The sequence below is a fragment of the Rosa rugosa genome, chromosome 6 (assembly GCF_958449725.1).
Source record: "Rosa rugosa chromosome 6, drRosRugo1.1, whole genome shotgun sequence".
NCBI classification, from domain to species: Eukaryota; Viridiplantae; Streptophyta; class Magnoliopsida; order Rosales; family Rosaceae; genus Rosa; species Rosa rugosa.
Genome location: NC_084825.1, coordinates 33,884,956 through 34,006,851, shown reverse-complemented (window position 1 = coordinate 34,006,851; position 121,896 = coordinate 33,884,956). Strand labels below are relative to the sequence as shown.

Genomic DNA, 121,896 nt, shown 5'->3' with positions numbered 1-121,896 from the left:
ATGCTTATGAGTTTTGAAGTTTCTGAAGAAGTAAAGTATGATTTTCAACATAAGTTCAAGTAATACATTGCACTAATAGTTTTATTTGGTCAATAACTTTTATAAGACTAATAAATGGGTTTCTAGCTTATGAATGAGAGGCATTGTTTCTGTTTCATCTATTCCTGATCTACTTGTCTGAGGTTGCATTTTATGAAGTAAGGAAGTAGTAAAGTTGCTTGGCTGCAAAAATAGTAGAGATCTAAGCTTCAAAAAGTAGCCAGCTCCAAGTGAAAACAAGTCAGGAACTGCTAGTGTACCAAGCCTTACTTCTCATGAACAAGAAGCCTGTAAATAGGGAACCATATATTTGCAAGTCATTCCACCATCTTCTCCTGCACCTAGCAGAGTATAGATTTAAGAGTTAGAATTCCCCTGAACTTTTTCCCTCCTATTTTCATTATGTATAATTTTTTCACCTAACAATGTGTCATCGCCACGTTTTGATCTTATACAGTTCGACGTTAAAGCTTGCTTTCTAAATCTGTTTGTGCTACATAACTTTTCGCAGACTATAATAAGAAAGCTTTGTATATTGTTAATTTGTTAATTGAAGATTGAATATCAGTTCATACAATTTTGACATTTGCAACAGCTTTCTTAGCCCCGGATCTCAATGTCATTCCACCAGTTCTTCACCAGCTTTTTTAGAATTAGAATATCTATTAACTCTGGAGTTCACATTAATTCAGTACAACTTCAGAACACACATAGGAAAACAAGTTACAAATATGACAGTTCGAGCACGTTCTTTTCACACATCACATGCAAATATTGAGCAAGTTTGCCACAAATTTATTTATTACATGTTACAAATTGAAAGAGTGAGTCCAACTTACATGAAAATACACAGAAACAAAGCACGGATCTTAGTCCTTATTAGCAAAATGAGGCCGACAACAAGTCAGGTGCATTGCTCATCACAACCATTTCAACGTCTCCAGTATCTTTGATGTACGTAAACATGTCTCCTGTGATGACCAAATCTTTGTTCCAGCTGAGGGAATATCTTTAGAAGCATGTTATACATAGCTCTGTAAAACCATTTCCTCCATCTCTTGCAAAACAAAAGTGACCCGATGGCAATCCCAAACCCACATGTAAACCCAATTTCAGGACAGATAATATTCCAATCAATCTCATGTCCAGGATTTGAATGGTTTCCTTCCGACTTTGGTGAGAACCCTGCAGTTAAAGGAGGCCCCCATAATCCTTTATTACCTTCGAAGGAAGCTGCTTCAAATGTTGAAAATTGAGCACCGCTTGGTATCCTCCCGACCAATTGATTATATGAGAGATTCAAGAATGCAAGGAAAGTGAGTTTTGTAAGCTCCGGTGGGATTTGACCGCTCAGTTTGTTTTTCGAGAGGTCCAAGGACTCTAGCTGACTCAAGTTACTTAGTGATGATGGAACTGCACCTGTGAAAGCATTGTTGGACAAGTTGAGGGCATACAATGATTGGAGTTCTCCAATTTCCTCGGGTATTGATCCATTGAACTTGTTGCACGAGAAGTCAATGGAGATGAAGATAGATAAAACATTCTCCAGCTCCATCTCTAAACCTTTGTTGGTGACTGTGATTGTATCTTCTTGATATAAAACTCCGGTCTTCAATTGAAGGCTATTGATCTTCCCTGGGGCATCATCTTTTGTCCTCATGGCCTGCCAAGTTGCCAGAGCTGTTCCAGGTACTTCACCACTAAAATTGTTGTGAGCTAAGTCTATGATTTGAAGTATTGGCCAAGTGCCATTAGTCTTGCGACATCCAATGCGCCCATAAAATTTATTGGATCGCAAGACAAGGACACGCAAGCTGGATGTGTTCCTTAAAAAGCAGGGAAATGGTTCTGTTATCAAATTGTTTCTAAGGTTTAAAATCGATAACTGGGTGCAGTTGACAAGAGATTTTAGAAACCGGCCTTGAAGGTGATTTTCACTGATGTCTAGACTTATTAACTGGCAATTCTGAGAGAAGTCATCAACATTTGTAAGATTATTCCTCCTTAAGTTGAGTACCGAAAGCCTCGTCATTGTAGTTAGGCATTGGGGAACCGTGCCACTCAAAGAATTATTGGACAGATCAAGAAACTCAAGATATTGTATATTGCATAATGATTCTGGAATGATCCCAGTGAGGTTATTGCTCGAAAGCGAGAAAAAGCCTGTGTCGTGAGGATCTTGAAACATTTCTCCAAAGGTACCCGGTACGATAGAGCTGAAATAATTCCTGGAGAAATCTAGATAATGGAGACGGACAGTTGATGGAAAAATTGGGAGTTGCCCATGAAGCTGGTTGGAATGAAGGTCAAGGTAACCTAGATTAGTGAGATTAATTGAATGAACTTCTAGAGAATCTAGGGAGTTGCAAGAAAGATTTAGGAGAATGAGATTATTTAAACTCCAAATCCAGTCAGGTATCTTGCCATTTATCTGGTTCTCTGAAAGGTCCAAAGTATTTAAGTTCGATTGATTTCTCAAATAAAGTTCAAGATCAGGACCATTCAGCAAGTAGGAAGACACATTTGAAATTTCAGGGAATGGACCAGAGAATTGATTGCTGGAAAGATCTAGACTACGCAACAGGGGAAGAGAAAACAGAGATGCTGGGATATTCCCATCGAGCTTATTGGATCTCAAATTGAGTTCAGATAGCTTAGTAAGGTTTCCCCAGTGGGTGGAGTTAATAGTACCTGTTAGACCATTGTAGGAAAGGTCTATGAAGTTCACATTCTTGGCCCCACTGAATGACGGAATTGAACCTTCAAACTTGTTTTCAGACATCCACAAATAATCCAAAAGGGGAAGTGAAAAAAGAGATGCTGGGATATTCCCATCGAGCTTATTGGATCTCAAATCAATAAAGGATAGCTTAGTAAGGTTTCCCCAGTAGGTGGAATTAATAGTACCTGTTAGACCATTGTTGGAAAGGTCTATGAAGTTCACATTATTGGCCCCACTGAATGACGGAATTGAACCTTCCAACTTGTTTTCAGACATCGACAAAGAAACCAACTGTGTAAGGTTTGTCATTGACTTGGGCATCGGTCCGGTGAAATTGCAACCTCCAATATTTATGCTGGACAACATTTTGAGATTGCCAATAGAATTTGGCAATAACCCTGAAAAATTTGTCCCGCTTAGATCCAGGTACTGAAGAGATCCATTCCTTGGGAATTCTGGCAAGGAACCATCAAGTTGGTAATTAAATGAGAGGTCAATACTTTGTAGAGAAGGTAACTGAAAGATCTCTTTGGGAAATGTTCCTTGCAACCCGCATATCGGGAGACTCAAGACAGTCAAGTTTGAAAAGTTGGCAAAGAATCCTGGCGCAGAGATACTGTTCCCTCCCAACCTAATCACAGATAGAGACCGAAGATTAGCAAAGGACTCATGAAGAGGGCCTGAAAGATCACAATGGGACATGCTCAAGACCCTGAGGTTGGGAACGGAAGATGATATGGCTTGGCACCACTGACTCCCCTGTTCTGATATTTGGACACCATCAAGATATAACTCTCTAAGCTCTGTGAGGTTGTGAACCAACATGTGTAAATTTGGCCTTCCAAGGTTTAACCCATAACGGTTAGAAAGATCAAGAACTACCAACCTCCTCAAGCGAGAAATCTCGATGGGAATTTGCCCTGAATAATGATTAAGAGATAAATTCAGATACCTCAAGTTCACGAGCTTTCCGATGGCGGATGGAATTGATTGAGAGTAATTGCCAAGAAGGTTGTCCGCCAGATTGAGGCTCTGAAGATAATGAAGATGGAAGAGACTGCTGGAATTGTCAATTCCGGCTGAGATATGTTCGCTGCTTAAGTCAAGACCCAGAACACGCCCATTACGGCTGCAAGTGACGCCGACCCAAGAACAACAATCAGTACTTGCATTCCAAGAAATAAGCTTGGTGGAATAACCGAACACGATGCTTTTCTTGAATTGGAGCAATGAGAGTTGCTGGTCTTCAATACACTGGCTGTGAACTGCTGGGATGATGATACTGACCCAGTGTGTGATCAAGAAAAGGAAGAAATGTAGCAAAGTTTTCATTTTGGCTGATGTTAAGTGAACAACTCTTAACGGTTATGGAGGCTTTAATAAGGGGAAATCGGTAAAGCCTCCATTAGATTTGTGGTCGCTTTATAAGTGTTCTCTACTGTGGCCAAAGTCGACGAAGTCTTGGGCTGACAATGACCCTGAGAGTCGGACTCGCAGGCTGCGAGTTCGGCCGGCCGGACGAAGACCCTGAGAGTCAAACTCGCAGTGAGAAAGGCTTTGACAAGTGGAGGACCCTGACGCTTGAGTTGCCTCTCTGGCCGTCCCTCCAACTATTGCAGTCGAAAACTTTAAAAAACATACAATTCAAAGATAAAACTATGAGAGCAAACCTACATGCAGAAGAATATATAAGGTCGTATCTTGTGCAAAAAACATACGAAGTATAGTAAAAGAAGCTGAATTGCTAAAATTGGTGTCTCCCTTTGATCCTTAATTAATAAAGATAGTAAAGTAGTAAACTAATTAGCAGTAGCTTGACTAGCTTCTATATATATATATATATATATATATATATGAAAGAGATACATATTATTAATTAATTGGGTGATTACTGTAAGCTAGCTTGTAATGATATCATGGCCTTCGGCATCTGATATCATAGGCCAATATATATTTAGGCTCCAAGTCCTCTTCCTCCGTCCTGCTCCCCCTTAGTACTATTATATACATCTACTGTGTCTTGGCTTCTCTTGTCATATATAGACCGCTAAAACTATTTTTGCATGCATTTTAAATCTACTGTGTCTCAGCTCTTTGTTTTTTATTTTTTTCCAGTTTGAGTATTTGGCTGTTTGCTTTTTGCCTCTGGATTTTTAATAGATGATTTTCAGACAAAAAAACAAAAACAAAAAAGTTCTCATCCCTGTGAAGTGTGAACTTTGGTCTTCATTGCATTATGACATGTTGACTGGGAACTTGGGATATCATTATCAGCGTGTTTCATTAGTGGGTTTGCTAGTGAGGTCTACTTGCTTGCTGCTGAGATGCTTATTATTGGAGTTTGCCTTATCTCTGTTAATTCTCTTTTCGATCTTTTAATTTTTGTAGTATCTTTTTTTTTTTTTTTTTTTTTTTTTTTTTGTACAAGAGATATTTTAAGTAGCTCTGTGCTTCACAAAAGTTCTTTTTTTTTTTCACGTTAATGCTAAACTCTTGGATTGATGATATCATGACTTGCGTCTATTCAAAAAAAACTTGGGAAATATTTACTAGTAAACAGAAAGATTTCTCTTGTTTGAGTTGTGAAACCATTATAAATTTTTAGTTTTCATTAAATTTTAATTAGGAAACATTTGGTTCGGTTTTTGTTTGAGCCCAATTTAACATTTTTCTTGACAATGTGTCTTGAAATAAAACCGACATCTATGGCTCAAAATGTTATCAACAAATTCAGAATATTTGATTTAGAGACACCATCTGCAGGATAGCTTCATGCCGCCTTCATCTCCGGAGTCCAGCACTATGGGCGCCTATAGTGGTGTTTTTTTTTTCTTTTCTTTTTCACTTGACCAATATATAGAGTGAATCAAACTTTGTAACTAGTAGCCAACCACTGTAAATTCAACTAGTATAAGTGTACGTATAACTGCTTACATGTCAAAATGTGACAATGTTATTGCCGATCACATCAAGTATAATATCTTACCCGACTAGTGTAACACTGTTACTCTAGGGGCTGCAAAGTAATAAACTATAAATCGCCTAAGGAATTACAGGAAAGGAAAAAAAAAAAAAAAAACACGTGTAAAACAAATGAAGAAGAGAAAAAGGACTTCAAAGAAAAACATACAAAATGAGAACGAGAATTTGCACCAGTCTCACTTTCTCAGTTCCCGCTTCCTGCTTTGGTGAGCTGAGGAGCCAAAACCCTATACCCCAAATCCCAAATTGACGAAACAAGCGACCAATTCATCAAAATCCAAGGCTGGGTGATTGAAGCAGAGCATAGATACGCTTCGTATTTGGTGAGTCCCTTCCTGATTCCTCCAAGTACCTCATTATCATTTGCTCTAATTATGTTTGGTCTGTGCTCTAAAAGATTGCAATTGCTTCTTCCAAGTCGTGGCTTCTCTGTTAATTCAGTGACCCATTTGCATTTATGTCAAAACCCACGTTTCTATTCATCAAAATCATTACTGGGTTCTGAAAATGACAAACCAAAACAAGAACATAAAGGTGACTCTTTTACAGTTTCATACCTTATAAACTCATGTGGCATGTCCCCAGAAAACGCTCTCTATGTGTCAGAGAGGGTACACTTTGATACCCGAGAGCGACCCGACTCGGTTATTAAGCTTTTCAAAGACTATAGACTCAATGATGCCCAAATCATCTTGCTTGTTAAGAAACTGCCAAGGTTGCTCTTATACAATCCTGAAACCCTTTTGCCCAAACTTGAGTTTTTCGGTTCTCTAGGCTTTGCAGGCACCGACCTCGCCAATGCCCTCTTTCGCAATCCCATGATCTTGACGCGAAGCTTAGAGAAATGCATCCTTCCTTGTTTTGATCTGATCAAAAGTATAGTTGGTGAGGATAAAAGGGTTGCTACTTTCTTTAGGACCTCGAAATGGACAGTGTCGGCCAAGTCACTAAGATATGTTGTATCCAATGTTGCATTTTTGAGAGGGCTTGAAGTGCTGGATTCCACAATCTCTGTTTATCTGACCTGGCATCCTTTGATGCTGTGTCGTAAAACTGAGTGTTTCAAGGAAGATGTCAACAAGGTCATGAGTATGGGAATCGAACCTTCATCATCTGCGACATTCATGAAAGCACTAGTTGTGGCTTTTATGGTGGATGCATCAAAGTGGGAGCAAAAGATGCAATTTTATAAGGAATGGGGTTGGACTGAAGATGATTTTGCGTTGGCATTTAGAAAACATCCCTTATTTATGACCTTCTCTGAGAAGAATATTTCGAGCAAAATGGATTTTCTTCTGAACAAAATGGGTTGGCAGCCTGCAGATGTGGCTGGGGATCCATATGTTTTAACTTATAGTTTGGAGAAGCGGATCATACCTACATGTTCAGTTATTAGAGTTCTCCTGTTGAAGGGCTTAATAACAAAGGGAGAGTGTTCCTTGGTTACCATTCTGAAGAAAAGTGAGAAGTACTTGTTGAATAAGTTCGTGCTCAAATATCAAGAGCAAGTACCTGAACTATTGAGCATTTATCAAGGCAAAATGGTCTTGCAGAACTCGGCTTAGGATTTGAGGACAGAGCTAGACTGAATCATTTGTAGGAAGATATTTATCATTTTGTTCGTAATTTGTTCATTAAGAGGATTAGAAGAAGCACCTATCATTGTAAGTTTTGCTACCACCTATGCACTTTTGTTATCTTTTACCATTTTCTTCCTTCAAAGAACTGTCTTTGTAAGTGGTTGCTGGATTCAGCACATCTATTATCTGCAATTTGATCTCAGATTAACCCAAACTCCTATCTGACTGATCATGAAGACATTTTGATCCAAATTGTTCAAAGTTCTGTGAACCTGTTATTGATATTAGTTTCTTCCTTCAATTGTTGGGTTTATAATCTGTATCCTTTCTGAAACATTTAAGTATGTCTTGTACAAACTCTTTTCCTACCATCATCAACTTAATTCTATTTTCCTCTGAAAGAAAATGGGCTGCTGTCCTATAGATGTGGCTAGAATTAAAGCTTCCTTTGTATTAGGTGCAGAGAGTTATTCTACGGTGTTTGCCAGCAAATTTCTGCTATCCAAAGGCTTGGTAATTCATATTGACTTAAAAAAGAAAAAGAAAAAAAAATTAATAAAGGAAAACACTGCCTCCACTGTTGAATCTTCTGGAAAAATGCAGAATTAAAACAAGCATGTCTTTCCCCAATCTAGTTATTGCTAATGTAAGCATCAATTCCTCAAGTTTTGCTTGATAACAGATTAACAGTGCACTGTAGTGGCAACATCGGTTTGTGTTTCAGAAAGAGTTTTAACTTTGCTTACACCTCCACCCCCTGAGCAGTTGCTGCTTTATATTTTGCTGTAAGGTGTTTTCTGGTTTTGTGATTCGCATTAAGGTTACATTGAAGAAGCTGATCATGAGATAATTTAGAGGAAGCTGGTCATGTAATGGAGTTCTGTGGTTTTTCTAGGCTGAAACACCTATAGAGCAATTCATGGTCAAATCATTTTTAAACTTGAGAGTGGAGAGTAGTTAATCAATTGTAGGAAGCTTTGTTTTTCTTCCAAGTTCTGCTGTTCACCTAGTCGAATCTTGCTCTGCTTACCTAGTTGATTACATGTTGGCCATGCTGAGCGTCATTCTTTTCCTTATCCATTGTGTATATCTGCACTCAAGGACTTGGAAACGTCGATTGAAGTTGTGGCCCAACTATACTTTGGTGATGAGAAAAAATGGAATTACATTGCTATTATGGAAGCTGGCAAGTAAGGACCATTGTTATTTAGCATAGCTTAATATATCAAGCACCTATTGCATGCAAGCTTCTTTGTTGCTTCATTAGGGGATTTCATTGTTTATCAGGGTGCTAGTTAGGTTAGCTTTGTTCCGGAACAGTGGATATAAGATGCTTCTCCATGGATGAGAGACACCAAATGATGAAAAAAAATTGGATGCCTCAACTCACCGTAGAAGTGGTGGTTTTATGAAGCCTGGCGAGCAGCATGGGAATGGTCACTTGAGAAATAATCATGCACAGGATCCATGGAATTTAGAAGGAAGAGCACTATCTGCATTGAATAGGTTTGGAGAAAAGGCTAGGACTGTTTCAGATCCAGTATGGTTACGTCGGGTTCAACACCAGCATGCCATTATGGAGCCTCCAAGTAACTACTCATATACACACTGGGATAAGTGTAATTACAATTTATAACAGTTTCAATTAATACAAGATTTTATTTTCTCACAGCTTCAGTGGTTGAGAGGTCAACTCTATCCACCATATTGTCCGAAAAGGGTCTCCATGGGGCTTTGTATGTGGCTGGGGAAGTGCTATTTATAACAAAACCACTTTTTTATGTTTTATTTATTCGAAAATATGGAGCTCGCTCCTGGATTCCTTGCTTTCTTTCACTGGCTGTGGACTTCACTGGAATGCACATTCTATCTCGAATTACTTCATACAGAGGTGGTACAAAAGAGCAGCAGTTTCATCTTTCTGTCCCTGAAAAGAATGAGGTTAGATTTTCCCAATTTCTTTGTAGACTATGAGATCAACCTTCTGCTAAGTGTCATAATCTGCTGTCCTTTAATTTATTCCCATTGAAGTTGGTGCTGAGTAGCTCTCTGTATTATGGCTTGGATTCAGGGTAAAAGACAAAAACTGTTATGGACACTTTACCTCATGAGAGATCCATTTTTCAGCAAGTATACCAGGTAAATGCAGAAGTTATTTTAAATAATGAATGTTTTCCACCCTCATGTTTTTCCTACCCTCACAGAAAAATATAAGAGAAATTAAAAAAACCACTTTAGACTTGATCGATAAGGGTGGGCTAAGTAGAGTGGTAGCTGGCAGTCGCACCTCTCGTAATTTGATAATACGTTGCTGCATTTTCTAGGAGTTAATCATTTGTTTCATGACTCTTGTGGTTGAGAATTTTAAGTGAAGACTTGAAGGCACCGAGAATATGTTGGAACATATACCTGTTGTTGGATCTCCTGCAGGTTGGTTTTGTAGTTTATTTTCTTCATTTCTAGATTGTCTTGTTACTTTATGAAGTTGAGTTCTTTTATGTATTAAGAACTTGATCTGGCAACAACAAAAATTTTGGTTTGTGCAGCAAAACTTGTTGAGCTTATTTTGGGAGCACAGACAAGGTATACTTACATGTCGGGATCATAAGACGGGGTTTGCAATGAGTTATGGCTCTTAGAGTAGTTCCACAGTTCGTTTAGGATTTTAGGTGAAGTAAATTCCCCAAGCTGTATGATGGTGATGATGTATTTTCTTGTGCTTCATAAATATTGACAAATATATGACATTGTTGTATCAAATTTTGTTAAAATGTCAAAGAAAAAAATATTTAATGTATTTTTAGTAACCAGTTTGAGAGAACGTGTGGAAACCCTGGTTATTGAAAATAATTTTGAGTTAAATTTCTATGGATATGTGATATACGGGTGAGCAATATCTCAGGTTAAGCTTAACGTAAAGTTTCTGTTTTCGTAATTGCTTCATGCATGTTGCATAAGCGAATTCAAATAAGAAACAGAGTTGTTGGATCTTGTTGATCGAATTGGGTTTTGTCCTGAGGTTTCAGTTTTGTTAGTATACGCTTGCTACCTAATCCGTGAGTAATGAAGCCATGCAGGTATTCAGGATCTTCATTCCGTTTAGTTTTGACTTTTTTGTTTGCACTTTAGTATGTGCTAATGTGCTGAACTGTAATTGTTTTTAATTTTAACGTGTTTGAATATGCTTATGAGTTTTGAAGTTTCTGAAGAAGTAAAGTATGATTTTCAACATAAGTTCAAGTAATACATTGCACTAATAGTTTTATTTGGTCAATAACTTTTATAAGACAACAAAAATGCTTTGCTAAAATAAATGGGTTTCTAGCTTATGAATGAGAGGCATTGTTTCTGTTTCATCTATTCCTGATCTACTTGTCTGAGGTTGCATTTTATGAAGTAAGGAAGTAGTAAAGTTGCTTGGCTGCAAAAATAGTAGAGATCCAAGCTTCAAAAAGTAGCCAGCTCCAAGTGAAAACAAGTCAGGAACTGCTAGTGTACCAAGCCTTACTTCTCATGAACAAGAAGCCTGTAAATAGGGAACCATATATTTGCAAGTCATTCCACCATCTTCTCCTGCACCTAGCAGAGTATAGATTTAAGAGTTAGAATTCCCCTGAACTTTTTCCCTCCTATTTTCATTATGTATAATTTTTTCACCTAACAATGTGTCATCGCCACGTTTTGATCTTATACAGTTCGACGTTAAAGCTTGCTTTCTAAATCTGTTTGTGCTACATAACTTTTCGCAGACTATAATAAGAAAGCTTTGTATATTGTTAATTTGTTAATTGAAGATTGAATATCAGTTCATACAATTTTGACATTTGCAACAGCTTTCTTAGCCCCGGATCTCAATGTCATTCCACCAGTTCTTCACCAGCTTTTTTAGAATTAGAATATCTATTAACTCTGGAGTTCACATTAATTCAGTACAACTTCAGAACACACATAGGAAAACAAGTTACAAATATGACAGTTCGAGCACATTCTTTTCACACATCACATGCAAATATTGAGCAAGTTTGCCACAAATTTATTTATTACATGTTACAAATTGAAAGAGTGAGTCCAACTTACATGAAAATACACAGAAACAAAGCACGGATCTTAGTCCTTATTAGCAAAATGAGGCCGACAACAAGTCAGGTGCATTGCTCATCACAACCATTTCAACGTCTCCAGTATCTTTGATGTACGTAAACATGTCTCCTGTGATGACCAAATCTTTGTTCCAGCTGAGGGAATATCTTTAGAAGCATGTTGTACATAGCACTGTAATACCATTTCCTCCATCTCTTGCAAAACAAAAGTGACCCGATGGCAATCCCAAACCCACATGTAAACCCAATTTCAGGACAGATAATACCCCAATCAATCTCATGTCCAGGATTTGAACGGTTTCCTTCCAGCTTTGGTGGTGAGAACCCTGGGTTCTTATCTGCTGTTAAAGGAGGCCCCCATAATCCTTTGTTACCTTGGAAGGAAGCTGCATCAAATGTTGAAAATTGAGCACCGCTTGGTATCCTCCCGACCAACTGATTATATGAGAGATTCAAGAATTCAAGGAAAGTGAGTTTTGTAAGCTCCGGTGGGATATGACCGCTCAGTTTGTTTTTCGAGAGGTCCAAGGACTCTAGCTCACTCAAATTACTCAGTGATGATGGAACTGCACCTGTGAAAGCATTGTTGGACAAGTTGACGGCATACAATGATTGGAGTTCTCCAATTTCCTCTGGTATTGATCCGTTGAACTTGTTGCACGAGAAGTCAATGGAGGTGAAGATAGTTAAAACATTCACCAGCTCCATCTCTATACCTTTGTTGGTAACCAAGATTGTATCTTCTTGATAATAAACTCCATCCGTCAACTCATATTGAAGGTTATTGATCTTCCATACAGCATCATCTTTGCTAGTCCTCATCGCCTGCCAAGTTGTCAAAGTTGTTCCAAGTACTTCACCACTAAAATTGTTGTGAGCTAAGTCTATGATTTGAAGTACTGGCCAAGTGCCATTAGTCTTGTGACATCCAATGCGCCCATAAAATTTATTGAATCGCAAGACAAGGACACGCAAGGTGGATGTGTTCCTTAAAAAGCATGGAAATGGTCCTGTTATCAAATTGTTTCCAAGGTTTAAAATCTCTAACTGGGTGCAGTTGACAAGAGATTTTAGAAACTGGCCTTGAAGGTGATTTTCACTGATGTCTAGAGCTTTTAACTGGCAATTATGAGAGAAGTCATCAACATTTGTAAGATTGTTTCTCCTTATGTTGAGTACTTCAAGCGTCGTCATTGCAGTTAAGCATTGGGGAACCTTGCCACTCAAAGAATTATTGGATAGATCAAGAACCTCAAGATTTTGTGAATTGCACAATGATTCTGGAATGATCCCATTGAGGTTATTGCTCGAAAGTGAGAAAAAAATTGTGATGGGAAACATATCTCCAATGGTAGTCGGTATGATAGAGTTGAAATAATTCCTGGAGAAATCTAGATAATAGGCACTGCAAGGTGATGGAAACATTGGGAATTGCCCATGAAACTGGTTGGAATGAAGGTCAAGGTAAGTAAGATTAGTTAGTTTAAATGAATGAAGTTCTAGAGAATCTAGGGAGTTGCAAGAAAGATTTAGGATAATGAGATTACTTAAACTCCAAATCCAATCGGGTATCTTGCCATTTATCTGGTTCTCTGAAAGGTCCAAAATGCGCAAGTCAGATTGATTTCTCAAATCAAGTTCAAGATCAAGGCCATTCAGCAAGTTGGAAGACACATTTGAAATTTCGGGCAATGGACCAAAGAATTGATTGCTGGAAAGATCTAGCCATCGCAACTTCAAAAGAGGAAGAGAAAACAGAGATACTGAGATATTCCCATCGAGCTTATTGGATCCCAAACTGAGGTGAGATAGCTTAGTAAGGTGTCTCCAGTGGGTGGAATTAATAGTACCTGTTAGACCATTGTAGGAAAGGTCTATGTCGCCCACATTATTGGCCCCACTGAATGATGGAATTGAACCTTCCAACTTATTATGAGACATCGACAAATAAACCAATTGTGTAAGGTTTGTCATTGACTTGGGGATCGGTCCGGTGAACTTGCAATCATGAATATCTATGATGGACAACATTTTGAGGTTGCCAATAGAATTTGGCAATAACCCTGCAAATTTTGTCCAGCTTAGATCCAGGTGCTGAAGAGGTCCATCCCTTGGGAATTCTGGCAAGGAACCATCAAGTTGGTCATTATCTGAAAGGTTAATGCTTTGTAGAGAAGGTAACTGAAAGATCTCTTTGGGAAATGTTCCATGCAACTTGCATTGATAGAGACTCAAGACAGTCAAGTTTGAAAAGTTGGCAAAAAATCTTGGAACCGGAGCAGAGATATTGTTCAGTTCCAACCTAATTACAGATAGAGACTGAAGCTTAGCAAGGGACTCGAGAAGAGGGCCTGAAAGATTACAAGAGGACATGCTCAAGACCCTAAGGTTGGGAAGGGAAGATATGGCTCGGCACCACTCACTCCCCTGTTCTGATATTTGGACACCATCAAGATATAACTCTCTAAGCTCTGTGAGGTTGTGAACCAACATGTATAAATTTGGACTTCCAATTTTGTAGGGGATAGCAAAATGATGGAAGTTAGAAAAATCGAGAACTTCCAACCTCCTCAAGCGAGAAATCTCGATGGGAATTTGCCCTGAATAATAATTAAGAGATAAATTAAGATACCTCAAGTTCAGGAGATTTCCGATCGCGGATGGAATTGATTCAAAGATACTGCCAAGTTGGTTGTCGGCCAAATTGAGGCTTTGAAGATAATGAAGATGGAAGAGACTGCTGGAATTGTCAATTCCATCAAAGATATGTTCGCTGCTTACGTCAAGACCCAGAACACGCCCATTACGGCTGCAAGTGACGCCGACCCAAGAACAACAATCAGTACTTGCATTCCAAGAAATAAGCTTGGTGGAAAGATGGAAAGAATCAAAGAACACGAGGCTTTTGTTGAATTGGAGCAATAATTGTTGCTGGTCTTTAATACACTGGCTGTGAACTGCTGGGATGATGATACTGACTCGGAGTGTGATCAAGAAAAGGAAGAAATGTAGCAAAGTTTTCATTTTGGATTAACTCTTTAGAGACACTGAGGTTAAGTGAATAACTCTTTAATGGTTCGTGGTGGCTTTAATAATGTGGAATTGGCAGACTCCTCCATGAGATTTGTGGTCACTTTTAAAGACTTCTGTACTGTGGCCAAAGTCGACAATGACCCTGAGAGTTAGTCTCGCAGTGAAGCATGGTTCGGGCAAAGTGGACGAAGACTTGGGCTGACGAAGACCCTGAGAATCAAATTCACACTGACGTATGCTTTGAACCAAATTCACACTGACGAAGACCCTGACGCTTCTCTGGGCGCCAGCTAGAACTGCAATATCTACTTGAAGTCGAAAACTTTAAGAAACACACAATTCAAAGATAAAACTATGAGAGCAAACCTACATGCAGAAGAATATATAAGGTCGATCTTATGCAAAAAAACATATATATATATAGTAACAGAAGCTGAATAGCTAATATGGGCGTCTCCCTTTGATCCTTAATTAATAAAGATAGTAAAGTAGTACACTAATTAGCAGTAGCTTGACTAGCTTCTATATATATATATATGAAAGAGATACGTATTATTATTAATTAACTGGGTGATTACTGTAAGCTAGCTTGTAATGATATCATGGCCTTCGGCTGCTGATATCCAATATATTTAGAAAACATCCCTTGTTCTTCTCCGAGAAGTTTCGAGCAAAATGGATTTTCTTCTGAACAAAATGGGTTGGCAGCCTGCAGATGTGGCTGGGGATCCATATGTTTTAACTTACAGTTTGGAGAAGCGGATCATACCTACATGTTCAGTTATTAGAGTTCTCCTGTTGAAGGGTTTAATAAGTACTTGTTGAATAAGTTTGTGCTCAAATATCAAGAGCAAGTACCTGAACTATTGAGCATCTATCAAGGCAAAATGGGTCTTGCAGACCTCGGCTTAGGATTTGAGGACAGAGCAAGACTGAATCATTTGTAGGAAGATATTTATCATTTTGTTCATAATTTGTTCCTTAAGAGGACTATGAGAAGCACCTATCATTGTAAGTTTTGCTACCACCTATGCACTTTTGTTATTTTTTACCATTTTCTTCCTTGCAAATAAGTGAAATAACTGTCTTTTTAAAGCACATCTATTATCTGAAATTCGAACTCAGATTAACCCAAACTCCTGTCTGACTGATCATGAAGACATTTTGATCCAAATTGTTCAAAGTTCTGTGAACCTGTTATTGATGTTAGTTTCTTCCTTCAATTGTTGGGTCTATACTCTCTATCCCTTCTGAAACATTAAAGTATGTCTTGTAGGAACTCTTTTCCTGCCACCATCAACTTAAATTCTATTTTCTTCTGAAAGCAAATGGGCTGCTGTCCTATTGACGTGGCTAGAATTCAAGCTCCCTTTGTATAAGTTGCAGAGTTATTCTAAGGTGTTTGCCAGCAAATTTCTGCTATCCAAAGGCTTGGTAATTCATGTTGACCAAAAAAAAACAAAAAGATTTATGAAGGAAAACACTGCCTCCACTGTTGGATCTTCTGGAAAAATGCAGAACAAAAACAAGCATGTCTTTTGTAGACTATCCCAATCTAGTTATTGCTAATGTAAGCATCAATTCCTCAAGTTTTGCTCGATAACAGATTAACAGTGCACTGTAGTGGCAACATCGGTTTGTGTTTCAAAAAGAGTTTTAACTTTTTAACTTTGTTTACACCTCCACCCCCTGAGCAGTTGCTGCTTTATATTTTGTTTTTGTTCTATAGGTGTTTTCTGGTTTTGTGATTAACCTTAATGTGATATTGAAGAAGCTGATCATGAGATAATTTAGAGGAAGCTGGTCATAAAATGGAGTTCTGTGGTTTTTCTAGGCCGAAACACCTAGAGCAATTCATGGTCAAATCATTTTACTTTTGATTGACTCGAGATTGGACTCATTGGAGAGTAGTTAATTAATTGTAGGAAGCTTTGTTTTTCTTCGAAGTTCTGCTGCTCACCTAGTCAAATCTTGCTCTTCTCCAAATGGTACACTAGCATTTGAGAGAGCTTGTTCTTCCTTCATGCTTTGTTAATGCTTCTACGACTACTTAAAAGGTGATATGTAACATTGGCAAAAGCATTGCATCTTGAGGTTCTGTAGTAACGATTACTCAAATCACCTTTATTCTAAGAGATGTGTTACAAGTACAACCCTTGTAAAAGCACAAAGATATTCCGATTGGAACTGTCCCTCCATATCTCTTAATTCATATCTCTATCTGATTCTGAACAAGATTAAATATCTCTGGATAAACTATACTCCCACTATCTATCCTTGAACCAAAGTGTGCGATTGCAGTCTCGCCGGGCTTGCCACAACTGGCTAGCTATTGCACATGCAGCATATTATGCCTAAGGTAGAACAATGACATATCTAATAGAAACCAACCTCAATATGGGTGAAAAGTTATAGCATAATTCAAAATGCTAGTAAGAGCACAATGAAGTTGACCTTTGACAATAGCAAATTCACAATCCATACTGTGTGCAGCTAAATGCTCAACAAAAATATATGGGTTCCAGTAGCAACAACTCCATATAAAGCACAAAAATACATATAAATAGGAAGGATAGACAAAAGGTATAAGACCCTCCTTGACATTGTCCAAGCAGCAAGTTCACCGCAGATCTGAATTTGACAATGTGCAAAGAAAATCCAACACTGAACCAGATGAAAGATTCTAGTGACCATACTTCTGGAACTCCCACTCGCTGTTATCTGGGTTAACAAAAGAGAACCACAATACAAATTAGGAAGAAAACAATGTAGTCCTGAAAAGACAGAATGTCTACAGATAGCTAAGAATTAAGAAGAGGGTGATAATGCTATATCTTACCCAAGGGACACACTTGACGAGTCTTGAGCCATCTGCTTATGCAGTGGAAGTGGAAGGCATGGTTACAAACCCCTGCAGAGATATAACCAACAGTTCAGAAAAAGAGACACCACATGCTTAAACCTAGATGCATAATGCCTGATTCACTATTTCTACAACCAGTCAAAACGACAACTCAGTACCAGAACACTATCAGTAGCAGCATCCATTTCAAACATCAACCTGAAATGGCATATCATGTATGCAATCTCTTATTTCCTAGATGAAGTGACAGAATGCATATCAAAGAACAGAAAGTAAAAACCAAAATACAGTAATACCACTTTTGGAAAGGACCTTATACAAAAAGAACCTAACAGAGCCAGTAATCTTTTAGAAGAAATCCATGTATAATTTTTCAACCACGACATTGAAGTGCAGAGTGAAATGATGGTAATTTGCTGAATTTTTTTTCCTTTCCCCTATTACAACTTCAATTCAAGAATACAAATTATGCTTTAAACTATAAATATTAGCATACTTTTTAAGAATATACATGTTATAGATAGTTAAAGTCCCAATTTATGAAAGCAAATCTAAACTACAGGAAATCAAGGTTGAAAGCTGAAGCATACCCCAAGCAACAGTACACTCCTCACTCGTAGCGCTTGCCTGGTTCGCTTGGCACTCGATGCCTAATCACCACCACACCAAACAAACAATCTGATCAGCCAACAAATAACACACTCAAAAAAGAAGAAAAAATCAAAACCCAAAGAAGAACAGAAACTCACAGAGGTCCATAATATGGTTCCTGCAAATGGCGCAATTATCCACAACAATATCTACACGCAACAAACAAAACAAACATTACTACACCATAAACCGGAATTCCAAACCCAAAAGGAAGCCACAGGAATTAGGGTTAGGGTTTAGAGTAGTAGCTTACCCCAGGCCCAGAGAGCGACGGCGTTCCACTTCTTGATCTCAAATCGCTTGGGCCTCTTAGTCGAGGAAGGACCTGCAGAGCTGGAGCCCTCACCTACCGGGATCATCGGCACGTCGGAGTCCAATGTCGCCATGGATCAGCTTCAAAATTAAGCACACAAAAATCAGCTCAAAACCACAAAATTACAAAAATCCAGCACCAGTTTCATGGTCCTTCTCTCAATTTCAACCCTCAAAAGCAAAAAGAATACAGGTAAAAAAAAAAAAAAAGCAATCTTTTCAGAGAAACACGTTGCAGCTGAGAAAATTGAAGCGGAGGATTAAGAAGAGTGGGAAATAAACGTACCGAAGGAAGATTGCGAGCAGAAAATTAGGGTTCTTCGGAGTGAGGAGGAGGAGGAAGAAGGAGACCTGATTTGAGTGAAAGGAAGAGAAACAAGGAGAGCGTGAAATAGGGGAAACAGATACGGTGAAATGTGAATGGAGTGTGTACCGGGTTTTTTTATGAGATCGGGTCGGGTTTTGTTTTGCTTTTTCTTTATAGAAATTTGTTTTGTTTAGTTAAATCAGTTTTATTTATTTTTTATTTTTTTTAAATGGAGACCAAAATGTTGAGACGAGATTAAGAAAAGAGAAAAATAGTTTTACTAAATTCATCATATATCAAATTTATTTAACTTGATCTTTGTTTTCTCAGATTTTGTTTCCTGATTTTGAATATGTAAAATGCTATAGTAACAATTAATGAAGAAATTATGAGTATATTATGACAACATTATGTTGCCATCTTAAACTCAGAAATGCTAAAGGTAGTCTCTTTTGTTCATCTTGGGAATAAGGCTTTATCATGCAATGGTTCTCAAGGAGGCCTAGTATTACAGATTGAAAAGGCCCAACTCTAAGCTCTAACAACAACTCTAGGCCTCACCAGGCCCTCAATATCATCAAGAACAACTTTGAGCAATGAAGTTTGCCCCATTCTTGATTTTTACTGTGCTTACTGCTTAGCCAAGCCATCAAGGTGATTATGTGAAATTGTAAATAACCGGTAAATTTCCCCATTAGCTCTATACAATTTCCCAACAGAGCATCAAGGGGATGCAAACTTGTATCAGAATTATTGATGAGATTAATAAGAATAACAGAGTCTGATTCCACCTCAATGTGATCAATATGTAGATCATGAGCTAACTAAAGACTAGCTACATTGGCGGATTTTGCTATCGACATTTTTTATTTATTTTTGAAGTGATCAGAAAATATTGAAACGTGGCCTTATGCTCATCGCTGCCTGAAATTTATGTATCGCCGGCTCATTATGCGGTGCAATGACTATGGACATAACAATTGGCTGCAGATTCAATATGGATTCAAGTCGAATAATTAGGCGGTATAATTGAGCCAACTTTTGATGAAAAGAGAATAAAGCAAGAGAACAATTGGCTCAAGACACTTGGTCCTACGTACTATCTTCGCCTCATTGGCTCATTTGCTTTGCTCGATCCTCTTTTTATTTCTCACGTCAGTAAAAGGGTTTATTTCAGACTAATTGTCATGTATAGTGGTACCAAGAGTTTTTTTGCTCATCCAGGCAAATGATTAAGGACAATGTTGAATTGCATACTGCAATATCATGTAGTTGCTGGAATTTCAATGTTATGTTAAGTTATTGTCAACTATTGGGGGATACTGTTTAGTTTATCGGACAACTTTTGATTTCATAAGTGAGCGTTAATGAGTTACATTACTTGCATAACAAGGAGTTCTCTGATTAAAAATTATTGATCACTTAGTGATAATTGGTATATAATTATAATTATTTTTAATTTGTACTATTTTTTTTCAAAAGAATTAGAAATTTCAACTTTAAATATCTTGCAAAATTTGTGTTTTGCCAAATTTCATTCGTTAAATACCATAATAGTTTTTTTTTTTTTTGAAAGGGGGCTAGTGCGGCTGCCCTCGAGCCTTGATTAATGAAATTGCAGAATACAAAGGGGGGACGTAAAGCTTGAACCCCTAATTACAATAAGCATAAAGAGAACATCCTGAAATAATACCAAGACTCTCCACAAAATCTAAGTATTCTGGCAAGCACCAATTAGCAAAGAGTGCACGAATGGCTACTCCATTTGTTTTGACATAGCGGTGACATTCCGGAAAGTTAACTCTATCACGAAGAAACATCATTGCAAATAGCATAGCTTTCCCACTATGTTGCCGCACGGAAACAAATCTGGCAACACTTAATTTCAAAAAAAAAAAATACCATAATAGTTTTTGATATGGTAATTCATATAATAAATATTTCCATATGTATATACAATTGCACAATTTAGTCTGATTTGATTCATTTTTTAGTCAAATTTTAGTCAAAATAGCTAAAAAGTCATTTTGACCAGTCATTTTTAAAATACGTTTTCACTGTTTTAGCTAGTTTTGAATTTATATTATTTATTGAATAAAGAAAAAATAGTTTAAGTATATTATACAAAACTACTTAAAAAGAATGTTTTGAATTAACAAAAATAATAGATAGCCTCATCTTGCTTTAGTGGTAAAGAGCCACTTAGGAGCCAGATACAGCTGCGAAATTGATAAAAGGGTCCTTGACCCAAAGCCCCAAAATGAGGGAAAATTATCCCACTTACCCAGCAAGAGATATTTGTTCCCACCTACCAAAATAGAAAATGATCATTTTGCCCTCAAACTAATTAAAGAATTACAATGACGTCATCAACATCAACCCCTCTCTCTCTTTCTCCTCCCGATCTGAAACTCTCTCTCTCCTCCCGATCTGAAACTCTCTCTCTCTCTCTCCACCTTCAGCCGGCGTCGATTCGGTCCAATCTCCACCTCCGGCAGGCCTCGATCCTCTCTCTCTCTCTCTCTCCACCTCCGGTCGGCTTCGATTCGCTCCCCGATCTCCAGCTCCGGCGCGGTTCGACATCTAGCCCAGATTCCGCTGCAGCTCGCCGGTGAGCTCGGCCACGTTCAACCGCCGTCGCGCTGACAAGGACGACCAGACGACATCGTCGATGGCCTCTGGACGCCTCGTCGACGATGAAATTGAAACGAAGGACTCCATGGCCGACGCAGAGCCGCCGGCGATTCGCAACAAGGAATTCTGGTGGCAGAGAGTGGAGAAGCTCTACGAAGATGTGAAACAGTTCGGCCAGGAAATGATTGACGACGGCGGAGGGGCCCAGATAGCTTAGGCAGCAGGAAGCTTCTTCTTCTTGATTCATCAGGTTCCGAAATCGTGTCTGGAGTAGAGGAGGAGTTCAGCAACAGCTTCTCTGCGGCAAATGGTCGAACACCTTATATGCACTTTTTTGGAGCTACTTTGCAGCTCAGGGGAGTGAACCCAGTAGTTCAGCCATTGATAGGTTTGAATAAGAATGTTCATGTTTATAATGGTGTGTATTTGTTTTTGAATTTTCGGGTGTTTTGGATTGGTTTGATTGGTTTTGTGTGTTGGGTTTTGATTTAGTGTGGTGTTGTATCAGAGGAATATTTAGAGAATTTCTAGCTTTTCTTTCCCTTTTTTTGGTAAAATGGGGCAGAAGGCCCAGAATGGAAGAAAAAATGAAGGAAAAAAAAAGGTTTTATTGGGCCAAAAGAAGTGTGTTAAGGGTCTATTGGGGGACAATAGATGTTTTGAATTGATGTAATATTCTCATTTTTTTTCTTTAATCAAAGTTTTATTTGTCTAAATCTAGGAAGATTAGTTCTTATTCTGGCGACTGAAAGTCCTATGGGGGGCAATAGACCTCTATTGCCCCTTTATTGGTGGGCAATAGATGTCTATTGGGGTAATAAACATTTCCGGTGAGGTTTTCTGAAAGGGGTGAGGGGTAAAATGATATTAAAAAAAAATTAAAAACAAAAAAAAAATCTTAATGAGGTATTAGGGAAGACTCCCTTAGAGTGTATTGGGTAAGAGGGAATTAAAAAAACTTAATGGGGTAAGTGGGAAAAAAATCCCTAGAAATGGGATAAATGGACAAAAACCCTTGAGCCTAATACTCTAGAAGTGGACATAAACCCTTGAGCCTAATCTCTTTCTAAAAATAGATTAGATAAGCTACACATGCTCTCCAAAATAGATAAGGAGTAAAGATAGAGTATTTGTTAAACATGCTCTTATTCTCATAAACTCCAATGTCTTCTCAAAGGGATGAGAAAGCAGTATAATATAAGTGAAAATAAAAATAACAAATTTGTGTTTCTCATTTCTCATTTTCTATGTAAAATAAAATTAAAGGGCAATATTTTTGAATAGAAGTTGATTGTTATTCAAATAATCAACAACCAATTGGCTATAGCTTACAAAATTTACAAAAGAATTCCGGCAAGAAAATCCGGTAAAACCTATCCAATCTAAGCAAACTAATTAACATCATTGGGAATTGAAGCTCACAATTAAGAAATCATTCAACTAGCCCTCCCTTGCCAGACACGCAATTGTGGTACAAGGAAGGAACTAGAAACGTCATAGAAGACTCATAGAAACTAAATCACCCTTACACAAGCTTAAACCCCAGATTGAAACAATTAATCAATAAGCAGCTCCTTCCCATTTGAGTTGGAGCATAAAACCACACATGCATTATTACCATCCGCTTTCTCTGGAGATAGTAAACGTTTAGTCTGGCGTCCAAACGGACGACCCTTCTTCTTTGGAACTACTCCCATCGAAATCGGAACCTCTACCAACTCACCAAGTTGGAATTCCGGAGGGATAATTGCCAAACTAGGTTTAAATACCTTCTTTCTCACACCTAAGCCCAAATTTGGACTTCTTCCAGCAACAAGCCTAGTAGAAGGCCCAGCAGACCCCTCAAACCCAGTCAAACACTACTCAAACCTAAATCCCCCGACCCACCAAACCCATTCAAAGTCCCAGTCAAACCTGTTGTCAACCCTAATTCAAAATTAGGGTTTCCAGCTGGTTTTTTGGGAGCAGCCAACCCAGTTGCAGCTTTTGCAACCTCCGACGCCGGTCCACCCAACACCCCCACCTGCTCTCCAGTCGCTTCCGTCACCAGACCCAGTACCGCCGACACCACAGAAAGACCCTCCAGCCCCACAACCTCCGTCACAGAAGGTCACACTCCGGACGTCGAATCTAGACCTTCACGGTTCGATGCCTCCCTACCCGGCACCACCAACGCGAGCGTCTCCACCGCCATCCTCTTGTCACAAAGAGCACCCTATGGCCAAAAAACCCACAAGGCGCACAGAGCCCATGACACTTCTCATACTGTAATTCCACCATCACCGAAACAACCGGCGAGAACTCAAACCTTTGTCGGGCCCAGATCCGCCGGCAAACGTCATGAATCACACGGATCCTCTAGACGGGATCCTTTCTCAACACCGCCCCCTGGTCAACTCGAACAAAGTCCCCCAACGCCCGTTCAATTATGGTTAGAGCTTTCTCATTCTGCATCGCAATCTGCAACCCTCTCACAGCCACCCACACCTTAAAGAAGATGCAGCGACGCCACTTCTAGGGCAGAGACCCCATCATAGTCCTCCAACAACAACATAGAGTTGTTGTAGAACCAAGGACCCTCCGAGAGTACTCGATTCTTCACCTCCATCTCTTTAAATTGGAAGACAAAGATGTCCTCCTCCTCTTGCCGGATTAGAACCCTCTCCTTCAATCCCCAAATATTGGAGATTGCAGCTGAGAACGACGAAAGCACCACCGCTTTCTTTGAAAAAAGTCGGCCACAGAGATAGAAAAAAGAATCGTGGATAGCATCATCTCCACCAAGCAGGCTCACCATGGCCTCTTCTGACAGTGCTGAGGGAGCCACCACCACCATCTTCTTATCGTACTCAATCAATTGGACGGCTAGAGGAAGAAACCCTAACAGAGCCAAAGTCGATGACAAGACCCGCCCCGGATTTCACCCCGAAATCCGAAGTGGCCCTGCGGGGCCCACTTTAGAAGAAATTCTACCAAAAATTTGGCGGAACTTCCCCTAAAAGTAGGCTACCCAAAACCTGTAGGAAAACATTTACACTTCTAAATCATCCATCCTTATTCTCCTGGAGCCATCTGCTCCCCAAATCACAACTCCAATTTCACAAATATCAGTCTCAACCCAAAAACAATATTAATCTCAACAACACACCCATCAACTTCCATACCTGCAACAACAACCAAAATCAAGCAGAAAAGGCCGGAGAAATCAAACAAAAACCAAGAACCCGACAGTTACTGTTCACACGCTCAAACACCTTCAAATCTTCCTCCATAGATCAAAACAAGCTGCAACAAGGTTAGGAACACGTTCAGCACCTCACCAACAACCAAAACCCTCAAGGAATCCGGCCGGAAACCGCCGGAAACCGGAGATCAAAGCAAAACCCGATTTTCCCTTTTTTTTGAAATCCCTCACCAATTTCTTCTCAAATCAAGGCTACCCAAATCAGAAATCTTACCTTAGATGCAAGAGGAGGAAGAGAGGATCCTCTAATGGCCGGTGGTGCGGACGGTGGCGGTGATTTCGCCGGAAATGGGTTCCGGTTTCGCAGCAAGGAAAGGAAAGAAAGAAGAGAAAAAGAAGAAAGAAGGGGGGGGGGGGCTGGAATCGGGTTCTCCCGATTTCACTCTCTCTCTCTCTCCTTTTTTACCCACTTTCCTTTAAAATAATAGGGAAATAATAACCATAATAGTAAATTTCCATTTTTGGTCACGGATTTGAGAATATTTGGGCGTGTGGGCCACGCCGTCGATTTATTCCTATTTCTCACTTATCCATTTTGAGATTGAGAGTAATCTTGGCGTGCGGGGTCACGTCGTTGAATACATGGTTTCTATCTCGTGAGAAATGTGGGGAAGCTACATGGATTTACTGGTTTTCGATCATTTTTCCTCACCATACGCGGGTTATGTGATTAGGTCTCCTCCTCACTGACTTTGTGTTGGTGAGTGGCAGTTGAGGTAGCTTGTTCTCCTCCTCACCTACTTTGTGTTGGTGAGTGGCAGTAGAGGTGATTTATTCTCCTCCTCACGTGGGTGGCAGTCGAGGTTATTAGTTCTCCTCCTCGCACAATCAATGTGTGAGTGGCAGTTGAGGGTAGGTAGAGCCTGGGAGGCTCCATTACCCGTATGGTGATATATCTTCCCCATATCCTATTATTTCTCGACTAGCGGGGCCTAGTCTGATTTCCGTGTAACCAGCGGGGCTGGTCTTATCCTGTTGAGTATTGGAGTTTCGATCTTTTTTCTCAGTTGTTTCTGACTAGCGGGGCTAGTCGGTTTTTCTTGAGCGGAGCTTCTCGTGATTTGTTTTCTAAATCGTTGCATGCATCGAGAGTTTTTAATGAATTAAATGTGGGAAAGTATAAAATCCCTTTTGTTTAAAAATTGTTTATTTTTGTCCACTCACACTAACGTGTTTTCAATACTTTTCCCCTGGGCCCTTCGGTTTCAAATGCCCAGTTTGCAGGCGAATGAGTTGAGGTCGGGCGTACACGAAATTGAGGCATAGTCAGCAGCATGGCTTCCGCATCTGCCTTTGAATTAGGTTTTCCTCATATACCTTTCTGTTAGAATTGCTCTGATTACCTATGGGATTTATGTTATTCAAGTTGAGATATGTGTTTTGTGAATTGGAGATTGATGTTGATTTGGGGAGCAGGGTGGCTCCAGGGGCATAAGGATGATTCGATTGAGAAGTGTAAATGTTCCCTACAGGTTTGGGTTGCCCATTTTAGGGGAAGTTCCGCCGAATTTTTGGTAGAATTTCTTCTAAGGTGGGCCCCGCAGGGTCACTTCGGATTTCAGGGTGAAATCCGGGGCGGGTCCTGTCAGTCGACGTTTTCTTTTTTGGTCCTAATACTTATAATTGTCTTGAATTAAAACTTAAAGGCCAATATTGATCTCACACGAGAATTATAATTTTTGTTTTGTCCAAAAAAAAAATTTATGAGCAAAAGAAAGAAACAACAATTTTTTTTTTTGAAGTAACAATTATATTATTTTAGAAACAATAATAATATTGGAATGCTTCTTTTATTGAGTGGCTTAATTTTCTTACCTCTATTAATTCTTCTACTGATCATCACTTATTGAATATTAGGACGCATTAAAATTTCTTGGAAAATCAAAAACTTGGTACGAGAAATTCTATAGTTGAAGAGTTTATTGAACACTGTATCCTTCATATGTGTGAAGTGGGAAGCGAACTTTTTTTTGGTGTAACGGAAGCAAACTTTTTAGCTGATGCAATTGCCAATGTTGGTCACGATTCAGTAGCGCAAAGAGTCAGAGTTGGTGTCATGATTTAGCAGAGTCATGTCTTCTTTTTCGATAATTTAGTTTGTGGTTGTATTAGATGAACTAAGTTGTAATTTATTTTGTTAGATTGACAAATAATAATATAATTTTTTTCATTGGACCCATCACGACGTTTGACCCACCCGAACAGATAAAACCCTATCCAATGGGTCCAACCACGTGTCAGCATCCCTTCGTCCAACTCGATGTGCGATGGGCAACGAACCGTCGGATTCTCTTCCATCTTTTCCTGCCAATTACCATAAAATTCCACAACAATTAAATAATACGTCTACTGTAAGCCGTCCCACTCCGTATAAATAACCAGTCTCTCCCACACAAAAGGCTTCGTTTTTAAGCTTCCCTCCAGTCTCTGTGTCGCACTCAAATATCTCTCTCTCTCTCTCTCTCTCTCTGCAACTCTCTCGTTTCTTCTTCCCAGTTTCCTTCTGGGTTTTCATCCTTCTCAACTGGGTCTTCCTTCGTTTTAATCGCCATGCTTCAAAACCAAGAATTTGAACCCGGGCAACACACCGCAGCCGCCGCAGGAGTGGACCCCACCGACCGCGCCGAGACCGATTCTCCGCCGTCTCAGGCTCTTGTCCTGAAGGAAGAGCACGAACCCGAGCAGAGGTCGCCGGCTCTGACTATGGCGGTGAGCAAGCCGAAACGGTCGTCGACGAAGGACCGGCACACGAAGGTTGAGGGCCGCGGCCGGAGGATCCGAATGCCCGCCACGTGCGCGGCCCGGATCTTCCAGCTGACCCGGGAGCTCGGGCACAAGTCCGACGGCGAGACCATCCGGTGGCTGCTGGAGCACGCCGAGCCGGCGATAATAGCCGCTACCGGTACCGGAACCGTCCCGGCGATCGCCATGTCCGTCAACGGGTCCCTCAAAATCCCAACCACCGCGCCCGACCCGAAACCCGGCGACCCGTCGAAGAAACGCAAACGTCCTTGCAATAGCGACTACGTGGACCTAAACGACAGCGTTTCGGCTGGCCTGGCTCCTCTGACCGCGACCACCCTCCAACAACCGACACCACCGCCACCGCCACAGCCGGTTCACCAAAGCATGGTCCCCATGTGGGCCGTGACCTCAAACGGCGTCGTTCCGGGGACCTTCTTCATGGTCCCTCAAACGCAGGCCCCCCACCTGTTTACATTCCCGGCCACCGCCGCCGCCTCGCCTTTCCTCAACATGTCGGCCCGGCCCATCTCCTCCTTCGTCTCCTCCATGGGCAACGTCGTCACTCCGGTCTCCAATACGCTGTCGTTTCTGTCCCCCGTTCCGATTCCCCCAGCCTCCGCCACCATAGCGAACAGCACCGACGCGACGACCACCACCCTCCGAGACTTCTCGCTGGAAATCCGCGACAAAACGGAGCTCCAATTCATGTCCGGGTCGTCGAAGCATTGACGTCCGCGAAATCTCGGCGGTCTCTTGGTTCCCGCTCCGTCGTCGTTCAGCTAGGGTTTTTAGCATTTCCTACTTTGAGCACGTGGTCACGTGAGGGCGTGGAGAGTGGGGTCGGATTAGGCGGGCGTGGCGGGCCCACAGGGGGGGAGCGGGGTAGGGTAGGGTTGGGTTTTGGCTCTGTGGACCGTGTAAAGAAGGGTGGGTGGGTGGGGGCCTGAGAATATATTTGTTTTTTTGGGTGTGGGCCACCACAGGGTTCCCTAACGTGACCATGTGAAAGGTGGGAGCGGGGCCCAAGGTGGGGACGAAACGGGACCGTTTGAGCACTATTGCCGAGGCGGCGCTCGCGTGTGGTGGTCCCTACGCGGGCAGGTGTGAGGGAATGGAGACATGTGGCCGCTTTAGAGGTGGTGGGTTTGTTTTCCTTGGTGGGGCCCGGAGGTTTCAGAGTGATGCAGGGAAAATGGAAATGTGACGGTGAAGATGAAGATGGGGCAGGGGCTTATGGTTACTGTTCACTTTTTTTTTTTTGTTTTTTTGTTTTTTTTTTTTGTCAATGAGAATTGTAAATTTTGGTAGAAAAAGCATTATTATTGGGTCATTGACCTAATTTTAACATCCACTTGACCACTTGTATGTTTTTAAGGTCTTGTTTAATGGATTATGGATGCTATGTTCTCCTTGACTGCAAACTAGATATGAGACGTTAACGGCAACGCTAATCATAGGCAACTCTAATAAGATAGAGTTGGTCTAAAAAATATAGTATTCGGCCTCAAATCAAATATCAAATCTGTAACCATTCCATAAATATGATCATAAACAGTAGCTCGGCACCATACATTTTTAATATAATATTGATAAATAATATATTTATATTATATTTTAATCAAAGATAAAATAACTCTCCTTATAACATCTCATGGTTGGAGGTGAGTACCAATTGGATGCTATATGAACCTCTAAATGAGACTTCATAGTTAGAGTTGTAACTATTACATCACAGCTATGAGAAGTTCTAACAAAGGCTAGAGTCACTCGTGAATACCATGGAACCAAATCTCGGAAAGACAGCCTTTGGAAGGTCCCCAAGAGTAGAACATCAACGGTCTATGAACCGCAAATGGCACAACAACGAAAAAAGGATGAGGGGGACAAAGTACTCTCCAAGATCAGTAGATAGAGGTGAAGTCCTCCACCGACCTCGGCACCCACATTGGTCTTTGTCGTCGATGCTGCTAGAGGATGACTATACAGAATGGTAGATAGGTGAGATGACGATGAACTCGAAGAGATCTGCAGTGGGTAGAGGAGTGGAGGGATTGATCTTCTTGCCCAATCGATGAACTCATAAACCAATGACGTAAATATAATACTATTTATACATCAGTAAAGGGGTTCGGTTGATGTAAACTATGATGAAAGATGTGTAGTGTGGATAAGAGAACAGTTCTTGCATGCATCCAAGACAATAGAAAATAAAAACACGAATCAAATTCATATTCGATGCTATTTGAAGCCTCGCCGTTAAGTTAACATTGACATTTTATTCATCAACAAACACCTCTGCAGTTCGTATAAATCAGTACAACTAGTCCCTGCAAACTCTCAAACCTGTATAGTTTATACCTAGTCAGACAATCAGATCTTATCATGATGCGACAGTTGCCGATGTCTTCAACTTCTTTGGCGGTGGGTTTCCTCCGGAGAGAAGGACATACGAATAGAAGCAGATCATTGCAGCACTAACAGCAGCATAAAATCCTGTTGGAAACACTTTCTTTGTCACTGCGTAGGTCTGAAGGTTTTTCCATAGAAGAACCGCAGCCAAAGCGGCTTGTCCTACAATGAAGGGTAAACTGGATTTTCCTTGCCTCCAGATCTTTAAGCTAAAGATGCTAAGGGCTAGCAATGTCCCTCCAAACAGGATGCCGGATCCCAGTGTGGCAGGATTTCTGGTGAAAACAAAACCAAGAAGTCCACCACTCAGAACCATCCCACCAAATGGAATTCCGAAACAGAAATCATGAATCTTGGCTGCTCGTTTCGGTTGAACAACTTGATCCTCATCTAAAATGGGATCTGACTTTGCAGGTGATGCATCCCCTGTGTAACTAGCACTAATCTTGGTCTTTGAACCGCTTTCAAGACTCATAGCAAGAATAGATAGAGACTTTGGGCGAAGAGTGCTTGTGCAAAGGAGTGAAGGACGTCTTGAGAGGTGGAGGTGGCGATTCATTGCAGAGAAGCACGAGAGCTGCAAGGTTGTCCCTGCTGCCATTGTTCTCATGTTGTCTAGTCTTAACAACCAAAAATAAAATACTGGTTACTAGAAAATATATAAGCCAAAGTATAGGTAACTCGAATAAGAACTGAAACTTTTGGGCAGAAGAAATTCAAAATTCAAAATTCAAAATTCAATTCAAGTTCATATAATTTCTAGCATGAGCTTCATAGTAAAATCAAACAGAAAACGTGACTACATCTCGACATGATGACGGCCTCAAACACCAAAACAGAAATAGTATCACTATTCCAACTTTTACTCATCACTTATAATGCAATCACAAATGTAGACTACTAAACCCTTTGATTAAAGAAAGACAAACCCGATTAGTTTGGAACAAATCCTAATTATTCATCCCCAACATAACTATGATCTTAACACCAAGCAGACCAAATCTATCTCTTCCCACTTTCATGACATTACGCCATTTGCATTTCGCTTGAAAATCTATGCTTAAAACCGAGTCTGTGCAATTCTTCAGCACATCACCCAACTACTTCTACTACTACTAATACATAGACTATCTTACATGAAATTTTGTTTTCCAAAAAACATTTCAACCGATAAAAATAAAGAAATTGCAACCCATCCTTACAATGTGCTATAAGGGTAGAAAGCCCAAACTTAGCTAATAGAGTCTCTGAACTATATATATCAGATGTGGGATTCAAGTCTAAGAGAAAAGCACCCAATTTCGATGCCTAATCTAAGATTTGGAAAGAAACCAACTTCATCGGTGATCAGATCAGAACCAGAATTGTACTAACTGCTAACATGGGCAGAGCTGAGAGTTACCATTTCTTCCAATACAACCCACCAAAACAGTCATTTGCAGATAAATTTTGTAAATTGATTAACATGTTCATGATTGCTGACGCAAATTTGAAAGAATAAAGAGAATAGGGATAAAGTTTTGATGGAATCTGAAGGTTACCTGGAAATCGAGAAGAGGTGAATCTGGAGGTGGGCGGTGGCCGCTTGAAGAAAAGGAAGACTGGGTGTGTAGGGGGCTCTCTAGTCTTCGAACTACCCAGGGCTTTGTTTGAAAGTTTTACTTCTTTTGTGTTTTTAATTTTTTTTTTTTTTATTAAAGTGTTTTTGGTGTTTGTTTTTTCTTTCCTTTAATTTTTTTTTTTTTTTAAATTTTGAAGATATATATACTTTTATATTTTCTTTTGGTCAAATCTTTTTGTATTTGAGCCCTATAAATTTGGTATACCCACTCTTTTACGCATTTTTCCCATTTTGGTTGGAAGCCAGTGAATTAGTGTATTGAATATTTACATAACTTTTGTGACCAAAAAGAAAGAAATATTACCAAAAAGTCATGTATGAGAGGGAAGTCATAGAATTCTTGAGATTTTTGAAAGAGTAGAGAGATGCAATGAGGTAAATTTTATATCCGGTGTGTGCTGATTATTAGTTATTTTTGCACATGGGAAATATAAGGGTTGGGATTTTTGAAAGAACTTTTTTTTTTAAATAAAAAAAACCTCTTATTGGTAAGATTTGTCACAAAGGAGTGGGAAAAAAGTTATGAATACCGAAAGAGGCAGATGATAGTTCATTCAATCACATTGGAATATCCTTACTGGACATGAAATAACCAATTAACTTCGAAATGGCTCAAATCTTTCTTCTTTAGCTTGGGCAAAAGGGCAAAACAAAAAACAAACACCATACAACAATTGCATATATATAGATTTCCATCAAACTGTGAATACTGAAAAATCACTGAACTCAAATTTTTGAACGTTTTCCAATTTCCTTTGTGGAAGTTACATGAGCATATATTCCCTAAGTGAGTGTGTATTATCAAAACTATGGTAACTCGGTACATTTTAAGTTTTTAACTATACCAATCAAGGAAGATAATGGAAAAAGTAAGTACAAATAGGAAGAGCAAAAGAAAGGTCCTGCTGCCGGTATTTCTCTGGATTGCTTTGGAAAGCTCTTTGTTGCCGAGATCTACATTGTGTGTGGCTTCAACTGCCTGTTGGAGTGCACAAGGATAATTAGCAGTAGATCTTTGAAATACACACTAATGCTTTATACAAGATGCAACTATAAACCAGTGATTAAGTAATAAACGGCGAAGGGAAACAGTGGGAGAATGTTGTAAACAAAAATCATGAAGTGACGCATATCAGATAACCACTCACTTGGTCATATAGTTGCTCTATTTGTTCACGTTGTTGCAGAACATGTGTAGACAGAAGGTGATTTAGTGCAGACATTTCCACCATCTTAGTTTCAGTTTCCTGAACTGCATCTAGAAGGCTAGTCAGCTCTACCTGCATTGCACGGCAAGAACAGCAATATATAAACTGTAAGCAACTTTATATACTTGAAGGTTTGTAGCTTAAAACATAGTGGAGCTAGGTTAAAGAGATCAATGGAGCCCAGATTCTGATGACCTGAAGGGCGCGTGTTTCATCATCCAAGAGCTGTTGTTGGACGGTTAGAGACTGCGCCTGAAATGCTTCAGGTTCTCGGACCTCTAAATTGTTAGAATTGGAGGTATCTTCGGATTTTGATTTGGGATTCCGGTTAAGTTTTCTTCTTGGTGTTGCTCTGCTAAAGGTATCTTGGAAGCGTATGGATCTTAGCTGATCATACTGTGACGTGACAGAATGAAGTCTCTCACTTAAAATCAAAACCTGCAGGTTTGAGCACATGCATCAGAAAAAGTTAAATAACACCATGATGTCAATTTTTGAAAAGTTGAGGAATATAAAATTCCTACTTAACTTGCCAGGATATTAATAATTTTCCCAATAATATGGCCAAGGAAAAATTAGCTTAAGAAAGAACAAGAAACAGGATGCTTTCCATATCCAACAGAATCAAGAAAAAAGGTAGGGTTAGTGCCTTAGAGTACTTAGGCTTATGAACACAGACTACAGTATAAATGGACAAACTTATATAACATGAGAAAGAATCATACCACCCCATGCTTGTGTGCTATAGTATCAGCATTAGAGTGATCAGCCCTAATACCAAGCCAGCCCTTTGACTGTGCCTCCTCATCATTAATGCTATTTTTGAGAACATTAATTTGTTCTTGGCACGCTTTAATAAAAGCATTAACCTGCATATAGAGATAGGAGTAAGCACAGAGAAAACCATACAACTTGATTGGCAAGTATACGAAAATATATTTCACCTAGAAAAAAAGAAAAAAAATAACAAACTAAAGTCCAAAAAGGATTTACTGAAGAGCAAACTAAGTCCAGGAATTGATATATAACAGGTAGCACTGAGTAGAATCAGAGGAATAATTCTCTGATTTTTTTTTTTCAACAATTTTTATAACCAAACGGAGAATATCACTATGCCAATTGAGAACTTACTTCCTGCTCAATGCTATCTCTCTCATGTTCAGTGGTGTGATGCCGATCCACATAATCCTTTCGATGTTTCAACATAAACTGTTCCAGAGCTCCAATGCTTTCAAGCTGATTCATGTATCAAAGCAAATGGGTTAAACACTGGCAATGTCCTGTGGTTGGGCTTACCATGATTTGCCCAGAAAACCACAATTAGATGCTGTTGGTGGTAAGGTAAAGTTATAATTTACAACAAGGTTGTCCAATATAACATAATATACAATCTACACCAAGTCTGAAGAAGAATGTTCAGAGAACTAGAATGTGGAGACATGAAATAGCATAGAAGGGAGTGAATTGGATGTCGGAGGATACTAAGAGATAGAATACATATAGAATCAGCACTCACACTTAAATACACTTCCTTTAGTTGTCTGAGTGTAAAAAGTATTAAGAATTATTGGCAAACACAAAAACTTTCTTTTCTTTTTGGGTGTTATGCAGCAACAATAGATATAATGAGAATTGGACATGCAAAAAGAAAGATCAGCCATATGTCTACTAAATATATTTCCAATCAATTAGGCATGACTACAAATCTATAATTCAGAGAATAGAGACACAAAAATCAGCAACAGGCTTAGTAGAGTTGAATTAAAGCAATAACTTGAGTTCATCCAGGGGAAATTGACACCATTTCTTAGACATAGAAAAAGCTTGCATAAATCCACAAAAGTATCCAAACAAAACTAGTTTGTTTAAGACTCGCAGAGGCAGTCCACCCTAGTGTTGGGGGAAATGTCTTGCTTCATACACTATTGATTGACACACAGGCACACACACACACTCTCATGGGGTCCTTAAATCACGTCTTATTTCTTAGCTACTAAATCAGATATGAGAACTACAGATGCATCGAATTACACGTCTTAGTCCCCATTTGATCTAATAACTAAACCGGGCCTTAAAACAGAAAAAAGCTACATAACAGGTTTTCTATATGCTTCACAATTAAACCATAGGCCAATGCATATTTCAAAAGCTAGTTCCATGTGAAGAATCAGAAAATAATACAATTTCATAGTAAAACATTAGTCTTTCATCCAAACATTCCAATTAGAGTTAATCAGAAGAGCTACAATGGCCGAAAGAAGAACAACAGAAGAGCATTGGGAAGTGTGCAAAAATCAGTACCGTCTTGTAAGCAGCTCTGGTGAAAGGAGACCTTTGGCGAGGTGCATGTATAATGAACTTGGCCATAATCGCTGCCAATTTGGACTGTAAATTTTGCAGATTCAACACTTTTGAGATTTTGACAGTAAAAACCAAACAATTGCAGTGAATTCAGAGATTAGGGATTGATTGAAGAACCTCGTTGTAGCCGGAAGAAATGGCAGCTTGGCGCACAGCGTCTTTGAAATCTTCCATTCTGTCTCTGAATTTGGCCATATTGTTCAAAATTGAGATCAACACAAAAACCCTAATTCCGACTATCTCCAATTGAGAAAAAGAATACTACGAAGATGAAGGAGATCAACATCGCCAGCACTATCGCCCCACCCGATTGGCGCTTCGCACTCAGGTTTCTGACCATATCCGATTCCGGCGCTTCGTCTCAGATCCACTCTCCTCCTCCTTTCTCGATCGGGTCTTCCCCCAAATCCGGGTCGGGCCTCAAAGGCATAGGCTGCTCGTTTTACAGTGAGAGATGGGGGCGTTTGTAGTCGTGAGAGGAGAGGAGAGGAGACGATGAGAAAGTTTTGGTCTTGTTTGGTGAGCACTGAGTGAGTAAGAAGAGACGATGAGAATTCAGGTGACAACTGCGATCTGATTTCGTTTTTTTTTTTTCTTTGTATTTAACATGACGGGTTCGGTCCCACATGCTTTATTTTTTTTTTTTCTGATCATTATTTTCCTTAAAATAGCATATGAGCCTACGATCTGGATTGGACTAGCTACGAGCCTACGATCAACACAAAACTCAAAGCCTCAGGTTAGTTCGATTATATATAGCATTATTTATGTTTAATTCTAAAACCTAACTAGAATCCAGATTAACTAGAATACATGAACATAGACGACTATATAGGTCAAGTCATTCGTTTTCTTCTTTTTAAATATATGTTAGCTAGGATGGCTCATAGACTCTCGTACGTACAGGCAGTGTCGAGGCAATGGCCGGAGTTCCAGGCATTGCAGTCTATATATAGCCTTGGTTTCTCTCTGTGTTGGATATATAAGTTGGAGGAGCTTTGAGTCTGGATTGAATTTTCAAGTTTACTTGTTTCAATTACCCTAGCTCGTTTCAAAGTTTCCTTCGTCTTTCTTATTCTATTATATATATATAAACGTTGTTAATCTGCATGCAAATCCTCAATCAAGAATGACTCTGATCGTGTCACCGTTCTCAGTTCTGGATAGTCGCGTCAGACAGCTGAATCTGAATCAGGCTATGACTCGTCCTTACCAAACCCAGCTCGGAATGATAAGAAAGAAGCTCGACTCTCTAAAACCAGCTGTGGTGGAAGACATAAAGGTAATGAAACGAAAGTTACAAAACTGTAATATCACACAATATCTCTCCATCAAGGAAGTAGTGAATCTTGAAAAAGTAGTCTCCGCAGGCATAGAGCTTTGTGGAAAAGTCTCCAAAGAATCGCATTACGTTAGAACACCTCTCTACCGCACTGCCCTCGAGAACTTGGGTAAATCTCTCGACCGGCAGTTTGGCATATTCCACGAGAGGAGGCTCAGCCGAGTAAGGATTATTGGTGCTAGGCAGATGCTCAACAATAGCCATGTTGAGATCAGAAAACTGATGGGAGTCAAGGTTTCGTATGGGCCGGTGCTCAAACAGATCAACCAGAAACTCCGCATGTTAGACGTAGCGGTGAGTAATGTTGTAGTGATTGAAGAGGCTAACCGCAATTTGAAACTCCCAATTGCCATAGTGCAAGACTTTAGAAAGGTACTTTCCGACGGCAAAGCCCTTCTTTCCGAATTCTCCAAGGAACGAAACGGGAGCAGAAGTCGTTACTTCGACGATAACCTTAGCCACTGGAATCTATCTCTCATGAATCAGGTTATAAAACTGACCCCAGCCAAGGATCGCAACCGACTACATTTTGTGTAACCATGCTTGTGTTGTTTAGATTATTTTGTACGTTGCCCTTCTAGATAATAGATATCATGTCCTCGCTATTTTTTTTTATACTTTCTCAATAATGCTAGGTGAGCTAGCTTTTTATGTAAGTCATGCATGTTCTACTACTCAGTTGATAATAAGCACAATTGTGCTCGATTGCCTTTATATTTACTTATATTTTACAATGTAGCTATATATATATATACACTATTATTAAGAGAAGAGAGCTTGCTCTCTAAAATTAATTTTTTTTACCAATATAACCTTTATATATTAAAATACTATGAAATATAATTAATCAATATGGATAATATAGTAAATTGTAAAATTAAAAATTAAAAAATTAAAAAAAAAAAAGATACATACGAAAAGTTTTCCCACTACCTTTAACTTCTCTCTAGGGGCGGACAACTTCTCTCCACACATATAGTGGGTGGGCCCTGCTAGTATACATGTATATATTCTAATTGTTAAAAATTAAAGTTATATCAACATTTTTTTTTTTTTTTAATCAAACCCAAACCTAAAGGGCGGATGTCAATATATTCATCTCAAGCCAGAATAGGCCGTTACATATCCTTCCGCTGTCATTTATAGACAGACAAGAAGATAATGGTAGTACCCACAATGATACATAGAAATAGACCCACTTATTAGACATTTAAAGACGTAGAGGTAGCGGATACCCTTTTTCGGTACTACTCCAGAGGCGTTAGAAGTACATAGTGTTCCTAATACAAGGAATTTATTGTAATTAGACAAACTAATAACATAGGGATGGGCCTAGGGCAAACACCCCAGCCCAAAAAGGACAGCCCCATGAAAAAAGGCTCAAACTCGGGTCCGGCAAAGATTGGTTTGGCCCAAGCCCAAACTTCATCTTCCTCAGCCGACTGGCCGTGCGTACAACTCCGGCGTAGTTCCAATGGTCTCCTCCGCCTCACCCCAACGTCGTCCCAACGACCCACGCCGCTACAACCCCTGCCGCCACGCCTCGAGTTGCAAAGCCCCACACCGAGCTACACTGCTACAGAAACCGCAGCACCACGTCGTGCTCCCCGATCCAGGATCCTCCACTGCCGCCCAGTCACCTTCGACTCGCTGGATCTGGAAATCCCTCGATGAGGTGCCCTACCCATGTACACACAACCATCAGCTTGAGGCCCCGTCGTTCGGACTCGCCGCCAAGCCATCCAGGCCCAAATCCTGAGCCAAAACCTTCTCCAAGAAGCACCCAGGCATATTTAGAATCTCCGTCCGGCAGCAGCCCTCACCTGCGAGGCAAACCATCGCCGACAAAGAGCGCCACCGGACGAGAACAAGTTTGCAACCCTAGACGCCGACCAGTCCGAGTTTTGCGGAGCTCTATATTTAGACAATCCAAAAATAAAGTTATGTCAACATTCCAAAAAATTGAAACAAACAAAAATCAATTGCATCAAATAAATGAACAGTTAAAGTGAAAGTTAACGAAAATCAATTGGATGAATGAACCATTTTTGTTTATTTTTTTTTATTTTTTTTACAAATTTTAACAATTAATTTAACTTTTAAACGGTTTAGATTATAGATACTAACAGGACTCACCCACAATGTGTGTGGAGAGAAGTTAAAAGTAGTGGGAACTCGGAAAACTTTTCGTACAACTACCACATTTTTTGCTATTTTTTTAATTTTTCTTCTTTTATTTTCTATATTACAATTTACTATATTATCCCTATTGATTAATTATATTTCATAATTTTTTAATATAAAAATGTTAAATTGGTAAAAAAATTCAGTTTTAGAGAGCAAGCTCTCTTCTCTTAATAATAAATACACTACCAATGTATGCAATCAAACCGAGTTTTAACACATAGGTCCACACCGCTATGGACTTCAGTTTTTTCCAGATTGCAATACATAAAACTGTAAGATCATCATCGCATGTATAATCAAACATAGAATGAAGCAAGAACCTCATAAAGTACGGTTCCACACCTATAAACAGAGAAGCAGATTAGATTACTTGAGATTAACAAGAAGGAATCACCCTATATCAGCAATTCAAGAAAAGAGGATAGGATAAGAACCAACCAATTATTTGTACGATTTTCATGAAGAACCATCCCCATCCTTCAATTTTGATTGGTGGGATTGATCAGCAGAGACTTGTATGCTTATGTGTTGATTTTTTTCTTGTAAAATAAACATTTATCCATTGGCAAAGAAAAACAAAAGAGCCACAAACTTGGAGAATGGTTAATAGCAAATGGATAGGCAGTAGGAAATTCACATCAGACACCTAAGCAGCCTAATGCTTTACAGAACTATAAGGGTTCCAGTTGATTTAACAAGGAAACTAGATAAGTAGATAAATGGCAGAGAAGGGTAAGGCTGCCTCGACATCAGCATAGCATCAAGTGTACAGCTGATCCAACAATTGAAGCTTCTAATGACCATACTTCTGAAACTCCCACTCGCTGTTATCTGGAATACCAAGACAACCACAAAAATAATTAGGGAGACCGAGGACTGGGGAGAGAAAATATACTGCAAGAGCAGGAATGCAGAAATAATACCTAATGGACACACTTGGCGGGTCTTGAGCCATCTGCTTATGCAGTGAAAGTGAAATGCATGGTTACAAACCCCTACAGCAATAAGAACCAAATCTCAGACCAACAAGCAAATCAGATATAGATGTCACAAGCTTGATACCAGAAGCAAGCAATAACTACATTAACACAAGGATCATTTAGAGATACTACAATATGGTATTTGTAATCAGTTCAAAATAAATAAATAAATAAAAATAGAGACAACTGTTGTGAGGTGAGACCGTGAGAGTGGCATAAGCACAGTAAAATACAGCTTTGAGCGCACATATAAAGCACATCAAACAAAGATATTCAGGCCAACTAATGCTACGTAAAATTTGCTGATATAGTTCCGCAATAGCACTCCAAGAATCTCCCTGTTTCCAAAAACTGTTTTTGACAGGACAATGTTCTTTTTGAAAACAGTAGTTCTCCTTTTCCTTTTCTCTCTAACTCACCTCTAAAGCACCTAACAGTCTAACATGTCGAAGAGAAGCAGATGTATTCTTTAATGCCCATTAGCCATATTTGCTTGACCTCAAGTGCAGAGTGAAAATATGGGTAATCCAATGAATTCTAGCGTTTCCCTCTAATGTAACTTGAAGAGCAAAGAATTAAAAAGAACATGTCCTACAATAATGTAGAAAGTATTGAGGAACAACAAAATCACCCAAAGATGCCGATAAAGAGTAGGTGATGATTAAACATAATAACTTGCGGTGTATGCAAAATAACTGAGTCAGTAACAAGGGCATAGCAAATACACAATCTGAAAGATAGTAGGAGGATCTACGTAAACTTGAAGATATTAGTGTTTGCAAGCAAAAGACATACCCCAAGCAACTGTACACTCCTCGCTTGTTGCACTTGCCTGGTTTGCTTGGCACTCAATGCCTAACCACCACAACAAAAGTCCAGTCAGTAAACAATAACCAATACCATAAAATGTAAAAGTGTACATATTGCAGAGCAATCAAGGAATAAAACTCACAAAGATCCATGATATGGTTTCTGCATATAGCACAGTTATCCACAACAATATCTGCATACAACAAACCAAAAACCATTTATTAACAAAATTCATCGAAATGTCACACCCAAGAGAAATTAGGTTGAGGGTTCGGATTAGTTAGTTACCCCAAGCCCAGAGAGCCACAGCATTCCACTTCTTGATCTCGAATCGCTTGGATTTCTTGACCGAAGAAGGGCCAGCACTGCTCGAGCCCTCGCCTGCCGGAACCATGGGCACGTCGGAATCCAATGTCGCCATTAATTAAAAAGGTAATTCAATCTGCAAAGCTACAAATTGAATACAATTCGAAGAATCAAAATTCTTGAGCAGAACAACAACAAGAAGAAGCAAATAGTAAAGGCAAGAAACTCCAAAAGGCATATGCTTTGGTTAGCAAGAACCCTAACAGCGAACACAGTAGAGCTTTTGGTTTTGGGAAGAAACCGAAACAAGGGTTTGGTTTCTTCAGATTATAGGAGAAGGGAATGAGATACAGACCTGAATTTGGAGACGAAGAGGAGACTTGATGACGAAAGCGTGACCTAAAACGCGCGAAACAGAAAGACGGCAACTCGGAGACCCTCCGACTCAGAATAGAGCCTTTTTTTAGGGTGCCACTATATAAGTGGAAGGAGGTTTTAATCAAGTGTGGGAGGTACCACAGTTTCCGTCTTTTTTTTCTTTTCTTTTTTTCAAATGAGGTTCTTTATGTTATTCCGAGTGAGATGAGGGATGAGGGATGAGGGATGAGGGATAAATTGGATTGAAACTAGGAAGAGGTTAGTGGTTTTTACTTGTTAAATAGGAATCCTACTTTATTTTCAGTATTATTGGTAGTGTGCCATGTCAATAGTCATCTGCCAGCCTGTTATCACGTGTTTGTTCCTTATCTCTTAGTGGACACGTATCCTTCATTCTCAGCTATATGTACTGGCCTTGGCCTCATTGGAAGACTATGAAATGATATAACAAATTCTCTCTTTCTGCAATTTCCTTTACTTTCCTTCTATTTTAGTACTCTCTGGTTCCAGTACCATATTATCTGGTATCAGAGCCCTTGCGCTCATGCCAAAACCGAAAGGCGGTGGTGGTCCTCCGGTGACCCGTGACTTAACGGCGACGGAGTTGGATTATCTTGCTCAACAATCGCTGTTTGACTCTCAGATTCAACATATGCTTGATTCTGTGGAGGAGATTCGTGCTGCTCAAGACTCACTTCGTGCTCAAAATGCTGATATCCAGAGCAGAAACGCTGAGATGCAGAGTAGAAACGCTGAGATGGACTCGGTTGCTTGAAGAACTTCATCAGCTTCGGCTTGCTTCTTCACGACCGGCGACCGATCCAAATTCCCCCAACAATCTTCGTTTTGGCTCTCTACCCATCTCTGAAGCAGGTACCCAAGGATTTCTTTCCTCCGAACCTCTTCCTGTAGCTGGCTTGGGAGTATTAAGCACTATGTCTGAAGGGGGTCCTTCTGGGTTCTCTCTACCTAGCACGACAGTTCCTACTTCTTCTGTGTCGGTACCGCCTTCACCACCCTCCTCACAGGTAGCTTCTGGTGGCAGTCTAAGTCACCAAAGAGGTAAATCCATTGCTAGTACCGCTGCTACTACTGATGTTGTGACTAGATCTGTTGGTCATAGTGAAAGGTTAATGGGTGATGCTTTTCGAGCTAGAGATAGGGAAGAACGACATGATTACGGTGGCTTTCCTTATCAATCTAATTTTTATCAGCATACCGTAGCTCCCAATCATTATACTAACATACCTGCTTATAATTCTCAATTTATTCATGGTATACCTGTGTCACATATGCACTATGTTCATGGAACTTCTATTTTGGGAGGGCCACTACAGCACGAACAGTCTAGCAATTCTTCAATGATACCTCCATGGCAATTTCCATCGAGTAATCTTAATTTTCAGGAACAGATGGCCAGGCCTTCATTACCATTTGCAGTGAACCATTACTTAACATCACAATTGTCTACTCAACCCATACCAGCTTAGGCTTCATCTACCTATTCCACCATTTCAACACCGTACTCTCATTTTCAACCTCCGCAGTTTTCGCAAGCACAGCATGCTCACTATCAGTATCCTCAAACTCATCATGCTATTCCACGACCACAGTTTCATTTACAACCTGAGATGGATCCAAATCTTCCGACTATGCGACAAATGAGGTTGGAGTTTCAAATTTTTGGTGATGGTGACCCTCTACAATGGCTTAATAAGGCAGAGCAATACTTCGAGTTGTATCAAATTCCAGAGGACAAAAAAGTGTCTATTGCTGCTATGCATCTAACCGATGAAGCAGCGGATGTTTGGCATCTATTCAAACATCAATACCCTGGGAATTGGCTTGGTTTTGCTGAACTTCTGATGCGAGAGTTTGGTTCCCATTCTAGAGCAGATTATCAGTCTGCTTTGATTAGGCTTAACCAAACTGGTTCAGTAAGTGAATACAAGTCTCAGTTTAACAAAAATGCAAGAAGAGCTCCGGGATTTTCAGATGATATATTGCTTGCCTGTTTCTTAGGGGGACTTAAGGAAGATATTCAGGTAGACGTGAGAGCAATGCGGCCAACCTCCTTGTACCAAGCCTATGAGTTAGCGATGATTTTTGAAGAAAGACATGCTGGCCACAAAAATGCGAGGTCCAATGTTCAAAGATCTCATTTTCCTAGCTACAATTTACAACAGAGAAATCCAGTTGCTTCAGGCAGAAACCTTCAAACATCTTCCCTGCGGCCACCAGTTGCTCAATCTGCTAGACATAATACACAAGCTAGTACTACTTCTGACAGAAAGTGGACTCAAAATGATTACCATGAAAGAAGGGCAAGAGGACTCTGTTTCTTTTGTGATGAGCCATATAAGGGAGGTCATGTGTGCAAGAGAACACCAGGTCAAGGACAAGGAAGAGCATTACTGATTGAAGGTATTCTGGAAGATGAAGTTGTCCCTCCTCCATCTGACTTTGTTGAAGGAGACTCTGATGACATGGAAACTAAAGGTGAGGAAACTGCCACTCTACAGTTAATTAATTGTATGGAAAATCCTATGACTATGCAGCTTAAGGGAATTTTCGGGAAAAAGGAAGTTCATGTTCTCATTGATGGAGGGGCAACTCATTCTTTTATCCACCCTAGCTTGTTGCAACATAGTGATATCAAGGTTGATTATGGCCGATCCTTGCAAGTTGTTGTTGCTTGTGGATTAAAAGTGAAGTCTGCTGGCAAATTACAAATTCAACTGCAGCTACAGGATACTCCAGTGGATATAGAAGCATTTATCCTTCCTGTTAATGGTTGTGAAATTCTTTTGGGAGCTACTTGGTTACGAACCTTGGGAGATATAATTTGGAATTATGAGAAAATGACCATGAGGTTCAGTTTGTTCGGGAAATCTCATTTCTTACAAGGCATTTTAGCTAGTGAGACTTCTATGGTGAGTTCTGCTGCTATGACCAAATTATTGAAACAAGAGAAGGAAGCCTTGTGTATTGAACTGTTAGCTATATCTGCTGCTAATGACCAACCTTTGAAAGATGTTCATCCCAATATTGTTTCTTTGATTGACAACTTTGCAACTCTTTTTGAAAATCCAATGGGACTACCTCCTCCTCGGTTACATGACCACAGAATAGAGTTAGTTCCTGGAGCTGCTCCCGTTAGTGTGAGACCTTACAGATTTCCACAGTTTCAAAAAAATGAAGTAGAAAAAAATATGTACAGAACTTTTGGCAGGGAGACAGATACAACCAAGCACCAGTCCTTTCTCTTCTCCCGTTATTTTGGTAAAAAAGAAAGATGGCAGCAAGAGGATGTGTGTTGATTATAGGTCCCTCAATGCAGTAACAGTCAAAGATAAGTTTCCCATACCAATTGTGGATGAGCTATTAGATGAGTTGCATGGTTCTGTTTACTTCACTAAGCTGGATTTGAGGTCAGGTTACCATCAGATTCGTATGCATGAGGCTGATGTCCACAAGACAGCTTTTCGCACTCACCAGGGCCACTATGAATTACTTGTAATGCCATTTGGTCTCACGAATGCCCCTTCTACCTTCCAGTCATTGATGAACGATATATTCAAAGATCACTTACGGAAATTTGTCTTGGTGTTTTTTGATGACATTCTTATTTACAGCAAGTCTCTTGAAGAACATCTACAACATTTAGCGGTTGTTTTTTCAAAATTGGAGGAACATCAGTTAAAGGTAAAGATGAGCAAATGCACCTTTGGAGCCAAGAGTGTGGAATACCTTGGCCATGTCATTTCAGAGAAAGGGGTGGCAGTGGATCCGGAAAAAATAGAAGCAATCAAGAACTGGAAAAAGCCTATGTCACTTAAGGGGTTAAGGGGTTTCTTAGGCATGGCAGGATATTACAGGAAATACGTCAAGAATTTTGGAATCATTGCTAAAGCACTTACAAACATGCTCAAGAAGGATAACTTTGTTTGGACACTTGAGGCTGAAACGGCTTTTGAAGAGTTAAAAGCAGCTTTGTGTTCGACTCCAGTTTTAGCTTTACCTGATTTTACAAAAAAATTTGATGTTGAGTGTGATGCTTCCGGTCTTGGAATTGGAGCAGTTTTGTCTCAAGAGGGCCATCCCATTGCATACCTTAGTAAAGCTCTAGCTCCCAAGCATCTAGCATTGAGTGTTTATGATAAAGAAATGCTCGCAGTGGTGATTGCAGTTGAACATTGGCGGCCTTACTTACTGGGACACCCATTTAGAATCATTACTGACCACAGAACGATTCAGTACTTTTTAAATCAGAGAATCACTACCCCTGCTCAACAAAAATGGTTGTTAAAGTTACTTGGCTATGATTATACCATTGTGTACAAGTCTGGTAATACCAACATTGTACCTGATGCTTTATCTCGGCAAGGTGAGTTGAATTCCTTAATGGGGGTCTCTAGCCCTGTGTTTGAATTTATAAATGACATATCCATCTTGTGTCACACTCATGTTGAAACTCAACGGCTGATGGAAGGCATTGAGCAGGGCACTATCACTTCCAAGAACTTTACCTCGTCTAATGGCCAGCTGCTTTATAAAAAGAGAATATTTGTTCCTGATGCAGACGATTGGAGATTGAAAATTATTAAGGAATTGCATTGTGGTAAGGGTGGCGGGCATTCAGGTTGGTTAAGAACTTACAAAAGGATTTCGAGGAGTTTTCTGTGGCCTGGAATTAAAAAACAGGTGAAGACTTTTGTTTCAGAATGTCTTATTTGTCAACAGGTTCATTATGAGACTATATCACCTCCGGGTTTACTTCAACCAAATCCAATTCCAGCTGGATTATGGACTGATATTTCAATGGACTTCATTGATGGCCTTCCTCAAAGTGCAGGTAAAACTTCTATTTTAGTAGTTGTTGATAGGCTGACTAAGTATGCTCATTTCATTGCTCTTAAGCACCCTTACACTGCTCGAAGTGTGGCTGAACTGTTCGTTCAGGAAATTTTTAGGCTTCATGGGATGCCTGAGAGCATTATCAGTGATAGGGATCCCATATTTCTCAGTGCATTTTGGAAAAATTTCTTTGAATTACAAGGGTCAAAGCTGTGTATGAGTACCGCATACCATCCACAGACTGATGGTCAAACGGAATGCTTAAATAGAGTTCTGGAACAGTATCTAAGATGTGTGATTTTGGAGGAGCAAGGTCACTGGACAGATATTTTGCCTTGGGCCGAGTGGTGGTACAATACCACTTATCACTCAACTATTAAGATGTCTCCTTATCAAGCTCTTTATGGAATTCCTCCTCCTCAAGTGAGAAAATATGTCCCTGGTAGTATTGCTGTTCATCAAGTGGATCTAGTACTGAGGAACAGAGATGAATTACTGAGCAAGCTCAAGTGTAACATGGAACAAGCTCAGGCCAGAATGAAGGTTTACTATGACAAACATCACACTGAAAGAGAGTTTGACATTGGTGATTGGGTATTCCTCAAATTGCAGCCATACAGACAAAAGTCAGTGCAGGTCAGGAAATCCCACAAATTGTCTCCAAAATACTTTGGTCCTTATCAGGTGATAGAAAAGATTGGTAAAGTGGCATACAAGTTAGAGCTCCCCGCTTCTGCAAGGGTGCATCCAGTGTTTCATGTATCTCTTCTAAAGAAGAAACTTGGAAGCTCAGTAGTTCCTTCTCCAACCTTACCTCCTAGTTTTGATACCAACAAGAGCAATTGGGTTCCTGCTAAGGTGCTTCAGCGAGCTTTATTCAAGAAGGGTAACAAACCTGAGGTGAGATGGTTGATTCAATGGAAGAATGGTTCAGAGGACGATGCCACGTGGAAATGTGCAGAAGAATTTCATAAGCGTTTTCCAGATTTTAAGGGGTAACTGATGGTGTTTGTCAAGGGAGGTGGGATATTGGGGCTCTGCTCCAATATTCAGATATTTTCATTGTTTTTACTTGTTAAATAGGAATCCTACTTTATTTTCAGTATTATTGGTAGTGTGCCATGTCAATAGTCATCTGCCAGCCTGTTATCACGTGTTTGTTCCTTATCTCTTAGTGGACACGTATCCTTCATTCTCAGCTATATGTACTGGCCTTGGCCTCATTGGAAGACTATGAAATGATATAACAAATTCTCTCTTTCTGCAATTTCCTTTACTTTCCTTCTATTTTAGTACTCTCTGGTTCCAGTACCATATTATAAGGCCTCGTTTGATTAACGGAATGAAAATCAATTTCCTTGTCTTTTTTTTTTGAAGAAAAAATGAGGTTCTTTTATGTTATTTCAATATTTCGAGGAGAGGTTCTATTCAGATCTCTCAATTTGCTATTTAGATCTCTTCTAATTTTTGTAAATTCTTTTTTCCTATTTTACCCCTTCTATAAATTAAAAAATAATAATAATAAAAACGGCCTCTTTTAATCATGTGTTCTCCTCAACAGAGTCAAATCCTCTTTCTTTCATTTGTTCAACCCACCTAAGGCTCTCTATTCTTTTAATATAAGGTCTTTTAATATAAGTTGAAACGATAATAGGAGAAAAACATGATATTGAAATGGGTTTAGTGAGCTCAGTACTTCCTGGGTCTGAGAAAGCAAGAGGTACCAAAATTGGATTGCTTCGCACAAAGAATTGGTCTTTATTATTATTTTTTTTATTATTTTTTTTTTAAAAAAAACCCTACCCCACTCCCACCCTTGATGGGGCTCGAACTCCTGACCTCTTATATAAGAGACCAAAGCCTTACCACCCCACCAAAGCCTTATTTTAGTTTTTTGGATGCATCAATAATGTTTAATGAGGCAAAGATTGAACCTTTTTGGAGGGAGGTGCAGTTTTGATGATGATGTGATGATCTTTTCTAAATTGGAATTAAATAGAGAATTTGTTACGCGCAAGAAGAAAATATGGAATATGAAAGCATGATTTGATGAATTCTTTGCTCATTTTGTTGCTCAAAAGGGAGGTTTGGCTTCCCGGTGTTTGGACCCAAAATGAGCATTTTGGTTTGACAAAGCGTGTCTTGGAGAAATTGAGCCAATATCAGTGGCTCACATATATATTTTCGATAAGTTCAAAAATATATTATTAAGAGGCTAAATAAGGCCTACCAAACATGGAAATGAAAAATCAACTTTAGTACATTTTCCTACTTCGGCTAGGAGAAAGCGAGCTAGACAAGAAATGAGGGATGGCGGACTAACCATCCGAACTCCAAATGAGTTGAAACTTTCCAGATTAATTCTAGATATCCCATTGATCATTTCTTATGAAGAGTGCCAAAGCTCGTTCGGAGTGGAAAACCTTCAAACAAACAGTCCAATTTTCTGCAGAAGCAAAACTTGGAAACTGGACCTGTAAGAGGTCCAGCAGTTTTTTCGGCCCAACCACTATATGAAAAGCTCTGAAAATTTATCATGGTGATCTACACTCATAGTGGAACATCTCTTATGAAGACGTCATGGTCAAAAACGGAGTGCTTGATGGAGATAAAATTGAAGGAATTTCCTTGTCTAGAAAGGCTTGGAAACTGGACCTGTAAGAGGTCCAGCAGCGTTTTCGGCCTAACCACTATATGAAAAGCTCTGAAAATTTATCAGGGTGATCTACACTCATAGTGGAACATTTCTTATGAAGAAGTCATGGTCAAAAACTGAGTGCTTGATGGAGATAAAAATTGAAGGATAAGGGAACAAAAAATGACTCAAACCTAACATTCCATTAAGTGTTTAAGTGCTCAAACCTAACATTTCATTAAGTGTTTAAGTGCTCAAACCTAACCCATTATGATTTGTTTTTAAGACCAAATAGTGTTGCTTGGTAGCCTATAAATAGAGGCTACAACATAGAACAAAGGACCAATTCATACATCAAAACATCTCTAAGATGATCTAAGTTCTCTCTAGAGCAAACCTCTCTAAGAGCAACTCCTCTCCTTCTCTTTCTTTTATCGGTGATCACACTCCTAGTCCTAGTCTTCTCAGAAGCCGACTTTCAGTGCCACCAAACCCTCTGTCAAAGTGCTTCGGTCCTAGTCTCCTCAGGAGCCGACTGTAGTACCGCGACCACAACGGTTACGGAACCAGCCAAGCAAGGGTAACGCCCTCGCAAACCAGCTAAGCTAAAGTCACGCTTTGGCAAGTTCTCTATACTTCCCGGTGATTTCGCTCTGCTCGACCTACAACGTTGAGTATCGACTTGGTAACACAAGATAAAGTCCTCACCACGAGGCAAAGAAGACCCCCACGACGAGGTTGGTGCTCTCCTCGTCTACAGTCGCTCAAAAGAAGTCAGGTCAAGGGACACCCCCAACGACCGCACCCGAACGGTGCTGGCACGCCCACGCAAGAAAAGAGACTGTTGACCAGCTCAAGAAAAACTGGAGCCAAACACCCGGATCCATGCCTAGAGACCGATTCTTGTTGTTTTTTAAGGTCTCATTGCGAGGAAGATCAAATAGCTAGGTTTGTGATGAATAGGAAATTCTTTCTCTTCTTCTTATTTTTTTAGTGGGTAAAATAGGAAATAAAATTTTACAAAAATTATAAGAGGTCTAAATAGTAAATTGGGAGGTCTAACTAGAACCGCCCTATTCTGAGGGATGAGAGATGAGGGATAAATTGGATTGAAACTAGGAAGAGGTTAGTGGTTTGATTGTATAAGGCCTCGTTTGGTTCACGGAAGGGAAATCAATTCTCTTGTCTTTTCCATGGGAAAGGGAAACTAAAGTTTCTGTCAGGTTTCCTTTCCACGTACTGTTTGGTAAAGAAGGAAAAGTATTCAGGAAAGATCATTTGATTTTCCTTCCGGTGTTTGGTTGGTGCAGGAAAGAAAAGTAAAAATATATCAATGTTTCAATAATACCCTTGTATTTTAAAATAAAAACAACATCATAAAAATTCAAAAGTACACAAAATTTTTATGCAAGAGAGGGTATTATTGTCCAAAACTTTTATAATAAATGCTGGGAAATGGGAAGGGATTTCCCATGGGGTCTGAGTGGAATGATTTTCCCCCTACTTTCCCCTATGTCAGGAAAGTATTTTCGGAGTTTGTGGTTACCAAACAAAAGAAAGTAATGACTTTCCTTTCCCGAGTTCTCAATTCTGCGTACCAAATAAGGCCTAAGTATTTTTACTCAGTAGCGCTTTTGCTATAAAACTCTATTTTCTTTTTCTTTTTTTAGAGGAAAAGAAAAATTCATTGATTCAAGAGATTACGTATAAACGCGCATGAATAAAAACAACGTCAATTAATTATGTTAAATGTATTGTTTCATATGAGTTGGAATTCGCAACGTCAAATGTTGGGCTAGTTTTTCGACTTTTGCCTTTAAAATGAAAATTGTCCATAAATTTCCGAAAAATCCAAAAAATTTGTTTGATGGAAAGGCCTAGGCTTGAGGTGAAAACTAGTTGAAAATTATTTACCAAGAAGAAAATAGAAGTAGGGTTTTACCTTTAACTCTAAACCCTTGTCTTCTTATTGGTCAGTGTCGTCCTCTTTGCGTTAAACCCTAGTCCCAAAACCCATATCTGAACTTGAACATCTGCCATCTCTCGCCATCAGGTAAAAACTCTTCCTCTGCTGAATTGATCGATATCGTTTTCTCTTTGTTGTACAATTTCGAATTGGGTTATTTTCCTTTGACATATTATTCCACACAAACTCTCTCTCTCATCAAAATACGATCAAATTCCGAGTGCCCACCAGCTGTTCGATTTTATGCCCAACAGAAAAGTGGTTTCTTGGAGTGCCATAATGGCGGTGTATTTGCATATACAATTGGCTTGCCCTGTTCAAGACTAGGGTTTCGTGGACAATTCGTGCCCCGATGAGTATATTTTGCAACTGCTCCTTCTTTCTTGCTTGTTCTGACCGTGGGAAAGTTGAAGGGGAAAAGCAGTGCCATGGCTTTGTGTTTATAATGCAGTTGTTAACATGCATTAATCCTGTTATTCACAAAAATCGTAGGGGCTATTCCACTTTAGACATGGAAAGGGCAAGGCAGTTTTGTATTCGCTCTCCAACGCTGGTAGATGATCGAGATGAAGATACATCATTTTCGCAAACAGGTTAAATTCTTTTGCATCTCCACCCAGTTTACTCAAATTGATTATTGTCTCCACTCTAGAGCATTTGAACACTGCAACAGATAGGAGATTTGGAACAAAACAGAGCTGTGTCAAGTCCTCCTGCCCAATCATTGTCAACTATTATATCTTCCACATTAGGATGGATAACCCCTAATGTTAAGTTGCTCAAGATGTTTTGTCTCCACGGATGATATATCAAGAGTTTGTCATAACCCCTGAGGTGTAGAGCTCGAGTGCCCTACATCGGATACGTAGGGGTAATGTTGACTTTTTACCCTGAAAAACAAAAAAACAAAAAAACCAACCCAGATCGAGATTCTCAGATTTTCTCAAGCTCTGCGTCTCTTTTCTTCTGCTCTTCTTCTTGCTCCCCCAGATCGAGACAACCTTCTCTGCTCAAGACTTCTTCTCTTTCTCATGCTTTGCGTCTCTTTTCTTCTGGTCTTCTTCGCAAATCGCAAGCCTTCTTGCTCAACCCAGATCGAGACGACCTTCTGCAGCCGATTCGGTTGGAGCTTGGAGCTTCAATTTGTAGCTACTTCGGGTACGTTTGTTCTGCATCTTCTGCTCTTCTTCTCATATTTGTTCTTCAGTTTCTAGCTGCTTGGAGTTTCCTCTCAGTTCTCACATTTGTTGAATGAGCGGCCTGTGCTTCATATTCTATACGGCCTGTGCTTCATATTTGTTTGTTGCTTCGAACGTTTTGATTTCCAACCCGGAGACTCTTATCCTATTACATAAGATTTGCCGTATCCACGTATCCGATCGAATCGTATCCGGATACTCGTACGCTTCTTGGGATTTTATACTTGTTAGATGATGATCATGTGATGTAATCTTAGACTACATTGCAGTAAAGCTTAGCTTTTGGTTCTGTTTTTGTATCTGTGCAGGATCAAATACTATTTGTTATTGTTGACCAGACTGTTATTTTATCGCCAAGTTAGCTTTCGGAGTTGTTTGTTTTACGTTGAGTTGATATTTGATTTAGTAATGGATGATACCGCACTGCAAGAGTGCTCTGTACCCGAAGATGTTCTCCAGACACTTTTAAGTGTGTCAAACTCATCTACGCTTGTAAAATCCTTGGAAGATTTGATACAAGTTTGTAAAACGGCTGATGGTCGCAAAGACCTTGCCGCTAAGAATGTTCTCCCCACAGTCCTCCAGCTGATTCAATCTCTCTCGTACCCTTCTGATCAACACCTTCTGACGTTGTCTTTAAGGCTTCTAAGAAATCTGTGTGCGGGGGAGGAAGCAAATCAGAACTCATTTGTTGAACAAAATGGAGTTGCAATCATATCGAATGTTTTGAGTTCTGCAAACCTTTCTCCGGAGCCAGATTTTGGGATTATTTGTGTGGGCTTGCAAGTTCTGGCTAACGCTGCATTGGCTGGAGAACGACAGCAGCATGCAATTTGGCAGCAACTCTTCTCAGAAAAATTTGTTGCTCTTGCAAGAGTTCGTAGCCAGAAGACTTGTGGTCCTCTGTGTATGATTATATACACTTGTTGTGATGGAACCCCTGAACTGGTTGCCCCACTTTGTGGTGAATTTGGAATAACTATTGTGAAGGAGATTGTAAAGACTGCTGCTGCAGGTAATTATGGATATATTCTTTTTATTGCTTCTTACATTTAGCTTCAATTAAGTTTCTCTGCTGAAACCTTGTATTCATGTATGAGGCTAATTTGTACCTTCTTATGTTTTGTCTGTCTAACCAGTTGGTTTTGGAGAAGATTGGTACAAATTGCTTCTTTCAAGAATTTGTTTAGAGGAACCTTTCTTCCGGCCACTTTTCTCTAGTTTACAATGTGTTGGTGGAAATGAGAATGGTGAAGATACAGAATGTGGGGAAGAGTCTTTCTCGAAAGAGCAAGAATTTTTGTTGGAAAACGTATCAGAGATCTTGAATGAGCGTCTCAACGAGATAACTGTTCCCAATGATTTTGCTTTGTGTGTTTATGGAATATTCAAGAACTCCGTCAGAGTTCTTAGTTATGCAACAAGAGGTAGGTCTGGACTTCCAACAGGCTCTATTGAGATAGATATCCTAGGATACTCGCTCACAATCTTGAGAGATATATGTGCCCAAGGAACACTAAGAGGATCAACAGAGAATACGATGGATGTTGTGGATGTTTTGCTCTCGTCTGGTCTCATTGAATTACTTTTGTGTTTGCTTCGTGACCTTGAGCCGCCAGCAATAATTAGGAAATCTATCAACCAAGCTGAGGACCAAGATGGATCAAATTCTTCTACATTGATACCATGTCCATACAAAGGTTTTCGGAGAGACATAGTTGGAGTCATTGGCAATTGTTTATATGGAAGGAAGCTTGTGCAAGATGAGATTAGGAGAAAGGATGGGCTTCTTCTGCTGTTGCAACAGTGTGTAACAGATGATGACAACCCGTACTTAAGGGAGTGGGGCATTTGGTGTGTGAGGAACTTGTTGGAGCGGAACCAAGAAAATCAGCAGGCGGTGGCTGAATTGGAACTTCAAGGGTCTGTTGATGTGCCCGACCTTGCTCGACTTGGTCTCCGAGTAGAGATGAATCCGGAAACTGGACGTCCGAAGCTTGTCAACATCTCATGAGATTTGTTACTGCTCTTGATAGCGCATTTCACAATTAAAGAATGAGCAACCAGTGTAGTCAAAGTGTAGTACATAGACCCCCTCAAAGATGTATTTTCAATCTTATCAAGTTCATTGTTGCCTAGACTTATACAGCAAAATTAACATTGTTTTTGCATTATTTAAACTCAGTGCTTCGAATTAGCCACACATAAGCAAAGATGCATAATCGGACATGTTATTTTGGAAAGCAGGAGATATCAATAATGTAATGTGCCAAATTGGCAGAGTTGTACAATGGGTTGTTGAACAACAAAAGAGAACCAAACTGTACAAGTATATTTTATTGGAATTCTTCTCTGAACAATCTGGATGTGATGACAGGCAGACCAAATGGTCAGGCTTCCTTGAATGCCAAAGAAGCGAGTTGGTCTACCAAAGAATGAAATTGAAAAAATAGGGAAAAACCCTAAAAGCACTTATATTTCCTGTCGAATAAAACAAAACCCTAAAAGGATGGTGTCTAATGCTATGCTAAACGAAACAAAAAAGTTTCAAAACTGTACTGACTGAGCTGTTCTCTAAATCAAACTGAACTGGTGATCAAATTGTCAAATTTTCTTGAATGCCAAGGAAAGAACCAGTTATATTTCCTCCTACGTCGGGGAAACTCTCACATCCAGGAAGGGATGTCACTTTGCCTTTTCGATCAATTTCAACTGGATACTTCAATAGATGACCCGTCATCTCTGTTGCATCCTCAGCAGCAAATTGTTTCCAGTTCATCTCACCCATTGCTCTAACTCTCCTAACACATTCAAGACTCTCTGGTTCTCTAAAACAGTCCTCAATGGTTCCTGTGTGCTCTGCCCATAGTGACATTCTATATCCATATATCTATCGAGCAAAACATTCGCAACTTCAGGCCATATAAGTGAAAAAGCATACAAACAGTTATAACTATGTCCTTTTACAGACTCTAATAACTCAAAACCAGCATATAATCTGGATACTGTGATTACCTCTCCAAAAGGACTAGAATGATTTCTTGCCCATGTATGATGAGGTTGGTAGGCCCCCATTGCTATTTCAGTGTCTCTTGTCCCTTCCATAGAGCGCTGATTAATGTTTGCAGACCCCACTATTACATACTCGTCATCGACTATCATACCTTTCGAGTGAACATAAATCATAAATCGCCTGCTTTTTTGACTAAATGCCTGGAAAAAGGAGACAGTAGATATATAAGTATATTTATGCTAAACAGTGCAAGGAAACTTGGGAATTAACAACAGTAAAATATTAGAAATATTGCAACTCTCCTCTCATTCCAAATCATGCCCAGAAAATTAATAGGACATATCCGGTGTGCTGCTATTAGGTACAGGCACCTTCTGCCTAGAAGAGTAAACGGGCCCTTGCTTGTACCATGACTGGCAGTTTTAGGGGTAAAAGATTTACCTGTGGAGTGTTTGCTGCAGCAGGACTTCCAGAAACAGATGTATCATTTCCATCTATAGCCTCACGATTTCCAAGACAAAAGAAGTTTAAATAGTCTTGGGGGCAGAATGCACCCTCCAACCCCATTTCCACTAACGCCTTGTAAATTGTCTCATACATCATTTGCATTGTCTTGTGCTGCAACAATCAATAAAAGATCCTCAGAGTAAATAAAGTAAGCCACACTGCTTTAGATTTTATTAGTACACTGGGTTTTCTATCTTACAATTCACTCATATGATCAAATTTTATAATTTCTTTTCTTAATAATCTCTCCTTTCTCACCCTTCCCTTTAAACAACAGTTCTACACAATGATATAAACCAAAACAATGTAACCCATTCAGTTCCTCTATAGGTTCTACAATTGATATTTGGATTCAAGTGGATGTTGTTTTGGAACTTATGGTTATCATAATCTTCTTGCAGCCCTAATGTCCTTGCCACGAGAGGAGTCGCACACCTAACAATGAGTGAGCATTTCCAATTTGGAACACAACCATTTAATCTACCCCTGTTTCCAGTTACTCAGTTCCTCAACAGGTACAAATTTCACCAACTAAAGAAATAGTATAGGTGCATTAAAAATTTGGAATTCCTAATATAGATATCAACTACCAAGTAAACAAATGAAGCCCACCTGCCAAAATAGAATTCTTTGTGTTGCTGCACCAGTCGGAACACCTTCCGGCCACATTGGAATAACAATATACGCAGCGAATCTCTCGTGTGCTCTGATTTTCTCAGCAATCTTAAGGGCAATTTCCATGGGAATCAAATTATTAGCACCTGCATAAACATTAACAGATAGTTTAACCATAGGAGCATGATTGCAGATTCAAATATACAGCTTACAATGAATTGGCTCTTAACCATAGGTTCAACTTAAAGATGCTTTCTTTCATGGTCCTAATGTTTTAAGACAGTTGTGTACTTTCACGCTAACCCATGCACTGTAAAACTCATACTCATCTACTATGAATTCAATCTTAAAAAGTATGGGCATAAGCTATCAATATGGTCTCTTCAAACCAAAATGTTCCTCTTTATATTGACAGAGATGATGACTATTTTCAATCTTGAAAAGCAGGCAGTTTTACCTATTTAGCTATGAATACAGGCTTTCCAAATGAAAATATTCCTCACCTAAGTCTTTGTATTGATTCCAATTGTATGAAGACCCAATAAAATATTGATTCTCTATATATATGAAATGCTGGGCAGCACGGATGGCCTTCACATATGCTGTTTGTATGCTCATGTCGATCAGCACATTCTTTCCGCATACCAGATTCTGTAAGAATAGTGCATTAATCACCAGTTCAAACTCAACTTCCAAAAGGTCACAGTAAAGAGAAAATTATCAGTAAATGTTTTTCACCTTGCTTGTTGCTTCTTTTGGATCCTTTGGGAAACCTTTAACAGAGTTTGAATCAATTGAACGAAAGATCTGCATTGGTGAAACACCCGGAAAAGATTAGTTTTAATAGTTTGCTTTTCTTATTTTTTATTTTTGGTTTGGATATAGGATTTACTTGGTCTCACGCATTTACTAGTCGAGCAAAGTTCCAGGGGCAACTTCAATAATCAGTTATAATCATTACCTGAACATGCCAGGTTTCAGGATCGTTGTCACTAGTGGAAGCAGCATGGGCTGCTCCAATTATGTCTGGAATCCTTTCCAACTTGAGCAAAGAATCATTGTAGGTTCTTTTCAGTTTCTTCATCCCTTGTGGTTTTGAAGCCTTTAACCAGCGCTCCTCAAAGTTGGTCAGAACATCATATGCTGCTGGACCATCAAGCCTAGAGTGCAAATCATGCCATGGCTCTCTTGGACAACCAGCGGTGCTACCCTTTTATGTGATAAAATATATATCAGAGGAAAAATTGCGTTGGTTACTTAAATAATAACAGTATCACATAATATACCAATTTCTTGGCCAGAATTTACAATTTCTTAGTCTATAGACAGGAAGAATGACAAAATTTGTTGTATATACTGGTGGTCTAACTGTATGTCTGCCTCTAAATACTGAATGACTACATAAGAGGTAGAATAGTAGCATAATATTAGGGGAGTGAAATTCACACTCTCCATTTTACAATCCACACTCCATTTTTCTTTTCTTAGTAACTTAAATTTCGGCTTTTTATAAGAAATTCAACCAAAAAAGGAAATGAGTGTAGATTACAAATTACGGAACGTGAATTTCCATTCTCCTAAAATTATTCTATAACCTTCTATTGCGATTTGATGTTTTTCGCCTAGCCCATGTCTTAATGCATTTTCAATTTGTTTCTTCTGTATATCCTCAGTTTAATTCACAAAGGGACATCATTATTTCACATGATATAAATCGGTAGCTGCCTCTGTGCCATTTATAATAGTTGTGACAAGTTAAGCTTTTTCAGAAAAGTAAACCATGCAATTACAAAGAGAAGATCTAGTAATTACCGTGAACGTTGGGTTGTGGTAGTCATCTTTATGCACTGTTTTCAACGTCTTAAATAGCTCATGGTTTGGACTATCATATCGACCATCACATAAGTCAAGTCCTCCGACAAAAGCTAGGATTTTCCTCCTATTATGGCCAGCATCAGCATCCACAATTACGGTTTTCTGATGATGCGTATAGATCGTCCCAACTTCCTAAGAATAAAAAACATGAAGCAATTCAATGCCACACATTTCACAACACAGAAGAAAAAAAATCTAAGGAATTTCATCAAGACCAATACATGAAAAGAAGTTATATTACTGAACTCAGTTAAGCCTAAATTTCAGCTAACAGAGGTCAACAAAAGAGTTAGATTATGGCTAATATGAAAATATAGTGTTTAGACAATTCCAATTGCTCTGCCTTTTTATCTACATATAATAAAATGTAATTAGCTTATAAAATGAGAGGAAATTAAGAAATTTTCAGAAAAATTAATGTTTACATGATCTGGAATTATATGTTATGCCTTCTGCAAGGCAATATATGGAAGAATTATCCTGTGGAGTTCATTCTCTTCGAAGTGATTGATGAGTTCAGTGTTAAATTGTTTAGTTTGCAACTGATAGATAAAGAGCAGGCTTTACGATATATATCGATTTTTCTCAAATTCTGCAAGAAACTGAGAATGCTTGCAAATTTCCAGAAAGTTTTGTCAAACATTTAAAGATGGAAGCAGAAAATAATTGCTTGTGCCTTACTCTTTGTTTAACCCAGCTATGTCGTTTTCCAGCAGTGCGGGGGCAAAGCAACACTTGTACCGAAGAGTGCTTAAAAAACCGCCGAATTTCCTCATCATGGGTTTGCATGATTCCATCCTGTAACAAATAATTTCATGAGAAATACACAAAAATTAAGTAAGAGGACTTGCATCAAGAATCTCACAAATCATGACATTATATGAAGGTTAACAATTCAATGATAGATTTAGAACCACAGTCCCTTAAGATAGGGTTCCAGAATTTGAAATTGAAAGATACTTACAGTTTTATAACCCAAAATGCTCCTTGAAGTGGGGTCATCCCACACAAGCAGCAGTACTCTCACTCCTTCCTGGGACTTGGATCTCAGAAGATCACCTATGGTGACATTAGATGCTGCACCACCATCCCGAACCAGTTTAACATTGTGCCAAACCGACCACCCAGCAATGTAAATCAAACGCTGTGCTTGACGTATTGCATCAAAAATGTCACGCCAACACTTCCCATGCACATATGGCCTCCCCCCACCTAAAATCAAGTTCGGAAGACAACCGTCTGGGACGTGAGCATCTTGGTAAAGAGTTACCTTTCCACCTGTCCTAAGAGGAAAATAGGTGCCAGGAACCCCATAGTAATCAGGGCCTGCCCCAACTCCATTATGGTAAATGCTCAATCTCTCAATTGGAGTGTACTGAATTGAAAGCCTGAGGACAGCTCCAGGTTTACAAGGCTTCCCACTAGCATTCAGGATTGGGTAAATTCCCTCAACTCTTGCTCCCAAGTATATATGTTCTACTGGAATTGCCACGACTCCAATAAGCTGGGATCCCACAAGATCACTATCTTTAACAACAAAGTGCACTTCAGGTGCATAATGCGCTACTGGAACATTGAAATGTTGCCTCCAAACAGGAAATTCAGAATTGCTTATCACATATGTCCTCCCAATTACAGCATTTGCAACTGAAATTGAAACATACGGATCACTAGTAATCCCACGGTTCGACTGCCCATCAGCTTTGTTGCTTCCAGTCCCTGGAAACTTCATAAACATATCCCCCAAAGTCTTGTGGAACATGTCCATATTCGGCAGGTTTTTCGCTTCATACACCCAAATATCCAGATTCCCATGTAAGAGCAAAACCTTCAAGGACCCTTTATTCTGCAATGGAACAATCTGCAAACTCTGGCTATGTTGAGACCCATTGATTGAAGTTGTCGGGGTCAAAACAGGACTTGGCTGTTCAGTCTGATTCCCTGAATAAGTACTACTCGCCTCCCAAGTCGTAAAGGAGCTATTAGGATACCCATAAAACTCCCCCACCTTATCACACCTTGCACTCGAAGGTGCTGACGGCGCCACTGAATTATCAGTTGGCTGGTTCTCAGACAAATGCATATTACTCAAAAGCTGATCCACTGGGGGGTAACCAGAAGCCTCAATTCCTACAGGACAACTATCATACCTCTGGTGAAGAGAGAACCTACTGGCATGCAGAGGGGACTGGTGGGGGCTTTCTACTGGCGGGTACATCCCTGACTGCTGGTACTGATAATGGTTAGAGTCATACTTAAAACTACCACTCCCCTGGTGCTGAAGGGTTGGCAGAGGACCACTATTTGTACTTGGCCGGGCCGGAGGGTATGGATAGGGATAAGGGGGCTGATTGTAGTCGAAAGGGCCCGAATGGGAAGAGGCTGAGGATGGTGATTGTGGATATGATGTAGGTGATGGAGGGTATGTAGTTGAAGAATGTGAAGGTGAAGGAGGGTATGCAGAGGAAGGAGGTGGAGCTGAGGGAGGGTATGCAGAGGAAGGAGGTGGAGCTGAGGGAGGGTATGCAGATGAAGGAGGTGAAGCTGAAGAAGGGTATGGATATGGGGCATGTTGATAAGGAGGAGGGTATGAAGTATAAGGGTATGGATATGGAGCTGGAGCAGGAGCAGGAGGGTATTGATCTGGTGGAGGAGGGTATTGAGAAGGAGGGTATTGATCTGAAGGAGGAGGTGGGTATTGAGAAGGAGGGTGATGTGGGTATGGTGGGTAAGCATTCTGGTATGGTGGATAATATGGTGGTGGAGAACCATTGTTATCCATCTTTTGGTTTCAAAGAAATTGAATCAAAAACTTGAATATCTGTAATGGGTTTTTTCCAATGAAACTTCTGTAATACATGTATTCTATATTGAACTTGATCTCCAACCCACAAGCTAAAAATAGAGTTTCAATCAAACAACCATATAAAGATTCAATCTTTGAGTCAAGAAGAGCAAAATATGAATTGGGTTTTAGACCAAAAGCGTGTTTTGGGATCACAGAAAAGAGAAAACTTGAGGGTTACCTTGATGAAAATAGGAAAAAACTTAATTAGGTGGGCAAAGTTGGAACCTTCATGGAAAAAACAAGAAAGCTGCACCACTTTTCTGAGGAACAAACCTTCTTCTGCATTTGTTGCGTGTTTAACAAAGCGTGTGTGCAGTAATTAGAATCAGAGAGAGAGAGAGATCATTCTCTTATTGCCTAAAACAGAATTTTTTTTACGCTTCAGGTTTCAGCCGCCGGTTTCCGTCATCGTCGATGTCTACGTGGAGCGACAGGGTTGGTCAGACGAGAGCCAGCTCAGCGCTTCGTTGACACGTGGAGTCCCCCTTGTGTGTATTTGTACTGACCTGACGTTAACAAGAGACAAAATCAGAAGAAAGGCTCTTTTCGGGAAGTACGAGATTAATGACGCAATAAAACCAATAACTAGAATTTATTACCATGTTTTTCTAAAATTACCGTATTTTCTGTCAGCAAGATGTGGGCTATCTAGGCTCATAAATGGAAAGGACAGATTTTTCATTTTTGGTTGGGAGGAAATTGGTTATTGGTTATATCTCTTTCCGAGTTTCCATAATGGTATCTAGTAATACATTCTTTCTATAATTTTACAATTTTACAAGAATCAATTTTCAATTTTGTTCTACTCGCCAAACAGAATCTCATTAAATTTTGTACTAGTCGACTTAAAATGTAACAAAGTGGTGACCCGCATGACCCTTCATGCCCATTGAAATTTATTTGGAAGATATAAGCGCTCTTCGAAGACCAACTAAGTTGTATCTAGTAGTGTTTTTCCTCTTTTGGTGGGAAGACTCTTCAAAGTATAATTTTTTTGACGAAAATAGGTAAGCTCTTTCATTAAATTCAGCAAGCAGTAGAAGAACGAAACACCCCTATGAGGTCAACAGAAAGCAATCGTCCCTTAGAACTATAAGGGCATCTCCCACCGTAAGCCATAATCCTATTTATGGCCTTCAACATGCTCCCACCGTAAGCTATATCCCAAATGCCAAGAAAAAAATTTGGCCTTCTCAAATTTGGTAAGCCAGATGGTGGGCCCTGCTGACTTTTTTTTTTGTTTCATTAATAACATGAATATTACATTTAAGAAAAATCATTTTTCCTATATATATGGGTTATTTATAATGTTACTAAATATTAAAATTACATCATTGTAAATATCTTGTTGAGATCTTCAATATGAGCCCAATATTTGATATGTTTAGAATTTTTAAAATAAATGTATAACCATTAATTTTTATGATATACTTATTTTCATTTAACTAAATCGAACTAGTTTTATTGATAGCCTCGTCAAAACCATATTCGGAAATATATTCTGAGCTGGGAATATATTGATAGTCGTTAGATGTGATGATATTTGATTTTGGCCTACAGAATTTGGCCTACGGTGGCAGCACTGTTTTTTGTTGGTAGGCTAAAAAAGCATATTAGAGGGAATATTCTGTTTTTGGTAGGCTAAAACCATTTGGCTTTTAGCCTACCATGGGAGATGCTCTAAGAAACCCTATTCTAGACAAATAGCGCCCCATATAGTCCCTAGTACACCCACCTTTTAGGAAGTCCACGCACCATTATTCTAACAAAAACCAGAAACCTCGAAGCAGGCATAAAAGGTAATAACTAAGGTACTGGTTTTTGTGACCCGAAAGACAAAATTAAACTAAATCACGCATAGAAGGTGAATCCTCACCTTCTATCGTGCCCTCTGCAACTGGGGACTCAGCCTCACCCTCCCCTACTTGCATTGTTCCATGCACATTAACAACCTCATTTGTTGATGCTTCCAGGTTTGACTCAAAACTCAAAGCCTTTCCCCGCCTCTTATACTTGCGGATCTGCTTCTCCTCCTGTTCCTCATTAGCCTTAACCTTATTTTTGCTTCCCTTCGGAGTTTGGACGCCCAACCTTCTTATTCTTAGGTGCGACCAGTACTTTACCATTCTTGTGTTGCACAACCAAGGAAGCATTCTCTCCAACTTCCAACGTCGAATCAGGGTCCCAAACCTACCCAACATTGCCAAGCATTCTCTTCAAAGTATAATTACCACAAGTAGTGTTACATCCAATATCAACATTTACTATTCAAAAATTGAAACATGTCATGCCTGTCCATGTCATTATGAAATGAAACACACAATGTGGGTGCGTCATGGGTTTTTATCTTCCTTTGATTGACTTCCAATGGCATATAATCGTTTGATCGTTTCAACACGTATAGAGGAAAGAGAGATTGGGTGAGTTTCGTTGTGGAAAATATGGCAAGGGAAAGAGATTGTAGGCTGAATTAGGTCATGAGAAAGTATAGAAGTCAAGATGAAATTCTCATTTGACTAAAAGTCCATCAAATACTCAATTGCAAGAGCAGCCTGATCAAATAATTCTATGCCTAATAGGACAGTTAGTTTTATTCTTCCCTAAAAATGAAATCTAATCAAAACCCAATAATGAAACAAATATTTAATGTAAAAGTAAAACTTGCATGAACCTAATGCCGCCTGGTAAGACGAACATTTTTTAATGTAAAAGTAAGATTTACCGGACAGACTGGTTCTTTAAATCACCTAATATGCATAGCATTTAACACAAAAACAGAGCATTTTGCACGCGAGAATCGCTATTCCACACCTATACATTACAATTCTTATAACCAAGATGCAGTAGACTCTAAGAGACGGGAGAAGATGTCACTGGAAAATTCGGTTCTGGGAACTTTTCAACAGAATGCCAAATGGCCCTCTACTTTGACCACACAACGCAAGTGGTGAAATGTCACACCAACAGGAAGAAGATACCATTCAAGCAGCTTGGAGTTATCTGCCATCTTTGGTAAATAAAAGGGCCTGAAGAAAACATAGTTTCGGTTTGGTTCGGAGGTTATATAAACTGAGCACATATTCCAACAATATCCCCAAACACTCTTTATCACAATGGACTCCGTGGTTCAAACGTACTTGAAAAGTTTCACATATATGACAATTTTAAGCATCTTAATGAATGTTATTCAAACAATAAAATGAGGTCACAATATCCCCAAACACTCTTTGTATTAAGAATAAAAAATGGTGTTTTCTATCGATGAGATTAGCCAACACAATTCATACCTAATACCAAATCTACTGAATTATAATATTCCTATGAAGTCAAATGTCTCAGGCAGTTCAAGCGTAATGGAGAAAGAAATTAGTTCTCTATTAGTGCTATAAACATTGAAAAGCATTCTGAGCACCTAGAAAACAAATATTATAAATAATTGAATACAAACTGAACAACTTAAGCACTTGCAGGCATACGGTTTTAGTCTTGAAATGACCACAAGTTAACTTGGCATAACAGACTAGAAAAGCAACTAGACAAGGAAGTAACAAATCTTCTCACAGTTCTCTCAAACCCACAAGGTTCAAGAAACTCATATCCTCTAATCAAAACTTCCAAGTTCCAAACTCTATCATGTCCAAGAAATCACAACAACAATAGGCTTGGACTTGTGACTGTAGGATGTCAGCAGTCCTTGAAGCCATCCATCAAACATATTTTCATTTCCCAGAGGCATTAGTCGAATACCATAACAATCAAACATATGCTAAAGTCCTTTCTTTCCTTATCGAAAACAAAAAAAGATATGCTAAAGTCAACAAGAGTAGTACAGCATACATCAATATAGCATTAAAAAAAAAAACAGATATGTATAAATAAAAGAGAAAAATATTACTTTGATGTAAATAAACAAACCTCGTTCAAGCTCCACTAAAATATTTTGGAAGATTCTTTCGATGAGTTAGAAGCAAGGTTTGAATCTTTGACAAAGATGGCAGATGTGAAGAAAGAACCTTCCCAAATAAAAATTTCTGCCGCTTACGAAAGACACGGCCCTCCTTGTTTCTGAAATGGAGAGCCAGATGTAATTTTCTGGAGCTATGATTTCCTCCCTTGACGTCAAATTGGATAAGAAATAGATAAGACTATGCTGGAGTTGTTGTACAATTTATTTACATTTAACACTAACAGGAAAAATCAATACAAGATGATGCCGATAGCAGGCTTAAACCAACACATATCAAGCACGCCGTTTACTAAGACGCCAGGAGTTTGGTTCATGGTATCTGTCATATAGCGGTTCAATACGTTCTTGACGCTTGCGCTTACTCATCTTGGTAGGATCAGCCACCGTGAAGAACCTGGGTGCTAGTTCCACAAGCCATTTGGGGTCAACGACTGTCACCTCCCGCATATACTCCTTTGTAGTCATAACCAACTCATGGTAGATGACCCAATCCGGTTGTCTCTGAAAGAGAGCACTGCTTGGATGGATATAAACTGGCTGGTTCTCCACTAGGGTTCTATACCCCTCCTGTGGGTCCTTTCTAGCAGCATGGAAGAAAAAGCCTGCAGTAATTGCCTTCCTGATCTTTGTAAAATTCTTTCCAGCACTCACAACGTCCAGTTTATACCTGAAAATCACAATTCTAGTCAGAACGCAATTTAACCATCAAATGAGAACACGACACTTAAATATAATTGACCAGTGGCGTACTTCAAATAGTAGTCTTAAAAAAAAAAAAAAACAGTGATTGAACAGACATTGTAGTATCAACCAACACAATGTCCAAGCTAATGTATCAGAATGTTAATTTTACCAAAAAGGAAACACACATCTCTTGGAAAAAAAAAAAACTGTATCAACAGTTCAATATCTAAAATGGCAGCAAAAGAGAGGACTGGTTAAAACACTGGATATAAACAAAAAGGTGACCAAAAGTTGCAACTTGAAACAATTAATCTTCTGAAAAATCTCTTGGAAAAAAAAACACTGTATCAACAGTTCAATATCTAAAATGGCAGCAAATGAGAGGACTGGTTAAAACACTGGATATAAACAAAACGGTGACCAAAAGTTGCAACTTGAAACAATTAATCTTCTGAAAAATGGTGGCAACATTTCTACCTAATTTTATGAAAACATTCTGTACTCTGCAATCGCATGCGATTCATAATGACCTATTTGCTGTTCAGGTATCAAATATCTAGATGGTAAACAAAAGAAGGCATGGCATTCAGCATTACCTAAAGTACAAATTGAAAAAAGCAAGCTAAGTCCACTTTTTGTAGCATGCAGTGTACCAAAACATGTAAAACTACGTTTTAAAACCTTGCATGCAAATGTGAACCTAGAAAAAAGTACCCACGCAGCCATTACATACAGCATGATGAATTTACGGTCAGAATACAGCAAGACAAATATGAAGAACATACTTATCCATGATGCTTAGAAGCTGTTTTCTGACATCCTGCGCCCTCCTAAGGGATCGAGACTGAACAAAGTTCTCAAAACACCAAGGCCCCGAAAAGTTCTTAGCTTTCCAAGCCTCATAGACTGCAAGTAAAGTCAGATGATCTCCCTCTGGCTGGAAAAACTTGGCTCTCTTCTGATCAGCCTGGGCTTGCTTTTCCCTAGGCCTGTAAAATATATTGCCTGTCTGAATCATGGCAATGATAGTCAGGATCTCATCACTGCATCCAAGGTCCACACTGGCCAGTAGCATCTTAGATAATGGTGGATCCAGAGGAAACTCGGCCATTTTCCTACCCAATTTGGTCAGAAGACCCTCTTCATCTAGGGCTCCTAAACTGTATAGTTGTTCCATAGCAGAAATGAGTGCTTGGGGTGAAGGAGGATCCATAAAATCAAAAGACAAGAGATCATTTATCCCCATTGCTTTCATCGTTAATGTAGTCGTCCCAAGATTTATCCTCTGAATTTCTGGAACTGAAGTAGGGGACATCTCATTGCGATATGCACTCTCAGTGTAAAGGCGGTAACATTTCCCAGGCCCTGTACGGCCAGCACGCCCAGCTCGTTGTTTGGCTGATGCTTGTGATATTGGAGTTATGACTAGTGAATCTAGCCCCTGCTTTGGGTTATAAACATTTTGCTTTGCAAATCCAGGGTCAATTACATAAAATATCCCATCGATGGTCAGTGATGCCTCGGCTATATTGGTAGCGACAACTACTTTCCTCTTCCCAGGTGGGGCTGGATCAAATATCCTCGACTGCATTTCACTGGGAAGGGCACTATAAACTGGTAAGATAATCAACTCAGGCACATTTTTACCAAGACCCTTCATCCTCTCATATAGTGACTGGCATGCAAAATCAATTTCTTCCTGTCCCGTCAAAAAGAGAAGGATGTCACCTTCCGGCTCCGTTAAGTGAATTTGTAGAACAGTGATTAAAGATGCATCAAGATAATCACTTTCTGGCTGCTTGGTGTAGAGTATCTCTACAGGAAAAGTTCTTCCGGGGATAGTGAAGATGTTACAGTCGAAGAAATAACCTGAAAACTTCTCAGCATCCAAGGTAGCAGATGTGACAATCAAACGAAGGTCTGGTCTCCGCTTCACAAGTTTCTTCAATAATCCAAAAAGAACATCTGTATGGATTGTCCTCTCATGAGCTTCATCAAGCATGACCACAGAGTACTGAGAAAGGTTCTCGTCAAGCAGAATCTCCCTAAGAAGCATACCATCAGTCATGTACTTGATTACAGTATCAGGTCCAGTGCAATCCTCAAAACGAATAGCATATCCAACTTCCTCCCCCAGACGACAGCCAAACTCTTCAGCAACCCTCTTGGCTACAGACATCGCAGCCACCCTACGTGGCTGTGTACACCCAATCTTACCCATTGTCGTGTACCCAGCTTCTGCAAGATACTGCGTTACCTGGGTTGTCTTGCCTGAACCAGTCTCACCAATGACAACAAGAACTTGATTTTCATGCACTGCCTGAACCAATTCTTTCTTCAGCTTATAGATAGGCAAGCTCTGCCTCTGTTCCTGAATTGAAAGCTTTGACCTCTGCCCAAAAGTGACGGTCTTCCCAAAAGCATCCTTCTTCCACTCAGGCATGTCATAGGCCGACAAACCAACACCTCTAAGTTCCTGTGCAAGATGCCTCTCACCAGTCTCTGGCATTGGATCTTCCCAAGGACGATTCAGATCCTTTGGGATTGAATCCAACATGGTTCTTTGCTGCTGCTCACGCACTTCTCTACGCTCCTTAATGAGTGCAGATTGAAGTGCAGCTGCACGACTCAATGACCCTTCTGGATTCTTAAATATTTTCACAGGTGACATATCTGCGGAATACCTGGTTTGCCCTTGCAAGAAGGCTGGCTCATCCTCATTAAGCTCAATCTCAAGTTCTTCCTCAGCTCCCTCTTCTTCATAAAGCATCCCATCTGTTTCTTCATCATACATTGGATACTCTTTGACACCCAAAACACCCGAGGCAATCAACTGTTTGGCTTCCCACTTCTCCGGTGAGCTCATTCTCTTCAATGGCCGGCGAGATGGGGCAGCAACATCCTCTTCCACAATCCTAATCCCAGAGAGACCCGTCCTTGTCACAGGCCCATCATCCTTTGATATCGACGGGTTTGTCCTAAGAGAATCATCCTCTGAGTTCTTCTTCAAAGGTAGCAAATCCTTCCCAGTATGCTGATCAACATCCCTCATTGACAGGCTCAACTTTTGACCAGAAATTGAAATCACCTTAACATAGACCTCTTGATCTCTCTTCACCACATCTTTAGCATTACCAATTCGCCGAGTAGCAATCTGCGAAACGTGAACCAAACCCTCCTTCCCTCTAAAATCGCTGAACTGAACAAAGCAACCTGTGTCCATCACTTTTGAGACCCTACCCTTATAAACCTTATACAATTCAGGCTCATCAGAATGGTGCAATCCATTCCGCTGATCCCTACTTCCTCTCCTATCATCATCATCTTCTCTAACATCTCCATCCTTTTCATACTCATCCCTCCTGTGCTTATTGGATCGATCTGTATGCCTTCCCTGATCATAATCATGATAATGATTATCTCTCCGCCTTTCATCTCTATCATACCTATCCCTTCCCCTCTCTCTCCTATCCCTATCCCTATCCCTGTCCCTGTCCCTGTCCCTGTCCCTGTCCCTGTCCCTGTCCCTGTCCCTGTCCCTGTCCCTGTCCCTGTCCCTGTCCCTGTCTCTGTCCCTGTCTCTATTTGTATCTCTTTCCCTACCCCTACCTCTACCTCCATCTCTACCTCTGGGCCTATCTTCTTCACGCCCATCTCCCCATTCTTCTCTGTCATTTCGCTTTTCCTTGGCCTCCAACTCAATTTCTCTCTGGATATCCTTTACCCTATCCCTGTTATCAGCAATAGACAAAGCCTTGAACTTGCTTTTACTACCTTCAGCAGTGCTCTCTTTCTTTGAGTCGTTCTCGGACTTTGCCTTAGGAGGAAGAATTGCGTGAATGATAGTGAGGAGTGTACGGACAAAGTAATCAGGCATCTCAGCACCGTGTTCCTTCAATTTGGCATCGAATTCATCCACACTCTCACAGTTTCGTCCCATCTCAGTTATGAACTCGGCTAGAACTTTGTCCCCAAACCCTAGATGAGTTTCCAGCTCTGAACAGACCTTGGAAACCAAGGAAAGGTACTCGAGCTTCTTCAAACCATCATCAGCTGCAGCCATCTTTGGAGATTGGTTATTCAAACACTGCCAAAGAAAAAAGGTATTAGTCACAACGGACCATCAAAGCCAAATTCTTCAACCCCATTCCATCATCTATCGTTTTCTTTATTTGGTGTTAAATAGAGAGAGATGATACACTAAGACAATCACGTCAGCGAAAAAGCAAAAAGTAGATGAACAAAAATAAAAAACGAAAGCAGAGAGACAAAGATATGGAAAACCATGTCACTCAACAATCGAAACTCCAAACTTCAACATCTATCACAAAACCAAAAGAAGTCACAAGAGAAGGAGTCCTACACAGTAACTGTACAGACCACTAATGTTCTTTTCCCAAAGAAATATAAAAAAAAAATGCCTCATATTTGTTTAGTCCAGCAAATTTGCCTCTACAGATGACACATCCATACTGGTTCTCTTACAACCCAACCTTCCACCAGGAGGTTGGAGACACTCCAGAACAGGACCAAAATGCAACAAAACCAAAACCTCGATTTGAAAATCAAGCTCGAAAAGGCATACGACTAAATTGGAGATCTAAGACAGGTCTTTCAATCAGCATCTCTAACTCTAATTCCAATACATTTCATTATTCAGATAAAGCATTGATGAACAACAACGCTTTCATCAATCCTTCATCCAACTGCGGAATCCGAATCCATAATTTTCATTCCTAAAATTAGATAAATCATCGCGAAAACTAACTAAACATGGCTCAAAAGCAAAACAGCCAGAAATTGCTACATCCCAAAAATGCACTACAGATTATCAAACCCGGCCAGATACAATAATGCAACTCACAAAATCACACTGTGTAATCCGTAATCCAATTCGACGTTATGGGAGCGAAAACTAGTAAACACGTAAACGATTCAAAATCACTGAAAAATAAAACCTAGCATATACACGTACGAAACTGGAGAAACAGAAAACGAAAACAGAGGCGGTTGAGAGGCGATAGGGTACCTGAATGGAGGCGGAGCAGAATCTCCGGTGCGGCGGGCGACGGCGACGGCGACGGAATTGCGGTAGCGGTAGCGGAGAGGGTTTTTACTTTCCACAAGCTTCGAAAGAGAAAAAAGGGAGAATTTTTTTGAAAGTGGATTTTCTTTATTTGTTTTTGAACCTCCACAAATCCTAAGTAGCCGTGTATGGGCGGCCCGATTCGTTTAGACTAGGTCGGTTTAGGAACCCGGTCTGGTTAAACCCACCCGTTTAGGGCTTCAGCTCCGCGCCTTTAATAATTGGGCCGACCCAACTAAGAAAATAGATCCAATGAAAATAGCAATTTATATGATATATACATAGAAATGAGACGGGTGTTTTACGGTAACATGGTGACAGTACCTCATTTAGGGTTAGCGACCTGGTATTGTGATGTTGTTTGGTTCAAATGTTACGCATCAAAGTGGTTTCTGACATCGGTTTTGTAGGTCGGTCACTAAATTTGAGAGTTTTTAGTGGCAGGAAAGCTCATTTGAGTGATCACTGTTTCACATTTTGAGTTAGGTTACCACGGCCGTGTTCGATCCATGTTACACATCCAAGTGGTTTCTAGCATCTGAATGGTTAGTCAATCAGGTTTTTATTGTTTCTCTCTTTTCTTATGCCTTTCCTTGCATCATCAATAATTACAAAAAAAAAAAAAAAAAAACAAAAAATTAAATCATTGAAGTAATTAAGATGAGTGACTTTAATTTTAATTCATGTCATTATGTTAAGACACATGTAAAGATCATCAAGTAGTGATGTGATGTAATTAGTCCATGTTATTATATTATGAAATTTTCCATGTTATTATGTCATATATATATAAGTATTCATGTAGGTGCATTATAGGTTTTATCTTTTCTTGAAAGTTGAAACAAGCAAGATGTAAATATACATGATGGAAAGAGAAATGAGTTTGTCAGCTAAGTTCAATTAATTAGGTCTACATGAGTAGCACTGATATATAAAATTCAAATATGAAATTCTCACTTTGGCCCAGAGTCCATCAAATTATCAATTGCCATAGCAGCAGGATCAAATAATTCTATGGCAAACAATAGAACATTGCAGATTTTTATATTTCTCAGAAAATGAGCTTTAATCAGAACCTAAAAGTAACCCAAATACTTGGTGTAAAACAGTAAAAGTAAAACTTGCATGAACCTAATGGCCTTCTGGTAAAACACTAAAACTGTGCTGGTGCAGCATTGCAACAATCAAGTAGATCTGAAAATTCCCTCTAGATGCATTTTTGGTTCATCAATCACATACACTAGTAGTGTTTTTTATCCAATGTTTCTAAAAGCTTTCAAATCCTGTTAATGAGTTCTGCGATAAGTCGCTTCTCTTTTCTCCACCCATAGTCGACCTAAACTAGAGGTTGCATTATTGCTTCTGTTTAACCCTAGAACACTTACACCCAAATCACTGCAATGGGACTTCTAACCCTATATTTCTCACTCACCCAAACTAAGGATCCAAATGAGGAATTGGTTTTAGTACTCACTCCAACAAAACTCACCTTGTAGCTCAATTTCTCACCCATCTTCTTAAAAACCAACTTCCTAGGTTCAACAGTAACTGATACTCCAATGGGTGCTTCCACTTGCACTGCATAAGTACTAGGGTTAATGGCACCAACATTTGTCACTGTCCTCTTGTATGTCACACTCATTTTCATTCCACCTTTTTTGAAAACCACTGAGAATGAAGGGTAGTTCAAGTCGCCGGGCTGAAGAAGAACTGCACTGTTGCTAGGACAGGTGAAGTTGCTAATCCCACTGGAGAAAAGAGCTATTTGGGAAGATGTGTAATTCAAGCTACATAAATAGAGCAAGTAATCTTTGCTGGTGATATCATAAATTAGTCCTGGATCGGCAGCACTTTCTGGGTCGACATGCCCCGAACCAAATGCAAAAGGGTTAGCTGATTGATTTTTTGAGCCAAAATCAGAAATCGGAGAGCCTTTGTTGTTCAGTGTATAAGCTGTAGTCATAAGTGCAGATTTGATTGCTGCAGGTGACCAATCTTTGTGCACTGATTTGATAAGAGCAGCTAAGCCACTAACATGAGGGCAAGACATTGAAGTGCCTGAGACCATGTTAAACAACACCTTTCTCTTGTCACTTTTAAGCCTGGTTGGGCTAGTCTCGGCTGGCCAAGCAGCCAAAATGTTGACACCGGGAGCAGTCACATCGGGCTTGATCACGTCCGGTCCAACTGAGCTTGGCCCCCTAGATGAAAATGCTGCCATCACCGGAGCAGTTTTACCAAAGACCGTGCCTTGGAACAGAAGCAAAGCTGTAGGTTTCTTTGCTGCACCTGCGTATTTTCTCACGGCTTTAGAAGCCGAAGCTCCAAGAGAAGTGGCTGGCAAAATGTGAGCATCAGCAAGTAGTTCCTCTCCTTGAGCTTCATTATTGAGTAGAAGCATTCCGGCTCCTCCTGCTTTCTTCACTTCCTCTCCAATTTCAGTCCGGCTGTGTGTTCCGCGCTCACATGCTACAATCTTTCCCTTCACCAGCTTTGTGTCAAGCGAGCCATCGACACAATGCTCAGCTCCTTGGCCACCTGCTGTTCTGTTATACACAAGTGGCAACTGCTTAGTTTTCTTACCTGAATATAGTGATGACCCTTCATAAGTTTGTCCATTCCCAAGCTTCACAATCACTGGGAAGCTTCGGTCAGTGTAGCTAGCAGCAACAGTCATGATCCAAGGTGCGGTATTGCTAACACTTGAGCGAAAGGGACCTGAATTTCCAGCTGAAGATGACACGGAAACTCCGTGTTGGACTGCACCAAATGAAGCTATAGCAATATTGTCACGAAAATAAGATTTCGGAAGACCTCCCAATGAGAGTGACAAAATGTCTACCCCATCAGAAACAGCACTGTCAATAGCAGCCGTTACATCAGAGTTAGCACACCCCGATGGCCAACAGGCCTTATAGGCTGCAATTCTTGAAGAATGACTCATTCCACTGGCCGATCCCTTTGCTAAGCCAAATAGGCTTGCTTGTTTGACAACATTACCGCCTGCAGTTGAAGCAGTGTGAGTTCCATGTCCTTCGGAGTCACGAGGGGATCTATAATCCACTGTTTCATTGACTCTTCCGACAATGGCCTCATACCCTTGGAAAAAGGCTCTTGCACCAATAAGCTTTTTGTTACAATTTGAGTGTGAGAACCTTGTGCCTTGTTCACAAGTGCCGTTCCAGTGAGAGGGTACAGGGGACATTCCTTTGTCCTTGAAGCTAACATGTTCTGGCCAGACTCCGGTGTCAACAACTCCAATGATCACATCCGAGGCCAAGTTGGGAGCACTCCAAAGTCCTTTCCCTTTTTGTAAGCCAAGAAACTGAGGAGTGTGTGTGGTGTGGAGAGTTAGAAGCTCATCGGGTGTGGCATACAGGAAACCATGGATTTGGCTCAAGGATTTGAGTTGATTGCTTGAGAGCTTTGCTGCAAAACCCGAAATAGCAGTGTTGTAGATGTAAAGAAGCTGAGGAGCTGATGCTTTGCCACCTTCTTCTTCCTCTTCTTCTTGAGATGAGAGTTCGGTAATGGAATCCATCACTGCTTTGTAGTAGTAGTGTTGATCTTTGAGATCCGAGGCAGGGATTTTCGCCTTGTCCATGTGAACAATGTACGTCTGTGTTTCCATCAGAGCTGTTCTAGTTGTAGCCATGAAAGCCAAGAACAACAGGAATGCTCTAACCATCATGTTACCTGTGAAATAAATAATCAAACAAGAAATGATAAGGAAGATGAAGAAAATAACAACAGCCAAATTTAAAACTGTCAATAGAGACAGAATCAAAGATTTGTTTAGATGTATACCTTTACAACAAAGAATGAAATGGTATATTTGGGATGAAAATTACCAACTTAAAGACCTTGTTTATATAGGCAAGAAAAAAAGAATATATTATATAGGAAATGAAGCAACCTACGATGACTTGAAGTTGACAGTTTGATCTTGTTTTTTGCTTATATAAGCGTGACTCTCGAAAGTGCACGCCTTCAGTTGGATCAAAACTAGAAAGGTTCTGAACCAATTGCTTTTGGAAGAAGCTACATACAGTAGAGTAGGCACCCAAAAATAGAAACAATGACCCTAATTAAAATGCAGGCCGGGAGTATGTACAGCTAGGAAGTTGCAACAAGATTATGGTCCCCTAAAGCAAAGAGACGCTTGTTTAAGAGACGCTTGTTGGTGGGTGAGAAAGGGAGCTTTGCATTCTCAAGTTTCAATCATAGCGTTCCATGCCCATTTTGTAGTTTTCTTCTCAAAGAAAATAATACACATGCTAGCAAAATGATTTGAAACCCACCTTTGGGAAGATTGATCAATAGAGTGTAGACAACATGAAATGAGCAATTGCTAGTACTTTTTGGTAGTGAGCACATGGACCCTCATCACCAGAGTCTTCCTTGGAGTCCAATTCAAGGTATGGCAAATATCACAGCCAGCAAGAAGCCAGTGCTAGTGGGATTGAATCATTGAAATCAGAGCAATCGAATGCACTTACACACATGTATGTATCACATTTACTGATTACATATCTCATGCGAAAATCGTCCTTTGGGTAAGATGGAAACTCATGCCAGTTGCAAATATAGGAACACATCAAAAGAGAATATGTACCACTAATTAGGTCACATATACTGATCACCACATCTCATGGAGGCGAGAACTAGCTACGTGTATGGGTGGGTCCCACCTCCGCAAAATGTGACCCCCGATGTGGTTCGTTATATCATATAGCACTAATTGAAGAGAAATAGTCACTGAATACTTTCAAAAACAGATCAATACTAATGAGATCAAGCTCAAGGGAGAGCTTAATCTGATGGTTGCTTTAAGGTGAAGTTATTATTAGTTCTTATGAAGAATTAATATATACTACGGACCATAGCACTAGCTTGCCAACATATAATCCCTTATTTTACTTTGAAACAAGCACAAAGTTTACATGGAAACAACTAAACCTAAAGATTGGACTAGTTACAATTTAAGAGCATGAGTAACCTAGTACATCCTCTTAAATTCCACAAATGAACTTAACTTTATGATGAGAAGCTACTTAATTTCCTGGACTGTAAACCACAATGGGACTCCTCACAGTGTACCTAGAGCTTTTCCATCCGAGCGAGCCAGACACCATTTGCATACTGTCCATCGGATTCGCCTTCACCACAACTTGGAAGCTCCTCTTTTGCAAAGCATGAGAGAAAGTCAGACTCATGGGTTTGACAGTGATTTCCACTCCCTTTGGTGCTCTGATGGTGGCATTGTATGTGGAACTAGCAGGACCAACATTAGTGACAATTCTTCTGAAAACAGCTACTGTCGGTTGCTTGCTGCTTTTCAAGCTGAGCTGGATGGTGGGATAGTTGAGAGCATCGTAGCCGAGTCCAGGAATCAACGAGGAGCAGTTTATGGACTTTGAGCCAACTAAAGGGGCTAATGAGGAGCCACTATAGCCTTCATGGCATAGGAACTGAATGTATGACATTTCATCCATGTCATAGATTAAGCCTGGATTCACAGCTTTTCTCGGGTTCACTTGACCAGCACCATAGGCGAATTCTGCTTCTGTGTTCACTCTATGGCTCATCGGTGTTGCTGATAAAGAGTTAATGATTCTAATGAGATTGTAAGCCAGGATGAATTTAAGCATTATACTAGAGCACTATGAGTAAGGATTCGAAGTGCTAAAAGATGCTTCAAGATTTAACAAAAAGCGTTTTTTTTCGTAACATTTTTATATAGATAGGTAAATGTGCTTTTAGAGTTGCAGGAGCACTTGGAAGCATTTACTGGAGCATGTTAGGTGCTTCGTTATGGAGTGCTTCCAAGATGAATATATAAGAAACACTCCAGTGTTTAATAAGCTTTGCTTCTAATAAAAGTGATACTAACAAAACACTGATAAAGTGTTACACTGTACAGAAGCACCCCAAGTCCTCAGTATTGTTTGAGAAGTGCTTCTGCGTGCAGCACTTTTGTTAGAAGCACATAATAGAAACCCAAATTCTTTCTAAATTTTCAACTTGAACCACCATCAAGGTGCTTCTTTTGGAAGCATTTAGACTTCTTTTGTAATCCTCATCAAACAATATTTCTCCATTACCGCCGTAGACATTGTAACAAACACTTCTAGTTATAAAAGTGATTTTGGCAGTGTTGAAAGCAACAGCATGTCTCCAGGATACCCGAGAAGAATTGTAAAATGCATATATATTTCATACCTGTGGTCATGATGGCAGATCTTATTGCAGCTTGAGACCAATTCGGGTGAAATGACTTAACATATGCTGCTACACCAGCAACATGTGGGCATGCCATTGAAGTTCCAGACATGAGTGTGAATTCTGAGTATTGTGTGTCGCCATCCAACCCAGTAAGTGACTTCAATGGAGTGTAAGATGCCAAAATGTCAATCCCAGGTGCTGCAATATCAGGCTGCATCAAAACAGCTTCAGTTTTGAGCTGAACTTTCTAATGAGATGATAAGGTTAGAAAAAATAATCATGACTAACCTTGAGAATGTGTTCTGATCCTGGATTTGGACCCCTGGATGAAAATGAAGCAACATATGGAGCACGTTTTTGTGCTTCTTGTGACTTGAATATAACTGCTGATGGTGATCTACATGAAGAAAAAAAAAAGGCACTTCTTTACTTTATGAACATATCAAACATTTGATAAACTGAGTCACAAGTTATTATTCATCATTTCCTAGCTACCTTTCTGAATGTATATAGGCATCAATGCTTTCGCCAATTGTAGAGTTAACCATGGTTCCCGGTGCCATGAATATTTGAGCAGCATCGAGAAATTGATCATTTTCAACAATGGTACCAACTCCTCCATTTCCTTTAATGACAGAATCTGTACCCCAAGATCTAAATTGGCAGAAAACAATCTTTCCCTCTACTTTTTTAGGGTCTAATGAGTCCTCAACACAGAACCTGATATGCACAACAGTCGGAAACTCTAATTATCTTTGTTTTGTGAGATTAGTTTGACTTGTTATTATTCTTGATAGCTGAGGAACAAAGTGATCATACCTTGCATTTTCTTTGCTTTCCGAGCTTTGTGCTACATCAGCCCCACTAACAAGAGGGTACAACGTCTTATTTGGATTAAATGTGCTCACTCCAATCCCCTGCATATACCATAAACATGGAATTAAACTTCACTACATAGTATAAACACAACCAAGTAAAATCAATGGAAATATTGAAAAATAGGCAACATGTGTACCCTTCTAAAGAATTTTATCGCCTTCTTTCTTAACCCTTTAATAATATTTTAACCAAATTTGGAGGTCTTACATAAGGAGGATTCAAGCAGTACTGGAAAGGGTTCAAGCACTTCTTGAGAGGGTTATATGAAATACAAAGGACTAGTTTTGGAAATCTTGAAAAATAAATAAGGGTTTTTAGCAACCAAACTCTGAAACTGCTGGACAAACATGCATAACTTCTGCACAATAGGAAGGGTGTATATTTGTTTGTCCGATTCAAATTTCGCTAAATTTATAGTTCAACACATTGCCTACTTTTAGTAAAACAATTAGTACTTTTAGTTCAATCCATTAACACTTTTAGTAAAACAATTAGTACTTTTAGTTCAACATGTTAGTACATATATATACTTTAATCTCTCAGTACTTGGTAGAACTTGAAGAAGAAAAAGAACTGACTATTAGTTGAGAACAACATAATGAATTAATGGATATTTGTAAATCATTTAAGCAAAAGTACTTACTTCAAAATTCTTCCCATTGCCCAAATGAACTTTGCTAATGAACTGCCTATCAATGCCACTAGCTGCCACAGTTACCAACCATGGTGCATGGTTGACAATACTCCCCAAACTTGGCCCATCATTTCCAGCTGAGGCCACTGTAATAATACCATTCTTCATGGCATGAAATGCACCAACTGCTATACTATCCAAAGTATAAGAGGCTCCCCCTCCACCAATGGAAATCGATATGACATCCACGCCATCGTGTATGGCAGCTTCATACGCAGCAAGAATGTCCATGTCAGAGCAGCCGAAACTAGCCCAACATACTTTGTACATGGACACCCTAGCTGATGGCACTGCCCCTCGTGCAGTGCCCTTAGCAAGGCCAGAGAGGTTGGCATTCGGCACTAGGTTGCCAGCTAAGGTCGATGATGTGTGAGTCCCATGTCCATCCACATCCACTGGAGATAAGATGTCAGCTGGGTCTGGAGTGCCATCAAGCTTGAAGTATCTAGCTCCTATGATTTTGCTACAGATAACATAGCAGTAAAGCATTAGTTATCATCTAACTATTAGTATAGCAGCATTGCCCTTCCCAATAGTGGATGAGGTATTAAGTTCGAGTTCCTTTCACTGATAATAATAACAAAGATACACGTAAGAGATATAAGTCATATAACAACATTTTAAAAGGAAAAGGAATATGTAGATGTCAATATTGATATTGATGATTGTTGAGGGCATGTTTCACATCAAAAACTAAAAAAAAATTTGAAACAAATTCAGGGTGCTTTTATTTGTTGAAAGTAATATTCAAGAGAAAGACCAAAGTGCTAATAATATTGATAACAAATGCTTTCATTTTCCATTTTCTTGTGCTGTAAAAGAAAAGCACATTAAATTGACAATTATGTAGGAAAGCATGTTTTGGTGTACAGCAATTTGGAATTTTTACCAAAATTAAAGTAAATTAGGAACTAATCTCTCTCTAAGTGATAGAAGTGTTTTTGAAAGTTTACTTGTTGCATCCTGAGAAATTAGCAAACTGGCCACAAGTTCCTTTCCATTTTGCTGGTGGAGGACTAAAGCCTTCATCCTTAAAGCTTTGGGACTCTGGAGTAATTCCTGATACAAGATTTTATACCAACATAGAAGCATACATAAGTTCTATTATCTAAAAACTGAAGTAAATTAAAAAAAATGGTAATTAACCAAGCAGGAATTAGATGTCAGTTTTTCAGTTACCTGTATCAAAGAGACCAACTATAATGTCACTTTCACTTTTTAAATCTCTTTTAGCTTTTAATGGTAACCCAATGAAGTTCCATGACCTTGTTGTGTGCAGCTTGTGATACCTATTTGGAGTCACAGAGAGAACTTGATCCATTCCTGTACATTCACAAACACAAGGCTCAAGTTAATCACAGAAGTGTTCTCTTGCCAGACAGTCCGTCATGTACCTTAGCAACTAAAACGCGACGTGGTGTATGTGTATCAAACTGACAGATAGTACTTTACTTGATAGCTTTTCGGCTTCGTCACTGGAAAGCTTAGCAGCAAATGCATTGAAGCTCTTGGTATAGCTATAAACCATGGACTCTGTAGCACCAGAATAGCTGCAAAAGGCATCAATATATTCTTCAACTTTATAAAATTTGTAAATCTAGTGCCTTTTTCTAGTAAGGAAAAGAGAAATTGTTGATCATTAACCTTCCTGTTACAGATGAGAGGACATTCATATGTGTTTGGGCTGCAGAGTCTTCATGATCAGCAGGGTGATCCCCCAAATATACAACGTAAAACTCCTGTGTAATTTTCATAACCATGATTAGAAATGCATGTCAAACAAGTATAACACTAAATTCAACATTAGGGATTGTGTACCTTTTGGTGTTGCTCATCTCCCTTGACACAAACAAGGTCTATTAGGATCATATGGAAAAGAAGAATAAGGGAATGGAAGCTGAGTCTCTTGCTCCCCATGCTTGAAAATAAAGGTGTATTTTGGGTAGCTCTATACTTGATCTAGACCAATGAGTTATTATATATATGTATACATAACAACCTACCTGAGTTTCACAAGGAACAAAGTAGAATAGAAAATAATAAGATTAAGAAGAAGCTTGAACATAACTTGGTTTTGGGGAACCTTAAAAGTAAGAGAACATAAATTCTGGTTGTCTATACTCATATATTGTGCCAAGTCAATGTCATGTGTAGGCTAGGCAGGATTGCTTCTTTTGGAGAAACTTAATTGATGAAAATATCAGTTTCCTATGTATTTCTTACACATTGTGAAATGTGAATAAGGTTATGACAATTTAGACTCGACAATTCTGAAGAATGTCATGCATGACAAAATCTGTGGCTTAACTTCTTACAGGACCAGGTCTCTACAGTCATATACTAGTTCAAGATCAAGTCGAGCCAATCTACCGTCGTACTTAATGTAAGAATACATTAATGTATTGTAAACGAACCCAGAAACCATTATACTTAAGGTTAGAATAACTCGAGCACTAAGAACAATACTTAAGGTAAAATAAAATGAAATCTAATTGCCAACACCGAATAGTGCAAGATTTGGCTTGTCTAACACTATTTCTTAAATGCATGTGCCATTCAACATGAATTGATCCAAGTATTTGATGAAACATACCAATTTAATTAGAGTATGATGTGCAAAATCAATTTTATCACAGCTGGAATGATTTGCAATAGAACTAATAACCAAGGGTAGAGCTTTTAACTAATGATGGAGGGATCACTTTCAAACTCAGAGCAGTGGCTTGGAAACAAAGAGGCTAGCTATACCCTTTCAATTACTTGAATTCCAATTCAAGCAAAAAAGATCCTTGCTGTTCTCATTGGTACAAATAAGGATAACTTGGTCAGTTTCTTGGAGTCAATGAACAACGATGGTTTAACTTACCAAATTATCAAGCTTATCTTAGAGAGGCTTGACCACATTCTTGGGAAGATTGTACGTAGTGTAAACTTGAAGAAATTGATTTCCATTGATTTGTGCAATTGCACTCTTTACAATATATAGCGGTATACATGGTTATATTTACAGAAAGCATTCAATTGTAATTACAACAATATCAAACTGCTCAATCCTAGCCTTGTAACAAATGCTAAACTCTAGCCATAACAGATCCTTGACAGTAGCAATATCAAGCTGGAGATAAATCAAGGGTGCGGCTATTGCCACCCTACCATTTTCTTTGTTCACTCTACTTGCTCATTGCACCCTACATTTTAATTTCAATTATTAAATTTACTTATCTAACCCATTTCTCTTTCCAAGAATATCCTTATATGACATATCCAATTTAAAAGTTAATGTTTTTAACAAAAATCTCTCATTTAATTTATACCCATAAAAAAACTAAAATTTAGGGAAAATGCTCATTTACCCAATTTTAGCTTAAAATGTGCCCACTTGCCCGACTAAGAGTTTTTAAACCCCATTTACCCAAAACACTCTAAGGGATTATTTCCCCTTTACCCAATTAATTCTTTTTATTAATTTTTGGGACTTTTTTGCCCTCTCCTTCAATCTCTCTACTCTCAGTTTCTCTCTCTCTCTCTCTCTCTCCCCCTCACCGATTTCTCTCTCCTCCCCCCTCACCGATTTCTCTCTCTCTCTCTCTCTCTCTCTCTCTCTCTCTCTCTCTCTCTCTCTCTCTCTCTCTCTCTCTCTCTCTCTCTCTCTCTCTCTCCAGAAGACGTCGGATCTCTCTCTCCCTCCCTCCATTGCTCCGGCAGGTCGCCCACGACGCCTGCTCTAGCCATCGCCGCGCCGAAACTCGTCGTCGTGCTCTCCGCTGCCAGGCTCGACGCCAAGCCGACGGTCCTCGTCGCTGAGAAGCTCGGCGAGGCCGGGGTTGACCTTCTGAAGGAATCGACGACGGACTGAAAATGGCTATCTGCTATTGTGCAGTCATAACCATAAAAGTTGTAACATTAGTGCCCCCCAGTAGACTTTGTATTGGGGGCCAATGATGACTGCTTTATTTATTGACGGATTGAAAACTGCTATTCCAAAGTAAATGTAGTGTTAAATTGCAGTAGTTGATAAATGAAAAAAATTGTGTTGTTTGTGTCAGTCTAGTGGGGGGCAGTAGACAGAATATTGACCCTCATAATGTGGGTTTTTAGACATTATCTGTTGTTTTGAGTGTGAATAACTTGTATAATCTGCGAAACATAGGAAGCGGTGTAATGTTTGATGGTCTATTGGGGGGCAGTAGACACATTAGTGCCACCCAATAATGTCTTTCTTAGGAGACAGTAATCATCTCTTGTTGATTTGTTTGTGATAAAGTGCAATACACTGTGAATCCTTGAAACTGGTGCAAGTTTTAATGGTTTAGTGGGGGGCAGTAGACACATTACTGCCCCCAAATAATGTCTTCATACGAAGTCAGAACCCTTCACTTAACTGGTGCAAGTTTTAATGGTTTAGTGGGGGGCAGTAGACACATTACTGCCCCCAAATAATGTCTTCATACGAAGTCAGAACCCTTCACTTAACTGGTGCAAGTTTTAATGGTTTAGTGGGGGGCAGTAGACACATTACTGCCCCCAAATAATGTCTTCGTGTTAAGTTTAGGGTTTAGGGGCAGCGTTAGGGGCAGTAGACACATTGCCGATGAACTGCGACGAGGACGTTGGAGTGGCTGGATCGCCGATCAATCGAATGGCGACGAGAACGTTGGATCGCCGACTGGAGCTTCATCGTCGTGTTCAGATTTGGACTGCATCTCCGGCGCGGCGATCAGAGAGAGAGAGACAGACCGGAGGTGGAGATCATGGGGAGGAGAGAGAGAGAGAGAGAGAGAGAGAGAGAGAGAGAGAGAGAGAGAGAGAGAGAGAGAGAGAGAGAGAGAGAGAGAGAGAGAGAGAGAGAGAGAGAGTGGAGGTGGAGATCGGGGGGAGAGAGAGAGAGTTTGGGAAGGAGAGAGAGACTGATAAGAGATGGATGGGTTTTAATTTAATTAACAGGGGCTAAAATGTCAATAGATGTAAGATTGGGTAAATGGGGTTAAAAAACTCTTGGTGGAGTAAGTGGGCATTTTTTGGGCTAAAAATGGGTAACTGGTCACAGCCCCTAAAATTTATTAAAGTTTCTTAATAAAATCATAATCTGATTTACTCCCATCTTTTAAATTTTTTCAATTTCAATGTTCTTTATTTCAATCCATGTAAAAAGATTAGTAAATTTATAACTATGAGCAATGAAGAAGAGATTGATTTTTTTTCTTAATGTTTTAAATTTTTACTTTCGGTGTTCACAAATGATATATATTGCAAAGATTTTGATGCAGTTCACGCTAATGGTTTTATGAATTGCACAACAAATTAGGATTCAAATTTGCTCACCACCAATATTTTGGTGGTGATACCACCACTCAATATAAAACTGTCTATGTGTTATAAAATATAATTATAGTTAATCATGATGTTTTATTAAAAAAATAAATTTTAAGTATTAAATTAATTCTACATGACGTGGTAAGTTTTAATAGGGTGGTGATATCACCACAAAATAAAAATAGTGAGCAAATTTGAATCCAACAAATTAACGATGAGGATGCAACAAAAAGACAAAGAAATAGTAATAATTAAATTTGTGATGTAGGACGAGATTTTAGTCAATTTCAACAAAAATCTCGAAAAGAAAGAAGCGTCTTCACATTAAGAAAAAATAATTCGAATATTAGAAATTGGTATTCAAATAGGCTTCTTAATGATGGAATTAATCATAAATTACTCTTTTGGATATATCGGGATTCTTGAGCAAAATCTTGATTGAGATTCCAAAAGTAATATTCTTTAGTATCTAGGATTCTATTTCCGATTTTTATTTAATCAGGTTTAATCAGGAATCTGTTGGATCATAATTCATATACATATTTGTCCCCTAAAACATGAAAATTACTTGTTCTAAAATCCAAATTTAATGTTGACTAATCCAATTTTATTATTTCCCTAATCTTGTACTTGTGCTTAACCTTTGTGTTTATTATGTTTTCCTTATCATGCTAGGAAATGATTGAGAAGAGTGAAAATGCACTAAAAAGTCAACATTATAACATTTTCTTACTCCGGCTAGGAGAAAGTGATCTAGACAAGGAAGAAGAAGCGGACACCTGACCAAATGAACTCTAAATGAGCTGAAACTTTCCAAATCTATTCTAGACATCCTAAGAAACATTTCTTATGAAGAGTTCAAGAGCCAGATAGAAGTGGAAGGCCTTCAAAAAATCAGTCCAATTTTCTGCAGAAGCAAAACTGAAAAACTGGACCTGTAAGGAGTCCAGTAGCGTTTCCGGCCCAACTACTATTCCAAAAATTCTGAAATTCTAACAAGATAATCTACACTCATAGAGGAACATTTGATATGAAGAAATCGGAGGCCCATGATGAATTCTTGGTGGAGAAATAATTGAAGGAATAAAGGGGCAGAAAGTGACCTAAAAAAAACAGCTCAACATATTTCTACCCACATGAAGAAAGCTAGATGATTTTCTCTTTTTCTTTGGATATATTGGGAGAATTTTTCGAACAGTACATGAACTAAAGGTCACTGTGAATTAACGTTCCTCACTTTACACTAATTACATTTTGGTACCTGGACTATAAAACCCGACTACATTTAAATACATGACGTTAACTTTTCCGTTACGGGGAAGCCAGCTGGCATATTTACAAGGGTAAACTTGTCTTTTCAGTGAGCCCAAAGATGTGGACGAACTCTGATGGCGTTTGGGGTTGGGGACCGGTGAAGTAGCAACAGCAGAGGGGCTTCCAGAAGCTCAAAGGAGACCTTAGTTACAAGGTCGATCCCTACACTCTTTGTTCCGGTGAGATCATTTCGCTTTCACGCCGTACTATTAAGCTTGGAGCACGGAGGAGGAGTAGTCCTCGTCCGCCGCCGTGCTTAGGTGTCAGGAGGACAATGAAGGTTTTTGGTTTGTTGGTGTTTTCTTCGGTGACTCTCCCTTTAACCTCAAGTCCCTTGAAGTTGTAAGAATCGTTTTCCCTTCTTTTCATTTTCTACCGTAGCTTTGTCCCCTTTGTTTTTGTGATTATGGCTTCTTCTTCTTTCTTTTTTTTCTTTTTTTTTTGTCATTTTTATTTACAGGTTTGGTATTTTGACTGATAGTGGGTTTGGGTTGGATTGTTGATTCTGGTCTTTGTTTAATTTTTGACATGGTGGATGTTGGGTATGAATTTGCTATGCTAAAAGTGTGGTGTTGCAATTGTATATGTATATTTGCAGATGTTTATCAAACGAAGAGGAAGATATCAATGGCTACAGAAATGACCTTCCCAAAACGTCTTGGAAAATTTCCGCTAGTTTTTTGTGGGTTATTTTCGCTATAATTCAATTTCAATCATGTATCATTTTAAATACCCATTCAATTGAGATCTTTATATTGTACCATATGGAATGGATTTGCAAATTTCATATACCAGCGGCTGTGCTAGTAGGAGAGGGGCTCATACCAGAACTTCCTCTTTCTGCTGATTGGGGTTTTATTCTTCTTGTTCTTCTCTCGGCCCCATCCCAATCTTTCAATTCCCAGAAGACTGCCTTGGGAACTTCTTGTTTTGTTTTCCTTTCTTTTCTATTTCATCTGGTTTGTGTTCAAGAAAGAAGAATAGCTTGGAAATTTTTTTACTTTTTTTTTTTGGGCAACTTTACCTGGTATGGGTTTGAAGAACATAAAGGAATGGCTTGGAATCTCTTTATTTTTTACTTCTTTTTGCCTGATCTGGGTTCAAGAACATGGAGAGAATGGCTTGTGATTTATTTTTTCTTTTCTATTACCATGAATTATTGCAGATGGTGTAGGGAAGGGATCCCTGCGGATAAGAGGGAGTTGGAGGTAGGATTGGGAGTTGCAGAGGATTGTGAAGAAGAAGAAGAATAGAGTGAAAATACCAAAGTACCCTTTAAAAATTGAATAATGACATGAGGCTAACGGTGTTATTAACGGCGTGTATTTAAATGTAGTCGGGTTTTATAGTCCAGGTACCAAAGTGTAGTTAGTGTAAAGTGAGGCACGTTAATTCACAGTGACCTTTAGTTCAGGTATTGTTCGAAAAATTCTCCCGGATATATTTTTCTACTCCATCCTCTTTAATATATCATCATCACTTCCATATTTCTGCACCTTCATGCTTTGCTTTCATTTCTGCACCTTCATGCTTTGCTTTCATTTCATCATTACTCCATCTTTTCCATATTTTACAAACCAATTCCATACTTCACTTTCATTATTTTTATTTCACTCATCATTTCACTCATCATTTCACTCTTCTTTTTCTTCCCTATATAAACACCTTCTCTTCTCACTCTCAACACCAACCATTCCACCCCATTATATCTTCTTTCTCTGTTCATCTCCTTCATAAAACTTCCATATCCACCTCCCAAAATCCAAACCAACAACTACCATCACCACCACCATTACTCCATCACTACCACTCAAAATTGGCCAAAGGAGCATCATATATTCATCACCATTCCATTTATCATCACCATCAAGAAACTTATCATCCATCCATTCCACTATCAAGGAGGATTCAAGGAGCATTGAAGGAGGAAAACAAAGGAGTTAGCCATTGATTTGTCAAACTTCAACTAGTTCATTCTTTCCTTAACTCTTTAATTTACCTTGATTTACTTTATAGATTTGATGCCAATTTGTATGACTATGAGTGAGTAGTTACTTTGTTGGGGCTAGGGTTGAAAGCCCTAACCAAACTTGTATGAATTGTTGTTTTAATTTATATTTGATATTATTTGTGATTTTCATCTTCATATGCTAATTCAAGAGAAGTGAACGCATTTATTCAAACTTAACTAATTTGAATGTGTTGTGTTTGTCATCTCATGAAAAAATGTTTTGGGAGTAGTTAACCTTGAGCATTGATAGCATGATAGCATCCTCTATGTGCATGTGAAGGTTGTGAGTTAAAATCACCTAGATCTAGGATTGGTTTGCTTGCATGATTATCTAAACTCAAAGCTTTATGCATCTAGGAACAATGAATTGAGACTTAACCTGTAATAGGAATTGTTCTTAGGTAGTTAATTCTAGACTTATCCGGTTGTAATTAATAACATTAAAGGAGTTTAAGCCTTTGTAGTCTTATCTGGATGCAAAGAGGGTAATTGGAAAATTAGAATAACATCACTTGTATTTGAACTTCAATACTTGCAAGGGAGGTTAGTGGTAGACAATCCAACCCCTAACTTCATCCATTATTTTACTAGTTTAGTTTATATTTGAGCATTTATTTTAATTTGGTTCACCACTCTATCCAACAAACAATTTCACTACCACCACAATGCACATACTCACCATGAGCCTAGATTTCCTTGTAAATTTAGGTTTGTGATTGTACATTTGTATATTCTAGCTCTCCTTAGGTTAACACCATAGCTAGTGAAAGGAATCCAATCCTAGTGGGTTCGACAACCTTTCTTAAATCCCTATACTATTACTTGTACCCCTTATACTTGAGGGTGGCTATTTGCCTAACAGTTTCTTAGTTTTAGTCTACAATAAATTGTTCTTTATGTTTTCTAGTTGTATTAGGTTTATGCTATGTGCCATATATAAGGCACCTCTTAGATTGTAATTTTCATTCAAGTTATCAATAAAAAAAAAATATTAGAGAAATCTCTCTATATTTCTTACGGCTGTGCCCGTAATTTCTAGTGGATTCTAGCTCATCTCATATGGCTTTCGACGCTTGACGGAGCCTCTTGCTATCGTGTTCACGCTTCCCGCATCATTTGGTATCAGAGCGGGTTTCGCCCGCTCCTTAGCAGACAACAATCCAAGGGGGAAGTTCACTACCACAAACCTCAACGACGCTGGTCGTAGAGTATCTATCAAAGAAAGTTTCGTTGAAGAGGAACATGCCAAGGGATTCGCCCTAGGACAATCTCATCAATCCAAAATAAAAAATAAAAAATAAAAAAAGAAGAAGAAACATGGAACGTTGGATATTCACAACACCGGATTACGACGACTTCCGAACTACATGTATCATCAAAGGCAAGGTATGCTCTGTAATAATTGACAGTGGTCTACGAAAGAACTTTGTAGCAAACAAAGTTGTGGATTATTTTCAATTACCGACAGTGAAGCTGAGTGATCCATACTGGATTCCATTTGGGGAGGATGAATATGCACAAGTAACAGAGGTTTGTAAAGTTCCTATCTCTATGGGAAAATTTTATAATGAAGAGATTACTTGTCATGTGATTGACATGGACGACACTAATGTGCTTTTTGGAAGACCATGGCATGAAAGCGTCAAAGGTGGTTATTGCAAAGATAACACATATTTATTTAGGTGGGAGTCGCACAAAAATAAAATCAAGCCTGGAAGGAAGAACATCAAGAATGACCATCCTGAGGTGTGTGAAAAGGAACATGAAGAAGCCACTTTGAAGATTGAAGAGAAACTCATTAAGGACAAGGAAGCTGATTCATTCATCACATCGATATCCATGTCATGCATGCCTAATTGTGTTCATCAAGATCAACCCAAGGAGAAGTCAGTGCCCATTTCTTTTCAAGTGGAGGAGTTCAAGTCTCAAGATGCTTATTCTAAACTTGTCTATGGTATTGGATTCATGGTGATACTGATAGGAGCATTTTAATGTGATATTTTAATAGTTAATTCCTTACATTTTGCTTAGTTAATTCCTTAACGAATCAATTTTTAATTCAATTTTTATTTTTAGGTACATTGGAGTAGATGATGATGAAATAAGTGTTAGGTCCATAAAATGATGGAGAAAAATGGAAATGCACTAAAAAAATGTCAACTTTACACATTTTCCTACTCCGGCTAGGAGAAACCAACCCAAGCAAGGAAGAAGGAGCGACCACCTGAAAAAATGAACTTCAAATAAGCTGAAACCTTCCAGATCCATTCTAGACATCCTAAGAAACATTTCTTATGAAGAGTGCAAGAGCCAAATAGAAGTGGAATGCCTTCAAACAGTTAGCCCAATTTTCTGCATAAGCAAAACTGGAAAACTGGACCTGTAATGAGTCCAGCAGAAATTCCGGCCCAAAGGCATGGAAATAAATTCTGAAAATTTTACAGCATGATCTAAACTCATGGTGGATCATTTCATATGAAGAAGTCACGGGCAAAATATGAAGTCTTGGTGGAGAATTAATTGAAGGAAAAATGAGCAGAAAATGACTCAAACCTAACAAATTACATTATTGTTTAAATATTCAAACCTAACAAATTCCATTAGTGTTTAAATATTCAAACCTAACAAATTGCATTAATGTTTAAATATTCATTTTTCACACATATATAGGGAGGGGAATTCAGTGGCTGATAAACTTGCTAATTTTGGTGCTTTGCATGGAGATTCTGTTTGGTGGGATGTGATGCCTCAATTCTTGCATTTGGCTCTGGGTGGTGATTTCTCTGGTCGCCCATCCTATAGATTTGCTTAAACTAGTTTTCTTATGGGTTTCATTCATGAGGTCCCAGCTTGTATTCTTTGTTCTGTTACTGTTCTTTGTTGTTATAGGGAATGGTTTTGGTCTAGTCCCCTATTCCCCATCTTTGTTTTCCTTTTTATTTCAATAAACGGAACCGGGCGTGGGGCTGAGCCTCCCAGCTTGGCTGGGTTCCAAACCCTTTAAAAAAAAAAAAAAAATGCTCAAACCTAACCCATCATCATTTGTTTAAGGCCAAATAGTTTTGATAGAGGCTACAACAAAGAAGAAAAACACATTCCTTCATCCATTTCATCTTCTTTGTCTCTCCATTTCCTCTCCATTTTCCTAAAAACATTCCTTCCTAAAAACATTCCTTCATTTGTCTCTCCATTTCCTCTCCATTTTCCTAAAAACATTCCTTCATCCATTTCATCTTCTTTGTCTCTCCATTTTCTAGTTGCAAAATTCTGCATTTTCAAGCAAAGAGAAAAAGAAGCCATGAAGCCTCCTAGCCGTCATCATTCACCTTGTTCCGTGATAGTGAAGTCTTGCTTTCAAGATTCAAGATCAACGTCTCAAGCTCTTCATCATCCACTCCCTTCACGGTGTAATTCTATCTTTTTCCTTGTAACTTCTTTTGGTTTTCTTTGTTTGGATTTGTAGAACTATGAATTGTAGTTAACAATAACGTTTAGGGCAAAGTTTAAGCCTAATTTCTATGTTTAAATAAAGATTTTGAATTCCATAATTGTGATTCTAAGTTGCTTATGTGAGTTTGAATTGTTCGATTGAATTTGCTTGATAGAAAACTTTTATATGTTTATCTTATTTGGGTCGACACTTATAGGATTTGCATGTAATTGGTGCTAGATTTTGGTAAACGATTCACCTAATAGTTTTGTGAACCTAAATCACAAGTAGTAAAGGCTTTGGACAAAGGTCGAATTCAATTGAAGAGGATTGCAAATAGGTGAACTTATTCATAACTAGGTTGTGCACTTAAGTTGATAACCTTTCTCTATGCTTCTTGCGTTGAACATGTTTTGATTAGCTAGCTTTCTAGACTTTGATTGCATGTTTAATAGGATTGATCTAGGTTCTTTCATTTGTATTAATTAGTTAAGGAAAGTAAAATATGGGAAATCATTTGCTTCGAATGTTTCACATGATCAACTTCTTTCTCATGACTTGGATGATCAATTATAGGGTTTGAATCGAATTTGATTACATGGAATTGGTTTTGATCTTTGTTCCTTGCGTTTCACCCTTGTAAATATGTTTTTACATTTTCTTTATTTCATTTAATTTTAATTCCGATTCTATAATCATAAAACCCCCTTATTTGTGTTCACGTGTATATATTTCTATTCTTTATATTATTTTTTTATATATTTCTATTCTTTATATTATTTTTGTACATAATACTTTTTACTTTATTATTTTAATTCTTTATTTATTTTTGCAATTACAGGTGTACCCTCAATCCCCGGCTAGAACCTACTTATTCTATACTAACAACTACATTTTCCAGGGTTAAATTGCGCGCTTGCTTTTAGCGTATCAATTTTTAGCGCCGTTGCCGGGGATTGAAACGTGCTACTTTTAGCGTGTCATATACCTTTAAATTTTGAGAATATTGAAGTTGATGGCTTATCATGTTTTATTCCTACTAATGATCGAGCTGCATACAAGAGGAACTCAAGGTCGAGTTCTTTACAGGTGGAGGAGACTGATGTAGGACGAGATTTTAGCCAATTTCAACAAAAAATCTCGAAAAGAAAGAAGCGTCTTCACATTAAGAAAAATAATTTGAATATTGGAAATTGGTATTCAAATAGGCTTCTTAATGATGGAATTAATTATAAATTACTCTTTTGGATATATCGGGATTCTCGAGCAAAATCTTGATTGGGATTCCAAGCGTAATATTCTTTAGTACCTAGGATTCTATTTCCGATTTTTTTTTAATCAGGTTTAATTAGGTTTCTTAGTTTTAGTCTACAATAAATTGTTCTTTATGTTTTCTAGTTGTATTAGGTTTATGCTATGTGCCCTATATAAGGCACTTCTTAGATTGTAATTTTCATTCAAGTTATCAATAAAAAAAAAAAAACCAAATATTAGAGAAGTCTCTCTATGTTTCTTACGGCTGTGCCCGTAATTGCTAGTGGATTCTAGCTCATCTCATATGGATTTCGACGCTTGACGGAGCCACTTGCTATCGCGTTCACGCTTCCCGCATCAATTTGGGTGGAGAAGATAAAAATTAATGTTATCCAATGAGAAATTAAGTAGTCTTTGTATTTAATTAATTACTTATATATTTATTTTTTCTTGTATATTTGGATTTTTGAAAATCAACTTATTGCACTTGGGTAATATAATCTTTTAATAATTTAAAAGGGTGAACTAAGAAAATGGTAGGGTGGTAATAGCCGCACCCTAAATCAATTAATGGAGGAGATTTGTTTGTTGTAACTGAAGCTTGAGTCAAGGAAGAGATATGCAAAGAATCTGTGGTTCTAACATCCCCCCTCAAACTTGAGGGTCCTGGACGCACAAGTTTGCCTGACAATAAAGAATGGCGATGCTTATGCAATGGCTTGGTGAGCAGATCAGCCGGTTGATCTTCTGAAGGAATGAAACAGACCCTATGACTCCCAATGGCAATTTTTTCCCGGAGATAGTGATAGTCAAGTTCAATGTGCTTTGTATGTGCATGAAAGATGGGATTGGAAGCCATGTATGCTGTGCTCAAATTATCACAATGCAATAACACAGGAAACTGAATATGAGCACCAAATTCATAGAGAAGATAGCCTAACCACATTGTGTCAGCACAAGCATGAGCATGGGAGTGGTATTCAGACTCTGCACTGGAGCAGGCTATGGTGGGATGCTTTTTAGAGCACCAAGATATGAGATCTGAGCCAAGGTACACGAGATAGCCAGAAGTGGAACGCCTAGTGGTTGGACAACCAGCCCAATCAGGATCAGAATAAGCTGAGAGAGTAACAGGCTGGCGTTGTGGTGTAAACAGTAATCCATGTCCAATAGTACCCTTAACATATCTTAGAATGCGTTTGGCAGCAACTAGGTGTGGGGCACGTGGCTTACTCATGAACTGAAAAACCATGTTTACTACAAATGTAATGTCAGGACGAGTGATAGTAAGGTACTGCAATGAGCCAACCAATTCCCAAAAAATTGTAGGATTTTCAAGCAGGGGTCCATCAGTAGTAGTAAGAGCAGTCTTGGCAGACATGGGTGTACTGACAGGCTTGCTAAATAAAAAATCATGCTTAGAAAGAATATCATGAGCGTATTTAAGCTGATTGATGTGTAGCCCATGTTGATGAGTAGTAACCTGTAAGCCAAGAAAATAATGAAGAGGACCTAGGTCCTTGATGTCAAATCCTCTCCCAAGACACCATATAAAGCTCTGAAGGAGACGGTCATCACTCCCAGTCACCACAATGTCATCAAGATATAATAGAAAATAGATAATATGTGGCCCATGGCGATAAATAAAGAGGGATGAGTCTGCAATACTCTGAGTGAAACCAGCAGATAATAGAAATGTGCTCATACGATGAAACCAAGCACGTGGTGCTTGTTTCAAGCCATAAAGTGCTTTGTTAAGTTTACAGACATGGTGAGGTTTTGTATCATGAAGACATCTTCCTTAAGAATGCCATGAAGGAAGGCATTCTTTACATCTAATTGCCTGAGTGGCCAACTTCTTGAAACAACAATAGTAATCACAGTTCGAATAGTGACAAGCTTAATAACAGGACTAAATGTTTCATCATAATCGATATCTTGTTGTTGATGGAAGCCTTTGGCAACAAGTCGGGCCTTGTACCGTTCAACATAGTTATCTGATTTCCTCTTTATGCGAAATACCCATTTGCAACCTACTGCATTCTGAATCTGGGGTTCACATCCAAAACCAATTGGCAATGGATGAAGTGGCCCAAATCCTTATAAACCCATAGGCAATATCCCATTTTTCTCATGTGGGATCTATAATCTCAACACGCCCTGTACGTGTGGCGAATTTTCAAGCCATACACGTGGAAAACTTATATTGGGTGACGTGGAGCCCGTGTGGCTGTTAAGAAAATCCTTATAAACCCATAGGCAAGGTCCCATTTTTCCCATGTGGGATCTATAATCTTAACATGCCCCTGCACATGTGGCGAATTTTCAAGCCATACACGTGGACAACTTATATTGAGTGACGTGGAGCCCGTGTGGCTGTTAAGCATTCACACGTGGGATAACCTGCTCTGATACCATGAAGAAATTAATTTCCATTGATTTGTGCAATTGTACTCTTTACAATATATAGCGGTATACATGGTTATATTTACAGAAAGCATTAATTCAATTGTAATTACAACAATATCAAACTGCTCAATCCTAGCCTTGTAACAGATGTTAAACTCTAGCCATAACAGATCCTTGACAGTAGCAATATCAAGCCGGAGATAAATCAATTAATGGAGGAGATTTGTTTGTTGTAACTGAAGCTTGAGTTGAGGAAGAGATATGCAAAGAATCTGTGGTTCTAACAAAACTTGTAGGTCGACAAGCATGTATTGTCTATTATCTTACCTAAATTAGTATACATTGATAGAAGAAACATGTAGGCTCAAATAGATCAATGATAAATGGAGTAAGAACTTTGGCATGGGGTTAATGTCATCAACTGTAATTGGAACTAAGATGATCGGAAAAGGTGGTACCTAAATTTCATATCTCGATCTATGAACTGAATTTTGATGAAAGTAATGGTACGTACATTGTGATGGATGTTTCCATCCTCCGTGAGGGGTCTTCCTCGCAGAGTAGGACGGGAGATGTTCGTAATATTGTTAGACATCTAATGGTGCAATTGCAAAATAAGAAGCTTGTTTTAGCAACGGAGCTACCAGTCATGAATTTGTTTTTTATGCTTCTATTTTTCTCTTCATCGGCAACATCTGTTGTAAATACGTAGTAGCTTTTTTCAATTTTTATTTAAGCCTTATAAAAACAACATAATTAATTAAAGAGATAAAAGAAAGAAAGGGAGACAAACCTTAGAGGTCAACTCTATCTTTTTTTTTTTTTTTGAATAAAAGGCTGGTGCGGCTGCCCTCAAGTCTTTATTAATGAAATTGTCGAATATAAAGGGAATGTTTAGCCTAAACCCCTGATTATAATAAGCATCTACATAACATCCCAAAATACTATCACGAGTCTCTACTAAATAGCTGTATTCACGAGTCTCTATCTGTTTTGGGTTTCTTGGTGGAAGATCTTCGTTCCATTCTTACGCAACTGAATGTTGCTAAACTCCAACATACACAACCAAGTAGTTAGTTTTAATTCTGCTCACTTGTTGAAAGACATGACAACCAAAGTTCCATAAGCTATGGAATCAATTTTTACCCCTGGCTCATAAAAAAAACAAAAGGGACAAACACCAAAATTTCTCATGCAAGAACGTAAACAAAATAAGAAATTAACATTATCGAAACCGAAATTAAATTATCGAAGTTTGTTAACTTTAACCATGTGTCTTCATCTGCTTAAAAACTTAGGTCGGTGAAGGGAGAAATAAGCTAAAATGTGTACTATGATGCTATGCTCCGCTAAGTCTAAAACCCCAGCTGAAGCCTAAAACCCTCCCCATGTTCCTCACCAAGCTCTCCCGCCAAAACCCAAACCCACTCGCCCTCATTTCCACGCGCCACCTCTCCACCCTCCACGACCGCTACTCCTTCAAACCCCCACCCTCCCTTTCCCCGAACCCCCAAGACCACCCCAACCCCAACTGTAACCCTAACCCTAACCCTAATTTCAAGAAGAAGCAGAAGCCCCGCTACCGTCCGCCGTCGTCTCTCGATCGCGAGGATCAGGAGCCGATACATTCCGATTTGCCGTTTGATTTCAGGTACAGCTACACCGAGAGCAGCCCGGAAGCGCGGCCCATTGGGCTGCGGGAGCCCAAGTACTCGCCTTTTGGGCCGGGGCGGTTGGACCGGCCGTGGATCGGGGTCTGTGCCCCGGCCGTGGACCCGAAGGTGAGGTCCGTGGAGGGAACGGAGGAGGAGGACCTGAAGTTGGAGGAGGAGAGGAGGAGGAGGAGAGAAGCGGTGCAGGGAGAGCCGCTCAGTTCGGCTGAGAGGAAAATTTTGGTGGAGAAATGTCAGAGAGGGAAAACCAAGAAGCAAATCAATTTGGGTAATGGGATTTTCGTATTTGATGAGCTGCAGAGTTTGTTTGATAATCTGGGTAGTCTTATTTTTGTATGATGGTGCTGATTTTGAGGTTTCTAATAGTGTAATGTGCTTGGGGAATTGAGGATATGGGTGTTCTTGTTGTTGTAGTTGATAATTGGGTTATCTTGAATCGGCTTGTTTGCTGTGCTTGTGTGAGCTTTTTCTTTGTTTGATGTGCAGAACTGGATGAGTATTTGATAGTATTCGTAGTAGTTCGGGTCTTGATTTTGATTAGGAATTTGGGTATGAACTGGAGGTGGTATTTCTTCTGTTTGGTGTTGGTTGAGGTTTTTGAGCTGGGGAGAGTATTTGGTGTTTGCATTCTATATAGTGCATTTGCTTTGAGGGGTTGTATTCCTTTTGTTTATTGATCAAATTTGGGTAGCAAAGTTCGTACTTTGCAATGTTTGAAGTTTGTATGTGTGTTGTAACTCAGTTACCAAACAAGAACAAGCAGTGTATGCATTGATAGTTCAATCTTCTTCCTCTTATTTTTCTTTGCCGACATCTTATTGTTACTATGGTTTGATTTCTTGTAGGGAGGGATGGGTTGACTCACAATATGCTGAATGATATTCATAACCATTGGAAACATGAAGAAGCAGTGAGGATAAAATGTCAAGGTGTTCCGACTGTTGACATGAGAAATGTTTGCACCCAGCTCGAGGTATGTTATGTTCTAATCATGGCTCTAAATCTGACCTTTGCTGGATCTATCTTTCTTCATATTTCTCTTTGCTCCCTTATTTGCTTTTACTTTGGTATGCATAATCTTCTACCTCTTGTAGATCAATTCTTGTCCATCCTGCTTCACATATAGTTTTGTAGTTTTATGAAGCATCAAAATTCTTTCAACCTGCATCCCATCATAAACCCTGGTTGCAAGGTTTTGTAGGTCAATTTGTGTTTATATTACAAAATCCATCTACCATTTCACCATAGATGCCCTTAAAATTTTCTCACTTGTTGATTTTTTATTTCTCTTCTGATAATTGAAAAGTTAAAACTCTGTTGGGAAGAGAAGTTGTCAGAGTTTGCAAGAGGAGACTTTGTAGAATCGTAACTGGGATTGTGTACTTCAGGAAGAGTCGAGACAACCACACTGATGTTATGCATTATGACACATAAAATACTGAAATACTGAAGAGGTGTCTCTGTAGAACAATGAATAAACACATGCAACATATAATCTTTCAGTTTTCATTTTGAATCGAATTATAGACGAAATGGTTAAACCATACACTTTTATTTCTTGGAACTTGAAAGAGATATTAATTTCAAGTTTCATGTGTCTGTTGCAGGACAAAACCTTTGGAAAGATCATCTGTAGGCATGGTAGTCTAATCATATTGTTCAGAGGCAGGAACTATAATCCCAAGAAGAGGCCTGTGATTCCATTAATGTTGTGGAAGCCACATGAGCCAAAATATCCCAAACTGATCAAAACTACGATTGATGGGCTAAGCATCGAGGAAACAAAGGAAATGAGGAAGAGAGGATTAGTTGTCCCTGCTTTAACAAAACTTGGTACATACTTTATCTAGTTTATGGTCTCTAAGACTTGATAGTGTTTCTGTGTCATTTGCTTACAATCTAGTTGAAACTGCAGCCAGGAATGGTTACTATGGTAATCTGGTACCGATGGTTAGAGATGCGTTTCTCTCCTCTGAGCTGGTGCGGATAGACTGCCAGGGTCTTGAGAAGAGTGATTACAAGAAAATAGGCTGCAAACTTCGGGTAACTATCCAAGCCTTCTTCCTCTCTGCTTAAGCTTCCCACATGTACACTTGCACTTTCATTGCTTTATTCGAAAATGAGAGGCCTGCACTTGAACATCCAACTGGCTATTCAATGGCAGCAGGTCTATCTTTCTGTGCGCAACGTGTCTTGCGACAGGAATAGTAGCATTAAAATCTTGGCTTTGTTTATGCAGATTCTATACATGACCTGGCCTCTGTGTCTGCATGTGTGATTGCTTCTTTAAATCCAACTTTTTAAATTATATTTGCGTGTTGATACAGGAGCTCGTGCCTTGTATCCTGGTGACATTTGATAAGGAACAGATTGTGGTTTGGAAGGGCAAGGACTATAAGCCTGTAGAGGATGCCTACTTCCTTCCAGAACGAGAACTGTTTGATAGTCCAGAAAGTGATGTGGTTTCTGGTGCAGAGCGGTGGGATAGCTCAGATGACAATAGTAGCCAAACTGAGTACTACTCTGGTGACGATGAGTAGTCTCTTCCTGCTCCAAATTACAGACAGCACGTGGTTGTTGGTTGGAGAAAATGTAATTGATGAGCTTTTCATCTTCAGATTGCAAATCTGAATGCTGGCAAATTTGAGCCGGTTCAGAATCCAGATTGTCCTGAAAATGATATTATCATGCATCTATAGATTGTGTTGGAGTGAGGTCAGAGCTTATGGAAATTAGCGTACAAAATATTGCGTTTCCTCTATGGTCTATACAGCAAGAGAGAAAAGCTTTGAAATTATATAATTAGAGCCACGGTCAGAATTGTATAGATTGTTTACAGGGGACTCAATATCTTGGTTCGAAAAATGCTGCATTGTCAGTTTATCCTCATATGAAAGAAAGCACTTGCACATTTTCTGTTCAGTTTAACCTCCTTTATTTTTTTGGTCCGAAAGTTTAACCTCTTTTGGTGATGACAAATTGTTTCCTCTTTTGAATGCTGGGATCTGGGAACAAGTGAGCAATCCCAATAGGTTCTAGTTGGACCTCTAAATTTGTTATTTAGACCTCTTATACTTAGTACACATCTAATTTACTTTTTAGAATGCTTGAAAAGCTAAGCAGACCTCCTTATTTTTACCAAAACACCCTTGAACATGAGATACAACAATCAGTTACTCTATTTTTTATCTCTATTTTCAATCACGAGAAGAAGAATGAATCAATATCACATGATATTGCTCTTATGAGTAGGTCTCTCCTCCACCAAAATTAATCAGAGGGTTGTTCTCAATCTTGATATGTTGCTGAAATCTCTTTGAATTTGCTAAAAGAAAGATTTCAAGAGTTTTGGGTTGGAAGATCGAGTAATAACTATATCATAATATTTAATGAATTTAGTTTAAGGAAATTAACCACGTGGTGTGGTGTGTTGGTCGAATGGCCTAGTTTGGAACCCCCAGGTCTAGCGTTCGAATCCCAGCCCCATCCCGTGACCAGCAGATTTGAGGGACCCTTTGGGTTCGTGCGTCTGCGGTGCAGTGGATTAGTCTGGCTTTGCCAGGCTTTCGCCGCAATGTCGGTGCAGGTGTCCTGGCGCTGGGATACCACTGCATGGGTGTGTGAGTTACTAACAACTAACCCGATCAAAAAAAAAAAAAAAAAAGTTTAAGGAAATTCCAAATCAGATTGTTTTGAATTTATTTTTGTATTAAATGATGGACCATGTATATAAATTATTATTTTTACTTAATTATGTTAGGTAAATTATAAAACTACATGACAATATAAGGAAAATCCCGGAAAAAAAATAATTTTATTGAATGTTATATTTGGGGAGGTAAGAAGAGTTTTTTTTTTTTTTCTTCCATTTTGCTCTGTTTGTCCTTATTTGTCTTTTCATATGACTTGACAAAGTCTATTAATAATTGAAAAAAATTTGAGGTCTGTTATAAAGTAGAGAGAAGATGGGGAGAGAATAGTTGGGAGGAAGAAGAAGTGTTCTCATTCAGTCTCATTAGCCTCTTTTATATAGAGGTAGGGTTTACATCAAAGTACACAACTAATGAGTATTTACGTGGACAGCCATATAGATAATAATATTTACAACAAGGTCCAAATATTAAATTTGGAGGTCCAACTAGAACCACCCTAAAAAAATAAAAAAAGTAAGCAATCAATTATTCCTAAAAAAGAAAATGTGGACAGTCAATTTGATATTATAAATGATGATAATATTACAGAGACTACAAACATCATCTTCTGGTCAGAAACAGACAGATTTAATTTAGTGCACTAATTAAAAGAAAAGTGGCAAGCCAAGCTGTCGACCTTATCATAAACATTCATGTAAATTACAATATATCAACTAATCCTAGCCTCCCCCCTTAAACATTCAAAAGTCAAAACTCAAGTGCCACTCTAAAATGAAACCATAACAGACAGATATTAGTTGATGATACATCCTAGCCTTACAATATTAGAAACCATAACACTGTTCGATGACTATACGGACACTGTGTGTTTTTTTTAGTGAGAAATTTTGAGTTCAATTCAAGATGAGCATGTTATCTTTTTCCCAGTGAAAATTTTTGAGTTCAATACACGATGAGCATGCATGCTGTCGACGTCAATTGAGTGAAAATATAAAATGTATGTGTGTCATATTACATATGCACAAGTGGATGCGACAGAGAGGGCCACATTGCACAAAGTGTTCTTCACAAATGAAGCCTAGTGTCCTTTCAAAAAGACATGAATAAATAAAGCCTAGCGTTTCCTTTCTATGATCTCAGTGGGATTGCCCGCTCATTATCGACACCGTCCATTGTATCGGACGAAAACAAGTGACCATTTGCCTTTTTATGAGTCTGCTTCATCCACCTAATACATCTGAACTTCTCACGTCTTCTTCTTCTTGCTTTCCTATGTCCCAGCAAAAAGCCAAAAGGAATAAGAAAATACCTCATGAGTTCTATACTACTCATTTCAGTTTGAGATGATAGCATTAGTATCTTGTTATCGAGAGGGTTTCAAGTGTATACAACGTTTGAAATTTCGGTTTGAACAGAAATTTTGAACAAAACTTTGAAAATTTCAATATATTTCGATCAAAAATAGTACCCAAAAACTAGTTTCAAAGATATTTTAGATACCGCTCAAATACCTGTAAAGTTAAATTATTAAAAATTTAATAGTTTCGTGTATGACGTAATTCATATCATGTAACTCTTTTCCTCATTGTATAACAAACAAAATCGTTTGTTTTTCAGAGATAAACAAAGACTTTTTTTTTTTTTTCTTTTGGTAAAACACTTCATTATTAACTATAATTTTACAAGTCAATTGAGGTATCGATTTATCATATTGAGATCGGGATTCAAATGTTTTTATTTTGTGGTGATATCACCACTTTATTAAAACTTGTCACGTCATGTAGAATTAATTAATACTTAAAACATCATGATTAACTATAATTATATTTTACAACACATGACAGCTTTATATTAAGTGGTGGTGGTATCACCATCAAAGTATATCTGTGGTGAGCAAATATTTGAATCCTTGAGACAGACTCACACAATGTCTGGTTGTTTTCTCCATAAGTGACGCTTTTTGAAATATTGCATTATGATGTTCGACCAAACATGTTAACTCATCGCATCTGGACACTCAAAACATTTCCTGTTCTGAATCACTCCCCGGCTATTTTAAGTAACAGTTCATCAAAAAAAAAAAAAAAAAAAAAAACTCAAAGTACATCTGTAATTCTCGAATTCGAACAACTAGACAACAGAAAAGGGAAGAAAACCATGAAAAACGCAGCCAAAACCCACCACATATTACAGACAGACAAAGTCCAGAAGAGAAAGTCACCTACCTTTATTCATCTCCCCCATTACAAAGTCTGTCAAGACTCTAAAAAAGCTTCAATCTTTCTTCTCCTCCTCCTCCTTATATATATATATATCATTCCAATGCCTTACACCCAAACAGTAACCACCACAATGGGCGAGGCCGGCCTCACCCTCACCGCGCCGCTCCTCTCTCCTCCTCCTCCTCCGCCGTCCGATCAACCCCACTTGATCGTCACCGTCCACGACGACGACGACGACGACCACGGCAACGGCAACGGCAACGGCAACCCGTTTGCGTTTCTCGGGTCGGGCGGGTTTAAGGTGGCCGTATCGACGACGGCGGATCCGTTCAAGAACCATACTTTGAAAATCGGAGGGGTTTACGAGTGGTTAAAGATCGGGGTTTGCTTCCCCATCGCGATTGTGAGGCTTGTGATATTTGGGGTTTCGTTGCTGATTGGGTTTGTGGCCACCAAATTGGCTCTGTTGGGATGGAAGGATAGGCAGAACCCTATGCCCAAGTGGAGGTGTAGGATCATGTGGATCACTAGGGTCTGTACCAGATGTATTCTCTTCGCCTTTGGGTCAGTCAGTTTTTCATCTCTATTTTGGTTTAGTTAGGGTTTTCTTGTTTGCGTTTTTTTTTTGTTTTTTTTTGTTTTCCGGTTAAGCTAAGCTGTGATTGGTTGGTGCAAAATTAGAGGAAATGAGTAGAATGTGGAATTGGATTGAAGTCAAGTAGTGACTTTGACAGGCATAGGATTCTGAAAATTTGAGCAAGAGTATGGCTTTTTTGAGTTTTCGAGAGTTAATTACTGGGATTTTAAGTGAACTTATTAATGGATTCAACTGAAAGGAAGGTTAGAGAGAAAAGGTGTATGAAGGAGCTGTTAATTTTAGTTTTTCAATTTGTTCTTTCGCCGCGGGAGTGTCTGGTAAACTATATTGGTTGTCTTGGAAAATACGAATTCAGATATCCAGTGAAGCTCACTCTTATGTTAGAAACTATCTGCATTCTTGATACGAGTGGAATTGTGTTTGTATTCCTTCTAATGGATTGTTTGTCCTCTTTTACCTTTGTTTCAGTTACCATTGGATAAGACGGATAGGAAAACCTGCTCCAAGAGCAACCGCCCCAATTGTTGTATCTAATCATGTATCTTTTATAGAACCTATATTCTACTTTTATGAACTATTCCCTACGATTGTCGCATCTGAGTCCCATGATTCCCTACCTTTTGTTGGAACCATCATCAGAGCAATGCAGGTAATATAATGTCTCTGCACCTTAGTTGTTTACTTTAATGCACACAAGGTTACATATGTTAACGAGATTGCACAATCACTTTATTTGCACATACATATATATTCTATTATCATGGTTTTGCTCAATTTTTTTTTTTCGGTTGTGTTCTCAGGTGATATATGTTAATAGGTTTTCACCATCATCAAGGAGGCAAGCTGTTACTGAAATAAAGGTAGGAAGTTTCTATAAGTTTTTGGCTATCCTTGTTTGGTTAGTAAGTGATAAACCAATTAAGATGTATATGTTCCTAACCGCTCTCTCTTCATGTCATCTATTATCGGGTTAAACATGTATTATCAGGTTGCTGTGTTTTGTTATCATTTTTTCTTTTTCAAACTTGTATTGCTTTATATCTACAGTAAAGTTTCTTAGGAAGTACCTTCAGAATTCCTGCATTTGCTTCCATTAAGAGTGCTTGCGTTGAAATAACATTTATATTCGTTGTAATTCTATGCTTGGTGTAGTTGATATCCGCATATGACCAACGGCAGATAAGGCCAAGAAAAGTATTGATAAATCAGATAAGAGGAAGAAACACTAAAGCCATAAATCTCGTAAATAGGTAATGGACCAAAAATGGGCCCGAGGGCCAAACCTTTGGATTTTTAAAATGGCTTTGTGCAATGTCTTTTGAGAATCAGAATCTTATAGAACTGCTGTAACTGTACTGTTATGTATGAGAACAAATGGCACCTATAATGATGAATGGATGCAGTATGTCAACAATAGAACTAGTGTTCTGAAGTAGGCAGGTGAGGTTATTTAGCTAATTTTTTTTTAATACTATATCTATTATATATTATGCCCTGCAAGCTAAACCATAAAATTGTTATTATATTAGTGCATTGCCTTGTAAAGTTGTCCTAATTCTTAGTTATCTTCACTTGAATACTGCAACTATATGAATTCTGCTTGCAGTGCCATATTTATGTAATGCATACTTATATTTGTTCTATAAACTGTAAAACATACTCTTTAAGTCCAACTGTGGCTGAAATGTTATTTGTTAGACCTTTTTGGTATATATCCCTACATTTAATTAGTTTCATAGTGGATGCAACTGTATGAGCATATGGTTACTCTAGGAAAATAATATGTTAAGTGATTTGTATCAATTTTGTAAGCTATTTGATACAGAATTCTGCTTTCAAGGATCTGAATACAGAGAAAAGCTTCATGCGATAGATTTCCTCGAGTGCTCCTATTTCCTGAGGGAACCACAACCAACGGAAGATATCTCATTTCATTTGAACTTGGTGCATTCATCCCTGGTTACCCAATCCAACCAGTAATTGTACGCTATCCTCATGTGCACTTTGATCAATCCTGGTAAGACAGTTTTCTAATCTGCTCATTCCGTACGGTGCTGTCTGGATTGGTATCTTATAAGTGTTTCATGTGGAGTGCTTATTAGGGGGCACATTTCTTTGCCAAGGCTCATGTTTCGAATGTTCACGCAATTTCACAATTTCATGGAGGTAAATCGCTATCTTATATTTACTTTATATTTCTGCATCACATTTTGTTATAACATTTTATATCACTTGGTCGTTGAATATTGATCTAGGTTATCTTATCTGAATTGAGCAGGTAGAGTACCTTCCTGTTGTTTCACCTCTTGATAACAAGAAAGAAAGTGCTTTCCACTTTGCTCAGAGGGTAAGAATCTGCCCTTAGTAAATTTGGCTTGGCCAGTATTTCTATAAATTTGTTGGATAAGTTTTGTTTTGCATCACTGTCTTTCTGGTATGCCGTATGCCCTTGTTTTTTTAGATTGTTGATAGACGTTGGCACATATTTTATATGCAGACTAGTCATGCTATGGCAGCTGCACTCAATGTTGTACAGACATCTCATTCTTTTGGAGACTTGATGCTTCTCATGAAAGCAGCTGATTCAAAATCGAAACAGGTATATATCTTTGTTGATACTTACACATTTGTGCAGTATTTGTTGTTTGACAAACAAGCACATGAACCTGAGACCACCTTAACCCCCAAACCAATGCACTTATCACCTAACCGGAAGCCCAACAATATTGGCATTGTATGCGCTTCTAGTGTTAAATTGAGATCTTAGCGCTACCTCAACAAACTTTAATGTTGCGCTAAATGTTTTTACAATAAATTCCACAGGTGCGGCCCTCAGCTTACATGGTTGAAATGGCGAGTGTAAAATCTGTAAGTCCCTGCATATATGTGCCCTCTACTGATATATTATTACTTAGAACTGATTTATAAACTATGTGCCCTTTAAAATTTTGCATCGTTGTCTGTAGATTATCAGTTCTATAGATTACAAATTTAGAAACTATAACCGAGTTCTCTCAAATCTTTATCGGTATCTAATTCTTTGGTCATGATTGTGATACATGTGTGTGCGCATATCTCAAGGCATTAGTCATTTAGACAACTTCATCCATAGGGTTCTAAAGTTTTACTCAATGACATTCTGCCTGGACACATTATAGTTTCAAAAGTATGCAAGAGTGTAGGATGGCAATTGCCAATGCAAAAATTATCCCCTTACTTCATCGGTTCAACTTATTGACATGTTGTCCTAATTTTTAGTTACAGTCTGATGCATCCACTTTTCTGCATGATACCAGATATATTTTGCTTCTTCTCACACGAGTGTCTAGATTACATGGTTTTATTACTTATGCACCTTTTTTTTTTGTCCATAATACATGTGTGACCTGATAGAAATTAAGTGATCTATCTTTATTTATTATTATTTTCTTTCTTTTTTCAGGTACTCAATATAAGCAGCATGGAAGCTGTTGACCTTTTGGATAGATTTCTTTCTATGAATCCAGACCCCAGGTACCGTTGGAACTCATATTAAATGAAAGTTGTAGTTGTGTCATCTTGTCAGTGACTGATATTCATCATTTTTTATTATTTGTATTATGCATGCTGCATTGTGTTATATGAATTTCTTCTCCGGCATCTGAATCATAGTATCTTTTCTGTCTCCTATGTTCTTATAATATGTGTGGTAATTGTTTTTCCACACACACACACACTTATGTTAATATTGGGATAAGAGTCCTGCTTTCCAATAAAAGAAAAAAAAAATGCTTGCTTTATCTTGTAAGTTTTCATTTTTAGTACACTACTATGATATGTGTAGTTTATGCGCTCATCCTTGTTCAATTGTATGCATTTCAGCATATGTTTTGTTTGTCATGGGTGGAGAATGTTCGTCCTGAAGCATATGTTTTGCTTGGTTGATGCATGACATATCAATTGGATTAGATACTGTCTTTAGTTAAATGGCATCACATTCAGAATGCTCAACTCTGTGCTGTAAATGTGTGCAACACACACACACACACACACACACATGGATGTATCTCTTATTCAAAGAATCTATGCAATACATGTATCTTCTGAAAATGATTTATGTAGTATTTATAGTGTAATACAACAACTGAAAGATTATTACTTATATCTCATTTTGGCAGTGGTCATGTTACCTATCATGATTTCTTGAGGGTTCTAAGACTCAAGGCCTGTACCTTTTCTGAAGAGGTCAGTTACCACATCCTTTGCTTAATCATTTCCCTTCTCTCTTGGTATTCTACCTTCTTGAACTTAAAATGCTAACAGTTGTTTAGACAGGTCACATAATATCTTTTTTTTCCTTTTCTACTATGTACTGTAGCCTAGAAGATAGTCAAATAAGAATTGTATGTGAATTTAGTCAATTTATGTTTTGAGTTTGTAGCAGACGCACCAAGGATTCAAAGCATCAGTGCATCACCACCAAAACTTCGCTCTTTCTATTCTTTTTAAAATATAAAATTGGTTTCGTGATATTTGTACCATTCTGTTAATCACCTATTCGAGTTGCATTTTTGCAGTATCCTTGCACAGTTGTTTGCTTTCAGCTTTTTTCCTTTTTCTTCTGGACTTACTTCTTAGCCTATTAAACTTGCTTTATGCTTGTGTTGTCAAGCTACTAAGCTGACACAGTTTTTACACAATTAAGGACATGAAAGCAGGTGTCTATTTGTTGCTAATTTTAGGAAACGCATGATAGTTTTTCCTCTTTAAATCTATCACAGATGGTTCGTTTTATGTTCTTTTGCTGACCTTAAGTATTTACGAAGAACCAACAGTTGCTGCATGTCAAATGTTTCTTTCCTTTGCATCTGCTGCCACTCATAATGTGGATATCTTTTGGCTTTCAGATATTTGCATTCATCGATGTTGACAAAAATCGAGCCATCACATTTAAGCAGGTACTCCAACTCCTCAATCCCTGTGTGTTTGGTCACGTGTGTGTGCTTGAGCGTGTTATCAAGGATCATTTTGTTTTATATATTTGTGCCTAGTTGAGGTGAGAGATTGTCTGAACATTATTATTATTATTATTATTATTATTATTATTATTTTTAAGAGAGATTGTCTGAGATGCATAGATGAAAATGTTTAGAATTTCAAGAGGTTTCTATGATGAGATACCCATAGAACTCTGAGAATCACAAGTAGAGGACTTTGGGTTGGAGAGCTTTTTCTTTCTTGTGAATGAAAATGCTTTCGAGTAATTTGTTTAGATTAGAAATCCATAAATTAAAGAAACTTTAGAGAATGTAATTATGGTGACAGGCAACTCCAACTGCCATACTTGTTTTGTATTATTTCGTATGTTGCACATATAACAATTTATAAAGCTATTTGTGCATCTGATTGTGATTCTGTTTTGGTTTGATATATGCTATTGTAGGATTCAGGCTGTAAGTGTTAACATTTTTATTTTCTTTCAGTTCTTATTTGGATCAGCGCATGTCTTGAAGCAACGATTATTCCGGCAAGCCTGTGCATTAGCTTTTTCTGAATGTGTTTCTGAGGATAATATCTACGTTTTAGAACAGCAAGTATGCTTCTTGCACTCACCTTTCTTTCTTTTTGTTTACCCACCCCCATAGATTTGTTACAATTAATTCACTGGCAATTGCCTGGCTTTTACTATTGTATCAGTTTGGAGACACTATCAGGCCTGCAATCCCGGATTTGACTGAAAATGAGGTGATAGACATACCCTTTTATGAATATCCCTACAACATCTTTCAGTTGTGCCTTTGTGGACAACTAATATCAATTGTTACTTGCAGATCCGTGAGCTGTTCAATCTTTTTGATACTGATCTTGATGGGAGAATCAGCAAGGACGATTTTTTCACCTGTCTAAGAAGAAATCCACTACTAATTGCCCTTTTCTCACCTTGCTTACTTAACAAGGACTTCTCAGAAGATGGTAATAGGTTGGTGGAGGAGATTGTGTAGTGGATGGATTTTCTTTAGGGTGCGTGAAGATATATTGTACACCGTCGTAACCTCCATTAGTCTGGTATGGTTTTTGTTGGAGTGTGATTGAGAGAGTCAGAGAGGAGCTTCAGGTTGGGTTTTGCTAAGGTACAGAGAGGAGGGGGCATAATATTTTAATCTTGCTCCCTTGAGTTGCTTATAGTTTGATTCAATTACTTGTTTTCGGGTCTGTAACTTGACATATCGTGCTTTACAAAGTGATATTACATATTAGTTGGCAATTAATTAAGTCGAAATTTTTGCTTCTGATTTTTAGTGCTACTATGTAGTCTAAACATGCCTTGGTCTCGAATATCAGGTTATCAATTTCATTATTGCACATATTCACAGAAATGCTTTGGTTGTACAGTGCGCCATCTCTGTATTTTGTCAGGGTTGATCGTTTTCTTCAGTAGGATGAGTTCTCTGTTGTGCAGAAGTGACAGTGAGAAGCGAAACCTTCCATCCAATTTCAGCCATGACAATAGCAACTTTTTAGCTTCCCAAATCCTTTTTATGATTATTTTTATATGATGAGCTCTAATGACTTTTTTTTATGAGGGGGGGTCAGTGTTAGTAAGTTAGCGACACACACATCCATGCAGAGTATCGATTAGTCCAGCTTGAGGCCGGACTAATCCCATGCATTGCTATGGGGAAAATTCCACCACAGCTGGCCACCAGTGAAAAGGAGCTCATGGAGTTTCAAAAACTAGACCTGGAGGTTCCAGACTAGGCCCTTCTACCCCCCCCCCCCCCCCCCCCCCCCCCCTAACTATCCGTAGTGGTTCTGGTTCTAATAAGGACTTTAAAATGAGGACTTGATGAAGATTTTTAAATTAACGGTTGGATGACATGTGTTGTAAAATTAATATTTCAACTAAAATTAGAAAAATTTATTCAACTATTGATTTGAAAGTCCTCACTAGAGTCTTTCTATATTTTTATATTTGATTTTGGGCTCCATAAAAGATATAATATTGCATGTTGTCGTGAATCTTGTGGAATGCGGGTCGATCTTGAGAATTAGACTAACCGATATAAAAAAAGAATTTATTAGATGAACTTACAATAGAGATAGCATTGGAAATTGGGAATCAAGATTAATTTTTTTTTTTTAATTAAGTCATAGACATCTCATTAATCTCAAGCCAGAACATGCCATTACATACCCCCTCTCTATCATCAATGGACATATAAGAAGTTTGTGGTGGTACACTAGTACTAGGTCCAGCTCTGAGTCCAGTAAGCCTGGTATGACCTAGGCCCAGTCTCTATCGTCTTCACCCAATTGTCGCATGTACAACTTCGAATTTAGGCCGCCCAACTTGCGCCGCTCCAATGCACTTCATCACGATCAGCGCTCCAAAACTGATTTAGCGCTCCAAAACTGCGTTGCCACGAACCAGCGTCGCTACAAACTAACCATGTATAACACGACCACTGCGCCTCAGAGACTTAGCACCAAACCCGTTGCCGAAACCACCATGCCAATGCCTCGAGCAAAAACACCCCTCCCTCGAAGCTTCCTGAGCAATAGCATCAAACACCCATCTGGCGATGCCAGAGGCCAGTTCAGACATAGGGCACCGTTGGACAAGATAGATCTCAGAGAAACAGGAAAACGCGGGCCTTAGGATTAATTTCTCTATGAGAGAGAGAGACCGTTAAAAAAACACTTTGTTTCTGGGAATCAAGATTAATTATGAAAAACCTAGTAATAGAAAATCAAATTCATAATGTGTATATAACAAATTAACAATAAAATTACCTATGAACAAATGTGTGTGTCCGTTTTATGTTCTATTTTCTTATGGGAGGCATTAGCTAGCCCATAAAACTTTCTTCAACATAGTGTGTTCATTTTATTTTATCTTTTGTGGAAGGCATTTTCCGACTACTTCGATGCCAGATGTGTGTCCCTTTTTGTTTATTTTATTTTTTTATGGAAGGTTTTTGCCGACGAATAATTCTTCTTTTTATTTATAGACTAGTACCTCCCCACGCGATGCTGCGGGATTGCTTGGTTTTTTTTCTTTCTCAAATTTGTACTTATTCAACTGGTAACTTCTAACTAGTCATATTCTATTATGATGGTTCATCCATTGAAAGGAAATAACATCATTGCACTAAGTTCTTTATGTACAAATCTGAGAACTGAGACAATAAAGGCCTGTTCGGTATCATTTTGCGATACTGTTTTTTGTTTTATGAATTCAAAAATTTATGAATTTGCGTTCGGTGCATTAAATTTGAAAAACAAGGAAAATAAATTTTAGGAAACAATTCAGGAACTATGAATAAATATGAGAAATGACTTTTTGACGTTTTCATTGTTTCCTGAAAACAACTTGCCCTACAATTAGAGAAAGTGATTAATTTTTTTTACTTTTAAGCACATAGATCCCCAAACTCTTCTCCTCACTTTTGATCTTTCTCTCTTTCTTTCTCACAATTTCCATTGAGACTTATCATCTCTTCTCATGATCTCATCTACTTTATATGTTGTTTGAACTTTCTTCTTCCCCGTTTTTTTCAATCAATTGAAACTTGCAGAATTATGCAGTAGAGAATAATGAAGGATTTAGAAAATCCCTCTTTCACGTGTCAGATCTAATTTATACGGATGATTTAGGGTGAAAGCTTCGGTATTTTATGCTTCAATATAATTGGATTATCTCATGGGCAAGAGGAATTAACAACTAAGGTTGAGACATTTGATTGAATTATCTTTTTGAACTAAAGATTCAAGAGCTTGCAACTTCATATGATATATTTTATAAACAAATTTGAGGGATTTGATTCTTCTTGTTCAATCTCCTTCACAATACTCTGTTTATTTTCTCATAACAACCAATAAAGGATTCATAATCAATACAAACAAAATAGTCAATTTTTCATGATTACTCAGGAAAAACTAAACAGAGTGCTATAGATATGTTTTTTTTTTTAAATGATAGATATGTTTTTGATATTTCAAGTTTTGAAATACTTGTACCGAACATATATTTACATCTTAAAAACTTGTAGTTTAATTCCCCATTTTCATTCTACAATCCAGTATTACAAAAATAATTTCATAAAACGTTATAGGACACACCCTAAGTTTTTACAATGTTCAGCCAAAGTTGCTATACTGCAAAAAAACAACAATATCAAGACATGAAAGTAACCTCATTAGCCCAATGAAATTCCTATATACTACTAAATCTTGAAAAACTATTCTTTAAAATTTGAAATTTGTTCTTTCTTCTATGAATTGTGTTTCAATAGCAATTACGGTTCCAATTGTCATAAAGAAAATAACTTTATGATTCCCTACTCGAAGTATAAAAATTCACTAATCATAACAGAAGCTAGAGGAAAGTATTCGTAGGACGTCGTGGATGGATGAGAAATTTTACCGCCTACAGGACAATTACTGGAGAGGTGCGATCGTTACCTGTTGACAGATGATAGACAGAAGAGCGGGAAGTTGCTCTATTTAAAGGACGGGAATTGCACATTAAAGGAAGGCAATCGTGTATTGACCTAGCCTGCCTTGAACTTGAAGTAGGTAGTCTCTCCTATACCTGATAGCTTTAACTGCCTTGCAGGGAATTCCTTACTCAAAAGTATGAGAGTGCGGCATAGCAAGAGTGAATCCTCCTACCTCCTTCTAACGCTTATCTCTTTTCTTGCTTCCTTGCTTTAATCCAATAGGTCGGATTTCATGCTTGCATTTTTTGATTACTTAGTATCTCCTCCTTGCTGCACTCTTCTGGTACAAAGCAAAGGACTAGACTTTCGATTTTGCGATGCTTTGTTCACAAAGTTTTGTATATAATCCAATGTTCAGTGAGATAACTTTCCTAACGACTGAATTGCTTGAATTAGTTGAAGGAAATGAGCCCACTGGAGATGAGAGTTTTTACTGCGAAGGGCACGTCTGATGGTATCGTATATAAGATCACGGCTGCATTTAGAAGTGATATTTCCCTCTTTAACAAGCCGGTGGCTTTCAAAAGAGAGTCTCGACGTGGCGGTATACATGTAGCTCCATAGCGGAGCTAGTCCTGGCTACAGATTTCTTTCCTACTGGACTGGAGGTGGCCAAGAATGTTATGTCAAAAGGACCAACGACGATGAAAAAGGAGAAGGAGTATGAGTGCTATGCATCAATTGCATATTCTCCAACTCATAATTTATAAACACACTGCTTGAATTGAAATTAGGTCGCAACAAAGTTTAAAAATTTTAACTAAGTTTTTACATAACTAAGTACAAATTCTGGAAAAGTAGTATTGGTGATTCTAGGATCTGAGGAAGGCAGTAACAAATCCGATTTCAATTGGCTCTATCCCATAATCACCGTTGGAACAAACAGATCGAGAAAGAAATAGGAACTGAACAACCAACCAAAATAAAAAGGGGTTATATAAAATTGCCATACCTTGATATAATTAGTAGAGGAATCAATTCAACCAATTTATTCAAGATGAAAATACCTAGCGCTCTGCTAGGGTTGGGAGAGCGCCGTTCTTGGCCTCTCTGTACCTTTCTCCATCATCGATGGAGTACCCTTCCGGTACCGATCTCGGCGCCGTTGTCTTTGCACACGGTTCATACCGTGTCCTCTAATCGGGCGTGGTCCGCATTCTTGCCGGCAACGTCTTTGCATTCTCAGATTTTGTCTTTTCGTGATGGCTTTTGCCTGGGTGGAGAAGAGGTTGTGCCGATTGCTTGGATCGGAATGCCACCGAGAGTTAGTCATCTCCGTCCAAGAAGGGGACGGCTGAAACTGGATTTAAACGGTGCTGGGTCTGGTGTTGCTGGCGCTTGGTGCGTCCCAGATCTAGGCAGAATGGGTTCGGATTGCTTCCGGCGAATGATGGACGTGCGACTATTAGAAGGTGATGGCTGTGCAATATTTAGTCTGTTCTCGGTGACAAGGCAGATTGGCGTGGAGGGCAGCGTTTGGTGTCAATCAGATGGAGTAGAGATGGTCAGGTTCCGACGAAGGGTGGTGCAGCAGTGGTCGGGGCCGAGGTCAGGGTGGCGAAGATCTGAATGGAGCAGCGTTTGGGCTTTGGGCTGGAACTGCGATACATCTGGTGGAGACGGTTGGAGTCACGGTGGTGAGATCGGACTGTGCTTCCTCCGGCGTCGGGCGGTGGTGCAGCTGTCGGGGCCGAGAGCACGGCTGGTGCCCAGAGAGGGTGTGGGTGCCCAAAGTAGATTTTTGTGGCCTTGGGCCTCTGCTCTGTTGGATTGCTCAAGTAGGACTTTGGGCTGGGCCTTCTTTCTTGGGGCTGTGCAGCTGGTGAATGAGCCCAAAGCTGGTTGGGTTCGTATTTGGGATCCGGGAGACTCCTTTTGGGCCCTAAATTTAGCTGATTGATGGCATTGCTTCTTTGGTTACTTAGGTAGAAGATTGCTCTCTATTCAGCGCATTATTTTGCGTGGAGTAGGCAAGGTCGGTCACACTACCGGCGGTTCTCTTGATAGAAGGTTACCCTCTATTCGACGTATATCTTTGCGTGGAAGTATGGTTGACCATACTATTGATCCCGTTTTACATTGCCCAGACTCTGTCTGGTGCTTCATCAAATGCTTAATTGCATCCCTTCGTACCCTTGTTAGGTTTTATTTCCGATGCTTTGTTGCATCTAGTATTTCTTTTGTTATTTTATATTTTGATGTAGTTTCTACATCTATCCATTGTAATTTTTATTCTGCTTATTATTAATAAAATTGAGTTGACTGTTTCTCAAAAAAAAAAAAAAAAATTCAACCAATTTATTCGATCTTGTTGATCTTGCAATATGAAAGAAGATTGAAACTTCTTCTTTTACTCCCTTCGCTATATTTGTCTCACTTTCTTTCTTTCTCTCTCTCTCTCACTCCCTTCGCTATGTCTCTCTTTCTGCCCCTCACAAACACACACACACACTCTCTCACTCTCACTCTCTATCTTCTATGGAGCAAAGACGCAGTGCCATGCCGAAACCAGTCGATGGCACAGGAATTGAACAGCAAGAGGGACAATTTCATAAAAGCAGGCAGGAGAAGGGTAAAAATATCAGTGCACTATTCATTTCATTTGTCCTTTTGCGGAATGAACAATGATTTTCCCTTTGGGTTTTAGTATAGAGTATAATTTTTTTAAGCCTCATTAAGTAGAGGGCCATCCGCCCATGAGTAATCCACCTAGCCTAGGGTTAACCCTGGTGGAATGTTGTGTTCTAATACAATTGCACAATAAGAGTTTTGTTGCCACTCACTCCGCTGTGCAAATCTAATAGGGGAAAATGCACAGACAGTGTCTGGAGACTCTGAGGACTGTCAAAATGATACCTGGACTTCTAATTTGTTGTCAACGTAGTACCTACGGGGACTTTTCGTTACGGATCCGTCAGTTCGAGTCACGTGTGACGCTCGTGACCCCCAAAAAGAGGGCTAAATGACTTATGTGCCCTCCAATTGCTTTATAAGACCACATGTTTTTTCCCGCGAAAACACACTTTCTTGACCATTTTCCCCTTGATTTATTCCCTCCAGTTTTAACTAATCTACATTGCTTCCCTCCAAAATATGTTGACCTAGTTGACCATCACATGTTTCACATATGGTCAACCAACCAAAACAGTACCATATGAAGTCCTGCAAATCTGGGTTTATAACTCCATCCAATTAAAAAAGAAAATTAAAACAAGAAGGGCCAATAACCATAATAGACATTGCTCCATAAACCAACATACTTTGTTCAACAAACAATCCAAAATTTTCATAAAAGAGAGCAATTTAACAACCCTTTCTCATAAGGCCTACAATCATTCCAAAACAATGTCAATGTTCAATACATCATAGGCCTACAAACATGTAACAAAAACTTGGGGGCATCTTCACAACTTGCCTCAAAATGCTGCATATTCCGATTCAGGTTGGCTTTTCTGCTGTGCCTTTCTTGCTGCAGGGTTTTGGCTGGTTTGAGTTGGAGGTTCATGGATGGTTTGTGAACTAGAAGCCCTTGTATTGGCAGCTTGGTTTCCCTCCATGGTCTTCATCTTCTTCCAAGCCTTCCTAGACTTGATGATTTGTTCCTTCAAGGTGCCATTGCCATTTGAACCTTGAACTTTTGGTGCCTACATATCCAACAATACATAACCATAACCATAACCAATTAAGACACTTATTCAACCATAAACAACATAACTAGAACAAGCCACCTAACAAACCAACTCATACATATCAGAAACTCAAAGCATTAACCATCCCTTAACTTTTACTAAAAACCAAAAATGCACAGATCAGATCAAATCAAAAATAAATATCATGTAACAAACATAGGCTTGCATATTACAATGGAAAAATCAACCAACCTGCTGCCTTTGTCTCTTCTTAGTTTGCTGGGGTGCAATGGAACTCCCTTCCCCCTGAAATGAAAAAAAATAAGTTAATGTTAACTTTCTGAAACACTCTTTGCACACTTAAGACCAAAAACAAACCAAATTCTGTAGTGACTTACTCCTTGTTGTGCAGCTGCTGCTTTTTTGGCCTTTGTGATTGGGCAACCCAACCTGTTATGGCCTTTTTTGAAGCAGACTTGGCATGTCATCTTTGTGTAGGTTCTTGTCATCTTTGATTTATCAATTGGGGCTGGTAGAAGCTGTTTCTTCTCATCGGGCTCCTTGGTTCTCTTCATTTTTGGTCTGCCGGCTTGCTTCTTATATGGGGGAGGTGCTATAAGGTAGTCCACTTGGTCCCAATCATCCTCACCAACAATATGATGAATAATGGGATTATAGGATTCCATATAAGTACTTGGCATCAAGTAATCATCACAAAAAAGAGCAGGGTCTGCCTTTTTGCTTCTGATGGCACAAATGGCATGGACACATGGTATTCCACTTATCTGCCACCTCCTACATGTGCAACTGTGAAGCCTTAGGTCCACTGTATGCTTGCTGCCATTATCTCCCCCTCCAGTTATTTGGAACTCAAATTCACCAGAGTGATAAGCTCTATAACAGCTGCTCCTTTCTGCCACCTTCTCTAATATCTTCCTAATCCTTGGACCAACCATATCAGTCCATCTTTGATCTGCCACTCTTCTGTTTGCCATCCTTACCATCATATCCATCCTTATCTTCTCCAACATTGTTATAATAGGCTTGTCCCTAGCTGGGAGGATTGCTGTATTGAATGACTCACAAAGATTGTGCAACAAAAGGTCACACCTTGAATCATCCCTAAAATAAGCCATACTCCATTGTTCTGGAGACTTGTCCTGAAACCAAGTCCATGCCTCATCATGCAACCCTTTCATCTCATCCATGTGTTTATTGAACCAAACCCTGGTGCTTGATCTAGCTGCATCCCACACTAGTTTCTTCAGCCCTTCACCCGGATGCTTGGCCTTAAAGTTGTTGTATAGGTGTCGGACACAGTGTCTATGTTCTGCCCCAGGAAATAATTCAGTTATGGCCATCCCCAAACCTTTTTGCTTGTCTGTGATAAATGTGTAAGATGAAGGCCTTTCCATCTTCAGATCCCAAGCCAAGTACTAAAAAAACCATCTCCAAGTGTCTCTGTTTTCAACTTCAGTAATTGCCCAAGCAATGGGGAACATACCATTATTCCCATCAACACCAACAACACTAAGTAGTTGACCAGAGTGTTGACCTTTAATATGGCAGCCATCTAATCCAATCAAAGGTCTACAACCCTCAATCCACCCTTTCTTGCAAGCTGCCAGGCAGATATAGAGCCTATGAAACCTCCTCACCTCACCTACCATCTCTGTCTTGATCTGAACTGTAGACCCTGGGTTGCTCCTCAGCAACTCCTTCTTGTAACTTGCCAACATATTGTACTGCTGTATGTAATGCTCATCATTCATCCTTTTGGCCTTTGCTCTCCCTCTTGCAATTTTTTGAATGCTTACATCAAGATTGAATTTCTTTTGGATATGGTTCTGCATCCCCTTCCTGGACCACTCCTCATCCACCAACAAGTCTTCTTGTACTTCCTTCGCTATTCTGTGGTATGTTAGATGATGACTCTCTGTAAGATGAGCACATGATTACACGCATTTCTATGCATGTAATTGTATCTAAAACACTAAAAATATGCTTATCTCCAAACTAATTATTATGTAATTAATCCATTTTTATTTATTTTTTAGAAAATAAGCGGAGTTGCAGAAATGAGAGAAAATTGGATGAAATTAGAGCAATTCATCAATTTCAAGAAAAGAACAAAATTGTGGATGGCTTAATTAAGTAATTAAGCTTAATTGCTTAATTAACAAACACACAATGCATGCAGCACGTTGGGAATTATGGTTTATGTTCAGGCCATTAGTCTTTTGACACGTGGCATTCATCTCCCTTTCTTACCAAAGCCATCAGCACACGTGGTCTTCATCTAATTAACCACCAACTTTGATCTTTTCTGGCTCTCACAAATGGACGGAGACTACCCATATATAGATTCACTTGGAGAGAGAGGAAGAACCCTAGAGACAGAGCGCCGCACCAAAGTCCAAAACAGAGGCAGTCCTTTGGGCCGCTCTCTTTCCTCTTCCTCCATTTTTCATTTTGTTTTAGTTTTAGTTTTAGTTTAGGGAATTGATGAATTACTCACCCAAAACTTCAAGGATTCATCAAAGGCATCTACCTCTACAAGATTCAAGACTTGGGTAATTGTGGGAGTTGTAATTCAAGACTAGTCATGCTAGCTTTTTAGCTATTTGTGATTAATCTTGTTTTCTCCTACACTTCTATACTCTTTTCCCTTTGAATTTTGTATATTTGATGTTCATAATTATGGGTTGTGAGTAATTTTCTTGTTGGGGGTTAGGGTTGTGTCTCTAACCCAAATTTTGTGTAAAAGATGTTTAATTTAATGTAATGATGCAATTTTCATATGATGGATGCTTATATCTATTTTTGCTGGGTTAAAATGCATGTCTAGGAGCCTAGTCAACTCTAGGGTGTGTATTTTGAGCATGTCTAGGACGGAGTTAGACCCCCTCTAATTTCTAAGCTAGAAACCTTCAATTTCGTATTTGAGGGGTTATAAGCATGGTGATTTACACCCATTGCGTGGGCGGGTCGCTTAGTAGTCTAATTCCTCGATCTCTACGCCTCTTGATGTGAATTAGGGACCCTTGAACCGGCTCTAATTTATGTCAAGTGAGTTCTTACGACCCTTGAACCGGAGTAGGAATACCATGAAAGAGAATTTTGGTCCTTCAGCCTTGAACCGCCTTGGATACGACTACCGCCAAAGTAGGAGATTTGCATCTACATTATATTAGCTTCCGACACATAGAATTTGGGTGAAGGAACCTCCCTAACACCCGACATTCCCATTTATTTGGTTTACACTTTTATTAATTTCTTTGCATTTTTATTAATTGCTTTACATTTCATTACTTTTTGTTAACCTAAAATCAACTCTCAAAATATTGAATTTCTACCTCATTGTAAATAGTCATCACTAGGCTCTTAGTTTTGATTAGGCTTGGGTGAAAACCAAAGCCGAGCATTGCTAAGGCTTGGTGCCTTAGATTAACATTTTTATTTATTTTCTTTTTCTTTTCTTTGTTTGCTAAGTGTCTTTATTTCCGATTACCCAAGGATTGTGGGTTAGTCACTAATCCCCGTGGTAAGATAAACTTTGGGCATAATATTTCCCTATCTTGACAATAATACGTACGCTTGCGTAAATGTATATCCAAGTCATCAAACTTCTGCTCAGGTTTCAATGTCTTGATGACAAGAGTGCTTGGACCAAGTTCTGCAATGTTGCTAGCATACAACCAAAATGGGCAGCCCAACTGACATTTAACCTCAATCTTGTTTCTGCTATTCTTTTGAAACCACAATCCTCTTCTGGTCACCAACCCACACTCTCTAACTGCTTCCTTAAGTACCTCAGAGTTTGCAAAAACATGGCCAACCACAAACTTTGGGTTCTTCAAATCTACCCTTCTTTTCCAAGACTTCAACTTAATTCCTCTCCAAGTGGGGAAGGGAAGTGGATTACCTTCTTCATCTTCTTCACTTCCAGAACCATTCAAACTCTCAAGCTCATCTGTCCCACCACCATCATCACTGCATTCCCCTCCGAAGCCCATTTCTTCAAACTCTTCCACAACTCTCGGATTGGACACATTTTCTTCAAACTGGACATCATCTTCAGAATCAACAGGATCGTAGTCTGAGTCAATGTAAAAATCAGAACCTCTTGAACTTGAGTCACTGTCCTCTTCAAACTCATAGACATTCTCCCCTTTGCTTCTGGTCTTATACCTTACCTCCTTTGTTTGTCTCCCCTTCTTTTTGGATGCAGCTCCTCCAGCAAGAGCTCCTCCAACAACCTTCTTGCCTTTCTTTTCGGATGCAGCTGGTTCAACAACCTTCTTGCCCTTCTCAACCTCACTAAACCTCCTATTCTTGCTCCCCTGTTTGCCACATACTTCTCTTCTTGGTTCAGCTGCTTGTTAAACTGGTTCAGGCCTTGCTTCAGCTGGTTCTTGACCTGGTTCAGGCCTTGCTTCAGCTGGTTCTTCAACTGCAGGCCTTGCTTCAGCTGCTTGTTCAGTTGGGTGAGCTTCAACTTCAGTTGGCCTTTGCTCTCCCTGATCTTGGACCACTTCTGTAGCTTCAACCTCAGTTGGTTCAAATTGAGATGCTTGAGCAGCTTCCACACTTGACTCCTTTGCTAGATCTGTTTCTTCAGCTGGCCCTTCAGAAAACTTCAGTTTCTTACCCTCCCACGACCTCTTCACTACATGTTTCTCTCTAATGAATGTGTTGTAAAATCCACTAAATACCCCGAATACCCCCATAGACCCTCCTCCTTGCCCATTGTTACCATTATGCCCCTGCCCCATGTGACTTCCATCTCCTTGACTAGCAAACAAATCGGGCACCAAGTCACTAAGACCATTAAAGGTACTTTGACTTGCCTACTGCTACTCTACCCTGCCATCCACATCACTATCTGAGTCTAAATTGATGGCACCATCTACCCCTTCCATCGGCCTACTTCCTTCACCAACCACATTAACTCTACTAGAACCAGAACCCCCCACACTTGGCCTATTTAGCTTACTTCCAAAAATGTTGGCATCTTGTTCTGCCTTTGCTTTCTCTGCTGTTGTCATCCTATTCAGAGGATTCTCCCAATCTGGATCAACAGGTCTCAAATCATCCTCTTCAGCCTCCTTTTGTCTTCAGCGGAATAAGCTTCACCATTTCAAGTGCATCAGCATCATTCCTAATCGGCATCCAACCCTCATCATAGAGTGTCCTAGGCAGCTTGAAGTAGTATTATATAGGCTTCTCCCTGTATCCTAGATGGCTAGATCCCATGCTATGTTCCCAAACTCTGTCTATGCAATCTTATCTGGGTCTAGACCATCTAGCCAAATTCTCCCACCATCCTTGTTGAACCTAGCTACTTTGTACTTCTTCCTACCATCAGGCATCTTGTCAAAATAACCACCATGTTGTATTTCCATGGTGTATAAATCCTCTGGAACTGAAAACCAAATAAAAAAGCAGAAAGCTTAAAAATCCACTTCTAATCGAATCGAAAATGCATACTTAAAGCCTAACCCTTGCATATTGCCAGAAAACCCTTAACCATTTCATCTTAATCAAAACCCTAATCTTTGTTTACCCTAATCTGGACTCAGATTCTCTGTAAAACACGTTTTTTTACCATGTCCGACACTATTCTCACAAGGAAGGAGATGAAAGTGAGACTTACTATCTTTGCGTCTCGGTCCAGATTCTCTGAAAAACCTCTACATCTTCGCCATCGATCACTTTTTGTCGGGAATCCAATGGAATCGAATCCTTTCCAACCTGGTTGATTCACTTTTGTCGACTTTTGGATTTGGGAGGAGTGGCAGTTCGGGTATGATTTAGGTCGAGTTCTCTGTGTAAGTGTACTTGGTTTGGAGGGAATCAAAGTTTTGATCAAGTTTTGGGACTGATGTGAGTAAAAAGTCCATTTAGCCCTCTTTTTGGGGGTCACGAGCGTCACACGTGACTCGAACTGACGGATCCGTGACGGAAAGTCCCCGTAGGTACTACGTTGACAACAAATTAGAAGTCCAGGTATCACTTTGACAGTTCTCAGAGTCTCCAGACACTGTCTGTGCATTTTTCCCTATCTAATAATCTAAAGTTCTTACTCTTCATATAAAGGGTCATTTTCAAAATCTGGTTCTCCTACGCCATAGTTATCATGTGTTGGATAATAGGTTCCTCTTTCTTGAAACTCTATTCTTTCTTTAATCACCCTTCTATAAATGGAAGCCTCAATAACAAGATCCCCAAAGTCTTTGATCCTCATAGCCTTATGATGCATTTTGATCTCACAGATGATTAATGATTCTTCAGTTTAAATTTTCATAATTGAAACTTTAGTTGTTTTAAGAATTTTTTAGATTATAAAGATTTATAAAGCTAACCGTTTAGATGATAATTTTAAAATGATACGCTGAATTTATTAAGGCACAAACAATACTTCAACTTAACAAAGATACGTACGCAACTTGATCTAAAATTGAAGGTCATAAGCTAATTTCATTTTACCTCCCTAACATTTACATGTTAAATCAGTTGTGGCCTTGCACTTTTAATTTCATCACAGTACCCCTATGCTCTCCAATTTAATCAATCATGTCCAATAATTCTTTTTTTTTTTGTCAAGTATTTTGTAAATTGAAAATGTGGCTTTAATGGGCTCCCTTGTATGATGACGATTCATTAATGTGGTATACAAAATTACATCGTGTGTGACTACAATTTCAAAACACATCACACAAAAAAGCCAGGGGTTAGACAAGATTGATTGAAATTGGTAAGTACAGGAGTACGCGTGATGAAATTAAAAGTGCAGGGGCACAAATGATTTAGAGTGTAAATATCGAGGTAAAATGAAATTTGCTCCTGTTTGTTTATCTATTGAGTGAATGAGAAAAGAAATTTTAAATACACACTCCTAATTACTTAATACACGCTCCTTACTCAATACACCTACCATTTAATTACTCATTCTAATATTTTACTAAATACACAACCCAAATTACCTAAAATATCCTTAACCTAAAAGACCATGAAATACACTATTATTTAACTACATTAAGG

General features: G+C 39.1%; 17 protein-coding genes across 23 annotated transcripts; 5 read left to right on the top strand and 12 right to left on the bottom strand.

Moving 5' to 3' along the window:
- Positions 1–970: 970 nt before the first annotated feature.
- LOC133716627 (receptor-like protein 7) lies at positions 971–4,093 on the bottom strand. Its single transcript, XM_062143310.1, has one exon. It carries the CDS (start codon positions 4,091–4,093, stop codon positions 971–973), a length of 3,123 nt encoding a protein of 1,040 aa, XP_061999294.1.
- A 1,809-nt stretch (positions 4,094–5,902) lies between these two features.
- Positions 5,903–10,173, top strand: LOC133718865 (peroxisome biogenesis protein 16-like). 4 transcript variants are annotated; one of them, XM_062145739.1, is made up of 7 exons: positions 5,903–6,066; positions 8,425–8,513; positions 8,611–8,912; positions 8,996–9,264; positions 9,395–9,462; positions 9,648–9,753; positions 9,870–10,173. In XM_062145739.1, exons 3-6 carry the CDS (start codon positions 8,732–8,734, stop codon positions 9,652–9,654), a joined length of 525 nt encoding a protein of 174 aa, XP_062001723.1. In that variant the 5' UTR covers positions 5,903–6,066; positions 8,425–8,513; positions 8,611–8,731; the 3' UTR covers positions 9,655–9,753; positions 9,870–10,173. The 4 variants fall into 4 exon arrangements, 3 of the variants coding, with proteins under 3 accessions (XP_062001723.1, XP_062001722.1, XP_062001721.1); XM_062145738.1 differs by having other exon boundaries at positions 8,425–8,912; XR_009850631.1 differs by lacking the exons at positions 8,425–8,513; positions 8,611–8,912 and having other exon boundaries at positions 9,395–9,753.
- Positions 10,174–11,492: 1,319 nt separating this feature from the next.
- Positions 11,493–14,447, bottom strand: LOC133716626 (receptor-like protein 7). The gene has a single exon (XM_062143309.1). The coding sequence runs from the start codon at positions 14,445–14,447 to the stop codon at positions 11,493–11,495; it is 2,955 nt and encodes a 984-aa protein (XP_061999293.1).
- A 2,384-nt stretch (positions 14,448–16,831) lies between these two features.
- LOC133714991 (RING-box protein 1a-like) lies at positions 16,832–18,730 on the bottom strand. The gene is made up of 6 exons (XM_062141289.1): positions 18,569–18,730; positions 18,224–18,363; positions 18,069–18,119; positions 17,910–17,969; positions 17,296–17,367; positions 16,832–17,177 (listed from the first exon to the last, which is right to left on the bottom strand). Exons 2-6 carry the CDS (start codon positions 18,354–18,356, stop codon positions 17,140–17,142), a joined length of 354 nt encoding a protein of 117 aa, XP_061997273.1. The 5' UTR covers positions 18,357–18,363; positions 18,569–18,730; the 3' UTR covers positions 16,832–17,139.
- An 8,129-nt stretch (positions 18,731–26,859) lies between these two features.
- On the top strand, positions 26,860–28,633 carry LOC133714830 (transcription factor TCP9-like). Its single transcript, XM_062141089.1, has one exon. It carries the CDS (start codon positions 27,018–27,020, stop codon positions 27,939–27,941), a length of 924 nt encoding a protein of 307 aa, XP_061997073.1. The 5' UTR covers positions 26,860–27,017; the 3' UTR covers positions 27,942–28,633.
- Positions 28,634–29,374: 741 nt separating this feature from the next.
- LOC133715331 (protein FATTY ACID EXPORT 1, chloroplastic) lies at positions 29,375–31,302 on the bottom strand. 2 transcript variants are annotated; one of them, XM_062141788.1, is made up of 2 exons: positions 31,163–31,302; positions 29,375–30,241 (listed from the first exon to the last, which is right to left on the bottom strand). In XM_062141788.1, the coding sequence occupies exon 2, from the start codon at positions 30,229–30,231 to the stop codon at positions 29,593–29,595; it is 639 nt and encodes a 212-aa protein (XP_061997772.1). In that variant the 5' UTR covers positions 30,232–30,241; positions 31,163–31,302; the 3' UTR covers positions 29,375–29,592. The 2 variants fall into 2 exon arrangements, with proteins under 2 accessions (XP_061997772.1, XP_061997774.1); XM_062141790.1 differs by having other exon boundaries at positions 29,375–30,236; positions 31,163–31,291.
- A 599-nt stretch (positions 31,303–31,901) lies between these two features.
- Positions 31,902–35,385, bottom strand: LOC133718484 (syntaxin-81). The gene is made up of 7 exons (XM_062145334.1): positions 34,929–35,385; positions 34,752–34,835; positions 33,582–33,686; positions 33,176–33,319; positions 32,646–32,888; positions 32,391–32,522; positions 31,902–32,221 (listed from the first exon to the last, which is right to left on the bottom strand). The coding sequence occupies exons 1-7, from the start codon at positions 35,004–35,006 to the stop codon at positions 32,078–32,080; spliced, it is 930 nt and encodes a 309-aa protein (XP_062001318.1). The 5' UTR covers positions 35,007–35,385; the 3' UTR covers positions 31,902–32,077.
- Positions 35,386–38,921: 3,536 nt separating this feature from the next.
- LOC133715221 (RING-box protein 1a) lies at positions 38,922–40,951 on the bottom strand. Of its 2 annotated transcripts, none has more exons than XM_062141630.1 (6): positions 40,792–40,951; positions 40,419–40,580; positions 40,273–40,323; positions 40,116–40,175; positions 39,264–39,335; positions 38,922–39,171 (listed from the first exon to the last, which is right to left on the bottom strand). In XM_062141630.1, the coding sequence occupies exons 2-6, from the start codon at positions 40,549–40,551 to the stop codon at positions 39,134–39,136; spliced, it is 354 nt and encodes a 117-aa protein (XP_061997614.1). In that variant the 5' UTR covers positions 40,552–40,580; positions 40,792–40,951; the 3' UTR covers positions 38,922–39,133. The 2 variants fall into 2 exon arrangements, with proteins under 2 accessions (XP_061997614.1, XP_061997615.1); XM_062141631.1 differs by having other exon boundaries at positions 40,419–40,572; positions 40,792–40,911.
- Positions 40,952–50,232: 9,281 nt separating this feature from the next.
- Positions 50,233–53,684, top strand: LOC133715490 (uncharacterized). Of its 2 annotated transcripts, none has more exons than XM_062142004.1 (3): positions 50,233–50,359; positions 51,780–52,486; positions 52,611–53,684. In XM_062142004.1, exons 2-3 carry the CDS (start codon positions 51,880–51,882, stop codon positions 53,483–53,485), a joined length of 1,482 nt encoding a protein of 493 aa, XP_061997988.1. In that variant the 5' UTR covers positions 50,233–50,359; positions 51,780–51,879; the 3' UTR covers positions 53,486–53,684. The 2 variants fall into 2 exon arrangements, with proteins under 2 accessions (XP_061997988.1, XP_061997987.1); XM_062142003.1 differs by lacking the exon at positions 50,233–50,359 and adding an exon at positions 50,459–51,430.
- A 100-nt stretch (positions 53,685–53,784) lies between these two features.
- LOC133715489 (phospholipase D gamma 1-like) lies at positions 53,785–60,651 on the bottom strand. The gene is made up of 10 exons (XM_062142002.1): positions 58,446–60,651; positions 58,163–58,279; positions 57,419–57,613; positions 56,568–56,816; positions 56,345–56,413; positions 56,110–56,257; positions 55,604–55,752; positions 54,926–55,102; positions 54,487–54,684; positions 53,785–54,361 (listed from the first exon to the last, which is right to left on the bottom strand). Exons 1-10 carry the CDS (start codon positions 60,261–60,263, stop codon positions 54,068–54,070), a joined length of 3,414 nt encoding a protein of 1,137 aa, XP_061997986.1. The 5' UTR covers positions 60,264–60,651; the 3' UTR covers positions 53,785–54,067.
- A 3,546-nt stretch (positions 60,652–64,197) lies between these two features.
- LOC133713763 (probable pre-mRNA-splicing factor ATP-dependent RNA helicase DEAH5) lies at positions 64,198–70,160 on the bottom strand. Its single transcript, XM_062139790.1, has 3 exons — positions 70,010–70,160; positions 65,766–69,067; positions 64,198–64,963 (listed from the first exon to the last, which is right to left on the bottom strand). The coding sequence occupies exons 2-3, from the start codon at positions 69,041–69,043 to the stop codon at positions 64,570–64,572; spliced, it is 3,672 nt and encodes a 1,223-aa protein (XP_061995774.1). The 5' UTR covers positions 69,044–69,067; positions 70,010–70,160; the 3' UTR covers positions 64,198–64,569.
- An 836-nt stretch (positions 70,161–70,996) lies between these two features.
- LOC133713382 (subtilisin-like protease SBT1.1) lies at positions 70,997–74,145 on the bottom strand. The gene is made up of 2 exons (XM_062139386.1): positions 73,874–74,145; positions 70,997–73,762 (listed from the first exon to the last, which is right to left on the bottom strand). Exon 2 carries the CDS (start codon positions 73,755–73,757, stop codon positions 71,448–71,450), a length of 2,310 nt encoding a protein of 769 aa, XP_061995370.1. The 5' UTR covers positions 73,758–73,762; positions 73,874–74,145; the 3' UTR covers positions 70,997–71,447.
- Positions 74,146–74,955: 810 nt separating this feature from the next.
- Positions 74,956–79,909, bottom strand: LOC133715935 (subtilisin-like protease SBT4.14). Its single transcript, XM_062142636.1, has 11 exons — positions 79,683–79,909; positions 79,509–79,603; positions 79,317–79,414; positions 79,044–79,187; positions 78,818–78,923; positions 77,814–78,327; positions 77,111–77,208; positions 76,787–77,011; positions 76,580–76,688; positions 76,289–76,502; positions 74,956–75,662 (listed from the first exon to the last, which is right to left on the bottom strand). Exons 1-11 carry the CDS (start codon positions 79,779–79,781, stop codon positions 75,121–75,123), a joined length of 2,244 nt encoding a protein of 747 aa, XP_061998620.1. The 5' UTR covers positions 79,782–79,909; the 3' UTR covers positions 74,956–75,120.
- An 11,928-nt stretch (positions 79,910–91,837) lies between these two features.
- LOC133716624 (uncharacterized mitochondrial protein AtMg00810-like) lies at positions 91,838–94,190 on the bottom strand. The gene is made up of 4 exons (XM_062143308.1): positions 94,110–94,190; positions 92,951–93,235; positions 91,953–92,855; positions 91,838–91,870 (listed from the first exon to the last, which is right to left on the bottom strand). The coding sequence occupies exons 1-4, from the start codon at positions 94,188–94,190 to the stop codon at positions 91,838–91,840; spliced, it is 1,302 nt and encodes a 433-aa protein (XP_061999292.1).
- Positions 94,191–94,912: 722 nt separating this feature from the next.
- Positions 94,913–97,994, top strand: LOC133715243 (CRS2-associated factor 1, mitochondrial). Its single transcript, XM_062141661.1, has 5 exons — positions 94,913–95,536; positions 96,114–96,241; positions 96,876–97,101; positions 97,184–97,311; positions 97,596–97,994. Exons 1-5 carry the CDS (start codon positions 94,984–94,986, stop codon positions 97,806–97,808), a joined length of 1,248 nt encoding a protein of 415 aa, XP_061997645.1. The 5' UTR covers positions 94,913–94,983; the 3' UTR covers positions 97,809–97,994.
- Positions 97,995–101,049: 3,055 nt separating this feature from the next.
- On the top strand, positions 101,050–108,013 carry LOC133715260 (lysophospholipid acyltransferase LPEAT2). The gene is made up of 14 exons (XM_062141694.1): positions 101,050–101,707; positions 102,210–102,390; positions 102,542–102,601; positions 103,595–103,758; positions 103,844–103,907; positions 104,020–104,088; positions 104,239–104,340; positions 104,565–104,609; positions 105,184–105,254; positions 105,899–105,965; positions 106,628–106,678; positions 107,204–107,314; positions 107,418–107,465; positions 107,552–108,013. The coding sequence occupies exons 1-14, from the start codon at positions 101,079–101,081 to the stop codon at positions 107,720–107,722; spliced, it is 1,833 nt and encodes a 610-aa protein (XP_061997678.1). The 5' UTR covers positions 101,050–101,078; the 3' UTR covers positions 107,723–108,013.
- Positions 108,014–114,474: 6,461 nt separating this feature from the next.
- On the bottom strand, positions 114,475–116,712 carry LOC133713645 (uncharacterized). The gene is made up of 3 exons (XM_062139680.1): positions 115,251–116,712; positions 115,105–115,158; positions 114,475–114,867 (listed from the first exon to the last, which is right to left on the bottom strand). Exons 1-3 carry the CDS (start codon positions 116,265–116,267, stop codon positions 114,640–114,642), a joined length of 1,299 nt encoding a protein of 432 aa, XP_061995664.1. The 5' UTR covers positions 116,268–116,712; the 3' UTR covers positions 114,475–114,639.
- Between the last annotated feature and the right edge of the window lie 5,184 nt (positions 116,713–121,896).

Excerpts from the sequence above, each read along its gene's own strand:
- LOC133716627 (XM_062143310.1), bottom strand. The coding sequence starts at position 4,093 with ATGAAAACTTTGCTACATTTCTTCCTTTTCTTGATCACACACTGGGTC.
- LOC133718865 (XM_062145737.1), top strand. The coding sequence starts at position 6,562 with ATGATCTTGACGCGAAGCTTAGAGAAATGCATCCTTCCTTGTTTTGAT.
- LOC133716626 (XM_062143309.1), bottom strand. The coding sequence starts at position 14,447 with ATGAAAACTTTGCTACATTTCTTCCTTTTCTTGATCACACTCCGAGTC.
- LOC133714991 (XM_062141289.1), bottom strand. The coding sequence starts at position 18,356 with ATGGCGACATTGGACTCCGACGTGCCGATGATCCCGGTAGGTGAGGGC. Across the intron at positions 17,970-18,068 it reads GAACCATATTATGGACCTCT|GCATCGAGTGCCAAGCGAAC; the intron begins GTGAGTTTCTGT and ends GGTGGTGATTAG. Across the intron at positions 17,178-17,295 it reads TCGTCAAGTGTGTCCCTTGG|ATAACAGCGAGTGGGAGTTC; the intron begins GTAAGATATAGC and ends TTGTTAACCCAG.
- LOC133714830 (XM_062141089.1), top strand. The coding sequence starts at position 27,018 with ATGCTTCAAAACCAAGAATTTGAACCCGGGCAACACACCGCAGCCGCC.
- LOC133715331 (XM_062141788.1), bottom strand. The coding sequence starts at position 30,231 with ATGAGAACAATGGCAGCAGGGACAACCTTGCAGCTCTCGTGCTTCTCT.
- LOC133718484 (XM_062145334.1), bottom strand. The coding sequence starts at position 35,006 with ATGGCCAAATTCAGAGACAGAATGGAAGATTTCAAAGACGCTGTGCGC. Across the intron at positions 33,320-33,581 it reads GAGATAGCATTGAGCAGGAA|GTTAATGCTTTTATTAAAGC; the intron begins GTAAGTTCTCAA and ends CTCTATATGCAG. Across the intron at positions 32,523-32,645 it reads ATGAAACACGCGCCCTTCAG|GTAGAGCTGACTAGCCTTCT; the intron begins GTCATCAGAATC and ends CGTGCAATGCAG.
- LOC133715221 (XM_062141630.1), bottom strand. The coding sequence starts at position 40,551 with ATGGCGACATTGGATTCCGACGTGCCCATGGTTCCGGCAGGCGAGGGC. Across the intron at positions 40,324-40,418 it reads TGTGGCTCTCTGGGCTTGGG|ATATTGTTGTGGATAACTGT; the intron begins GTAACTAACTAA and ends TGTTGTATGCAG. Across the intron at positions 39,336-40,115 it reads GGAGTGTACAGTTGCTTGGG|GGGTTTGTAACCATGCATTT; the intron begins GTATGTCTTTTG and ends TTATTGCTGTAG.
- LOC133715490 (XM_062142003.1), top strand. The coding sequence starts at position 51,147 with ATGTTGACTTTTTACCCTGAAAAACAAAAAAACAAAAAAACCAACCCA. Across the intron at positions 51,431-51,779 it reads TCAATTTGTAGCTACTTCGG|GATCAAATACTATTTGTTAT; the intron begins GTACGTTTGTTC and ends GTATCTGTGCAG. Across the intron at positions 52,487-52,610 it reads TGTAAAGACTGCTGCTGCAG|TTGGTTTTGGAGAAGATTGG; the intron begins GTAATTATGGAT and ends CTGTCTAACCAG.
- LOC133715489 (XM_062142002.1), bottom strand. The coding sequence starts at position 60,263 with ATGGATAACAATGGTTCTCCACCACCATATTATCCACCATACCAGAAT. Across the intron at positions 56,817-57,418 it reads ACCACAACCCAACGTTCACG|GGTAGCACCGCTGGTTGTCC; the intron begins GTAATTACTAGA and ends ATCACATAAAAG. Across the intron at positions 56,414-56,567 it reads CTGAAACCTGGCATGTTCAG|ATCTTTCGTTCAATTGATTC; the intron begins GTAATGATTATA and ends TCACCAATGCAG.
- LOC133713763 (XM_062139790.1), bottom strand. The coding sequence starts at position 69,043 with ATGGCTGCAGCTGATGATGGTTTGAAGAAGCTCGAGTACCTTTCCTTG. Across the intron at positions 64,964-65,765 it reads CTTCTAAGCATCATGGATAA|GTATAAACTGGACGTTGTGA; the intron begins GTATGTTCTTCA and ends TGTGATTTTCAG.
- LOC133713382 (XM_062139386.1), bottom strand. The coding sequence starts at position 73,757 with ATGATGGTTAGAGCATTCCTGTTGTTCTTGGCTTTCATGGCTACAACT.
- LOC133715935 (XM_062142636.1), bottom strand. The coding sequence starts at position 79,781 with ATGGGGAGCAAGAGACTCAGCTTCCATTCCCTTATTCTTCTTTTCCAT. Across the intron at positions 78,924-79,043 it reads AGTTGGTCTCTTTGATACAG|GAATTACTCCAGAGTCCCAA; the intron begins GTAACTGAAAAA and ends ATCTTGTATCAG. Across the intron at positions 78,328-78,817 it reads AATTTCTCAGGATGCAACAA|CAAAATCATAGGAGCTAGAT; the intron begins GTAAACTTTCAA and ends TGTTATCTGTAG.
- LOC133716624 (XM_062143308.1), bottom strand. The coding sequence starts at position 94,190 with ATGTCTAACAATATTACGAACATCTCCCGTCCTACTCTGCGAGGAAGA. Across the intron at positions 93,236-94,109 it reads ATGGAAACATCCATCACAAT|ATTCAGAATGCAGTAGGTTG; the intron begins GTACGTACCATT and ends TGTGAACCCCAG. Across the intron at positions 91,871-91,952 it reads TTGCCATTGGGAGTCATAGG|GCAAACTTGTGCGTCCAGGA; the intron begins GTCTGTTTCATT and ends CTTTATTGTCAG.
- LOC133715243 (XM_062141661.1), top strand. The coding sequence starts at position 94,984 with ATGTTCCTCACCAAGCTCTCCCGCCAAAACCCAAACCCACTCGCCCTC. Across the intron at positions 95,537-96,113 it reads CAAGAAGCAAATCAATTTGG|GGAGGGATGGGTTGACTCAC; the intron begins GTAATGGGATTT and ends GATTTCTTGTAG. Across the intron at positions 96,242-96,875 it reads ATGTTTGCACCCAGCTCGAG|GACAAAACCTTTGGAAAGAT; the intron begins GTATGTTATGTT and ends TGTCTGTTGCAG.
- LOC133715260 (XM_062141694.1), top strand. The coding sequence starts at position 101,079 with ATGAAAAACGCAGCCAAAACCCACCACATATTACAGACAGACAAAGTC. Across the intron at positions 101,708-102,209 it reads TGTATTCTCTTCGCCTTTGG|TTACCATTGGATAAGACGGA; the intron begins GTCAGTCAGTTT and ends CCTTTGTTTCAG. Across the intron at positions 105,255-105,898 it reads TCTATGAATCCAGACCCCAG|TGGTCATGTTACCTATCATG; the intron begins GTACCGTTGGAA and ends TCATTTTGGCAG.
- LOC133713645 (XM_062139680.1), bottom strand. The coding sequence starts at position 116,267 with ATGGAAAGGCCTTCATCTTACACATTTATCACAGACAAGCAAAAAGGT. Across the intron at positions 115,159-115,250 it reads CAGCAGCTGCACAACAAGGA|GGGGAAGGGAGTTCCATTGC; the intron begins GTAAGTCACTAC and ends TTTTCATTTCAG. Across the intron at positions 114,868-115,104 it reads AGAAGAGACAAAGGCAGCAG|GCACCAAAAGTTCAAGGTTC; the intron begins GTTGGTTGATTT and ends TTGGATATGTAG.